General features: G+C 39.9%; 2 protein-coding genes and 1 long non-coding RNA gene across 6 annotated transcripts; 1 reads left to right on the top strand and 2 right to left on the bottom strand.

Moving 5' to 3' along the window:
* Positions 1–12,866: 12,866 nt before the first annotated feature.
* RNF168 (ring finger protein 168) lies at positions 12,867–68,825 on the bottom strand. Of its 3 annotated transcripts, none has more exons than XM_060099355.1 (8): positions 68,356–68,825; positions 67,931–68,267; positions 36,071–36,147; positions 32,337–32,516; positions 30,003–30,124; positions 21,705–21,786; positions 17,821–18,724; positions 12,867–14,210 (listed from the first exon to the last, which is right to left on the bottom strand). In XM_060099355.1, exons 2-8 carry the CDS (start codon positions 68,229–68,231, stop codon positions 14,026–14,028), a joined length of 1,851 nt encoding a protein of 616 aa, XP_059955338.1. In that variant the 5' UTR covers positions 68,232–68,267; positions 68,356–68,825; the 3' UTR covers positions 12,867–14,025. The 3 variants fall into 3 exon arrangements, with proteins under 3 accessions (XP_059955338.1, XP_059955339.1, XP_059955340.1); XM_060099356.1 differs by having other exon boundaries at positions 68,596–68,825; XM_060099357.1 differs by having other exon boundaries at positions 14,118–18,724.
* A 163-nt stretch (positions 68,826–68,988) lies between these two features.
* Positions 68,989–95,440, top strand: LOC132490772 (uncharacterized). Its single transcript, XR_009532601.1, has 2 exons — positions 68,989–69,072; positions 94,220–95,440. It is a non-coding gene; the product is annotated as an uncharacterized LOC132490772 (long non-coding RNA).
* Positions 72,852–78,155, bottom strand: SMCO1 (single-pass membrane protein with coiled-coil domains 1). 2 transcript variants are annotated; one of them, XM_060100271.1, is made up of 3 exons: positions 78,106–78,155; positions 75,454–75,603; positions 72,852–73,296 (listed from the first exon to the last, which is right to left on the bottom strand). In XM_060100271.1, exons 1-3 carry the CDS (start codon positions 78,153–78,155, stop codon positions 72,852–72,854), a joined length of 645 nt encoding a protein of 214 aa, XP_059956254.1. The 2 variants fall into 2 exon arrangements, with proteins under 2 accessions (XP_059956254.1, XP_059956255.1); XM_060100272.1 differs by lacking the exon at positions 78,106–78,155 and adding an exon at positions 78,050–78,075.
* Positions 95,441–120,742: the final 25,302 nt, after the last annotated feature.

Here is a 120,742-nt window from a genome sequence, read left to right as displayed (position 1 = left end):
TCACCACGTTCGTAGGCCCCCAGTTGCAGTTCTCTGGTGATCCTGAATAAACCCATCTTTGCTGGAGAAATACCTGGCAATCTATTTGCTTTACGTCAACACTACCATGCCAGGAACAATTTATAACTCTTTTTTTAAAAAAATAAATTTATTTATTTTATTTATTTATTTTTGGCTGTGTTGGGTCTTCATTGCTGCGTGTGGGCTTTCTCTAGTTGCGGTGAACGGGGGCTACTTTTCGTTGCAGTGCACAGGCTTCTCACTGCAGTGGCTTCTCTTGTTGTGGAGCATGGGCCCTAGGTGCACGGGCTTCAGTAGTTGTGGCACATGGGCTCAATAGTTGTGGCTCACAGGTTCTAGAGCACAGGCTCAGTAGTTGTGGCGCACGGGCTTAGTTGCTCCATGGCATGTGGGATCTTCCTGGACCAGGGCTCGAACCTGTGTCCCCTGCATTGGCAGGCGAATTCTCAACCACTGCGCCACCAAGGAAGCCCCAGGAATAATTTAAACTAAGCTCATGAGGCTTTCTGAACCATGCAGATGATATGAATTGGGGCTGCTAATCAACATGTGAGAGCAGGCCTGGAGCTATGTCTTCTCAGAGACAGTTCCCACCCCTCATTACCCATCACTCAGGCAAACTTCCACGCAGCCCCATGGTGACAGGGGGTGGAAGGGTTATTTACTTCTGGTTCACCCTCATCAGAGGGGTCCTAGTGTTATGGGAGTGTTTTATATTGTACTCCTGGGCTAAATTAGGTCACCTTCAGATTTGCATGTTGGAAGTCTAACACCAAGCACCTTAGAATGTGACTGCATTTGGAGATAGGGACTTGAAAGAGAAGTTTAATTAAAACTAAGTCCTTAGGGTGGCTGTAATACAATCTGCCTGGTGTCTTTATTCGGAGGAAATGTGGACACAAAAGAAGACACCAGGGATGCACGTGCACAGAGGAAAGACCATGTGAAGACACAGAGAAAAGGTGGCGAACTATAAGCCAAGGAGAGAGGCCTCAGAATTAAACCAAACCTATGGGCACCTTGATCTTAGACTTCTAGCCTCCAGAACCGCAGGGAAAATAAATTTCTGTTGTTTAAGCCACCCAGTCTGTGGCATTTTGTTATGGAAGGCCGAGCAAACTAATACCACTTCTCACGTTGCATGACCCTGACCTTTGATTTCTTTACTCTAGACCCCAAGCGGCTGTGAAAATTGCAGCTCATGTTTGCCAGATCTGGCATATGCCCTCAAAGAGAGGAGACTTCAGTGCTCCCTTTTCCTTTCTGAGATTCTACATTCTCTTTGGCTTTGGCCCAGTGATTCCTTACTCTCGTCATCTCTTTGATGGTTTTCAGAAGTTTTGTTTGTTTTAAAATAATATCCAGCATTTTTAGTCATTTTCTCTGGGACAGTCTGTCCAAACACCTCCCTCCACAGATCAGGTTTGATGGAGCTGCAGCTCCATTGTGGGGAGGAGTTAATGTACTAAAAATGTCAGCAGTCCCAATAATGGAAGGCTTCAAGAAGAAAAGGGGAAAAGAGAGGGAGGCAAGTGGACAAAGAGGGAGAGGAGAGAGTGGGAGAGAAGGAGAGAGAGATGAAAGAAAAGCAAGAAATAATAGATCAGATGTCAAAAGAGGGAAGGAGATGAAAAAGAGGGAAAAGTGAAGGACAACCTCAAGTCTTCAAGTTTGGGAGGAGAAAGAATGGTGATTTCTATTGAGAAGTGTAGAATAGAAGTGAATTTTCTGAGAATGACCATGAGTACTGTTTAGAGTGGTAGTAAGAATTCAAAGGGTAAGACAGGAATAACATTTTCAGTCAAATGACAGTTACCACATGGTAAGTATAAATCTGTTTTTTTTTTTTTTTTTTTGGCTGCGTTGGGTCTTCACTGCTGCGCGCGGGCTTTCTCTAGTTGCAGTGAGCCGGGGACTACGTTTTGTTGCAGTGCGCGAGCTTCTCATTGTGGTGGCTTCTCTTGTTGCGGAGCATGGGCTCTAGGCACGCAGGCTTCAGTAGTTGTGGCACACGGGCTCAGTAGTTGTGGCTCACAGGCTCAGTAGCTGTGGCTCACGGGCTTAGTTGCTCCGCGGCATGTGGGATCTTCCCGGACTAGGGCTCAAACCCATGTCCCCTGCATTGGCAGGTGGATTCTTAACCACTGCACCAGCAGGGAATTCCCTACCATTTGGTAAGTATAAATCTTAGTGTACAAACTCATGTAATGAGAAACGCAATTTTATTTTTTCCATAACTCAGTTTAACTTTTATTATTTCCAGACCAGGGAATATTTATGTGGTCTAGGGGTTGGGTAGCCATTATTTAATCTCCCAAACGTATTGCCCATACCCTGAGGTTGTTTGTGGTTTTGTTTATCCTGTTTCCTACTTTGTCATTGGCATTAGTTAGGAAAAGCTATCAATAACAAAACTTGACTACAAGTGGCTTAAGTAGTAGCAAGTTGTTTCTCTTACATAACAAGATGTCCAGGGGTAAGCAGGCTGGTACTGGTTCAGTGAAGTCAGGCCTGATAATGCTTAGCTTCTGCATTAATAGCTGTAGGTTCTCTTTGTGAATTTAGGAATTGTCCATTTTTACCACAAAGTAGTAGTGGTGGGGGGCAGGGAAAGAAATGTTTGCACCTCCCTAAACTCTTAGCAGCAATCTTAAGGTCCCAAATAATTCCTCCCCTGGGTGCCAGGGGCTAGACAGTACTGTAGAGACTAGCTTCATCCTCCAAAACTCAGTTTCTCACCACCTATCCAGGTCACCAATTTTACAGCAGATTAAGAGGTACACCAGTTCTGGAAGGGTTTTGAGTACCTCTCTACTTTGGCAACTGGGGTTAGTGCCATTGAAATTACTATTCCTTTCCTAAAAAGAAGCTCAGTCTTTTAGAAATTCACCCTGGGACAAGGGCATTATAATAACTGTAATAGTTTCCTAGGGCTGCAGTGAATTACCACAAAGTGGGAGGCTTAAAACAACAGAAATTTATTCTCTCACAGTTTTGGAGGCTAGAAGTCCAAGATGTCAGCAGGATCATGCTCTCTTGAAGACTCTAAGGCAGAATGTATTCCTTATCTCTTAGCTTCTGGTTTCACCAGCAATCCTTGGCACTTGGTTTAGAGCTGTATAACTCCAACGTCTGCCTCTGCCATCACACAGCGTCCTTCTGTGTGTCTCTGCATTTTCAAATGGCCGTTTTCTTGTAAAGAAACCAGTGATATTGGATTAGGGGCTTGAAATAATCCAGTATGACCTCATCTCAACTAATTATATCTGCAATGACCCTATTTCCAAATAAGGTCACATTCTGAGGTACTGGGGGTTAGGACTTCAACATATATGTATTTTTTAGGGGCATGTAATTCAATCCATAACAATGACCTCACTCCTCTCTGATTTAGGAAATTTAATCATAAATGCAAACTCTAACAAGGAGCTCTCTTTTATCAATCACCCTGTGTCTGTCAAGGAATTTAATCATTCTGTAGGCCTCTTTCATGCTTGGTCTCATCACTGTCCACTGGTATTTCTGAAATCAGCAGAGACTTCTGAGGGGTCACATCAGTTCTACGCACCAAGTTTCCAACCAGATCATGGTCTTTGTCTAAGGATGGCTCAGCTCTAATCCTAGTCTAGGGTTAGTACTCAGTCTTTAAGCAGATACGGGTTACCCCAGAACTCTAAGACATCCTAGATGAGCCCCACAAATGGCTGATACTAATCTTTTTTTTTAAGCTGATACTAATCTTGAATGAGAAGTAGTTGTACAATATCTTTATTCTTCTACAATTTAATTTAATTTCTACTGAGCCCTTGTCATCTGGGATGGCAAGTTTCAGTTAAGTTGGCTTCCTCATGTTTTACCCGAGTTGTGCCTAAGTTCTAGATCTTGATTAGTTCCCCTAGGGGATATATGTGGTCCTTGGTTGTCATCTATTCATACCACCATCTTTGAGATATTGGCACAGCCTCTCTGGTGCTTAGTGGCCCCCAAACATTGTAGGGTTCTCCCTTGATCCCATCTGCAGGATTCCTTTGGGTCCAGAGGCCCTCAGGGCTACATGTCTGTGTCACTCTTGAGCATGCAGGAAATGCCTTACTGCTCCTATTCCACAATGGGGCAAAGCAAGCTCTGAGGTTGTCTGCTCTATTTCCATGTTGTTTTGGATATGTTTCTGAGACATGCATAGATCTGGGCAAAGGGTTTCCTTCTCTAGGGACACATACTGCACCTGAACTTGTAGTGCTTCTCCTTCTTCTCCCCTCTACCAGCCCAGAGAGTCTTTATTTGGGCTGAGGTCAGGGAATCCTGTCTTACTCATGTAGGGGAGGAAAAAACTTTTTCCTCTACTCTTAAGTTTAGTTATTGGGGTCATGAGAATTAAACTGACAAAAGACAGTTCAACAGAAAAAAAAAGTTTATTTTCACATGCAATGCACATAAATGCAGGAAAACTCAGTGATGAGTAACTCAGAGGAGTTCTTAGAATTTGGGGCTTATATACTATCTTAATAGGTAAAAGAGAGGGAGAAAGGCACTTACAGGAAGATAAATGACTTTCTGGAAAGATTTTTTTTTAATTGGGGGTTTTAGGAAAATAAACAGGATATAAAAAAGTCGTAATAATCTTTGTCTATATAGGTATGAGTGGTCTTCGTGTCTACTTCAGGGCCAAAAAATTTCCCTGGAGAAGGAATTTGGGGTAGGTTTTATTCGTGTTCTCCCTTCTGGGAGTAGATCTGCCCTGAAGAGTAATTTATGGCAGCCTTACTTCCAAGACATTGTTGCTTTGAGTCACTTAAAGAGGCTTTGAGAAGACTATTTTTCTGTGTCTGTTGAATCTCAAATGTCTTCAGCTTAAAATAATCTCTATACCAAGTAGCATATTTTGGGTTGGCAAATTCTGATTCCCTTCACTCCGCATCAGGTATGCTTACAAATATATACTTCTTGTGTTGAGTTCTCTCTAGGGAGTAGATTTTGAGACTCAAAAGCATAGAACTCTTTCCTCTGCTTCTTCCTGGGTGAATCTTTCCTGAAGGAATAAATGTCCAATAGGCCAGCTGACTAAATGTGGGAAGGACCAAATAATGCAAAGACAAGGTAAAACATTGGTTACTATTCCAAAAACCTATCCTGACACACATTTGCCATATCATTTCATATCCTCAACAACTCTGTGAGGAAGATCTTTTTGTTTCTGTTTTACAGTTGAGGAAACAGAGAGGTTAAGAAGACTGCCCAGCTAGAAGCAAAATTTGAATCCACATCTATCTGATTCTAGAAAATTCTCCATTTTCTCCACTCACCTCAGAACCCGCTCCAATATGATTTCTGCTCACAATGCACCCAATCCACTTTTACTGGGGTCACCTAAGACCTCAAAGCTAATTCCTATAGACATTTATCAGTCTTTATCTGAACTGACTTTTCAATGGAATTTGGCATTTCCTTACTCCCCATTCTTACAGCAGTCTCACTCTTGGCTTCCTGGGACCACGCCTGCTGATTTTCGTCCTATCTCTCTAGTCCTTCCCTCCTCTTCTGCAGCTTACTCTTCTCTACCAGCCATTCACTGTGTCCTGAGACTTGCCCAGGCCCACCGCTCTTTCCCTCTGTAGGAAAAGGGAAATCTGACCATACTCTCAGCTCTAACCACCAGAAATAAGTAAGATTTACAAATTTCAGGTGTTATATAATCCTTATATTTTTTAATATAATTTATATTTAACAAGGCAGCACATTTTGCTTGAAAGAACATGGGCCTTAGACTCCAATCTGGATACAAATCCTGGCCTTTTCCACTTACTCTCAGAATGCCCTTGGGAAGTGACACCTGCCCCGATCTCACATTCTTCCTCTGTAAAATGGGGCATGCCATCCCTTTACTGGGTGCCTAAAACTGCACACAATCCCTTCCTTTTTTCTTATAAATCAGATCCTAGCTTATTTCCTTTTTGAACAGAATAGAAGAGTGAGTCCGAGTTCAGTATCTAGAGTCAAATAGTCCTGTATTCAAATCCTGACTTGGCCTCATTCTTGCCATCTGACCTTGGGCAATTAATCTCTTTGAGGTTCCGTTTCCTTCATCTGTAAAATAGGCACAATAGTGTCTAAAGCCAATAGTGTCTACCTCATATAATTGTTGAAAGGATTAAATGAGATATCAAGCACACAGTGTAGTGCTTAGCCCGTAGTTAGTTTTCAGTAAATGTGAGCTCTTGAGAATGTGATCATGTCTTACCTTTAGGCAGTCATATTTCAATTTTGATTAGTTGGGACTCTATACTTGTCCCCAGACAAGACTTAATTTAGAGGTGATGAATGAAATTGAATAGGTTGAGGCTCTTGGCACATATTGTAGCAAGGCTAATATCAGAATAAATTATAATCCTGAGTGTGACTCATAAGACTACCTTAAGCCCAAACCCTGACATTTATGCCTGTAATTAGGACTTTAAAAATATGTAATGATAAGTTGATTTCTTTTCTTTAGAGTGAGGGTGGAGAAATTTAATTGTTTCTGAATTTAATTAACATACTTATATTTATACCAAAAAGCATGTGATATTAATAGTGCAGTCCTTGACTGATGTCCGAGTTATAAAAGGATACACACAAAAGACCACACAGTCTCTTTCTTCCATAATAATGCTGCTGCAGCCCCCTCACCTAGCGCCCCATTACCACAAGCCCTGCTAGACATTTACGAGAACCTGGAGATGCACAAACCTGAGAGGTGTTTTGAAAAGCAGAAATTCTGGAGGAAGTAACTTGAGAGGGAGAGCAGATACTGGTAGCATCACAGGCAAGGTCATTTTTCAACAGCATTTCCAGGAATGTTCTGAATTTTAACTTTTCTTCAAAGAAAATGCCTGGAAATGCCTGGAAACCTGTCATTGAAATTAATACATAATATTTTGAATACAATAGGTAGTTACATAATAGTACATGGGAATAGGTGTCTTTTCCTCCTAACTACTGGTTGAAAATAATTAAAATGAGGGATGGCAGGGAGAGAGTAGAGGAAGTAGATGACAGTCTCCAAACTTAAAGTAAGGCTGTTGGGACTTCCCTGGTGGTGCACTGGTTAAGAATCTGCCTGCCAGTGCAAGGGACACGGGTTCGAGCCCTGGTCCGGGAAGATCCCACATGCTGCAGAACAAGTAAGCCCGTGTGCCACAACTACTGAGCCTGTGCTCTAGAGCCCGCAAGCCACAACTACTGAGCCCGTGTGCTACAACTACTGAGCCTGTGCTCTAGAGCCTGTGCTCTGCAACAAGAGAAGCCATCGCAGTGAGAAGCCCGCCAAAATAAATAAATAAATAAATAAATAAGTAAATAAATTTATTTAAAAAAAAGTAAGGCTGTCATTTCCTAAAATCTGCAGACAGGAAGAAGAAATAGAGATGCACACATGCAGCTGAGGTTCAGTTCTCTCAGTACCTTAAGATTACAAACTTTAAAAAAATATATCTTTTACACACTACTATATATAAAATAGTTAACTAATAATGACCTACTGTATAGCACAGGGAACTCTACTCAATACTCTGTAGTGGCCTATACAGGAAAAGAATCTAAAAAAGAGTGGATATATGTATATGCATAACTGATTCACTTTGCTATACACCTGAAACACATTGTAAATCAACTATACTTCAATTAAAAAATATATATATATATTTGTATATACATCTTTATTCAGAACAAATATATAGAACTAGCATAGCAACTTGAGCAAGCCATGAAGGTTTTTTTTTTTTTTTTCCTCTGTGGTTCAGGGATCTCTTGAGTCACAGGGGAGCATGTAGGCAGGGGTCTCTTGTGTCATGGGAAATATGCAAAGGATCATCAAGTGAGCCATGGAAACCAATGGGCATGGGTCCATTACATGGACTAATTTTTAAAAGATCAACTTTATTGAGGAATAATTTACATGTAATAAAATTGCATCCATTTAAATAGTACTGTTTAATGAGTTTTCAAGATATTTGAACATTTTCATGACTTTTAATATCCGGTATGCTTCTTAGTGTAGCTAACAGTACCAGTCAGGGGCCTGGCGAGAAATAGATGGCCCAGTTAAACTGGATAATTTGAGAAGAGGGATTACTTACAAAGGCGTGGGCGTGGTGTAGGGAAAGCACAAGATGGTTCTTTGTAGCAATGCCAGAGAGCTGTTCCCACTGCACCAGAGGGGCAGAGAGGAGGAAGCAGCTGCCAGAACCTGGAAAGAGAGGTTATGTGGTGAGGGAGACTGTGTGGAGGGTGCACCTTCACAGGAGCTCTGACTTCCAGGTGAGGGGCATAGCCAGCCAGACTTTGGTGATCCTGCAGAGAAGTCAGGGAGATAAATGCTCCAATCGTACTCCCCTCTCTGATTTCCTGCTAGGGCTCCTCTTGGCATAATTCAACTAGACATCAGAGGGTCAGAGAGCCCCCCGATTTAGTCCTTCCAGGTTACAGTCCTCCCAGGGCATTCCCAGGACAAGGGTGAAAAGGAGGGGCAATCAGATGATACGTGTTATACTGCTTAGTGAGTTAGGGTTAGTTTAAGGACAAAGTAGCAAGACTTCTTGTGAGAAGGTGTTTTGGGGGTGGTGAATGGGGAGGAAACGCCATTTCAAGCTCAGTGGTTTCTCAGTCCATGCCATAGGACCTGTATTGGTTAAGTTGATGCACAACTATATAACCCTAATGTCTTGATATGACACACCTATATTATCTCAGCCAGGGGTCTGGGCACGGTTTAGCTATGTTTTCTGCTAGGTCTCACCAGGCTGCAGTCAACGTGTTGGCCAGGGCTAGTTCTCATTTGGAGGCTCCACTGGGGGAAAGACCCACTCCCCTGCTTGCATGGTTGTTGGCAGAATTCAATTCCTTGCAGCTGTAGTACAGAGAACTTCAGTTTTTTGCTGGCTGTTGGGTGGAGGCCACACACTATCTCCTAGAGCCCATTTACAGTTCCCTGCCGCATAAGGCTCCCCAGCATGGCCTCAAACATTTTTTTACCAGAATAACCAACCTGGGGAGCTAAAAAGGTGCAGTGGGGAAGAATGGGAAGTGCCAAGGGGTCCTAAAGGTAGCAGATCTCAGAAGAACATCAGCAAGCATTCATCTGCAGAAGGTGAGGGCCCCATGCTGAGTGGAAGTCCTACAAGCAGACCTGAGAACAGAGTCAGGCAGAGCATTGGAGAGGGTGGCAGGGGGAGGTGGAAAGGAAAAGTCAAAAAATTACATAGGCCCAGTGGTGGCAGATTTAAGAGAGGGAATCCTTTTAGAATTCAGAGGCAGTATCCCTTGGTAGCAGCCACTGGTGATGAAGGAAAGGAAGTGGCTGGGGGTAAAAGACTGACAGCAACAGAATGAGATTCTAGAGTTGATATGGAAAAATAACAAGAAGAGCTGAAATATTGTGGGAGAAAACAAAAAGCAATGAGAGGTGACTTGCTGTATCATAAAACTTCAGTAACTAAAACAATATGCTATCAATGCACGGGTGGGTAGCATGCCAATGGAACAAAACAGGAAATCCAGAAATAGACCCTGACATGTATGGAAACTTAGCATATAAGTAGGCTCTCGGATTAGTGGCAATAATGGACCTTAAAAACATGGTGTTGGGGAAATTGAATAAACAATGAAAAAAATAATAAAGTTGGACCGTACCTTACTCCCTACACCAGGTTGAACATCAAATGAGTCAAATATTGAAATGAAAAAATAAAACCATATAAAATATACATGTATTGAGGGGAAAGGGTAACATCTTTATAGCTGTGAAGAAAATTCTTTCAACAAAAAAATCAATCCATTTTTCAAATGATTGAAAAATTAAACTATCTGAAGGTCAAAAACTTCAGCATGGGGGGAAAAAAAAGCACCTCATAATTAAAGTCAATGATAAATGGCAAACTGCTGTCAAAATATAAGACTAAGGAATTCCCTGGCAGTCCAGTGGTTAGCACAGGTATGCTGGTGGTCAGGTGACCAGCACTGCACAAAGAAAACCTCAGGTCTCATAGGGAAGTGTGATGGTGTTGGCTGTGCAGGAAGTGTGTCTACTGGCCTGAGACAACTGATGATTAGCTGGCTTTCAAAGCATGAGGCTGTCACTGATTGGTTGGTTTTCAGAGGTGTGTTCAATGAACCAAGTTGTCATTGATTGATTAGACAGGTTTATAACCTGTTCTGGTGGTTACTTGTTACCATGGCTATCAAACAATCAATCTTTTCCCAGGTGTGTGGGGACTCATTCCCATGGGGAAAATTTTTTGTAACTCATTACTAAAAAGGGTCAATCTTCCTAATACATTAAGAGGCCCTAGAAACTGAGAAGAATGTCTGACAACCTAACAGAAAAATAAGCAAAGAATGCAAACAGAAAATAAATACAAATGGTCTTAGAACATGAGAAAAAAAAAAACCCCTCAACCTCATTTAAAATAAGCGTTTTCTGTAGCGACTGCTCTCAAGACCCTGGAGAAAAACACAAACCACATTCCATAAAATTAAAGTGTCAAAATAAAGTTTTGACATTTAAAGATAATTTAATGTAGAAGCCACTAAATTTGTTTAGTTTTTTTAAAATATATTTTAAAACATTTTATTAAGTATAGTTGATTTATAATGTGTTAGTTTCAGGTGTACAGCATAGTAATTCATACATATATATATATATTTTTTTCGGATTCTTTTCCCATATAGGTTATTACAGAATATTGAGCATAGTTCCCTGTGCTATGCAGTAGGTCCTTGTTGGTGATCTATTTTATACATAGTAATGTGTATGTGTTAACCCCAACCTCCTAATTTATCCCTCCCCCAGAAGCCACTAAATTTGGAATAAAGGTTTCAGTAAAATACATGATGCATAAATTATTTTTTTAAACCAAAGCAAAGAGGCATGGTTGGTTCAGCTCCCATCTTTTTGGTAGTTTTTGCTATTATGCAACATTAGAATTGCCACTTCTCCCCAACCAAGGACCTAAGTCTTAGGTAATTAGACCTCTTATCTACTTTTTGGTTTGTGACGTGCTAATCAGCACCAAAAAAAATCTTTTTCTTCTAAAAGTAAACCAGTTAATTCATGTAATTTTTAGCTTTATACAAATAAAAGCCTTAAATATGTTTTCTAAGCATTTTCCAATAGAAGGAATCAAGTACATTTTTTTTGTTTACAAGGTGCTTTTCCAAAAGGACAATCATTTTGAACACTTTTCAAGTCAGTGAACTTAGAATACATTTGTATAAACTATAGCACTTCAAGTTCTTTGGGAGTAGAAAGATTCTGTCACATTGAAACCAAACTGATTAGGTATTATCTCAGTGCCTCTTGCTAAGATTATTACATAATTCCTGTCATCTAAGTTTTTGCAATCTAGGATTACTCCGGAGAGTTACTTCATTATGATCTATTCCAATTACTAAAATGCCCTCCTTTTAATCTTATCCTGGTGTTCTATTATTTCTAGGGCGTACCCTCCTAGGAGCTCTGGGAATTTAGCGATGATGTCTGATGGCCTTAATTTTCTGTAGAAGAAATTTCAGAGAGGGGTTCTTGGCATCCTGGTAGGTGAGGATTTAGAAAGCTTTGTAGGCACTCGGGACAATGGTGGCTTTAGGTGATTGTTAGCTTGTGTATAGGGTGGCACACACAAACCTTACTCTCTAATCATCAGTTCTGGTCGAGATGGGGACACTTGGGTATATAAGAACTGAACAATTGGCAGGGCTCTCTACATGTACTTGGGAAGGTTCTCCAGTTTTCTTCCATAGATCCTTTATGAGGTTTTACTTCTTCTGGGCATTTGTGCTTAAGCATAATTTCCCACACATATTACTCCATCTTAACACGATAGGAACTTTCCAAGTTTTTGCCTTAGCGATTTCAAGACATATTTGTACTAGAATCCATTTACAGAAAACTTCTCTGTATTTTTTCCCCCTCTTATCTCTTAGCTCCTGCCTCTCTTCTCAAGCCTGCCATTCTAAACTCCGCTGGGATATAAAAAACACTTTTCCAGACTCCCAGACTCCTTTGCCAGCAAGCTTCCTATTAAGTTCTATTACCTGTAAGAGGTACTAGAAGGGAAGGGAAAAAGGGACATTTTTTTTGCTGTTCCTATCAATGTTGCCCCAGCAGTGGCAGTTCACCCCAGCTTCTAAATGCCAACTCTTCTAGAACCAGACTCACCGGGCCCTTTCAGAGTACCAGCAGTAGCTGGGAGGTGTTTCTTTCTCAAAGGTCTGAACACCAAGTCTGCAGGGCCCACTCTCCCACATAATCCTGAGCACCTACATTCTAGTAACCAAAACCCTTCCTGTGTGTTTCCCAGCTTTGAGGGTGGTAGCCACTTCCTGCAGTTATCATCTTTGGGTTATGTGTTCCCTTTTGTTTCAACACCTGTCTAACCAATTTCCTATACTGCATTTCCTCTGTTGAAATACCTATTTTGGTTGCTTTCTTAAGTGGATCCCAAGCAATAGATCCAGTATAATCTACATTTGTCTAGTATAAACTGACCAGGGAGTGGGATTCTAATTCTGCAGTAAAAAAGAGACACCCAAACTTTTTATGGGTCTTAAGAAATGAAGAGGAATGATACAAAAGATGGGCAAACTCAATTTATGATCCCCAATTGAGAGAAAACCTTCTGGATTCAACTAGCTTCATGGATAGAGCCTAACTGCAGCAGCCTGGGACCACAAAAGCCAAGTTGAAGAGAAACGTAAAGTGAAATGTAAAGCAAGAGAACGGTCCCCTCAGTTGAACTCAGGGTCCATGTTGCTCCAAGTCCTGCCAAATTAAGGCAATATATATTGGGGAGAACAAAACTGACTCAAAATTTGAAGTCATGATGTTTATTAAGATCTTTACACAGGAATTAAGATATGGGTAAACATACAGTAGTGGCTCAACTCCCCATTTCAAAGTTTGTAGTGATTTACAAACCTTTATGCATACCAAATGTGTAGAACTTGTATAGGAATTTGAGGCCACAATATATTTCTGAGAAATGGTTTCTTCTGAGGCTAAAGTCTCTTGCAATCTGGGAACTGTGACACAGGGGAACTTATGGGCAGGGGTCTCTTGTGACATGGAGCTGTAGATACATCTGGTAGGGGAGAGGTGAGTAGTCTTCATGAGTAGACAAAGGTAATTTGCAATTTACTGGATGCCACACGTGGGTACTTACAGTACACAAAGTCACTGGATAAAGTGAAACTCTCCCAAAAGTGGGACTGATGGAGTAGTGGGGCTGGAGGATAGCCAGGAGAAAGGCACTATCACTTATTAAGGTTCTTTTTTGAGTCAGGGCCTGTGCCAGGTACTCTATTACTTCCCTTAACTCTTTTGTTTTTTTGTTTTTAAATTAATTAATTAATTAGACTGTGTCGGGTCTTACTTGCAGCACACAGGATCTTTCTTGCGGCATGCAGGGTCTTTCATTGAGGCACATGGGCTTACTTGCCCTGCGGCATGTGGGCTAGTTCCCCGACCAGGGATCGAACCTGTGTGCCCTGCATTGTAAGGCTGATTCTTAACCACTGGACCACCGGGGAAGTCCCATTACCCTTAACTCTTGATAGCAATTCTTGGTTACACTGATTCCCGTTTACAGATTAAGAAAGTGAGATTAACAGATAGAGACCAAGTTAAGAAGGAAATTATTCTTTCTTCCCTCCTGCACTACATGCCCTTGTTTTGGTGGTCCAAACTCATGCACAAATTACTAGTCCCATCGTTCAATTCCTTATATGTGAACTAAGGAATCGAAGAGCCATTTAAAACCATTCTTAGCTCACAGGCCTTACAAATATTGGCGGCATGCAGATTTGGCCTCTGGGATGCAGTTTGCAGACTTCTGTGCTAGGGCTTTCAATTGAGGCCCTGGTGTGTTCAACAGGCTTCCTTCCCCGGTAGGTCCTGAACTCTGTTCTTGTCTCATCAGCAGTGTGAGCCTGACGACAACTCCTCTCTGCTTTTCAGAGGTTTTCAGCCTTTTAGCCTCTGCTCTTAACAGTTTCAAAACTGCAGTTATCTTGATGGGAAAACCAACCTTGTGTTTGATGACCCCAAGTCTCCAATACTGTCACTCCAGCTTCATGACATGGCCAAGAGCTCTGCCGGTTTCTCTGTTTACCAGCAGCAGCCCCGATTCTCGTCCTGCATTCAGAATAGGCACATGCTACAAGCCAAAAAGTGGTTGCAAACATCAGTTCACCTCTCAAATCTCCCCTCTCTAGAATCTTAGTCCCTAAGTTAGTCCTCATTGTTTCAGTAGCTTTCTGATGCTTTTAAGTAAAGCATTTTAATTTTTAAATGTAAAAATTTTACATTTTTATCTGGCTTTTCTCATTGTTCTCAGCAGGACTGCAGGTCTGCAGCATTGCTACCTGAAAAGCATAAGCTTTGCTTTCAAATAATTTAAAAATAGTACATTAAAGCTAAATATATTCAAATTCAATCACAATGCTATTTCCAAAAATTCACGTTATTTTTTTTTTGCACTGAAAAACCTTCCTAAATTATGATTCTTAGAATTTAAAGGCAAAAAAGGACTGTCTAGAGTGGTATAGGTTGAGATGCCTAAGTATCCTTAATCTTGTAATATTTTAAGAACATTTAAATTTTGAGATAATATATTCAATATGATTTAAAATTATAAAAGAACATACAGAGAAAAGTCATTCTTCCACTCCTGTCTCCCAGCCACCCAGTTTCTCTCCCTGCTGGCAACACTGTTTATCTCTCTCTTAAATATATATTTCTCTTCTTTGGATAAATGGTTGCACACTATGTACACTACTCTACATTTTGTATTTTTTGTTTAACTATATCTTATAGTTCTTTTCGTATCAGTAAAGTGGGTTTTTTGCTTAATTGCTGTATAGTATTCTATTTTACCATCATTTGTTTAGTGTTTCTTGATATGATTAAGGTTGTTTCTAAGCTTGTTATTACAAACAATGCCAAACAAAAATGTTTTATGCATGCCATTCTACATATATGTGAAAGCAGCTTTAAGAAATTCCTAGAAGTAGATTGCCAAGGTTACCTCTCTAGGGCTTTAAAAGTTTCTATTCATACCAAGCAACATATAAGAGTGCCTATTTACCCACATGCTTGCCAAGACTGGGGGAAAAAAAAAAACCCAAAAAACAAAACACCTTTACTAATCTGAAGGGTGGAAAAATGTATGAGTATTAGTATAAGTGATATTATGCATCTTTTCACACATTTAAGAGCCACTTATATATTATTTCCTGGGAACTATGTTTCTTGGGAACATAAACTTTTCTAATTTTCCTTTTGGGTTGTTAGTCTTTTTCTAAACGTATTGGCAGACACTTTATATAAAGGAAATAAGCTCTTTGTGATGGGTTGTATCTATTTCTTCTCAAGTTTGCCATGTCTTCCAATTTTCCTTTATGGTAGTTTTTGTTATGCAGAACTTTTTATTTTCATGTGTTTTTATTTTTAACTGTGAAAAACACATAGTCCATTTCAATTTTTAATAATTATTTTAATTTTCAGATTCTCAACCCCTGCATAGTTTTAGCACTCATTGAGAAATTAAACTCTCATATCCCTTCCATAAAAATGGGAGGAAAGTGTCAGTAAATTCTAATGACTGACACAAAACATTTACTAGTTTCTCACAAAAATGCATACATGGTAGTATCAGAAAGATTAATTGAGAAATTAAAATGTATCTTAAAACCAACTTTAGTCAGGAGGACTTCTTCACAGACAAATAAGTGGTTATATATGTAAATCCTAAATACATTACACTATTTTCCCCCCTCTTTGGTCATGGACTATTCCAGGAAGATTTAATTATATAACTTTTAATTTGAAGAGTCACTAAAGTGTAAAGCAAAATTGGTCTTAAAAAACATTGGTTTGGGGCTTTCCTGGTGGCGCAGTGGTTGAGAGTCCGCCTGCCGATGCAGGGGACATGGGTTCGTGCCCCAGTCCGGGAAGATTCCACATGCCGTGGAGCGGCTGGGCCCGTGAGCCTTGGCTGCTGAGCCTGCACGTCCAGAGCCTGTGCTCCGCAACGGGAGAGGCCACAACAGTGAGAGGCCCGCGTACCGCAAAAAAAAAAAACAAAACTACATTTCAGCACAATCATTACTCAGGGGACAATCACTTTCGAGAAAGGGCAAACTAAAATTTAAATTAGCATCAGAATTCTACCCATAATTACCCAATCAATATTGAAGTAGACGCCATCAAGTATGCAAAGATTACAGAATTTCAGTTACAAAATTTGGAGGAAAAAAATCTTAATTATGTATAAAAACACTGACAAATTTAAGCTAGAATTATTAGCTCTAGGACATTATATTGCATTATTACCTTAAAAGGATGGCTAACTAGATATCGACAGCAATGCTGTTAAAACGGTTGTTTGCTCAAAGTTGTTCATATTAATGAAACAAAAGATTAACAGTCTCTAAGTTAAATTTCACAAAATGAAATCGCAGCCTTCTGATTTAACTTTCGGGGGCAAGACAGGGCCAAACCCAAATATCGTACTTTCTATTTTTGTCCATAAACACAAATAAAAGTCAGTATCGGGCTTCCCTGGTGGCGCAGTGGTTGAGAGTCCGCCTGCCGATGCAGGGGACGCGGGTTCGTGCCCCGGTCCGGGAGGATCCCGCATGCCGCGGAGCGGCTGGGCCCGTGAGCCATGGCCACTGAGTCTGCGCGTCCGGAGCCTGCGCTCCGTAACGGGAGAGGCCACAGCGGTGAGAGGCCCGCATACCGCAAAAAAAAAAAAAAAAAAAAAAAAAAAGTCAGTATCAATACAAAGGATAACATAAGGAAATAAACACATGGTTAGTCAGGTTCTACAACATAGGATACTGTGACATAACTCTCCTACAGTAAATTCCCCCCACCTTTTTTGGAATAGCAGATTAGGTAGTATGTTATGAAAAGCTGTTAAAACCCAAATGTTTTCTGTGCCATCTAGCAAAGAAAGCACGAGGAAGAATACTTTGCCAAACTACACCTGCTACTCCAGCCTGGACCCAGCTGTCTGATCATCCACTCAGTTTCAAGGCCTCCAAATTGTCAATCTACCCCACTCAGCCTCATCCCAAGCTTAGCTACTTCTGCATCAAGAGTCTAGTTTCCTTTCTGTCAACTAAGTCCTAATTTTCCAGAAAACTCTGATTTTTCTGCTTTCACGTTGATCCTAACCCATTTTAAGTCAAAAAAAATATGCTGTAATATTTAAAGTAATTGAAGTGGACATGGAAATTAGATTACTTTAGTGTTATGGAAGATGTACTTCAAGTACTCTGCAAATATATGGGAAAGTTGCAAGAAAACTTAGATTCTAAACCCTGCCTGGATTCCTTAGCTACTTGGTATATTATAATGTTGCTTTGATTACTAGTCAGTACAAAAAGGTGCGTGAAGGCCACAAAACATGCATACGGTGGGAAATGCATGGAAATGAAGATTTCTTGGGAGTTGGCCAAGGCATTTTTATATCCATAAGGACTGTCAACTTAAATTTAGTACACCAGTTATTAAAAAAAGGGAAGGAGTGGGACTCTTGCTTACAACCGAGTTTGGCAGAAACACATTTGTATATTCCTCCCCTGTAATCACGCCGTCCTTTAATTAAGGACAGTGAGTATGCCCACGGAGCAGAATTAATGAAGAGTTTATAAAGAATCTATGATAGAGAGCTTCACTAGATTATACAACACTCCCCTTACCCAAGCACTACTTTGTGTATCTCTGAAACATCTGAAAAATACTTTTCTGTGACTTACTAGGCTGTAGGGAATGAGGAGTTTTAGATACATTACAATTATCTCTAGTAGAATTTGTTATCTTTCTTCCATTAACTGAACGTTTCAACTGGATCTTAAAAGAAGGTTGCCAATTTTCATTTTTTGAGCCTCTCCTAGGTTTTGGATGCTCTAGATCAGTTTGTCTTTTGAAGTTTCTATCTTTGGAATTCTTCCTTTGTCCATTCAGTGATTTGTCTGGAGGTGAGGATGTAGCACGTAACTTATATTCATCTGGGGATCCTTTCTGCCGGTTTGGCCTCATTTGTTCTTGATCCACCTCTTTCTGAAGCTGTAATGCTAATAACCTGTCCTGTTCTTCTTGTTTACGTCTCTCAAAAAGTAGACATTCCAAATCTATCAGTTTTTGGGTAAAGTTCATTTCTGTTTCTTCTTGGTCTGAGGAAGCTTTGGGCAACATTTTTCTTCTTTTTGCAGAAAAGCATGGATCCCTGACTGCTTCAGACAAAGATTCCTGGTTTTTTCTTTTGGAGATATCTTTATTGATCAGTAGGTGAGACTCTTCATTTTCTGTCTCAACTGTGTTATTTCTAATTATCTGTGTCATATCTGATACAGTGCACCCACTCTCTGTTTTGCCACAAGGCTTAATTGCAGCTTCTCCAGAGTAGGGAACTCTGGCTTCAGGTCCCTCATGATTTATGACACATAACTCTTTTTCATGATTGCTTGGTCTTGTTTTGACTTTTCCTTCAAGGCACCATTCTTTACCACTGGCACATAACTGAGGCATAGGTGACTCCACTGAAGATTGGGCACCTTGTTCATGAACTTCAAGGCATATCTGAGGAGAAAGTGTTGGCATATCTTCCTCAATTTCTGTGTCTTGCCATGTAGGGCTCTTCACATCACTGCTGTCAGTTTCCTGTAGAAAACAGAAAAACACTGAGTGAACCAGGGGAAAACATCAAGTCGTAATACATAAGTCTAATTACACTGATACCAAAGCTGAGGTGTCACTATAAGGTAATTATTATTACTACCAATAAGATATATTAATTCTTAATAGTATTTTTATGCTGTGTGCCAATTTAGATTAAGGTATTTCTTCATTTCACTCCCATGAAAACCTACAGTTTAAAATCCACCAACTAGGGCCTCCCTGGTGGCGCAGTGGTTAAGAGTCTGCCTGCCGATGCAGGGGATACGGGTTCGTGTCCCGGTCTGGGAGGATCCCATATGCCGCGGAGCGGCTGGGCCCGTGAGCCATGGCTGCTGGGCCTGCGCATCCGGAGCCTGTGCTCCGCAACGGGAGAGGCCACAACAGTGAGAGGCCCGCATACCGCAAAAAGAAAAAAAAAAAAAATCCACCAACTAGTTCTATATATGGCCAGGAGCTGGCACCATGACTTGACTTCTCATCTTACAAACTTCCTCTAGCCCAGGGATTTTTAATCCCTTTTTGGGTCACAAACCCTCCTCCTTTTGGCATTTTTGTGAAGCTTACAGACCTCTTTGAGAATAATATTTTTAAACATAACAATAAATACATAGGGGGACTTCCCTGATGGCTCAGTGGTTAAGAATCCGCCTACCAATGCAGGGGACATGGGTTCAAGCCCTGATCTGGGAAGATCCCACATGCCATGAAACAACTAAGCCCGTGCGCCACAACTACTAAAGCCCATGCGCGTAGAGTCCGTGCTCTGCAACAAGAGAAGCCACTGCAATGAGAAGCTCACATACCGCAACAGAGAGGAGCCCTCACTGGTTGCAACTAGAGAAAGCCCGCACGCAGCAACAAAGACCCAACATAGCCAAAAATACATACATACATACATACATATGGAACAATTCATATTGCAACACAATTATTAAAATCTTACAATTTATGATGTAATAATGCATTTCTATTAATACATTAAATAATAAGATCTAGTGGCAAGTCTAATAATTTGTAACACTGAAGGAGGGATGAGTGTAAATGATATTTCAAGAGATCTGCAACAAATGTAGTGTAATTAAAAACCTGTGTTATCTACTGGTGACAAAGTCACAGGTACTGTTAACAGTGTTACGGTTTACTGGTTTGCTGCCTACATTCATAACTAAGGAAACGCTAAAATGAGAGGTCAGGTGGAAGTAAAGATAAACTTTTCCTTATATCTAGGTTCATATGTACTCTGTGGATTCTACCCACAGACCTTAGGTTAAGAACCCTTGCTTTAGCCAGCATAATTCTTCTCACTTACAGGTCTTGGGTAAGTTAAGACCTAGGATTAGTTTTGACCATGGGAAAGCCTTAAGAAGAAAGGTTTCGGTACTCCCCTGGTGGCGCAGTGGTTAAGACTCCACACTCCCAATGCAGGAGGCCCAGGTTCGATTCCTGGTCAGGGAACTAGATCCCACACGCATGCTGCAACTAAGGAGCCAGCAAGCCGCAACTAAGGCATGCTGCAACTAAGACTTAGTGCAACCAACCAACTAACCAACCAACCAAATAAATAAATAAAAAAGAAAAAAGGCTTCAATGAGGACTTGCTTCAAAACAAAAATTCCTCCTTGTTTGCGATCTTAAATCTGTTCTTTTACCTACTTTGCTTTGCATTTATCATTCCTCATAACATTTTTTATGAACCAATGTAGTTTGGATTGGACAAATTCTAGGTTGCTTACCTAGTTTTGCTGTGAATATTAACACCAGGATAGGAAAAAAAAATCCTAGCCTACAATGCCTCTCCCATCAATCCTTAGTTCCAGCATGAGCCAGACCATCTGGACTTGAATTCTCCCTCTATTACCTCTACTTAAGGGACACTGAGCAATTCTCTTGCCTCTGCATGCCTCAGTTTTCTCAACTACAATTGGGCACAAGAAGGGTACCTTACAGAGTTGGTGGTTGTGATGAAGATTAAAGAAAATAAATACATTATTTGGCACATAAATGTCCATTAAATGTTAGGTGCTATAAAACCACCTAGCTAAACTGAAAAAAGTTTAGGAACCTGTGAGTAAAGGGTTAATAAAACTTCCATGTAGGAAACTGACCTTGGTGTCAGCTGGCTTTTCCTAGTTCTATTTTCCTGGAAGCCTGATAGAGGTGAAATGTCACCTGTGTTACTAGGCCACAAAGCTTATGGTAAAAATGACCCTTACTGGTGAACTGCATCTGTACTAGGAGAACTAGGAGTGATCTATAAATACCTTGCAGGAAGCCAAAGCTCAGGGCTTCTGTAAGTGACTTACAACTCTTTGGCTGTGTTCCTTCCCAAGACCCCTGGAAGCCACACCCATGAGTTGTTACAGTAAATAATTTACTCTTATGGAGCATGGGACTTCTAAGTCTGGGTGGTTACTACGCTCCTCTGCATGGTCTCACTTCCAGGCCATCACTTAGGAGCTCTGCAGTGAGGATTCTTGCTGAATAGATATGCCTGATGTCTGATGCTACTCTACTAGCACGCTTTGTTTACCACTGAGTAATCCTTTAAGTGAAGCTGGTACCAGGGGTAGCCTATTTAGTTTTGTGAGTCTGATGATCTCGGTCAGGGATGTACAAACTACGGCCCATGGACCAAATTCAGCCTGGTGCTTGTTTTTGTACAGTTTTACTGGAACAGAGACAAGCTCATTTGTTTATATATCGTTATGGATGCTTTCAAATGACAACAGCATCACTGAACAGTTGTGACTGAGACCATTTGGGCCACAAAGCCTAAAATATTTACTATCTGGCTCTTTAGAGAAAAGGTCTGCTGACTCCTAGCCTAAGTGAGCCTAAGGTGACTAAGAAAGGTTGTTCCATTTACTATAGTGACTTAAAAAAAGTTAGGAAACTGCAAGTATTAACAATCTATAGCATTAATAAACTTGCCAAGCCAAGAACATCTTTAGCATCCACATACCTTAGATATGGAGTCTTTCCTGTCTTCTTGTACAACTTCAGACTGTGATGCTGACCAAGGTTGAGATTTAGGTGACAAATACCTTAAAAAAAAAAAAAAAGTTTACCAAAATTTGAATGCTTTGAAACACAAGTGGCATGTATCCAATATAATAAAGCCAGATTAGCTATTTATGCTGAAGGCTGTCTGGCTTGCTGCTTGGCTGATTTATCAGAAAGAGTGTAATTCATCTCCCTGTCTCAGGTATTTTGGTCTATTTCTGGAGCAAAACTTAGAAGTCTGAGTATTGATATATTTTAGTGAAAAATAGCAGAAAAGGAAGTAAAAGTCAAATCTAAATTATTCCTTAATTCTCAAAAGAATTTAAACAGGTAGGTACTAGCATCAAAACAACGTAAGACTGTATAGTTTTCCCAAAAGTAATGGAAATGACATTTTAAGTCAGGAGAAGGAATATGTTAGTTTCTTTTTAATGCCAGAAATTCTACATTTTTATCTCTATTTGAAAAATGGTCTATGATTAGATTCTTCCCCATTTTGGTATATTTTATTATATACATATTTTATATTAACTATCTACTTAGAGATATAAAAGGTTTATCAATGTATCAGCATAAGAGCACATCTCTAAATATCTAAGCATCTTTAATAGGCTGTTTGCCACTGAAAATATTAAGTCTGTAATATAATGGAAAGCATAAAAGAAATGGGAATAAAAGGACAGGTTATAAGAGGTTAGGTATATTAAAAAAAAATTTTTTTTGGATTTTGTAAAAAAAAAATCCAAACACATATACAACTATGCTCAAAAATGGCACAAATGTTGGCTGTCTTCAAGTGGTGGTAACTTTAGGTGATTTTCAAAGAGCAGCTAGCTTTTATAATTAAAGAAAAAAATGGAAAAACGTCTGATTGCAAATATGTAAAATCATAAGTTCCATTGTCCAAAGCACCAACGTGTAGCATATATAACATTAAAATAAAATCTAGACAAAGATCTCATATAAAGAATAAATATCCCTTATAGATAAAATAGTAGCTAAACCGCATATTTAGTTGCATCAACCTAAATATTTACTCTGAAAACTTATGAGAATAAGAACTACCTCTCAGTTGATAAAACAGGAGTCCAGGTTTAGTCTCATTTTAATTTTGTTTCCCAAAGCTGAAGAATTCCTTCTGCCAATGTTAGATATTAGTAACCAAGTATATTAAAACCAACATAGAATTATTACAGCTCAATAGTTGTTCAGAAATCCCTAAGCAGAAAACAAAACAAAGTGTGATCAGATACCCATCTAACATAATTGGTGAAGATTTGTGAACTCTCTGGGATATTGTTTATTTGTAATAACCAAGTAATATATGAATACATGTAGGAAATATGTGTCATCATCCCTTTCCATTCTTATTTGCTTCCTCATATGTAACCAATTTAAAAAAAAATTATTTCTATATACTGCACACTATCTTTTTTTAAAGCAATCATATTCTTTTGTGATTTCCTTTTTTCACTTATGTCTTATAGATCTTTATAAAAAACTATATACATAGGCCTACCTCATAAAAACAAATAGTTTACAAGAAAATAGTTACAAAATATATGTAAGGGGTGGTGGTGGTGGTGGTGTGATGAATTGGGCGATTGGGATTGACATGTATACACTAATATGTATAAAATTGATGACTAATACATCATAGCTACAGGGAGGGAGATACTGACTGGGAAAGTATACAAGTGAACCTTTTGGAAACAGTCTGTATCTTAATCTGGAGTGTGGTTTATACATATGTAAAAATTCTCCAGAAGTTACATTTAAGATTAATATATATATATATACTTTTAAAAAAGTTGTAAAATCTTATATTATCGTAAAAACCCGTATACTTATCACTCAGTTTAAGGGGAAAAAAATCACTGATTTTAAAATTCTTTATGGGGCCTTCTGTGTGTCCCAGCTGACAGACTACAACTATCCTGAGATGCTCTTATCTTTTGCTTTTATTTATTTATTTATTTTTCCCTTGGTCTATTTTACTTTATGTTTATTGGGGTATAGTTGTTTTATAATGTGTTAGTCTTATGTCTTGCTTTTAAAAGTAGTCTTAACACACACTAGTACCCCTAAACACTTTATTGCTTAGTACTGTATGATTTCTGAACTTTACGTATATGGAATCATACTACATGTATCTTTCCACAACTTGACTTCTTCACACAACACCTTCCTGAATCAGGCATGTTTTCCTTAGCCAGAATTCATTTTCATTGTTGGAAAGTAACAGTATTCTGGTCTACTGTTGGACATGTGGGTGCTTCTGGCTCTTTACTGTTACTAATAGTACTGCTGGGAACATTCTTGCACATGTCTTCTGGGGTTTTAGTGTCTACACTCCAGTCATAGAGCATCAACCTATAGTGTAAGTGCTCCTTATCCTCTAGGATACTTAATATTGCCAGAAAGTTTAATTTTTCCAATAGGATGAGTACGAAATGTTACCTCATCACTATTTTGTTGTTGTTTTTATTGAGGTGCAATTGACATATGACATTATATTAGTATCAGGTATACAACATAATGATTCAATATTTGTATATGTGAAATGACCTCACTGTAATTTTTAAAAAATTCTATTGAAGTATAATTGATTTACAATGTGTTAATGTGTTAATTTCTGCTATACAGCAAAGTGATTCAGTTATATAGATATATTCTTTTCCATTACAGTTTATCACAGGATATTGAATGTAGTTCCCTGTGTTCCAAGTAGGACCTTGTTTACCCATCCTATATATAATAGTTTGCATCTGCTAATTCCAAACTCCCAATCCTTCCCCCCCACCCTCTCCCTTGACAACCGCAAGTCTGTTCTCTATGCCTGCCTCACTGTAATTTAAATTAAAATTTCCTTGATTACTAATAAAGTTCAATCTTTTCACATATGTATTGGCCTTCAGCTTTCGTGTTCTGTGATGTCAAAATTTTTTGCCTCTTTTTCTGTAGTTCTGTATTTTTCTCACAAATAGGTGGGTATTCTTTAATAATAAACTTTTTCCAGTAAATAAGTTGAAATATCTTCTTTTAGAGGGCAGCTTATCTTTTTATTCCCTAAAGGTATTTTGATAAAGACATTTTTAATCTTACTATAGTCTATTTGTTTTGCTCCTTAAAGCATCCCTCTCTACAGATATTCTCCTTTGTTATCTTCCTAAATATTTATTTTATGTATGTATGTATATATTTACATATTTGCTTACTTACTTAGTCCTAACCACTGGACCGCCAGGGAATTCCCTTGTCTTTTTTTTTTTTTTTTTTTTTTTTTTTTTTTTTTTTTGCGGTACACGGGCCTCTCACTGTTGTGGCCTCTCCCGTTGTGGAGCACAGGCTCTGGAAGCGCAGGCTCAGCGGCCAGGGCTCACGGGCCCAGCCGCTCTGCGGCATGTGGGATCTTCCCAGACCGGGGCACGAACCCATGTCCCCTGCATCGGCAGGCGGACTCTCAACCACCGTGCCACCAGGGAAGCCCTCCCTTGTCTTTTTAATAGGTCTTTAATTCGCCTTAATTTTTACAGATAGTATGAATAGAGGTCCAAGCTAATTTCCCCCCCATATTATCCACTGTCACACAGGCATTTATTGACAAGTACATCGTTTCCCCACTGACCAGCAACGATGACTACTGTGTTCGTTATCCAAAGTACCCCAAAACTTAGTGGCTTAAACCAACAAACATTATCTCATAGTTTCTGAGGGTCAGGAATTCAAGAGCAGCTTAGCAGGGTAGTTCTGGCTCAGGATTTTCATGAGGGTCCAGTCAAGATGTTGGTCAGTCATCTGGTCAGTAGCCTGACTGAGGCTAGAGGATCACCCTCCAACCAGGCTCATGCACAAAGGCTATTCTGGAGGTCTCACTTCCTTACTGGTTGTTGGCAGAAGGCCCCAGTTCCTTACCATGTGGGACTTTCCATAGGGCTGCTCACAACATGACAGCTAACTTTCCCAGAGCAAATAATCCAAAAGAGAAAAGTCACTTTAGGACTTAGTCCTTAGTCTCTGAAGTGTACAATGTCCCCCTCTCTGAAGTGTACAATGTCCCTTCTGGTAATTCTATGTGTATACTTAAGTCCAGCCCACATTCAAGGGGAGGGGAATTAGGCTCAGTCTTTTGAAGGGAGAAATATCAAAGATTTGTGAACATATTTTAAAACCACAAAAGCTAGGGCTTCCCTGGTGGCGCGGTGGCTGAGAGTCTGCCTGCCGATGCAGGGGACACGGGTTTGTGCCCCGGTCCAGGAAGATCCCACATGCTGTGGAGCGGCTGGGCCCGTGAGCTATGGCCGCTGGGCCTGCGCGTCCGGAGCCTGTGCTCCGTGGCGGGAGAGGCCACAACAGTGAGAGGCCTGCGTACCACAAAAACAAACAAACAAACAAACACAAAAGCTAGCATAAAGGTTCTATAAACTGTGGTGTGTTTCTAAGCTATCTATTATTTTGTCTTATCATTTTGTCTATCCATCCCTGTGCAAATAACACATATGTTAACTTACTATAAATCTGAAGCATCCATACCTCCACCACACATTTTATTTTTCATCAGGAGTATCTGAAGGCCCTTTCTCGTCCATATAAATTTTAAAATCAGAATGCAAGAAAAAAAAAAAAGGTTGGTGGGACTTCCCTGGCGGGTCAGTGGTTAGGATTCTGTGTTTCCACTGCAGGGGGCACGGGTTTGATGCTTGGTCAGGGAACTAAGATCCCATATGCCACGTGGCAAGGCCAAAAAAAACACCCCAAAAACCAAAAACAACAACAACAAAAAGGTTGGGATTCTGACTTCAAATGCATTTAACCTATAGATCAGTTTGGAGAGATATGACATTAAGCAATTTTGTAACATTAGACATCTTCCAACCTACAACTACTACGTATTTCTTTAATATAGTAAAATTTTATAACATGCTCCATAAGGACTTTTAGAATTTTCAATAAATTTATTTCTAAGTACTTTTTATTTTCTGATGCTACTACAAACAGAATCTTTGTTGTTACGTTTGCAGTAGACTTTAAAAAAAATTAATTTATTTATTTTATTTATTTATTTTTGGCTGCACTGGGTCTTCGCTGCTGCACACGGGCTTTCTCTAGTTGTGGCGAGCGGGGGCTACTCTTTGTTGCAGTGTGCGTGCTTCTCATTGCAGTGGCTTCTTTTGTTGTGAAGCACTGGCTCTAGGCGTGTGGGCTTCAGTAGTTGTGGCACGCAGGCTCAGTAGTTGTGGTGTACGGGCTCTAGAGCGCAGGTTCAGTAGTTGTGACACACAGGCTTAGTTACTCCGTGGCATGTGTGATCTTCTCGGACCAGGGATCAAACCCGTGTCCCTGCATTGGCAGGCAGATTCTTAACCACTGTGCCATCAGGGAAGTCCCTTGCAATAGACTTTTTGTATAGATTTTTATATCTACCAAGCTTGCTAATCTCTTATTAATTCTAAAAATGTACCTCTGAACTCTTGGGCTTTCTATAAAATTATCCCACCTCTGAATAACAATAGCTCCTTTCCCCTTCCTTACGAAGCTTATAATCTTTTATTTCCTTTTATTGCCTTACTGTAAAGACTAAAATCTCCAGTACGACACTGTTTTTTCCTGGTCTTAAAAGGGGAATGATTTCTATTTTCTACCATAAAGTATGATATCTGATACAGGTTTTCTGGTAGACATCCTTCAACAGGTTAAGTTTCTATTCCTACTTTATCAAGAATTATTCCCAAGTTTTTCATATTTAAACAGTTAATAGGTTAACTTGCATTGATTCATTTTCTAATTATTAAGCCAGCAACATATTTCTGGAATTGTCTTTTTTTTTTTAATTGGAGTATAGTTGCTTTACACTGCTATGTCAGTTTCTGCTGTTCTTTCAAAAAAATTTTTAAATTAATTAATTTTTTTGGCTGCCTTGGATCTTCGTTGCTGCACACGGGCTTTCTCTAGTTGCCGCGAGTAGGGGCTACTCTTCGCTGCGGTGCATGGGCTTCTCATTGCAGTGGCTTCTCTTGTTGTGGAGCATGGGCTCTAGGTGCGTGGGCTTCAGTAGTTGTGGCACGCGGGCTCAGGAGTTGTGGCTCACAGGCTCTAGAGTGCAGGCTCAGTAGTTGTGGCGCACGGGCTTAGCTGCTCCGCGGCATGTGGGATCCTTCCGGACCAGGGCTCGAACCCATGTCCCCTGCATTGGCAGGCGGATTCTTAACCACTGCGCCACCAGGGAAGTCCTGTTGTTCTTTTTTTAATTGAAGTATAGTTGATATACAATATCATGTAAATTACAGGTGTACAATACAGTGATTCACTTTTTGTTTGTTTGTTTTGTTCTTGTGGTACGCAGGCCTCTCACTGTTGTGGCATCTCCCGTTGCGGAGCACAGGCTCCAGACGCGCAGGCTCAGCGGCCATGGCTCACAGGCCCAGCTGCTCCGCAGCACGTGGGATCCTCCTGGACCAGGGCACGAACCCACGTCCCCTGCATCGGCAGGCGGACTCTCAACCACTGAGCCACCAGGGAAGCCCAGTGATTCACATTTTTAAAGGTTATATTCCATTTACCGTTATTATAAAATATTTGCTATATTCCTTGTGTTGTACAATATATCCTTGTAGCTTAATTTATACCTAATACCTGTACCTCTTAATCCCCTACTCCTATATTGCCCCTCCCTCCTTCCCTCACCCCACTGGTAACCGCTAGTTATCAGCCTGTGAGTCTGCTTCTTTTTTGTTATGGACTTGTCATTTTAGATATATTTTCATTCTTTCTAATTTTTCTGATATGGCATTTAAAGCCTTCTAAATACTACTTCAGCCATATCCCAGAAGGTCCGATGTATAATGTTTTCAGTTCTATGTTTCCATAAAGATTTATTCTTTAACCAATGAGTTACCTAGTAGTTTTTCTTAATTTTCAAAACACTTTAGTAATCTTTTTGTTAATTATTTTAAATTTGAGGTGAAATTCATATAACATAAAATTAACCATTTTGGGCTTCCCTGGTGGCACAGTGGTTGACAGTCCGCCTGCCGATGCAGGGGACACGGGTTTGTGCCCCGGTCCGGGAGGATCCCACATGCCGTGGAGCGGCTAGGCCCGTGAGCCATGGTTGCTGAGCCTGCGCGTCCGAGCCTGTGCTCTGCAACGGGAGAGGCCACAACAGTGAGAGGCCTGCGTACCACAAAAAAAAAAACCAAAATAAAAAACCATTTTAAAGCGTACATTTAGTACATTTACAAAGTTGTGCAACCATCACTTCTATCTAGTTTGTTGTTTATATTTAAGAATTCTTCATATATTTCAGAGACTAGACCTTATCTGTTTTTAACTTTGTGTACCTTTAATCCACCAGTTTCTGTTTCTTCAATTTCTGCTTTTAAATTCATCAGTTTATTATTATATTTCTAGTAAATTTTTATCTTTATATATTTCAAAATATATATTTAGATTCATGAAGATTCATGACAGTTATATCCTTTATGTAGAATAGTATTATATCAATATGAAATATCCCTGCTTTTCTTTTAATGGTTTTTCTCGACTTCTACTTTGCATTATATCAGGCATTAACAATATTGATGTTGCATGTCTATTTCTTCTTTTAATAGCAACCACCTCATTTAATGCTGCCCTCTTCCCATCTATCTCCATCTCCCTGTCCCAAATTTCCACCATCTCAAATCCTAAATCTCTATGAACTTTGAAAGGAAGCAAATTACCTGCACATATTTACCCAGTTGAATCAAAAGCCCTTACATGTTTTTGAAGTCTAGATTGTAGTTGATAAACTTTTTCAACTATGAATTACTATGGAAAAGCTTATATCCTCATAGAGTCATCAACTCTTCCTGTTGCTATGAGGGGCACTCTGGGGCAACTAAATTCACTCCACTGTTGACTACCTGACTTATGTTTTTTGTACAGTAGGGAAGAAATGTAATATATAAACTGGGAAAAAGAGGGTGGGTAATGATCTAGATGCCAAACTGTAAACTCCTTCAATGAGGATGACCTTATATGGAACTAGAGTCTCACCTGAATCTAAATTAAGAGAAAAAGGAAATGGGAACAACGTGGAAATCCTGAGCAATGAAGATAAAAAAGGTTTCACATCCCTCTTCATGCTAGCCAGGAATCTAAGCTATGTGAGCATCTCTCTTATTTTCACTTTACATCAACCTCAGACCATCTGGAGGGTTTTCATGCAGAGCTGATGGGCCAAATTTTGATATAGAAGTAAACTATATTCACTTACTTCTGAATATCTCCAGTGTTTGTTTGTTTGTTCTTACTTTTCTTCTGTGACTTGGTTGTGACTGGATCAGATTTTTCGGAATTCAAGGGTGAAGCCAAGATACTTCCCTCACAGAAATTGTTCTTCAACAGCAGAAAAAGCATAAAACAATTTTAAAATAAAATAAGCTATTGATCAATTCAGAATCCACAATAGAATTTTTCAGGAATTATTAAATTCTATATATCCTTTGAATAATACTGACCATGCAAAAATTAATATAAACAAGATAAAGTTTATCTAAGTTGGTCTAAATTGCATTTTTACTCTACATTATAAACACAAAGAGCATGATGGTACTAATCTCATTAGCTGATAATTTCTGCTAACTTTTCTAATGAATAATTTCATATTTATAACTACCTTAATCTGTAGGGAAAAATTCAGAGTTGTGGCTGTACCTGGAATAAAATTTATTTTACATAAAATAATTTAATTGGGGGATTTAAGGGCATACCAATAAATATCATCAATATTTACTTGCTGTCTCATGGAAGTCTCATAAATTTCTTACTACACTATTGGAAAAGTTAATATACTTGGTGGCGGTAGACATTTGGCCTAGGACCACCAAACTTTTACAAGTAAACGAAAAATTATTTTAAAATATCAGTAGATCTGCTCTTATAATCCGATGTGAAAACACGAAGAATTAAAAACAATAACTCTTGAAAGACAAAGTTGACCCCAGATTTTCCTCTCTGATATTATTTTCTCTCCTATCCCATTTGTTATTCTATTGATCTATGTCTTTTTTTTTGGCCACGCTGTGCAGTTTACAGGATCTTAGTCACCAACCAGGGACTGAACCCAGGGCCACAGCAGTGAAAGCGCCAAGTCCTAACCACTGGACTGCCAGGGAAGTTCCATGGTCTATGTCTTTTATTTAATTTCTCAATTGTGTACTGCTCCAAAGCTATTCCACTTAAATTTTAAAAGGAAATACATTTTTAAAAAGGGCATATAATCTAAAACTTGGGTATATTATTATGAATGGCAGGCCTCTCGAAAATGGGAAAAAAAAAAAAAACCAACCCAATTCTGGATATACTTAATTTGGGTAAGTATATTTTAAGATATTTGTTGTTTGAAAGCAGAAGAATTGTTTTTAGAGGCTCTCAAACCTGAATGTACATCAGACTTCCCTAGTTGCCTCTGGGAGTGGTATTCCCTAAATCCCATCCCCAGAGATTCAGTATTTTAAAAGAACTACAAGTGATTCTGCCAGGTTCTTTCAAATCACTGGGTCCCACTGTATCCTTTGGTCTTACAGTATGTGTTTTATCATCCTTTCTTTAATTCATCATCCCCTGGGCAGTAATTTAACTACGGCAAGATAACAAAATCCAGGTTTAATATGTTATTTAAGAATTTAGGGACTTCCCTGGTGGTCCAGGAAAGCACAGTTAAGACTGTGCTTGCACTGCAGGGGACACTCGTTTGATCCCTGGTTGCTAAGATCCTGCAAGCCGCACAGCGTGGCCAGAGAAAAAAAAGAAGTTAAAAAAATATTTAATGTGCTTCACTTTCAAAAAGTGATCTGCATCCATACAATGGAATATTTTGCCACTCTTACAAAAGAATTATACACTATATGTAGTAATATAATAGGAAAAATCTCTAAGAAATAGCCGAGTGAAAAAGGTCAGGAGAAAAACAGTGTGATTCACACATCCTTTTTAGGTAAAAAAAAAAAAAAAAGTTATAAGAAACTGTTAATAGTGCTAACTAACCTTTGGGGAAAGAGACTGATGTAATGGAATAGGAGTAGGAGTGGAGAAGTAGGGGGGGGGAATGGAGCTTTCATTTTCCACTGAATAGCTTTCCTGCATAACTGAATTTACTAACAACTTACAAAAATGTTTTTTTTTGTTTGTTTGTTTTGTTTTGTTTTGTTTTGTTTTTGCGGTATGCGGGCCTCTCACTGTTGTGGCCTCCCCCGTTGCGGAGCACAGGCTCCGGACGCGCAGGCTCAGCGGCCATGGCTCACGGGCCCAGCCGCTCCGCGGCATATGGGATCCTCCCAGACCGGGGCACGAACCCGTATCCCCTGCATCGGCAGGTGGACTCTCAACCACTTGCGCCACCAGGGAGGCCCCAAAAATGGTTTTTTAAAGCATACCTGGATTAGAGCAAATATATAACAGTATGCCAAAAAAGTTTTGCTTTAAGTAGAGCAAATATGTCAGAAATAGTTTCTAGTTATGGTGAATGCTTCCTTTTTCAGATTGTTCAAAATCACATAGTCAAAGCAATAGGAATGTAAATACTTCAAAGTTCTTTCTTAAAACTTACAATTTTAAGGCTTAGCTTTCTTGCCAGCTCTTCATCACTTTTCAGTTGTTCTTCCATCTCTCTTTGCCTCTTTTCTGCCTGTCTCTTTTCCTCTTCTTCCTCCTCTGCCAGTAATCTCTGTATGTATTCTTCACTGGCTTTGTTTTCTTCTTCCTCATTGGCTCGTCGCTCTGCCTCCACCTTAAAAATGATTAATAAAGAACAATCCTTCTCTGAACTTTTTAGTATACTTGCAATATTTCTTTCTTTCTTTTTTTAAAGATTTAATTTTATTTATTTTTGGCTGCGTTGGGTCTTCGTTGCTGTGTGCGGGCTTTCTCTAGTTGTGGCGAGGGGGGCTACTCTTTGTCATGGTACGCAGGCTTCTCCTGTTGCGGAGCATGGGTTCTAGGCGTGCGGGCTCAGTAGTTGTGGCTCGCGGGCTCTAGAGCGCAGGCTCAGTAGTTGTGGCGCACAGGCTTAGTTGCTCCACAGGATGTGGGAACTTCCCAGACTAGGGATCGAACCTGTGTCCCCTGCGCTGGCAGGTGGATTCTTTCCCTATCAAACACCTAGGAAGTCCCAATATTTCTTAATAAGAATAGAAAAATTTAAAAAAAAAGAACAAATTGGCAGGAATTAAAATTTCTCAAATGAAGTACAAATCCGGAGAGGCAAATTCCTATAGAATAATTCAGGAACTCTCCTTCAGGAAGCCTTCCTGTCAGCCCAATGAAACCTTGATCAAAGCCTCATCCTTCCACATTTCGGTCCTTATCACATTTTCCATTACACTGTCACACATTTTTGGAAGTCTTTCTAGGTGATACTTTTTCTCAGTTAACAGAAGGCCATGTTCTGACTCATTTTGGCATAGGTTTCTGAACTAAACCCTAGCAAGGGAATGGAATGATAAAAACTGACTTAAACCAAACAGTGTCCTTCCCTGAAGTTGGGATGAATCCCCAAACATGGTGTGCAGGGGTGGAATAGTTGCTGAAGAAACAACCACAATGGTCATTATATGATTTACAGATGAGGAAAGACACAGAAAAGCTTTCCTAGATCAGAAAGTGATCTAACTTTCTTTTCTTAGCTCAGTAACTGGCAGGGGGGAGACTCAAACTCAGCATCTAGGACCTAAGGCCATGCTTGTGGGCATCTGAACTATACTTCCTGAAAGAAATAATGTAACAACTTCTTTAGACATCTAAAGGATTTGACTCAAGAATAAGTCCTTGACCCAATTCAAGTGAAGGTGACATGAGTAAAGGTTTGTTAAGGAACTTTTAAGTTTTCTTGCTCTTAAAGGAAAGCCACTGCAAGAGACAGCTGGCTCTTCCTCTGCATACTGTTGTATATGCACCTGAGGTTCAGAAATGTGCAGCTACCTTGTTATTAGCCTGAGGATAAAGCCAGCTGACAGAAGTTAGCAAAGAAATGGAACTAGAGCTCTGGATGAAACCGACCCTGAAGCCCCTATTAACCTCTGGAATTCCAGTAAATTACAATTTTCTGTCACCTGTACTCAAAAGCATCCTGAAAAAACCTGTTCTCACTATACTGTTGTAAAGATTAAATTACTCCTTACTTAAGGAACTTCCCTGGTGGTGCAATGGTTAGGAATCTTCCTGCCAATGCCAGGGGACACAGGTTCGATCCCTGGTCTGGGAAGATGCCACATGCCGCAGAGCAACTAAGCTTGTGTGCCACAACTACAGAGCCTGCACTCTAGAGCCCGCACGCCCTAGAGCCCGAGCACTGCAACTACTGAAGCCTGCGCGCCTAGAGCCTGTGCTCCACCACAAGAGAAGCCTGCAAACCGTGAGGAAGAGTAGTTTCTGCTCACCACAACTAGAGAAAGCACGCGCGCAGCAAAGACCCAATGCAGCCAAAAAAATAAATAAATAAAACCCTTACTTAAGAACATCGTCTAGACAATATGCTGACAACTATCATAATTATTTACTAGTTCTTCTAGAGATCTCATGGTCTAGCTACATGTGGCTACTGAGTAGCTGAAATGTGACTAGTCCAAATCGAGATGTATTATAAGTACAAAATACACAATTGCACACTAAATAAGAAAAAAAATAGTCAATACTTTCTATACTGATTACATAATAAAATATTTTAGATAGGGCTTCCCTGGTGGCGCAGTGGTTGAGAGTCCGCCTGCCGATGCAGGGGACGCGGGTTCGTGCCCTGGTCCGGGAGGATCCCACATGCCGCGGAGCGGCTGGGCCCGTGGGCCATGGCTGCTGAGCCTGCGCGCCTGGAGCCTGTGCTCTGCAGCGGGAGAGGCCACAGCAGTGAGAGGCCCGCGTACCACAAAAAAAAAAAAAAAAAAAATTTTTAGATATACTGGATTAAATAAAATATACATAAAAATTAATTTCATCTTTTTTAAAAATACTTTTTAAAAATATTTATTTATTTATTTTTGGCTGTGTTGGGTCTTCGTTGCAGCACGCGGGCCTTCTCTAGTTGCGGCGAGCAGGGGCTACTCTTCGTTGCGGTGCGCAAGCTTCTCATTGTGGTGGCTTCTCTTGTTGCGGAGCACAAGCTCTAGGGTGCATGGGTTTCAGTAGTTGCGGCACATGGGCCCAGTAGTTGTGGCTCGTGGGCTCTAGAGCACGGGCTCAGCAGTTGTGGCCTATGGGCTTAGTTGCTCCATGGCATGTGGGATCTTCCCGGACCAGGGCTCGAACCCATGTCCCCTGCATCAGCAGGCAGATTCTTAACCACTGCGCCACCAGGGAAGCCCCTCATCTGTTTTTTTTAAAAAAAATCTTTAAAAAATGTGGCTAATAGAAAATTTTAAATGATATATGAACCCACACCATATTTCTATTGGACAACACTGCTCTACATTAATCAGGGTGGGGGAGTACTAGGGCTTTCCTAGTACTAGTGAAGTTCAAAGGCCATAAGTACCACTCCCTCTTTTCATATTTAGGTACTTCACAGTTAGCCCTTTATGCTTTCCTCACCTAAATGCATGGTTTGTGTCCCCCAAAATTCATATATTGAAGCCCTAACTCCCAATGTGATGATATTTGGAGGTGGGGCCTTCGGGAGGTAATTGGGTCATGAGGGTGGAGTCCTCATGAAAGCGATTAGTACCCTTAGAAGACACACAAGAGAGATGATCTATCTCTCTCTTCCTCTCTCTGCCACGTGAGAATACAGTGAGAAGGCAGCTGTCTACAAGCCAGGAAGCAGGCCCTTGCCCAATACCACATCTCCCAGTGTCTTAATCTTGCACTTCCCAGATCCAGAACTGTGAGAACAAATGTTCGTTGTTTAAGTCACCCAGTCTATGGTGTTTTTGATATAGCAGTCTAAATGGACTTAAGACACCCATAATCTACCACCTTTTTTCCATCCTTTATGCTCAAAGCTTCACGGAAATGAAAAAAATTTCCTTCATACCTAAATGCTTACAGATCACTATCACATAAGAAGAGCATGTATAAATAAATTAAAGCTAGTTTTAAACTATTTTGAACACGTGTAAAAAAATGGAGCCTTTATAAAGCACATTAAAATTATTAACATTTCAATATATACTATTTATTTATATAAGCACATAAAACTGTATGTAAACACAGCAGAAAATTTTTCCAGAAAAGAGTACTTAGTAGTTAGTACTAAGTACTAAGTACTAAACTAATTTTAGTATTAAACTAAGTATTAAACTAATTCTAAGTATTAGTACTACGTACTAAGAGTACTAAGTATTTAGTACTTACCTTGCTTATCTCCTCTTCATATTCTCTTCTTAATTCCCCAGGTTTACTTAATAGGCGAACTGGCTGATAGTCATCAACTGTTTCAGATAAAGAAAGAATATTATATTATAGGCAACACCGAATTCTATGGCTAGCTTTGATCTTCCACTAAACCTATATTAATATAAAAATGCAAAATTAAAATAAACATACAATTATTAACAGCTATAGCAATATTTTTTTAATGGAATTCCATTTTAAAAGAAAGGCCAGGGGCCTCCCTGGTGGCGCAAGTGGTTGAGAGTCCGCCTGCCGATGCAGGGGATACGGGTTCGTGCCCCGGTCTGGGAGGATCCCATATGCCGCGGAGCAGCTGGGCCCGTGAGCCATGGCCGCTGAGCCTGCGCGTCCGGAGCCTGTGCTCCGCAACGGGGGAGGCCACAACAGTGAGAGGCCCGCATACAGCAAAAAAAAAAAAAAAAAAAAAAAAAAGAAAGGCCAGGACTTCCCTGGTAGTGCAGTGGTTAAGAATCTGCCTGCCAATGCAGGGTACACAGGTTCGATCCCTGGTCCGGGAAGATGCCACATGCTATGGAGCAACTGAGCCCATGCGCCACAACTGCTGAAGCCCGCGCGCCTACAGTCCATGCTCCGCAACGAGAAGCCACCACAATGAGAAGCCTGCACACCGCAGCAAAGAGTAGTCCCCACTTGCTGCAACTAGAGGAAGCCCGTGCACAGCAACGAAGACCCAATGCAGCCAATAAATAAATAAATAAAATTAAAAGAAAAGAAAGGAATCTACGTTCCCTGGAATTAACCAAATACAAAAAAAAAAAAAAGGCCAGGGACTTCCCTGGTGGTGCAGTGACCAAGAATCTGCGCTCCCAATGCAGGCGGCCCAGGTTTGATCCCTGGTCAGGGAAATAGTCCACATGCTGCAACTAAGAGTTTGCATGCCACAACTAAAGATCCCGCGTGCCAAAACTAACACCTGCCTCAGCCAAATAAATAAATAAATAAATAAATAAATAAATAAATAAATAAATAAATAAATAAATAAATAAATAAAATAAGTATTTAAAAAAAAAAGAGAGAGAGAGGCCAGAAGTTTTCTGGTTCAAAATGGCACATGAACACATACACTTAGCTCTTTCTCTAAAATCCATTAACATAACAATAAAGGAAGTTTAAAAAAGTAACCCTACAATAATAGCAAACACATATTTCTCAAAAAAGGTATATACAAATGGCCCACAAGCACATGAAAAGATGCTCAACATCACTAGTCGTCAGGGAAATGCAAATCAAAACCACAAAGAAATACACTTTGTACCCGTTAGAGTGGCTACTATAAAACAAACAAAATAACAAGCATTGGCAAGGAGATGAAATTGGAATCCTTGTGCACTGTCAGTGGAAGTGTAAAATGGTATAGCTGCTACGGAAATCAGTATGGCGGTTGCTCAAAAAACTAAACATAGAAATACCGTGTGATCCAGCATTTGCACTTCTAGATACATATCCAAAAGATATGAAAGTAGGGTATCAAACAGATACTTATACACCATGTCATACCCAGCATTATTCACAACAGCCAAATGGTGGAAGTAACCCAAGTGTCCATCAACATGAATGGATAAATAAAATGTGGTAAATACATACAATAGAATATTATTCAGTCTTATAAAAGAATGAAATTCTGACACATGCTACAACACGGATGAACCCTGAAGACACCATGCTAAGTGAAAGAAGCCAGACACAAAAGCACAAATACCTACTTTGTCCTCTACTTATATGAGGTACCCAGAGTAGTCAAGTTTGACAGAAAGTGTAATGATGGTTGCCAGGGGTTAGTTAGAGGGAGGGGGAATTGAGGAGATATTGTTTAACGGGTACAGTTTCAATTGTGTAAGATGAAAAAGTTCTGCAGATGGATGGTGGTGATGGCTGCACACCAATATGATGTTCTTAATGCGACTGAACTGTATACTTAAAAATGGTTCAAATGGGGATTTCCCTGATGGTGCAGTGGTTAAGAATCCGCCTGCCAATGCAGGGCACACGGGTTCAAGCCCTGGTCCGGGAAGATCCCACATGCTGTGGAGCAACTAAGCCCGTGCGCCACAACTACTGAGCCAGCGCTCTAGAGCCCGTGAGCCACAACTACTGAAGCCTGCATGCTCTAGAGCCTGCGTGCCACAACTATTGAATCTGCATGCTGCAACAACTGAAGCTCGCACGCCTAGAGCCCATGCTCCGCAACAAGAGAAGCCACTGCAATGAGAAGCCTGTGCACTGCAACAAAGAGTAGCCCCCGCTCACCACAACTAGAGAAAGCCTGCGCACAGCAATGAAGACCGAACGCAGCCAAAAAAAAAAAGAAAGGTAAATTTTATGTTAGGTATATTTTTACCAAAATAAACAAAACTTGATAAAAAGTAAATCGCGGGCTTCCCTGGTGGCGCAGTGGTTGAGAGTCTGCCTGCCGATGCAGGGGACACGGGGTTCGTGCCCCGGTCCGGGAAGATCCCACATGCCGCGGAGCGGCTGGGCCCGTGAGCCATGGCCGCTGAGCCTGTGCGTCCGGAGCCTGTGCTCCACAGCGGGAGAGGCCACAACAGAGAGAGGCCTGCGGACCGAAAAAAAAAAAAAAAAAAAAGTAAATCGCTTTGGGAGTTCCCCGGTGGTCTCGTGGTTAGGATTTGGTGCTTTCACTGCTGTGGCCTGGGTTCAATCCCTGGTAGGGGAACTGAGATCCCAAAAGCCACGTGAAAAAAAAGGAAAAAAGTAAATCCCTTTACACATTAGACACAATAAAAAATAGCTAAGATAATTTAGAAAAAGAACAATGAAGAGAGATTTACTGTATTAGATATGAAAACACATAATTAAGTAGAATTAAATGAAGAAGGCGTGGTACAAACACAGCCATCAAGAAACAGTTAAAAAAAATGAAAATCCCCCAAACAGCTCTGGAAAACAAGCAGACTGTTGTTTGATTAGGTAAACAGTATACAATGAGGATGTATCATTCACCAAGCAGTGTGGTTCCCCAGGAACTTTCAATTCCTGGGGGAAATAAAGTTAAGATGGCTGTTTTATACAACACTCAGATTGCAGGTGAATTTAAAAAAATTTAATGGAAACTAAAAATGACTGAAGAAAATATAAATGATAAATTCAAAATTTTAAGATAGGGTAGATTTCCTGAATAACAGAAGAAATACCCAAACAAAACTTTAATATGATGACAAACATCACAAAGTTAAAAACAACAAACTGGGAGAAGTTATTTGCAATTACATAAATCAATAGACAATTAACATGCAGAATATAACAAGAACTTCTACAGATTAAGAAAAACACACTTCAGTAATGGGCAAATGAAAGGAACATGCAATTTATAGAAGATGCTTAACTACTCACTCTATAGTAAGCAGAACACTGTAATTTAAAAAAAAATTGGGGGACTTCCCTGGCAGTCCAGTGCTTAAGACGCCACGCTTCCACTGCAGGGGGTGCGGGTTTGATCTCTGGTCGGGGAACTAAGACCCCACAAGCCACACGGTGGGGCAAAAAAAAAAAATTTTTTTTAATAGAACTACTGAGATTTTTAATGTTTACTGATTTGTACACAGGTAAATCTAAACTAAGATCAGTAACTTTTTCAACCGAAAACACAACAAATTTAAATTGCCTTAATATGCTTCCAATAATCTAAATGCAGCAATTATTTGCTGTTTCTTAAACAATTTCTAAGAGTATGACAAATTAAAAAAAATCCGCTTTATAGACTAGAAGCGACTATGACAGTCAATAAGTGCCATCTGTTTAAAGTACCTCACAATACTCATTTGTGTTAGTTAGTTCTAAAATTTCTCTCCTAAACTACTGAAATTAAACGTTCCCACTGTACTTAATATTGCTTTCTTACGGTGAGTGTTCTTCTTAAGAAGATTCACTAAAGGAAATTTATCCCCATACTTTTTATTTTACTCTGAAAGAAAAATCCAAGTTAATTAAAGAACTAAATGTCCAATACTGGACCAAAAATAAAAACAAATAATAAAACCTAACTTGAACAATTAGGCTGTTTATAAAATTATGCTTCCATCCCTCAGTTTGACTCCGCTTGCATCATCAAGGAAACAGCTTCTACTCCCAATTAAATTAAATTTGCTCTGTAGTACCAATCTCCCTCTGAAACCTGTAGGAATTATTCTTTGACTTTTTCTAGCTTCTGGTGGTTTGCCAGCAATCTCTGGTGTTCCTTGGCTTGCAGATGCATCACTCCAACCCCCTGTCTTCACACAGTATTCTCACTGTGTGTCTTCACATCATCTTCCTTCTGTGTGTGTGTCTGTGTCCAAATTTCCCCTTTTTATGAAGAGACCAGTCATAATTGATTGCAGCCCACCCTAATGACCTTAACTTGATTACCTCTGTAAAGACCTTATTTCCAAATAAGGTCACATTCAGAAGTATTAGAGGTTAGAACTTAAATATATCTTTTTGTTATGTTACATGTAACAATGTGTAATACATTCTCACTGAAAAACTAAAAAACACTACTGAGAGGAATAAAGATCTAAATAAGTAGAGAAATATACTATTTTCATGGGTACGAGGGCTCTATATTGTTAAGATGTCAATTCTCCCCAAATTGATTTATAGATTCAATGCAATCCCAATCAAACTCCCATTAGGCTTTCAGTAGAAACTGACAGGTTGATTTTTAAATTTACATGGAAATAGAAAGGACCTAGAATACTCAAAGCAAACATGAAAAAGAATAATAAAGTTGGAGAACTATTACTGTGTGCCTTCAAGACTTACTGTTACTGACCTAGGTTCTTGGACTCTTTAATCAACAGAAAGTGGTAAGAGGTCAAATGAGAAATTCAGGCAAGCCTTTACTGGGACTTGTGCTACAGCACAAGGGAGCGAGAACAAGCAACAGGTGCCCCCGTTCGCTCCCCAAGGCGGGCAAGCTGGGTCCTTAGATGGGGTGAGGGTAGGAATGGATTGGTGAGTTGGGCCAGAGGGGTGGCTTAGGTGGTCTGCCCACCCCCTTGGTGGTGCTGTGTGCAGGGAGCTTGCTATTGCTATTGCTCCTGGCACCTCAAAAGTGGCAGTTGGGTTTTGGCCTTTTTGTGTCTCATTGTTCATAATTTGCCCCAAATGCCCATGCATGTAGTTATTATTTTTAGTCCCTTATAGTTTTTTTGGTATTCTGTTGGTTGAGGAGATGTTTGTCCAGGCACAAGCACTCCAGTAAAGGGTCTCACGGCCCAGGCCATCTCATTACCATAAAGCTACAGTAATGAAGACACTGTGATTTAAACATTAGAATCAACAAATCAATCAGTGGTGGGACTTCCCTTGTGGTCCTGTGGTTAAGACTCCATGCTCCCAATGCAGGGGGCCCAGGTTCAATCCCCAGTCAGGGAACTAGATCCCACACGCCACAACGAAGGTCCCACATGCCCCAACTAAGACCCAGTGCAGTCAAATAAATAAACAAAATAAATATTTTTTAAAAAGTCAGTGGAATATAGACCCACACTTACAAGAAAAGCTTTTACAAGTGATTAAGGAATAACTAATATTCATAAGGAAAAAATTAACCTCTATCTCATCCACTATTCAAAAATTAATTTGAAATGGACCATAAGCTTAAACATAAAGGCTAAAACTGTAAAGTTTTTAGGGGAAAAAAAGGGGAATATTTTCATATTCCTAGGGTTTTCTTAGATAGGACACAGGAAGTAATAGCCATAAAAGGAAAAGTTAATGAATTAAGACTTCATGAAAATTAAAAATTACAGCTCATCAAAAGACACCATTAAGGACTTCCCTGGTGGTGCAGTGGTTAAGAATCCACCTGCCAATGCAGGGGACATGGGTTCGAGCCCTGGTCTGGGAAGATCCCACATGCCACGGAGCAATGAAGCCCGTGTGCCACAACTACTGAAGCCCGCACTCTAGAGCCCGTGAGCCACAACTACTGAGCCCGTGCGCCTAGAGCCTCCACCACAAGAGAAGCCACCGCAATGAGAAACCTGTGCACCACAACCAAGAGTAGCCCCCGCTCGCTGCAAAGAGAGAAAGCCTGCGTGCAGCAATGAAGACCCAACACAGCCATATATAAATTAAAAAAAATTTTATAAAAAAAAAGAAGGAAAGAAAATGAATATGCAAACCACAGACCACAGAAAACATTCACAAAACACATCTGGCAAAGTACTGATACATATCACTACTGAACTCCTACACTCAATAATACAAAGATAAAACTCAAGGGGCAAAAGATTCAAGCAGGCACTTCACAATGGAAGACATACAAGTGGCCAGCCAATAAAAAATGAAAAAAGATTCAATATCATTAGTTACCTAGGACATGCAAATTACAGCTACAATGAGATACTACTACAAATCCATCAGAAGGATTAACATTAAAAAGAGAGATGACAGCAAATGTTGGTGAGGATATTGTAAGTGAACCAAATGTGTCCCCTCAAAATTCACGTAGAAATCCTAATTCAATGTGATGGTATTTGGAGATGGGGCCTTTGGGAGGTCTAATTAGGTCACAAGGGTAGAGATCCCATGAATGGGATTAGCACCCTAATAAGAGGCCAGAGAGCTGGCTAGCTATCCACTATATGAGAACATAATCAGGAAGAGGGCCAAACCAGGAACCAAATTGGCCAGCACCTTGATCTTAGACTTCCCAGCTCCAGAACTGTGAAAAATAAATCTACTGTTTAAGTGACCCACTCCATATACTTTGTTACAGCAGCCCAAACTAACTAACGCAGATGAGCAGAAGCCAGGATTTGTACATGCTGTTGCTGGGATTAGAAAATAATACAACCACTTTGGAAAATGATGCGGCAGTTTATTTTATAACCAAACATATACCTACTCTACGACAGAGCACTTCCACCCCTAAGTATTTGTCCAAGAAAAATGAAAACATATGACCACAAAAATAAGTCTGTACAAGAATCTTCACAGCAACTTTATTCAAGATAGCCAAAAGCTGGAAACAGCTGAGGGACCATGAACCGGAGAAGAACCAACAAGGGAAGTGGATGGAGGAAGGGAGCCCACAATCAGCTCCACTTAGCTCTGCAGCACTGAGCTGGAAGTGATAAGAAATGCTGGTATTCTTCTCCTCCTGGAGGGATGCTTGACTGGGAGCTAGGGAGACAGGGAGCCCTGTCTTCCTGTCTTGGCCACACCCACTTGGAGTGGAGCTTCCCTCTTGTTCAGCTAGGGAGAGAGAAGGGCAAATTGTGGCTGCAGAGAACAAGGGAATTCCCTGGCGGTCCAGTGGTTAGGACTCCACACTCTCACTGCCGAGGGCCTGGGTTCAATCCCTGGTGGAGGGACTAAAATCCCACAAGCTGTGCAGCACAGCCAAAATAATAAGAAAGATTAAAAAAAAAAAAGTATAGTAGAACAATACTTAAAAAGAAATAAACTACTAATAACCACAAAGGGATAAATCTGGAACATTACACTATGTAAAAGAAACTTGTACAAAAGAATACACATTGTATGATTACTGTTACGGGTTGAATTGTGTGCCCCCAAAAGATATGCTTAAGTGCTAACCCCTGTACCCAAGAATGTGATCTTACTTAGAAATAGGGTTGTTGTAGACATAACTGAGTTTATATTGGAGAAGGGTGGGCCCTTAATCTAATATCACTGGTGTCCTTGAAAGAGACACAAAGAGAAGAGATGACTTTGTACAGACACATAGGGAGAATGTCATGTGACTATGAAAGCAGGGGCTGGAGTTATGCAGCTGCAAGCCAAGAACACCAAGGACTGTCAGCAACACTCAGAAGCTAAGAGAAAGGCATGTAACAGATTCTCTCCGAGAGACTTCAGGAGAACATGTGTCTGGACTCCTAGCCTCCAGAATTGTAAGAAAATACAATCTGTTATTTTTTTTTTTATTTTTTTTTTTTTGCGGTATGCGGGCCTCTCACTGTTGTGGCCTCCCCCGTTGCGGAGCACAGGCTCCGGACGCGCAGGCTCCGGACGCGCAGGCTCAGCGGCCATGGCTCACGGGCCCAGCCGCTCCGCGGCATATGGGATCCTCCCAGACCGGGGCACGAACCCGTATCCCCTGCATCGGCAGGCGGACTCTCAACCACTTGCGCCACCAGGGAGGCCCCAATCTGTTATTTTAAGCCACCTGATTTGTGGTAGTTTGTTATGGCAACCCTAGGAAACGAATAGAATTCCATTTATATGAAGTTCTAGAGCAGACAAAACTCATCTATGGTGGGAAAAAGTAAAAACAGTTGTTGACTTTTGTCGGGTGGAGGTAGGGCTTAACTGGAAGGGACATGAGGATAATTTCAGGTGTGATGGTAATGTTCTACATTTTTAAAGGGGTTTGTGTTACAAAGGGTTATAGTTATGTGAACACACAGTGAGATACAATTAAGATTTGTACATTTCAATTATATGTAAATTTTACAGTGAAAGAAAAAAGTTATAAGCTAATATTGATCTTTAATAATATGTATACTTCTATGTGAAGATGTGGCACATATATACAATGGAATATTACTCAGCCATAAAAAGAAACAAAACTGAGTTAATCTGTAGTGAGGTGGATGGACCTAGAGTCTGTCATACAGAGTGAAGTAAGTCAGAAAGAGAAAAACAAATACCGTATGCTAACACATATATATGGAATCTAAAAAAAAAGGTTCTGAAGAACCTAGGGGCAGGACAGGAGTAAAGACACAGACATAGAGAATGGACTTGAGAACACGGGGAGGGGGAAGGTTAAGCTGGGACAAAGAGAGTGGCATGGACATATATACACTACCAAATGTAAAACAGATAGCTAGTGGGAAGCAGCCACATAGCACAGGGAGATCAGCTCAGTGCTTTGTGTCCACCTAGAGGGGTGGGATTGGGAGGGTGGGAGGGAGACACAAGAGAGAGGGGATATGGGGATATATGTATATGTATAGCTGATTCACTTTGTTGTAAAGCAGAAACTAATACACCATTGTAAAGCAATCATACTCCAATAAAGATATTAAAAAAAACCAAAAAACAAAACAAAGAAAAATAATATACATACTTATATGTATATTTAAGGGGAAATGAAATGAAAAAAATAAGAAATCAAAGGATGGATAGATGAAAAGATATATGACAACAAGTATAGCAAAATGTTAATTGTCACATTTGGTTATGGGTATATGAGAGTTCACCATAGAATTCTTTCAACTTTTCTCTATATTAAAATTTGTTCATAATAACATGCTGAAAAAAATGTAAGCATGCTACCAAAATCTCTTTTAGAAAGAAAGGAGGGAAGGAAGGAGGGAAAGAAAGAAGGAAGGGAGGGAAATAAAAACAAAAACGAAAACCAAGGGTTGGCAAGGTGTTACTACACCTCTTGTACACTACTGGTAGGAGTGTAAATTGGTAAAACCATTTTGGAAAAATGCTTGGCAGTATCTCCTAAGGCTTACCCTACCTGTAACCCTACCTGTGGGATAGTCTTAGGTTCTATTAAACATTCAAACTCAGAAAATGACCATAAGGCCACATTTGGCATCAATCTAACAGCATGAAAGCAAGCAAGCCAGGTAACCCTTACCCCACAGAAGCCAACATGTCTTGTGGCAACAATACAGGCACAGGTTCCCCACAAGAAACATGCCCAGTTACAATGGTCACTACACTCAAGAGAAGCACAAAGCATAGTATCCCAATCAGCATTATCATTCCTCCCAATAAAGACGTAATTTGTCACTCAGAAATAATTTTTACCACAACCAATGCTTGCTACCTAGTAACATCATTGACATTCTTACCCTCATTCTGTTTTGGGGGGAACAAAGCTAGAGATTTAATCAAAGGACAGATTTTCATATAGCACAGCAAAAGATTTAACTCTTTATCCACATTCTGTGACCCCTAAATCCCACTCTATATCCAACAGAAATGTAGACATATGTTCACCAAAATACAAGTATAAAAATGTTCACAGTAACACTATTTGTAACAGCCTAACAGGATAAAGCCTTTTTCATTGCTTTCACTATTTAATATTTATACAACATAGTACTATGTAGCAATGAAAATAAACTGTAACCACATGTATCTCATCAATCTTAACCATGAGCTGAAGAAGCCCCACACAAGAGTACATGATTCCATTTTTAAAAAGGTTCAGAAACAGGCAAATATGATCCATGGTGTTACAGGCCAGAATAACATCAACAGTTACAGGAACGGGCGAGTGAATAGATTCTGCAAGAGGGCCACAGAGAGGATTCAGGAGTTCTGGCAAAGTTCTGGGTCTTGAATGTAGTACTGGTTACACAGACATGTTCACTCTGAAAATTCGCTGAAGACTTATGATTTGTACACTTTTGCATGTACATGTCAATAAAATTTACATGAAAAACAAAGTAAAGAGGATCAACTTCCAGAATCGTAGAGTAAGGAGATCTGCAGACTTTTTCTTCAACAAAACAACCATAACTGGAGAAAGGTATAAAAAAACTGGTAGAATAAAGTTCCTGAAAATTGTCCTAAGAGCCCACAGCAAAAGAAGAAATACCTCCAGCACCCCACCAAATTTACTAAATCTCAGCAAGAAAGGTGAGAATCTGTGGCACTGCAGCCACAACTGCTCTGCCCCTCCCTAACTCAACAAGAAGGAAGCTCCACTCCAAGTGGGTGTGTCAAGACAGGAAGACACGGCTCCCTGTCTCCCTAGCTCCCAGTCAAGGGGTACAGCATCCCTCCAGGAGGAGCAGCATACCAGCATTTCTTATCATTTCCAGCTCAGTGCTGCAGAGCTAAGTGGAGCTGACTGTGGGCTCTGCTCTTCCATCCACTTCCCACTCAGGCATAATATGGAACAATAACGGGGCCCCACTGCCCACATCACAGCTCACTCATAGGGCCAAAGGTTCTAGGAGAGGCAAGCCAAGAATAGACTACCATGCCTGTCCACTGGCCTGTTCCTAAAGAGAGAGGTAAGCCCTTGTCTCTGCCTCCAGCTCCAGAGCAGTGGCTCAGAGATTTTGCCAAGGGAAAGAGGCCGTAAAAACTGAGGGCTCCAAAGACTGCCCTCAAAGAAAATGACTTTATTTGGAACAGAATGTGGATTAGTTCGAGCCTAAAGGCACTCTTGAAAACAATGGCAATTTTAGTGGTAAACACTTAAAGAGAAGGCAGGGTGGGACTTCCCTGGTGGCTCGGTGGTTAAGAATCTGCCTGCCAATGCAGGGGACACGCATTCAAGCCCTGGTCTAGGAAGATCACACATGCCGTGGAGCAACTAAGCCTGTGTGCCACAACTACTGAGCCTGCGATCTACAGCCCGTAACCCACAACTACTGAGCCCGTGTGCCACAACCACTGAAGTCCGCGTGCCTAGAGCCCATGCTCTACAACAAGAGAAGCCACGGCAACGAGAAGCCGGCGCACCACAATGAGGAGTAGCCCCTGCTCGCCGCAACTAGTGAAAGCCCGCGCACAGCAACAAAGACCCAATGCGGCCAGAAATAAATAAATAAATAAATAAATAAATAAATAAATAAATAAATTTTTTTTTTTTTAAAAAAAGAGAAAGCAGGGTGGAGTGATGTCAGCAAAATGGCAGAGCAGGCAGCTCCAAGCTCTCATCCCTCCAAAGAAACGTTGAAAAAGCAAGGAGAAACTACCAGAGCCAACACTCTCAGAACTCTGGAAAACAAAGGTTTATAGCAACCAAGAAAATGGTGAACCAAGAAAAAGGCAACTTCAGGAAGATTGGTTCAAGATGGTGGAGTAGAAGGAGTTGTGCTCATTCCCTCTCGCGAAAGCACCAAAATCACAAATAACTGCTGAACAATCATCAACAGGAAGACACTGGAACTCACCAAAAAAGATACCCCACATCCAAACACAAAGAACACAATGAGATGGTAGGAGGGGCGCAATCACATTAAAATCAAATCCCATAACTGCTGGGTGGGTGACTCACAAACTGGAGAACACTTATACCACAGAAGTGCACCCACCACAGTGAAGGTTCTGAGCCCCAAGTCAGGCTTCCCAACCTCGGGGTGCGGTAACGGGAGGAGGAATTCCTAGAGAATCAGACTTTGAAGGCTAGCGGGATTTGATTGCAGGACTTCGACAGGACTGGGGGGAACAGAGACTCCACTCTTGGAGGGCACACACAAAGTACTGTGTGCATTGGGACCCAGGGGAAGAAGCAGTGACCCCATAGGAGACTGAACCAGACCTAGCTGCTAGTGTTGGAGGGTCTCCTCCTGCAGAGGCGGGGGGTGGCTGTGGCTCACCGTGGGGACAAGGACACTGGAAGCAGAAGTTCTGGGAAGTACTCCTTGGCGTGAGTCCTCCCAGAGTCGGCCATTAGCCCCACTAAAGAGCCACGTAGGCTCCACTGCTGGGTCGCCTGAGGCCAAACAACCAACAGGGAGGGAACCCAGCCCCACCCATCAGCAGACAAGACGATTAAAGGTTTACTGAGCTCTGTCCATCAGAGCAACACCCAGCTCTACCCACCATCAGTCCCTCCCATCAGGAAGCTTGCACAAACCTCTTAGATAGCCTCATCCAGCAGAAGCCAGACAGCAGAAGAAACAAGAACTACAATTCTGCAGCCTGTGGAACAAAAACCACATTCACAGGAAGATAGACAAAATGAAAAGAGAGAGGACTTTGTACCAGATGAAGAAGCAAGATAAAACCCCAGAAAAACAACTAAATGAAGTGGAGATAGGCAACCTTCCAGAAAAAGAATTCAGAATAATGATAGTGAAGATGATCCAGGACCTTGGAAAAAGAATGGAGGCAAAGATCGAGAAGATACAAGAAATGTTTAACAAAGACCTAGAAGAATTAAAGAACAAACAAACAGGGCTTCCCTGGTGGCACAGTGGTTGAGAGTCCGCCTGCCGATGCAGGGGACACGGGTTCGTGCCCCGGACCGGGAAGATCCCACATGCCGCGGAGCGGCTGGGCCCGTGAGCAATGGCCGCTGAGCCTGCGCGTCCAGAGCCTGTGCTCCGCAACGGGAGAGGCCACAGCAGTGACAGGCCCGCGTACAGCAAAAAAAAAAAAAAAAGAACAAACAAACAGAGATGAACAATACAATAACTGAAATGAAAGATACACTAGAAGGAATCAATAGCAGAATAACTAAGGCAGAAGAACAGATAAGTGACCTGGAAGACAGAATGGTGTAATTCACTGCCATGGAAGAGAATAAAGAAAAAAGAGTGAAAAGAAATGAAGACAGCCTAAGAGACCTCTGGGAGAACATTAAAGGCAACAACATTCGCATTATAGGGGTCCCAGAAGGAGAAGAGAGAGAGAAAGGACCCAAGAAAATATTTGAATAGATAATAGTTGAAAAATTCCCTAACATGGGAAAGGAAATAGCCACCCAAGTCCAGGAAGCGCAGAGAGTCCCAGGCAGGATAAACCCAAGGAGAAACATGCCTAAACATGCAGTAATAAAACTGAAAAAAATTAAAGACAAAGAAAAATTATTGAAAGCAGCAAGTGAAAAAGGACAAATAACATACAAGGGAACTCCCATAAGATTAACAGCTGATTCCTCAGCAGAAACTGTACAAGCCAGAAGGGACTGGCATGACATATTTATGATGAAAGGGAAGAACCTACAACCAAGATTACTCCACCCAGCAAGGCTCTCATTCACATTCAACGGAGAAATCAAAAGCTTTACAGACCAGCAAAAGCTAAGAGAAATCAGCACCACCAAACCAGCTCTACAACAAATGCTAAAGTAATTTCTCAAAGTGGGAAACACAAGAGAAGAAAAGGACCTACAAAAACGAACCCACAACAATTAACAAAATGGTAATAGGAACATAATTATCAATAATTACCTTAGACATGAAAGGATTAAATGCTCCAACCAAAAGACATAGGCTCCCTGAATGGATACAAAAACAAGACCCATATATATGCTATCGACAAGAGTCCCACTTCAGACCTAGGGACACATACAGACTGAAAGTGAGGGGATGGAAAAAGATATTCCATGCAAATGGAAATCAAAAAGAAAGTTGGAGTAGCAATACTCATATCAGATAAAATAGACTTTAAAATAAAGAATGTTACAAGAGACAAGGAAGGACACTACATAATGAGCAAGGGCTCGATCCAAACAGAAGATATAACAATTATAAATATATATGCACCCAACAAAGGAGCACCTCAATACATAAGGCAACTGCTAACAGCTATAAGAGAGGAAATTGACAGTAACACAGTAATAGTGGGGGACTTTAACACTTCACTTGCTCCAATGGACAGATCATCCAGACAGAAAATTAATAAGGAGACACAAGCTTTAAATGACTCAATAGACCAGGTAGATTTAATTGATATTTATAGGACATTCCATCCAAAAACAGCAGATTGCACTTTCTTCTCAAGCCCACATGGAGCATTCTCTCCAGGACAGATCACATCTTGGGTCACAAATCAAGCCTCGGTAAATTTAAGAATATTGAAATCACATCAATAATCTTTTCCGACCAAAATGCTATGAGATTAGAAATCAATTACAGGGAAAAAAACGTAAAATACACAAACACATGGAGGCTAAACACTATGTTACTAAATAACCAAGAGATCACTGAAGAAATAAAAGAGGAAATCAAAAAATACCTACAGACAGATTACGACGAAAACACAATGATCAAAAACCCATGGGATGCAGCAAAAGCAGTTCTAACAGGGACGTTTACAGCAATACAAGCCTACCTCAAGAAACAAGAAAAATCTCAAATAAACAACCTAACCTTACAACTAAAGGAACTAGAGAAAGAAGAACAAACAAAACCCAAAGTTAGTAGAAGGAAAGAAATCATAAAGATCACAGCAGAAATAAATGCAACAGAAACAAAGAAAACAATAGCAAAGATAAAAAATCCTAAAAGCTGGTTCTCTTTGAGAAAATAAACAAAAGTGATAAACCTTTAGCCAGACTCATTAAGGAAAAAGAGGGAGAGGACTCAAATTAATAAAATTAGAAATGAAAAAGGAGAAGTTACAACGGACACCGCAGAAATATAAAGCATCCTATGAGACTACTACAAGCAACTCTATACCAATAAAATGGACAACCTGGAAGAAATGGACAAATTCTTCCAAAGGTAGTACCTTCCAAGACTGAACCAGGAAGAAATAGAAAATATGAACAAACCAATCACAAGCAATGACATTGAAACTGTGATTAAAACTCTTCCAACAACAAAATTCCAGGACCAGATGGCTTCACAGGTGAATTCTATCAAACATTTAGAGAAGAGCTAACACCCATCCTTCTCAAACTCTTCCAAAAAACTGCGGAGGAAGGAACACTCCCAAACTCAATCTATGAGGCGACCATCACCCTGATACCAAAACCAGACAAAGATACTACAAAAAAAGAAAATTACAGACCAATATCACTGATGAATATAGATGCAAAAATCCTCAAAAAATTCAAGCAAACAGAATCCAATAACACATTAAAAGGATCATACACCATGATCAAGTGGGATTTATACCAGGGATGCAAGGATTCTTCAATATATGCAAATCAATCAATGTGATACACCGTATTAACAAATTGAAGAAAAACCATATGATCATCTCAATAGATGCAGAAAAAGCTTTTGACAAAATTCAACACCCATTTATGATAAAAACTCTCCAGAAAGTGGGCATAGAGGGAACCTACCTCAACATAAGAAATGCCATATACGACAAACCCACAGCAAACATCACTCTCAATGGTGAAAAACTGACAGCATTTCCTCTAAGATCAGGAAGGAGACAAGGATGTCCACTCTCACCACTATTATTCAACATAGTTTTGGAAGTCCTAGCCATGGCAATCAGAGAAGAAAAAGAAATAAAAGGAAAACAAATTGGAAAAGAAGAAGTAAAACTGTCACTGTTTGCAGATGACATGTTACTATACATAGAGAATCCTAAAGATGACACCAGAAAACACCCAGAGCTAATCAATGAATTTGGTGAAGTTGTAAGATACAAAATTAATGCACAGAAATCTCTTGCATTCCTATACACTAATGATGAAAAATCTGAAAGAGAAATTATGGAAACACTCCCATTTACCATTGCAACAAAAGAATAAAATACCTAGGAATAAACCTACCTAGGGAGACAAAAGACCTCTATATGCAGAAAACTGTAAGACACTGATGAAAGAAATTAAAGATGATACCAACAGATGCAGAGATACACCATGTTCTTGCACTGGAAGAGTCAATATTGTGAAAATGACTATACTGCCCAAAGCAATCTACAGATTCAATGCAATCTGTATCAAATTACCAGTGGCCTTTTTCACAGAACTAGAACAAAAAAAATCTTAAAATTTGTATGGACCGCGTTTCCACAGAGCTGGAACTCCCGGCTTGGGGTCTCTTCCCTCCTCCGTCACGGAACTGCCCCAGAGCCCGAGGGGAGAGCGGCCTCACTGAGGCTGCTGGCTCTGGAGGGGCCCTGGCAGCCGAAGCCGTGACAGCCATGCGGATGGCGGGCCGGATCACTCATCCTGGGGTAAGCCAGCTGCCATGTCATGAGGACACTCAAGCAGTCCTAAGGAGAAATCCACGTGGCAAGGAACTGAGGCCTCTTACCTACAGCCACATGAGTTTTGCAGAGGCGGGGCTAAATCCAAAGCTGAGCCCCCGGAGCTGTGCGAAAAAAGAAGAGAAAGGGAAATCTCTCCCAGCAGCCTCAGGAGCAACGGATTAAATCTCCACAATCAACATGATGTACCCTGCATCTGTGGAATACCTGAATAGACAACGAATCATCCCATATTGAGGAGGTGGACTTTGAGAGCAAGATTTATTATTTTTTCCCCCTTTCCTCCTTTTGTGAGTGTGTATGTATATGCTTCTGTGTGAGATTTTGTCTATATAGCTTTGCTTTCACCATTTGTCCTAGGGTTCTATCCGCCCGTTTTTTCTTTTTTTTTTTTAATTAAAAAAATTTTTTTTCATAATAATTATTTTATTTTAATAACTTTATTTTACCTTACTTTATTTTCTTTTCTTTTATCCTCTTTCTTTGTTTCTTTCTACTTTTTCTCCCTTTTATTCTGAGCCGTGTGGATGAAAGGCTGTTGGTGCTGCAGCTGGAGTCAGTGCTGTGCCTCTGAGGTGGGAGAGCCAACTTCAGGACACTGGTCCACAAGAGACCTCCCAGCTCCACCTAATATCAAATGGCAAAAATCTCCCAGAGACCTCCATCTCAACATCAACACCCAGCTTCACTCAACAACCAGCAAGCTACAGTGCTAGACACCCTATGCAAAACAACTAGCAAGACAGGAACACAACCCCACCCATCAGCAGAGACATTGCCTAAAATCATAATAAGGCCACAGACACCCCAAAACACACCACCAGACGTGGACCTGCCCACCAGAAAGAAAAGATCCAGCCTCATCCACCAGAACACAGGCACTAGTCCCCTCCACCAGGAAGCCGACACAACCTACTGAACCAACTTTAGCCACTGGGGACAGACACCAAAAACAACGGGAACTACAAACCAGCAGCCTGCAAAAAGGAGACCCCAAACACAGTAAGATAAGTAAAATGAGAAGACAGAAAAACACACAGCAGATGAAGGAGCAAGATAAAAATCCACCAGACCTAACAAATTAGAGGAAATAGGCAGTCTACCTGAAAAAGAATTCAGAATAATGACAGTAAAGATGATCCAAAATCTTGGAAATAGAAATAGAGAAAATGCAAGAAACATTTAACAAGGACCTAGAAGAACTAAATATGAAACAAGCAATGATGAACAACACAAAAAATGAACTTAAAAATACTCTAGAAGGGGGCTTCCCTGATGGCGCAGTGGTTGAGACTCCGCCTGCCGATGCAGGGGACACGGGTTCGTGCCCTGGTCCGGGAAGATCCCACAAGCCGCGGAGCGGCTAGGCCCGTGAGCCATGGCCGCTGAGCCTGCGCGTCCGGAGCCTGTGCTCCACAACGGGAGAGGCCACAACACTGAGAGGCCTGCGTACCGCAAAACAACAACAACAACAACAACAAAAACAACTCTAGAAGGGATCAATAGTAGAATAACTGAGGCAGAAGAACGGATAAGTGACCTGGAAGATAAAATAGTGGAAATAAATACTGCAGAGCAGAATAAAGAAAAAAGAACGAAAAGAACTGAGGACAGTCTCAGAGACCTCTGGGACAACAATAAACGCACCAACATTCGAATTATAGGGGTTCCAGAAGAAGAGAAAAAGAAAGGGACTGAGAAAATATTTGAAGAGATTATAGTCGAAAACTTCCCTAATACGGGAAAGGAAATAGTTAATCAAGTCCAGGAAGCACAGAGAGTCCCATACAGGATAAATCCAAGGAGAAACACGCCAAGACACATATTAATCAAACTGTCAAAAATTAAATACAAAGAAAACATATTAAAAGCAGCAAGGGAAAAACAACAAATAACACACAAGGGAATCCCCATAAGTTTAACAGCTGATCTTTCAGCAGAAACTCTGCAAGCCAGAAGGGACTAGCAGGACATATTTAAAGTGATGAAGGAGAAAAACCTGCAACCAAGATTACTCTACCCAGCAAGGATCTCATTCAGATTTGATGGAGAAATTAAAACCTTTACAGACAGGCAAAAGCTGAGAGAGTTCAGCACACCCAAACCAGTTTTACAACAAATGCTAAAGGATCTTCTCTAGGCAAGAAACACAAGAGAAGGAAAAGACCGACAGTAACAAACCCAAAACAATTAAGAAAATGGGAATAGGAAAATACCTATCAATAATTACCTTAAATGTAAATGGACTAAATGCTCCCACCAAAAGACACAGACTGGCTGAATGGATATAAAAACAAGACCCATATGTATGCTGTCTACAAGAGACCCACTTCAGACCTAGGGACACATACAGACTGAAAGTGAGGGGATAGAAAAAGATATTCCATGCAAATGGAAACCAAAAGAAAGCTGGAGTAGCAATTCTCATATCAGATAAAATAGACTTTAAAATAAAGACTATTAGAAGAGACAAAGAAGGACACTACATAATGATCAAGGGATCAATCCAAGAAGAAGATATAACAATTGTAAATATTTATGCACCCAACATAGGAGCACCTCAATACATAAGGCAAATACTAACAGCCATAAAAGGGGAAATCGACAGTAACACATTCATGGTAGGGGACTTTAACACCCCACTTTCACCAATGGACAGATCATGCAAAATGAAAATAAATAAGGAAACACAAGCTTTAAATGATACATTAAACAAGATGGACTTAATTGATATTTATAGGACATTCCATCCAAAAACAACAGAATACACATTTATCTCAGGTGCCCATGGAACATTCTCCAGGATAGATCATATCTTGGGTCACAAATCAAGCCTTGGTAAATTTAAGAAAATTGAAATTGTATCAAGTACCTTTTCGGACCACAAACGCTATAAGACTAGATACCAATTACAGGAAAAGATCTGTAAAAAAAATACAAACACATGGAGGCTAAACAATACGCTACTTAATAACGAAGTGATCAGTGAAGAAATCAAAAAGGAAATCAAAAAATTCCTAGAAATAAATGACAAAGGAGACATGACGACCCAAAACCTATGGGATGCTGCAAAAGCAGTTCTAAAAGGGAAGTTTATAAAAATATAATCCTACCTTAAGAAACAGGAAACATCTTGAATAAACAACCTAACCTTGCACCTAAAAAATTAGAGAAAGAAGAACAAAAAACCCCCAAAGTTACCAGAAGGAAAGAAATCGTAAAGATCAGATCAGAAATAAATGAAAAAGAAATGAAGGAAATGATAGCAAAGATCAATAAAACTAAAAGCTGGTTCTTTGAGAAGATAAACAAAATTGATAAACCATTAGCCAGACTCATCAAGAAAAAAAGGGAGAACACTCAAACAACAGAATTAGAAATGAAAAAGGAGAAGTAACAACTGACACTGCAGAAATACAAAAGATCATGAGAGATTACTACAAGCAACTCTATGCCAATAAAATGGACAACCTTGGAGAAATGGACAAATTCTTAGAAATGCACAACGTGCAAGACTGAATCAGGAAGAAATAGAAAATACGAACAAATCAATCACAAGCACTGAAATTGAAACTGTGATTAAAAATCTTCCATCAAACAAAAGCCCAGGACAAGATGGTTTCACAGGTGAATTCTATCAAGCATTTAGAGAAGAGCTAACACCTATCCTTCTCATACTCTTCCAAAATATATCAGAGGGAGGAACACTCCCAAACTCATTCTATGAGGCCACCATCACCCTGATACCAAAACCAGACAAGGATGTCACAAAGAAAGAAAACTACAGGCCAATATCACTGATGAACATAGATGCAAAAATCCTCAACAAAATACTAGCAAACAGAATCCAACAGCACATTAAAAGGATCATACACCATGATCAAGTGGGGTTTATTCCAGGAATGCAAGAATTCTTCAATATATGTGAGTCAATCAATATGACACACCATATTAACAAACTGAAGGAGAAAAACTATATGGTCATCTCAATAGATGCAGAGAAAGCTTTCAACAAAATTCAACATCCATTTATGATAAAACCCCTCCAGAAAGTAGGCATAGAGGGAACTTTCCTCAACATAATACAGGCCATATATGGCAAACCCACAGCCAACATCGTCCTCAATGGTGAAAAACTGAAACCATTTCCACTAAGATCAGGAATAAGACAAGGTTTCCCACTCTCACCACTCTTATTCAACATAGTTCTGGAAGTTTTAGCCACAGCAATCAAAGAAAAGGAAATAAAAGGAAACCAAATTGGAAAAGAAGAAGTAAAGCTGTCACTGTTTGCAGATGACATGATACTATATATAGAGAATCCTAAAGATGCTACCAGAAAACTACTAGAGCTAATCAATGAATTTGGTAAAGTTGCAGGATACAAAATTAATGCACAGAAATCTCAGGCATTCCTATACACTAATGATGAAAAATCTGAAAGTGAAATCAAGAAAACACTCCCATTTACCACTGCAACAAAAAGAATAAAATATCTAGGAATAAACCTACCTAAGGAGACAAAAGACCTGTATGCAGAAAACTATAAGACACTGATGAAAGAAATTAAAGATGATACCAACAGATGGAGAGATATACCATGTTCTTGGATTGGAAGAATCAACATTGTGAAAATGACTCTACTACCTAAAGCAATGTACAGATTCAATGCAATCCCTATCAAACTACCACTGGCATTTTTCACAGAACTAGAACAAAAATTTTCACAATTTGTATGGAAACACAAAAGACCCCGAATAGCCAAAGCAATCTTGAGAACGAAAAACGGAGCTGGAGGAATCAGGCTCCTGGTCTTCAGACTATACTACAAAGCTACAGTAATCAAGACAGTATGGTACTGGCACAAAAACAGAAATATAGATCAATGGAACAAGACAGAAAGCCCAGAGATAAACCCACGCACATATGGTCACCTTATCTTTGATAAAGGAGGCAGGAATGTACATTGGAGAACGGACAGCCTCTTCAATACGTGGTGCTGGGAAAACTGGACAGGGACATGTAAATGTATGAGATTAGATCACTCCCTAACACCATACACAAAAATAAGCTCAAAATGGATTAAAGACCTAAATGTAAGGCCAGAAACGATCAAACTCTTAGAAGAAAACATGACATAAATCACAGCAAGATCCTTTTTGACCCACATCCTAGAGAAATGGAAATAAAAACAAAAATAACCAAATGGGACCTAATGAAACTTAAACGCTTTTGTACAGCAAAGGAAACCATAAACAAGACCAAAAGACAACCCTCAGAATGGGAGAAAATATTTGCAAATGAAGCAACTGACAAAGGATTAACCTCTAAAATTCACAAGCAGCTCATGCAGCGCAATAACAAAAAAACAAACAACCCAATCCAAAAATGGGCAGAAGACCTAAATAGACATTTCTCCAAAGAAGATACACAGATTGCCAACAAACACATGAAATAATGCTCAACATCATTAATCATTAGAGAAATTCTAATCAAAACTACAATGGGATATCATCTCACACCAGTCAGAATGGCCATCATCAAAAAATCTAGAAACAATAAGTGCTGGAGAGGGTGTGGAGAAAAGGGAACACTCTTGCACTGCTGGTGGGAATGTGAATTGGTACAGCCACTATGGAGAACGGTATCGAGGTTCCTTAAAAAACTACAAATAGAACTACCATATGACCCAGCAATCCCACTACTGGGCATATACCCTGAGAAAACCATAATTCAAAAAGAGTCATGTACCAAAATGTTCATTGCAGCTCTATTTACAATAGCCCGGAGATGGAAACAACCTAAGTGTCCATCACTGGATGAATGGATGAAGAAGATGTGGCACATATATACATTGGTATATTACTGAGCCATAAAAAGAAACGAAATTGAGCTATTTGGAATGAGGTGGATGGACCTAGAGTCTGTCATACAGAGTGAAGTAAGTCAGAAAGAGAAAGACAAATACCATATGCTAACACATATATATGGAATTTAAGAAAAAAAAAAAACATGTCATGAAGAACCTAGGGGTAAGACAGGAATAAAGACACAGACCTACTAGAGAATGGACTTGAGGATATGGGGAGGGGGAAGGGTAAGCTATGACAAAGTGAAGAGAGTGGCATGGAGATATATACACTACCAAACATAAAATAGATAGCTAGTGGGAAGCAGCCACATAGCAAAGGGAGATCAGCTCGGTGCTCTGTGACCAAGAGGGCTGGGATAGGGAGGGTGGGAGGGAGGGAGACGCAAGAGGGAAGAGATATGGGAACATAAGTATATGTATAACTGATTCACTTTGTTATAAAGCAGAAACTAACACACCATTGTAAAGCAATTATACTCCAATAAAGATGTAAAAAAAAAAAAAAATTGTATGGAGACACAAAAGACCCTGAATAGTCAAAGCAGTCTTGAGGGAAAAAAACTGAGCTGGAGGAGTCAGACTCCCTGACTTCAGACTATACTACAAAGCTTCAGTAATGAAGACAATATGGTACTGGCACAAAAACAGAAATATATATCAATGGAACAAGATAGAAAGCCCAGAGATAAACCCATGCACCTACGGTCAACTAATTTATGATAAAGGAGGCAAGGATATACAATGGAGAAAAGACAGTCTCTTCAACAAGTGGTGCTGGGAAAACTGGACAGATACATGTAAAAGAATGAAATCAGAACACTCCCTAACACCATACACAAAAATAGACTCAAAATGGATTAGAGACCTAAATTTAAGACCGGACACTATAAAACTCTTGGAGGAAAACATAGGAAGAACATTCTTTGACATAAATCCCAGCAAGATCTTTTTTGATCCACCTCCTAGTATAATGGAAATAAAAGCAAAAATAAACAAATGGGACCTAATGAAACTTAAAAGCTTTTGCAAAGTAAAGGAAACCATAAACAAGATGAAAAGACAACCCTCAGAATGGGAGAAAATATTTGCAAACGAATCAACGGACAAAGGATTAACCTCCAAAATACATAAACAGGTCAAGCAGCTCAATACTAAAAAAACAAACAACCCAATCCAATAATGGGCAGAAGACCTAAATACACAGTTCTCCAAAGAAGACATACAGATGGCCAAGAAGCACATGAAAAGCTGCTCAATATCACTAATTATTAGAGAAATGCAAATCAAAACTACAATGAGGTATCACCTCACACCAGTTAGCATGGGCATCATCAGAAAATGTACAAACAACAAATGCTGGAGAGGGTGTGGAGAAAAGGGAACCCTCTTGCACTGTTGGTGGGAATGTAAATTGATACAGCCACTATGGAGAACAGTATGGAGGTTCCTTAAAAAACTACAAATAGAACTACCATACGACCCAGCAATCCCACTACTGGGCATATACCCAGAGAAAATCATAATTCAAAAAGACACATGAGGGCCTCCCTGGTGGCGCAAGTGGTTAAGAGTCCGCCTGCCGATGCAGGGGATACGGGTTCGTGCCCCGGTCTGGGAGGATCCCATATGCCGCGGAGCGGCTGGGCCCGTGAGCCATGGCCGCTGGGCCTGCGCATCCGGAGCCTGTGCTCCGCAACAGGAGAGGCCACAACAGTGAGAGGCCCACATACCGCAAAAAGAAAAAAAAAAAAAAAAAAAAAAAAAAAAGACACATGCACCCCAATGTTCACTGCAGCACTATTTACAATAGTCAGGTCATGGAAGCAACCCAGATGCCCATTGACAGACAAATGGATAAAAAAGATGTGGTATGTATATACAATGGAATATTGCTCAGCCATAAAAAGGAACGAAATTGGGTCATATGTGGAGACGTGGATGGATCTAGAGACTGTCGTACACTGTGAAGTAAGTCAGAAAGAGAAAAACAAATATAGTATATTAACACATATATGTGGAACCTAGAAAAATGGTACAGATGAACTGGTTTGCAGGGCAGAGATAGAGACACAGATGTAGAGAACAAACATATGGACACCAAGGGGGGAAAAGTGGAACGGTGGGTGGTGGTGATGGGATGAATTGGGCGATTGGGATTGACGTATATACCTTAATATGTATAAAATAGATAACTAATAAGAACCTGCTGTATAAAAAATAAATAAAATAAAATAAAATAGAAAACTTCAAAAAAAAACCTGCCTTGCTCTTTCCAATGGGGTTTTTTAGTGGTTTAGCTAAGATATATCTCTATGGAGATTCTAGTGTTGTATCTCTCTTATTCTTCTAAAGCCGAGTAAATGTGAATCATAACATTAAATGTCTAAAAAAAAGAAAAAGCCAATCTCAAAAGTAGTAGGGGTTTTCCCTGGTGGCGCAGTGGTTGAGAGTCCCCCTGCCGATGCAGGGGACACAGGTTCGTGCCCCGGTCCGGGAAGATCTCATATACCACGGAGCGGCTGGGCCCGTGAGCCATGGCCTCTGAGCCTGCACGTCCAGAGCCTGTGCTCCGCAATGGGAGAGGCCACAACAGTGAGAGGTCCGTGTACTGCAAAAAAAAAGAAAAAGAAAAAAAAAACGCAGTAGGAAAATTTTGGGGACACTTTACTTGTTCTTGCCCCACACCCTCCTCAGCATACTGGCAGTCTTTAAGAGGGAAACCCACGTTCTCAGATTTGGACATTTGTTCCTGGTTCTGGAGGGAAATGAGCAGACTCAGGGCAAGATACACGTTCAGTAAACATCTGAGAAGATCCTAAGCTTTCACCTTGGGCTGATCCCAGGCTCAATTCAAGGCTGGCTAAGTGTTGAAGGACAGCCTTGGCACCAATCCAATGTGCCAAGACAGAGAAGTGCTTCTTTGTTTTGTTTCTTTTTCTTGTTTTTTCAGCCCCTGACATTCAAAGAAATCTGTCAAAATACTAACCGAACACAAACTAAGACAAAGACTCGGTGACCACACACATTAAGGAATATAGTCTTTGCAGAAATAGTTTGGGAAACTCAGTAACAAATGGCCTATTATAGCCTTCAACAATCAAAAAAATGGTAAACCCCAGGGAAAGGGAAGAGTCTGATTCCCAGAGTTACCACATTGTAATATTCAAATGTTCAATTTTCTCCAAAAAACCAACCACAAGGCATACTAAGAAACAAGAAAGTTTGGACAATTCAAAGGAACAGAAACCATCCCTAAGGAAGTCTAGACATCAGACTTACTAAAAAAAAAAACTTTAAAATAACTGTCTTATCAACAAATGGCACCAGGAAAACAAGATATCCACATGTAAAAGAATGAAGTTGGACCCTTCCCTCACACCATATACAAAAATCAACTCAAAATGGGTAAAAAGCTTAGGGACTTCCCTGGCAGTCCAGTGGTTAAGACTCTGCACTTCCAATGAAGGGGCGCAGGTTCAATCCCTGGTCAGGTAACTAACATCCCACATACTGCACAGCACAGGGGGTAGGGGGTGGGGTGGGATAAAAAAAGGATATACAACCCAATAAGAAAAAAATGAGCCTGAGATCTGAACAGACTCTTTACCAAAAGAGACAGACAGCAAAAAAGCACATGAAAAGATGCTCATAGCAAAACTTGTCAAACTGCAAATTTTAAATACACTCAGTTACTGCACATTAATTATACTTCAATAAAGCTATAATTATACTTCAATAAAGCTATGGAATTTTTTAAAATAAACTTAAATAGCACTCACAAAAAAGCAAACAGATGTGCTCACGTGACATGCAATGGCTTGGACTGACTACAGATAATAACACTGTGTATCATGAAGGCTGATTTTAAAGAATGACATTATGATGGACTCTGTTAGTTTCGTATTTCACATCCAGTCTTCTTTGCTTCCTTATTAAAAGAACCTCAGCTGTGTACAAGAAAATGTGTCCAGCTAAAACAAGCAGAACTCTTATCTGTGGCTGTTTTACCGCTGTAATAGAGACACCACCCCCTTCCTCCTTGTCCATGCTGGAATATGGGAGCACAGCATCTGTACTGTGACCATGAGGACAAAAGCCAATACTAAGGATGGAGGGGGGAAAAAACGGGGAGGAACCTGGTTCCTTGATGACATCCACAAGAGTCAAGTCCTAGACTGCTTGCCTCTGAACTTCTTGTTGAGAAAAGATGTCTTCCTTGTTTAAGCCATTATTTGTTGCTGTGTCTCTTGCACATAGTTGATCAAAATTTGTAACAGTGAGAGAATTTAGTTCAGAAGTAGGGTCTGAGGTACTAGTCACCCAAATCAGCCCTATGTCACTGTCCAATTTTATGGTCCTACTCTTTTCCCTACTAAGTTCCTTAACTTTTATAAGAGATCTAGTGAGATTTTAAACTCAGTTTATGTTGTAATTCATCAACTCACAAGCTCAGGCTCTGGTTTTTGACAGTATCAGCCTATGACTGTAAAAGACGAGAAAACTCTCTTAGGGAAATCACAGAAACTTCCTTGGTTTTTTAATGACTTAAGAAAGAATTCTACTTAAGTAAAATTTCTGAGTAATGGAGGGGGGAAAAAAAAGAATTCTATACAAATCCTTGGCAAGCACCCATAGCCTCTCCTTAAGTGGACACTTTATTCTCGGTAATAACTTAAGGAACTGTTTCATCACTGCATGATATTGGACTGCTGAAGTCACATCCTCTGTAACTAATTTCATCCTCACTGCCATCAAACCCAAACAGTTCCTACAACCAATGTGAGATTCCCACATCTTTGAAGGTCTCCTACTTCCAACTAATCTTGTTATCAATTATCAAATAGGTCTGCCTAGCAATAGCATATTATAGAAATTAAATATAGAAATAATCTTTGGGTGGGCCTGAGACCCAGGTCCTAAAGGTATGTAATCAGCAATAATGCCCAATTACACCATGAGAGTTGTTCTAGCAAAAATACCATTTCCACTGCTGCTTAGACCTGGATTCCAAAAGTCCAAGAGGTGCTGCCCCTGAAGAAGTGGGTTTTTCTGTTACCAGGCTTGCAGGTCAATCTTCCTGCTCACTGCTACATATTCACATTGTTTACTTCTAAACCCAGGTCTTAGGTCACATTCCTGACCCTAGGAGATGGGAAGTATGAATCCTGTAATTTCATTGAGAAGAGAGAACCCTTAGGTAGGAAACTATCAAAATGTAAGATGTTGTGCAGCCACAAATTGTAACTGTCCACCACTTACATTATTATCTTTACCATCTTAACCTCAAACATTTTACACAAGATACTTCTATACAATGACAATTAATTGCCCATCACCACTTTTTAGTCATACTTACTGAATGGCCACCTAAAACTACATATAAAGCTCCTGAAGAAAACAGGGGAAAAGCTTCATGACATGGGATTTAGCAATGATTTCTTGGATATGACACCAAAAGCACAAGTAACAAAAGTAAAAATAGACAAATGGGACTACATCAAACTTAAATACTTCTGTCCATCAAAGGACACAATCAATAAAGTGAAATGGCAACCTATGGAATGAGAAAATATTTGCAAATCATATCTGATAAGGGTTAACTCCAGAATATATTAGGAATACTAACAACTCAATAACAAAAAAACAAATACCTGATTAAAAAATGAGCAAAGGACTTAAATAAACATCTTTCCAAAGAAGATATGCAATGGCCAATAAGCACATGAAAAGATGCTCAATATCATTAGTCATTCGGGAAATGCAAATCAAAACCACAATGGGATAGCATCTCCCACCCACTAGGATGGCTGTATCAAACAAACAAAACAAAACCATAAAGTAACAAATGCTGACAAAGATATCCTAAAAACGAACCCTTGCACATTGCTGGTGGGAGTGTTTAAGATTGTACAGCTGCTATGGAAGAGTACAGCAGTTCCTCAAAAAGTTAAACATAGAATTACCATACGAGCCAGGAGTTCCTTTCTGGGTACATACCCAAAAGAGTTGAAAGCAGGGATACAGACACTTGTACACCAATGTTCATAGCAGCATTATTCACAATAGCCAAAAGGTGGAAGCCAAAGATGGAAGTAACCCAAAGATCCATTGACAGATGAATGCATAAACAAAGCATGGTAAACACATACAATGAAATATTATTTAGCCATAGAAAGGAATGAAATTCCGACCCATGCTACAACACGGATGAACTCTGACATTATGCTAAGTGAAAGGTGATCATTTTGTAGTGTATAAAAATATCGAATCACTGCCATAACCCTGAAACCAATACTGTAAGTCAACTATACTTCAATTTTTTTTAAAAAATTGCCCAATTGCCCTACTGGAAAAAAGAAAGAGAGAGGAGAGGAGAGACGGGAAGGGAAGGGGAGGGGAGCGGAGGGGAGGGGAGGGGAGGGAAGGGAAGGGAAGGAAAGGAAAGGGAAGGAAGAAAGAAGCCAGATACAAAAGCACAAACAGCTACTATAATTCTACTTATATGAGGTACTCAAAGTAGTCAAATTCATAGAGGCAGGAAGTAACAATGGTGGTTGCCAGGGGCTGGAGGAAGAGGGAATTGGGGAATTATTGTTTAATGGGTATGGAGTTTCAGTTTGGGAAGATGAAAAAGTTCTGGAAAGGGATGGTGGTGATGGTTGCACACCTATGTGAATGTACTTAATGCCTTGGACTGCACACCTAAAAATGGTTAAAATGGTAAATTTTGTTATGTATACTTTATCACAATTTAAAAAACACACTAAGCTACCACTTAACACCTCCTAGGATGGCTATAAAAAAATTAAAAGGGGCTTCCTTGGTGGTGCAGTGGTTGAGAGTCCGCCTGCTGATGCAGGGGACACGGGTTCGTGCCCCGGTCCAGGAAGATCCCACATGCCGCGGAGCGGCTAGGCCCATGGGCCATGGCCGCTGACCCTGCGTGTCCGGAGCCTGTGCTCCGCAACGGGAGAGGCCACAACAGTGAGAGGCCCGCGTATTGCAAAAAAAAATAAAAAGAAAAAAAATAAAAAGAAAAGAAAAACAACCCCCCCCCCCGAAAATAACAAGTGTTGGTTAGGATGTGCATAAATTGGAACCATTACACATTGCGGTGGGTATGTAAAATGGTGCAGACCTGTGGAAAAGTTTGGCAGTTTCTCAAAAAGCTAAACGTAAATCACCATATGATCCAGCAATTCCACTCCTAGATATATACACAAAATAAATGAAAACATATTCAAACAAATATTTGTACATGAATATTCGTATCAGCACTGTTCAAACAGCCAAAAGATGAAAACTACCCAAATGTCCATCAATGGATGAATGAAAAAAATACAATATATCCATAAAATTATTCAGCCCTAAAAAGGAAAGAAGTACTGATATAACCTTGTATGAACTTTGGAAGCATTATGCTAAGTGAAAGGAGCCAGACACAACAGATCACATACTGAATGAACACACTTATATGAAAAATCTAGAACAAGCAAATCCATAGAGATTAGAAACTCCGGAAAGGGAGAGGGGAGCGGAAGAATGGGGAGTCATTGCTTAATGGTTAAAGAGTCTGTCTGGGGTAATGAAAAAGTTTTGGAAACACAGTGGTGATGGCTGCAAAACATTGTGAAAGTAATTAACAACACTGAACTGTATACTTAAAAATGGTTAAAATGGGGCCTCCCTGGTGGCGCAGTGGTTAAGAGTCCGCCTGCCGATGCAGGGGATACGGGTTCGTGCCCCGGTCTGGGAGGATCCAATATGCCGCGGAGCGGCTGGGCCCGTGAGCCATGGCCGCTGGGCCTGCGCATCCGGAGCCTGTGCTCCGCAACGGGAGAGGCCACAACAGTGAGAGGCCCGCATACCGCAAAAAGAAAAAAAAAAAAAAAAAGGTTAAAATGGCAAATTTTATTTACCACAATAAAAAGAATTCCAAAATAAGGCAAGTAGACCAGAGCATAAGCACCACATTCAAAGCCTAAACATGAAACACCGCATGGCTTATTGATCATGTGAGTGATCAGGCTGCTAGAGTCTAGTGTTCAGTTTGGAGCATAATGAACAGTACATACTGTGGAGAGCTATGAATAAAAATGGATGAACTAGATGGAACTGGCCACAGAAAGCTATTTTAGGCTCCCTGTGCAACAGGGAAGAGGCAAATCAGACTAGATGTAGGATGCTTCTTTTACTTTAACCTTTGCTTCCTTTTGCTTTTGTTCACTAAAAGGATACTGTCTACACATAATGGCTTGCCTGGGGGAACCCTGCCCCCTGACTGAATGTTAAACCAAAGTGCCTTTGCTCAAGGAAACATCTGGGATATTTGCAAAATTTATGGCTTTTTAACTTTACTTCCTCATCTCCTCCCCCTCTCTGTGCTATAAAAGAAACTGGCATCCAAACCTGGTAAGATGGTTATTTTGCGACTTTAGTCGGCTATCTTTTCGGTCTGCCGGCTTTCCAAATAAACTCGTATTCCTTTCCTCAACACCTCGTCTCTGATTTATTGGCCTGTCGCCAGGGATCAGAGAGAGCTTGGGACTCGGTAACACTTGCAAGCTGAAGAATTAAATGAATGGCGATGCACAGGCAAGTAAGTTAGAGAAAGTAATTTAAAGTGAAAAAGATATTAACACAAGAAACCAGTAGTTTCCTTACTTCTGCTGTTGCTATACTACACTATTGTTCATCTGTGACTATTTATATAACTTTTCACACGACTGAAGACTCTAGCAGGCAATTCTTTCGTTCTGGGTTTTTTCTTTTCATTTTTAATCCAGCAAATATCAATTGAATACAGCCTGCGCTGTGACAATGAACAAAATCGTGCCACTGACCTTAATCAATATTTTGGGACCCAAAAAACCCAAATACCCCTAAAAAATTTAGACAAACACTAACCGGGCTTTCTGTTTTATTCTTTAAAAAAATGGATTAGGGGCTTCCCTGGTGGCAAAGTGGTAACGAATCTGCCTGTCAATGCAGGGGACGCGGGTTCAATCCCTGGGCTGCAAGATCCCACGGAGCAACGAAGGCCGCGCGCCACAGCTACTGAGTCTGTGCTCTAGAGCCGGCGAGCCACAACTACTGAGCCGGCGTGCCGCAACTACTGAAGCCAATGCGCCTAGAGCTCGGGCTCCGCAATGAGACGCCACTGCAATGAGAAGGCCGTGCACCGCAACACAGAGCAGCTCCCGCTCGCGGCAACTAGAGAAAGCCCACACGCAGCCACGAAGACTCAACGCAGCCAAAAAATAATTAATTAATTTAAAAAATGGATTAGTGGTGATTGGCTTTTAAAAGGATTCTTGATTTAGATAACAAACGCGCTGGGTTTTACTCACCAATTTCCTCTGATTCTTGCCCAGAGGCTCTAAGCTTGCATTCCTCTGTATAGTGTTTTTGAATTATCTCCCACAGTTCCGTATTGACAAGAGAATTTGTTCGGGTATGGTACCGAGTCCACGAAGAGACCCGGCGGCGACAGAAGGGACAGCACAAATTTGCCTTTTCGACAGTCGATTGGAAGCATGATTTACAGAGCGTGTGGTTACAAGGGAGTGTCACAGGCTCAATCAGGATTTCCACACAGATCTGGCACTGGCATTCCAACAAGGAAGGGATGGCGTCTTTGGGTACAGCCATTTTAATATGCTAATAAGGCATATTCAACATCAACACCTGAAAGAGAAAGAATCGTATTTCCAGCCCAAGTAAGGAAAAAGCAAATTAACAGTTTTGTGTTTAAATATTATGCCCAGCAGCCTACCAGAATTCAGAGATTGGGAGTATCAAACGTCTTGAAGTAAAAAGATGTTCTGCTGGCAAGGTAAACAGTACGACCCTGGAAGGCGGTGTATTTGTCCATGTTTAAGACAAACATCCGGAGAGAAAACAAATGAACCTTGGCTGCTCCCAGGCATTAACAACCGCTGCGGCAGGGAGGACTCTGGCTCTGGCTCTCTGGCGCCGCAGGAGGCTCGCACCAAGTTCCCCTCCTCCCTCTTACCAGGTGAGGATGCTCTCTTAGCTCCGGGCAGCCAAGCCCGAGGCCGCCGAGGCGCGGAGCCGCTAGGCCACCGCTCGAGAAAGAACGCTGCTTCCGCTCTGACGCCGGGCTCTGCTGGAGCGGGACTCCAGTTTTACCGCTGCTGTGGGGCCGCGAGCGAGCACTTCCCGGGGCTCTGAGCCCACCCCTCGCCTTTCTTCGGTCAGCCAGAAAGCCTCATCTCGGCTGCAGTGCTGTAGCAAAGCACTAAGAGCTAGTGACGTCACAGCTGCCCGCCAAAACGGCCCCTCCCACCTTAGAGAACCAATCAAGAGGAGAGACGGCTAACATTCGGCCGGGAGGGACTTCCGGGCCTGCGCGCGCCGCCCGCTCCGCCCCGTGGAGAGGGCCCTCCCCTTGCGTCGCAACCCCTGTGGCTCCACTTTTCCCGCGTGATTCTTGCTCCCGGAGGCCGCGGAAACCCGGTAGTGTCGCAAGGTTAGTCTCTGGGCAGAAAATGGGAAACCTCAAAACAAACTAAAAACCGAACAGTAATTTATAAAATTCTTTCCTCAGTACTCCTCAGAATACCCTTCTGTTTCCGTTAATTTGTAACTAAGCCTCTTAGGTCGCTTTCCAAAGTTCTTGGAAAAGCATCTCCGAGAAAGGCTGTGGTCAGCGAATCCACAAACTTGCTGCAGTTCAACAGGCACTTGGGAAACAAACTTTGGTACTGCTGCCACGATCCTGGGCTTACTACTTTATTGTTAAATTTCAGTCTAGAGCAATCAGAATTACAAAGGAAGTCAAAAGGAAAATATTTTATCTTTTTATGCTTTTGGAATAAGTTTTTCTACTTTGGTATTGAGTTCTTTTACTGACAACTGATCCTACTGAATTGAGTTGTATGAAAAAGTAGATTTTGGCTAAGAAAACGGTGGTGATTATATAAAGACTGTGATCTCTAGTACTTAAGAACCAAGCTTCATAGAGACAAAGTAGAGTTATTATTTAATGGATATAGAGTTTCAGTTTTACAGGTTCTGGAGATGGATGGTGGTGACGGTTGCACAATTTTATGAATGTAAATATTTAATACTGCTGAACTGTACACCTAAAAATGATTAAGGTGGTTCTCACTACTGCACTTGACTAGTCTTAAAAAAATAATAAAAAATTTTTAAAAATGGTTAAGGTGGTGAATTTTGTGTTATGTGTGTTTTACCACAATTTTAAAATTTTTGGAAGAAAAAACAGGTCTGAGTTTTCTGAGGAAATGCTAAATAGCTGTGGACGAAGAGAAAAGAAAGTCACTGTGCATGTAAATAGTCATTAAGGTCTTTTGGGTTTGCTGAGGTCATTTAGGTGCTGGAGATGAATGGTTTCCAGATGAAGGCAAAACTAGGAGGTGTGGATCCTTTCTAGAGAGCTTTAGAAGTTTCTTTTCTTTTTTTTTTTTTTTTGCGGCACGCGGGCCTCTCACTGTTGTGGCCTCTCCCGTTGAGGAGCACAGGCTCCGGACGCGCAGGCTCAGCGGCCATGGCTCACCGGCCCAGCCGCTCCGCGGCATGTGGTATCTTCCAGGACCGGGGCACGAACCCGCGTCCCCTGCATCGGCAGGCGGACTCCCAACCACAGCGTCACCAGGGAAGTCCTGGAAGTTTCTTTTTTTTTAACGCGAGTTAAAAAAACTGGTTGTCATCCAGTTGTCCATAGTATCAATCCCTTAGCCTGGAATTCCAGGCTCCCTAATGTGATCCCAACCTCCTTTTCCTGTGGAATCTCCTATTAGTCTTTTAAACACTCAGTTATGATCTATTCACTGTCATACAAATCTTGTGTTTTGGGGCCATTGCTTGAAATCTCAGTTCATCGTAAATGAGTTGCTTCGTGGCTTTGCCTCCTTCAAGGATCAGTTCAAGGCACTTCGTCTAGGAGATATTTCTCCACCACACAATGATACCCCACCTCTGACATCACTCATTTGTATATTGCCTAGTGATTATGGTTTTATTGTAATCTTATTTTAACTCTTGCATTTTGATTTCTATTTTCTGGTACCTGTGTCTTGTGTATTGGATACATTTTATGTGCTTCCTCAGATTTCCCTGGCCTCGTTTACTTTGTGGACCCACAGTCCTTTCCTCTGCCTGGGGCTGACCAGTTGCATTTCTGGAATCTCTGGCTTCTCCTGCCACTTCTGGGATCCTGTGAAACACTGCACTGAACAATGCAGTAACTGGCTTCCCAGTGGCTGCTAGGAGGGCTTAGATGATGCATCCTGGAAGTATGAGGGGGTCACTCCCCACAGAGCCAGTTTTGACCAATTGAAAACAGTAGTCTTTGTGAGCACAACAGAGAAATTTTCCTTCCTTCTTCCTATTGAAACCAAGCCCCTCTAAAATCGAGTTTCCCTGCCGAGTTTATGATTAACCTCTCTGTAGAAAACTTTATTCCCTTTTTTGTTCCAGTAGGATTGAGGAGTATCAAAGAAAAGGGGGGATTGAAACCAAGCAGGACCCTGCAGGGCCCTCCCGGCTGCAAAGGCCCCTCCATGTCTCCTGTTTCTTGTAGGAAACAAAGGCTTTTGTTTCCTAGCCCTTCCCTGAGTTCCAAAGAGCAGACTCAAGCAGTTACAAATTAGGGAAGGGAGGAAATGCAGAAACAAAGGAAAAGCAGCCAAGTAGAAAAATTAATAATAGGTTAAACAATACTTCAATGATAAAACAGTCCTAATTCCTTCTCAAGGGATGTACACAACGATCTGATGTAAATCTTTGAGTTGTTCTGCAGAAATTAAGGCTCACCCCACCCAGGTGGAGGATGGTGACTATATACTGATCACAAGCACTAGACCCTAAACTTGTAGAAATCGGTTGATGATTAAGATTCTGGAAACATCACCCTATTACCTCACAGCCAACCAATCAAAAGAAAGTCTGTGAGGTGCAACCCTCACAACAAAAGTTGCCTTTAAAACCCTTCTCTGGAAGCCACAGAGGAGTTCCTGTCGTCTTTCCAGCACTAGCTGCCCGTTCTCTGCTTGGTGCCCTGCAATAAACGCTGCACTTTCCTTCAACACACCCCCATGTCAGTAGGTTGGCTTTGCTGCATGGTGGGCAAACAGACCAAGTTTGGTTCAGTAACACTTCCAACACATGGTTTCTCTCTCTCTCTTTTTTTTTTTATTTGGCATGGTATTTCTAAACAGTGTGTCTAGAGAAGGACAAGACTGAGTGCATGGATCTAGCAAGCAACCTATTGTCAAGGAAGAGCCAGCAAGGTAACACATCATCTTGTATTACTTCTCATCCTTCTCTACATAACAGCCTTCCAAAGTGTTACTCATTCTTGTTGTCCTGAATTTGTACCTCCCAAATAAAGCATCAGTGTTTAACTTTTACCTGTAGGGCAGGATCCACATTTTAAAATGTTTCTGTTATTCACACTACCTAGTGCATGGCATTTATTCAAAAAATATTATAAATAGGACTTGCCTGGTGGTCCAATGGCTAAGACTCCATGCTCCCAGTGCAGGGGGCATGAGTTCAATCCCTGGTCAGGGAACTAGATCCCACGTGCCGCCACTAAGAGTTCGCATGCCGCAACTGAAGATCCCACACGTGGCAATGAAGGTCCCGCATGCCACACCTGAGACCTGGCACAGCCAAATAATTTTTTTTTAATTATAAATATATGGTCAGTGTGTGAGAATTCCCTTTCTAGTACAAATAACTATGGAACTGTACTAGAGAGAAAATGCACATCAACATACAAAATATATTAGATGTTTTATTTATTTATTGTTTTTAGTACATACACTCACATGGTTCAAAATTCAAAAAGTACAAGTGGATTAACATTGAAAAGACTTCCTCCTACATTTGATCCCTAGCCTCTCAGTCTTCTTCCCTAAGAAAACCAATGTTATCACTTTTTAATGTATTTCTCCAGAAGAAGTTTATGAAGTTTATAGATATAGTAGCTTATATGTTTGTTTTTGCCCATTTTTTCCATTTAGCAATATATATTGGAAATGAATATTTTAAAACAACACATCTTGGTGATAACTCCATATTACTATATGATTACATGAAGAGCTTCTTCATTCTCTTGTATTGCTATACAGAAAGTATCCACTGTATCAGTATATCATAATTTAACACTCTCCTCACTTTTGCTATAAAAATAAGCCTGTAATAAGTTGCATGTATGTATTTTTTCCCATTTGCAAGATAAATTACTAGAAGTGTAATCTCTGGGTCTAGGGTAACAGGTCAGCTTTTGGCTGATGGTACCAACTCTTTTAGGGATGACTTTTGCTCTTCAGGGGCCCTCACTGCTTTTCCCTTCTCAATGACCTGAACAGCCTTTAGCAAACCATCCTGCAGAGCCTGGTTCTTTACCATATTAGTGATCATGAAATTGACATCTTTTATATACATTTGCCTTACTTTAGCAATGTAGTGTTCTGCCTTGTTACCATGTGCTACAAAGAAGGTACACAGTGCTGTGATATCTCCTTCTTGCATCCCATGCTCCTCCAGGACAGACTCCCATACAACTCTAATGCGCTTGTTCTTGACTTTTCGTCTAAGGATGGAGGCTAAGGTGGGAAGACCTCTCACCAGATCTGGCAGCTTCTCAAGCACACGAGTGTGCAAGTGGATGAGTACTTCAATGACGTAGCTGTATAAAATATTCAGTTCCATTGGAGTGAACCTACAAAAAATGTGGAGTGCTTCTTAAGCATTAGAACTCTTTACATACAAACATAAAATGAATTTTATTAGGATAATTCAAAGAAGTATAAACCTACTAGGAGAACTGTAAGCAGATTTGGTAGGAAGTCCCCAGAGAAAGAGAACCAGGCATGGCTCTCTTGACATAAGAGAAGCCATTTTGTTGTTGTTGTTGTTTGTTTGTTTGTTTTGCAATACGCGGGCCTCTCACTGTTGCGGCCTCTCCCGCTGTGGAGCGCAGGCTCTGGACGCGCGGGCCCAGCCGCTCCGCGGCATGTGGGATCCTCCCAGACCGGGGCACGAACCCGTGCCCCCTGCGTCGGCAGGCGGACTCTCAACCACTGCGCCAGCAGGGAAGCCCAAGAGAAGCCATTTTGTGATCTAAGCCTGGCCACAGTGCTTGACCTTGAACAGGTCTCAGTGATTCCTGATCTTAATGGGAAGTGAGGGAATGCAGGGACAAAGGAAAAGCTGTCAAGAGAAAGTAGTTTAGTGATAAGAGTCCTAGTTCCTCCTCAAGGGATATATATAACAATCTGATACACATATTTTGAGTTCTGCAGGAACTGAGGTCCCCACCCAGTGGAAGATGGAATAATGATGTTGACCTTTTCTGACCCTTATGACTTCAGTCAACTAAAGCTTGGACTCTGTCAACCTTTGCCCCAATTCGCTGCTGAATTCTCCTCTATTCAAGCCCCTTCATGAATATGCATGTACCCTGAGCTTAAAACTTCCCCAGTTTTGCTGTTTGGGAAAGAACCCTGGTGTTTTCCTTACTTGCTGCAAGTAATACGTCCTTTCTTGTCCCAGTCTTTGGCTTGGTTGTCTTTTGGTTCAACGCCCACCAAGAGGTGAACCCAGTTTTCAGGTAACAACCAGCGTTGCAGTTTAGAAAATGCTTACTTTAGAAATAGGGCCTGCCAGTGTTCATAGCAGTTATTTACAATAGCCGAGACATGGAAGCGACCTAAGTGTCCATCGACCAATGAATGGATAGAGAAGATGTGATACATATATACAGAGGAATGTTACTGAGACATAAAAAAGAACAAAATAATGACACTTGCAGCAACATGGATGGCCCCAGAGATTATTATAATTAAGTCAGACAAAGACAAATACCACATGATATCACTTATATGTGGAATCTAAAAAAATTATACAAATGAACTTATTTACAAAACAGATTCACAGACATAGAAAACAATTTTATGGTTACCAGAGGGGAAGGGGAGAGAGATAAATTAGGAGTTTAGGATTAACAGATACACACTATTAAAAGAATTTTAGGGCTTCCCTGGGTGCAGTGGTTGAGAGTCCGCCTGCGGATGCAGGGGACGCGGGCTCGTGCCCCGGTACGGGAGGATCCCACATGCCGCGGAGCGGCTGGGCCCGTGAGCCATGGCCGCTGAGCCTGCGCGTCCGGAGCCTGTGCTCCACAACGGGAGAGGCCGCAACAGTGAGAGGCCCGCGTACCGCGAAAAGAAAAGAAATAGGGTTTGCACTAAACTGGATAGCTTAGATCTCAGGCCACTCATATTATAAGTTTCTCCATGGCAGAGGAGTTATATTATCCATCTCTATGTTAGTAAGACTTTGGCAAGCAAGGGACTCTGAGATGTGTACCACAGTTCTGGCAAGTAAACAGGTGCTCAAATTAATCTCTTGAATGAATGAGCTTAAGAAAATGTAACTTCTTCACAATCCATTGTCGGAACCATATTAAGAAAACCAATTTTAGGGACTTCCCTGGTGGCACAGTGGTTAAGAGTCCGCCTGCCAATGCAGGGGACACGGGTTCGAGCCCTGGTCCAGGAAGATCCTACATGCTGTGGAGCAACTAAGCCTGTGCGCCACAACTACTGAGCCTGCGCTCTAGAGCCTGTGAGCCACAGCTACTGAGCTCGTGTGCTGCCACTACTGAAGCCCACGTGCCTAGAGCCCATGCTCCATAACCAGAGGAGCCCCCGCTTGCTGCAACTAGAGAAAGCCCGTGTGCAGCAACGAAGACCCAACGCAGCCAAAAATAAATAAATAAATTTATTAAAAAAAAAAAAGAAACCCAATTTTAGAATGACCACAGCAAGCTCTCACAAAACCACAAAATTCCACTGATTTCTGATTGGATACTCACTTGAATGACAGAACTGCTGTCCACAGCTCATCTTGTGCCGCTTGGTTTGCCAGAGTCTTGCTATGATGTTCAAATTTCTGTGTCAGATTATCCTTGGTGAAGTCCAGTTCTTTAAACTGTGCTTCTAATGCTTGGAGTTTGTGGTCTACTCTATAGGATAAAAGGATCAAGGGTTAATTTAGGTCAGGGCACAAAACTAAGGTTCTGTCTTAACATAAGGCTATAATACATTGTTTATAACCACTATCGAATTTGAATAGCTATTTACATTTTAAGATTATGAACAGATGTTCCCATTTGCCATTCTCTCTAGTCATCATCCTAGTTCTGGCATTCCTTATATTGCCAAACATGTGAATTGTCTAATTACCTCAATTATATTGCCATGTCTTGTCTTCGTACCATACTTTATACATTAAAAAATATTTTATACAAGCTTTAATTTGATTCTCACAGCCATTAGAAGTAAAGCGGTCATTTTTACTATTTACGGATAAAAAAATTGAGTCTCAAAAAGATTGAAACTGAACTGTCACATAGCTGACTAGTGCGGAGACCAGTATTTATTAAGGTGGCTTTCTCTGCCTTATTCTGACTGTCCAAGTCCCATCCATCAAGGATAAGCTCCAATTCCACTGACTGCTTGAATCCCTCAGCCTTTCTACCTGAAGATCTGCTCCCTGCCTACTTCTCTGTCACAGGACTGCCTCTATCTCTTGTCACTCCCCATCTCCTTTATTTTTAGAGTTAGTTTTCATGATCTAAGTTGTAAGCTCTTGGAGGGAGAGGATCAGAGACTATTTCTTGGAAATCTTTATGCCTGTCCCCCAATACCTATAAGAGGCCTTACACAGAAGTAATAAAACGTGTCTCCTATGATTGACATTTCTGATGTTAGTGAAATGCTAAGCAGTGTAACAGCAAAAGGGAGATCTGAGTAGCTCTGAACAGCCCTGATCATTAGAGGGCGCTGTGGCACCAAAATTATGTCTAACTGAACCACAAAGAATTGGAACCACACAACTCACTTGCCTGAAGCCACTCACATTGTCTTTCACGAAGGAAATGATACACACACAGCCACTTCCCCGAGTTTCTATGTCCCCAGTCACCCGAATACTGTTGTGGTTGCCTAGGGTTCTATCCTTGACCATTTTCTCTTCTTGGTCTTTACTTTCTCCCAAGGCTAATTTAGCTTCAGGTACGACCCCTCTCCTAAGCTCTAGACCTGTATATTCAACTATGTTTTGCACATATCCACCTGGATGGTGATGTCAAACTCAACTGTCTTAAGCTGAATCTACTAAGTCCCTCCTCCCTCCTCTCGCACCCCATCTTCAGAAATTTCGGCAATGGAATTTTCTCATTGCTTTGGATTCTATTTACATATAGATAAGGCTCTGTACGAAATGTGCATTTTTTTTAGTATAGGCCTGCATGACCTAATATGCCAGTAATCTCTGTCTGCAAGTCAAAACTATGATCTCTGGCAAACTCTTTGTATTAACTTTTAGACCTTTAAGAAGATATTGCTTTTAGGTCATCTCCAGCTTGAACTCTAGAGGTAAACTCTAGCTTGTCATTCAGTATAAAGGTTTACAGTTGGAGCATTTCTTTGGAATCTTTTCACCAAAAGGCATTCCCGATCATTCCAAATAAATCCTAAACAACATGTCTGCAAATCTGCGTTTCTACTACAACTCTCCAGCTCAGTTAATGGCATCACCATCTACCCAATTCCTCGAACTAGAAATCTCAGAATAACTCACCATTTTTTCCCTTTCTTTCCATCAGCGTGTCTCTAATCTATCCCATCCTCTCTATCTCCAGTAAGCCAGTTAATCACCATCTTTCACTTGGACCTAGGATTACAGTAGTCTAACTTGATTCCTCCTTTTCACGTCCAATCCATTCTCCAGAGATATTCTTCTAAAACACAATTCTGATCTTATAATTTGACTATTATATACATTTTATGCTGCCGACTTGCCCAGTGATATTGCTGGAGCCAAGTTGGATTTCCTCAGCAGGAAACACAGGCTCTTTGCCCTTCGTCCCCATCTTCTGCCAGTCCTCTCACACATTCTAGTCACCAGTCATATGAGACATCTAGCTGCTGACTGAATACCGTGTGCGATTCCAAGCTTCTATGCTTCCATGTACTGTTTCCTCAGCCTAGAATTCCTTACCGTATTTTTATTTCTTGTAAACTACTAACACTTTCAGATCCAGCCTAAATGTCCCTCTATGAAGGGTTGCTTTTCCAAAGGCAAAATTCATTCCTCTCTTCATGTTCTCATAGCCCTTTAGGAACATCACCATTATAATGTCAGTCACATTAAATTGTAAGCATTTTTGAATACGTCTGTTATTCCTAAGGCTGTGAGCTCCTTGAGGGCAGAAACCACATGTTACTTATTTTTGTAAACCTGGCATATAGCACATGCATTAATTGAATGGAATTATAAAACCTGGGAGTAGACTTTTCTTTATTATTAATTGACATTTTTTGAACCTGAACACGTTAACAGAGAAAGAATTCTAATTAGCATGTCCGTAGTTCTTTGCTTATTTTTATTCTTCATTCTTCTCTTACTCATCTTCCCAGAAAAGCAGACCCATGCTTGCTCCCTCCCTGTAGCCATTAGCAACCTTTTCATTGCCTCCTTTAAGGATATCAGGGTTGTGGTTTCATTGTTCATCTTCTTAAGGCAAAATGAAAAACAAACAAAACAAGCAAAACAAAAACCCAGTAGAGGTTTGAATCCAGGGTTTTCTGCTCTCTTCCACTCAGCAACAGGCAGCAGCAGTGTGAGTATTCGATCTAAATTCTGCCTGAAAGGTCACTCAGTACAAGAAGCTTTTAATAGCTTGTACATCCAAATATAGTTTCAAAGAGCTGATCCTGTGAACACAGGTGTCCTGGGATGCACTATAATATTTGCCTTTGAAAAGTGACCCATAGTTCATCAACCTAGTACAACAACCAGATGTAATTGTGGCTCTGTGTATATTCTGGTATGGATATACGGGTACACAATGTATACATAAACTAGGATTAAATTTAATGGAAATATTACTCTCTAATTTTAAGAGCTTAATTATTCACTTATAATCTCAATTAGGTTTAAAGAAGCCCCAGACTTTTTATGATGTATTATATCAATGCAAAAAAAATCCGACCATCCTTAGAAACTTATATTTATTGTAGTATTAGATTAGGTATTGGAAATAAAAACAGACATAAAACAGGATTCCTGAATTCAAGGGGTTTAAATACTCACTGGGGAGATACTTAAAAGATAATATATATTTAAAAGAAAATATATATAAAATGTGTGCTGAGTAGATACAGACCATAAAAATCATAGATGATGAGAGAGTAGGTCACTGAAGCCTTGGATAACTGAGAAGCACTCACATTGAAGGTGGGATTTGGTCTTGGCCTTAAAGGAAATGTAGGTCTCTGATTATCAGAGAAGAGAGAGAAGAACATTACTGGAGAAACTGTGTGGGTAAATTCACAGGGGTGGTTGGCAAGGTACATGATGTGGTCAGGGAACCATGAGTGAGTATTTTGTTGACTTTCAACAAAAGATTCATGTGAGAAAAAGAAAAATGACACAAACTGGTAAGAAGCAGGTCATGGATTTATTCATTCATTGAACAATTTATTTACTTATTCAATATTTGCTGAACACCATAAATATAAATCGAATGGGCAAAACCTATGAATGAATGATCAGCACTATTCCAGGTATTAGGAATAAAATGAGTAAGGCAAAATCCTTGCCCTAAGAAGCATACTAGTAGGGAGACTGAAAACGAGGATTGCAAAAGGGTTCTAGCCATCCTGGTAAGCAGTTTGGACATATGTGAGGTGTTGGTTCTGTAAGTTATTCTAGCACTGGTGTTTAAGATGGATCCAAATGAGAATGAAACCAGAGGCAGAGATGTCCCTCAGGAGACTGGAATCACAGTAGATGTGAAGCGATGAGATTATAATGTCTGTCCTTGGAGTGAAAAAGGAAAGGGACAGACCTGAGAGACAGTATGAGTCCCCAAGGCCTCCTGGGGGTTGGAGTCAGTAAGTCGCACATGAATTTCAGGAAAGTTTGGGTGTCCTGAAGGAATCAAGTCGTTCCTTGCCTCAGTGGGAAAACGTTGCTAGGGTCTTTGTATCCTACCCAGTGGCCATCCTCCCCAATACCTCCCCACCCCCGCTATTTTTTCCTCATTAACAGAATCTAAATCCAAATATTGTTTGAGCTTTGGGTAGCTGTGTGCTTCAAGGGACTCTGGGTCTACACACCCCCTTAGTCACAAGGGTGGTGAATCTTGATTAGACCAAGCCAATCACAGTAATTTTATTATTGTTGCCATTATCATTGGTTTAGGAATGGGCAGGTGGCAGAATTCTGGCCTATGAAATGTGAGAGGAGATTTACTGTGGGGCTTCTGAGAAAACATTTTTTTAAACTTGTGATAAAATATACATACCATAAAATTTACCATTTTTGGTTGGGGGGGTGGGTGAAATGGGTGAAGGTAGTCAAAAGGTACAGACTTATAATAAATAAGTCCTGGGGATGTAATGTACAGCATGGTGACTATATTTAATAACATTGTATTGTATATTTGAAAGTTGCTAAGAGACTTGATTTTAAAAGTTCTCATCTCAGGAAAAAAAATTGTAACTGTGTGTGGTTATGGACATTAACTACACTTACAATGGTGATCATCATGTACTGCATACGTATATAGAATCATTATGTTGTATACCTGAAACTAATACAATGTTGTATGTCAATTATATCTCAATTTAAAAATTTTACCATTTTTGACCATTTTAAGTGTACAGTTCTGTGACATTAAGAACATACACACTGTTGTCCAAACATTACCACCATTTCCATCTCCAGAACTTTTTCATCTTCCCCAGCTGAAACTCTGTACCTATTAAATACCAACTTCACATTCTCCCCTCTCCTCAGCCCCTGAAACCACCATTCCACTTTCTGTCTCTGTGAATTTGGCTATTCTAGCTCCTCACATAAGGGGAATTGTGTCTTCTTGTGACTGGGAGAAGAGTTTTTCTGATGATAAAAAGAAATACATGGGAGAAAATGTTCTCTTCTTCCCTCAATGTTGTTGGATTTTCCTTCATATGATGCCAGGGACTGCAGCATCCAGCCTATTACGGCTGTGAGGGGAACCAGCCTCAGGGAGTAAGCCAGGGCAGCAGAGCAGAGAGAGGAAAAGAACCTGTCCCAATGGAAAATAGTATGGAAGTTCCTCAAAAATTAAAAATAGAACTACTACTCTATGATCCAGCAATCCCACTTCTGGGTATATATGTATATCTAAAGGAAATGAATACCGGGTATCGACGAGAGACCTGCACTCCCATGTTCACTGCAGCATTATTCACAATAGCCAAGATATGGAAACAAGCTAAGTGTCAAGAAAGAAGAAAATTGTGATGTTTGCAGCAACATGGATGGACCTTGAGGGCATTATGCTAGGTGAAATAAGTCAGACAGAGAAGGACAAATACTGCATGGTAGCACTTATATGTGGACTCTAAATATAAAGTTAAATTCATAGAAACAGAGAGTAGAAAAGTGGTTGCCAGGGACCAGGGGGGTGGAGGCTGGGGAATAGAAAGAGATTGGAAAAAGGGTAAAGTTTAAAAAAGGAAGAAAGAAGCCATCACTGAACTAACCTCCCCTAGAACTGTTTCATTGCTAATGTGCTTATAAGGAATAACAACTTTGCCTTATTGATTAAGCCTTTATAGTTGGGGCTCTATCCTTAAGGAGTTTAGCAAAGTGAAGGAGACTTTTTTTTTTTCCCACACTGTGCGGCATGTGGGATCTTAGTTCCCCCACCAAGGATCAAACCCGGGCCCCCTGCAGTGGAAGCAGAGAGTCCTAACCACTGGACAGCCAGGGAATTCTGTGCAGGAGACTTTATACATCAAGTTCTTCTTTGATGGGGTTTCTTCAGAAGCCCTTCATTTCTCTGGAGCTAACATTAGTTTTCTTTATGGGTAGACCTGTGGCCAGTACCTTGACAAGGAAATAAAACAGAGAAGGAAGGAAACAATGGTGGAAACTCTCACGTAACCTGGCATCTCTGTCCTCAGCTCACTCAGCATGAGCCATTGGGGGACCAGCCCCGAGCCTCTGGAGGAATGTTTAGAACAGGGTGAAGAGCAAATGGTTTGGCTCTGGGATCAGAGCCTGCCAATTCCACCCACCAGTGCTGCTTCCTTTAGGATGCTGCCTGCCCATCCAGATCCAATACTTGTTCCCTTCTCCCTCCTTGCACTGACCACCTCTTGTCTGTACCGACCTAAATAGAACCTGCTGATCACCATCCTTGATTGCCTCTCTGCTATTTGGCCTGTTGTCTGCCCAATCTTTGAATTTCCTGATCTCTTCTGCCAGGCTCACCTTCTGGACCCTCCTTGTTCCCTGTCATATTGCTTTCCAAACTTTTTTTTTTAACTAATGAACTTTATTTTTTAGAGCAGTTTTAGGTTCCCAGGCAGAAGAGCAGAAAGTACAGCGAGTTTTTATATATCCCTCCCCTCACACAGACTCACCCTCCCTCACAGTAGACATCCATGTATCGCAGCGGTACATGTTACAAGTGATGAACCTACATTTTCACATCCTTATTATCCAAAGTCTCTAGTTTACGTTAGGGTTCACTCCAGGTGTTGTCCAGTCTGTAGGTTTTGACAAATGCATAGTAATCTGTATCCACCACTGTGATATCATACAGAATAGTCTCACTGTGTGCTCTGCCTATTCATCTCTCCCTCCCCGCAGACCTCTGGCAGCCACTGATCTTTTCACTGTCTCCCTAGTTTTGCCTTTCCCAGAATGTCATATGGCCAGAATCACACAGTATGTAGCCTTTTCAGATTGGCTTCTTTTACTTAGTGATATGCATTTAATTTTCCTCCAAGTCTTTTCATGGCTTGATAGCTCATTTCTTTTCCTTTTTCTTTTTTTTTTTTTTTTTTTTTCTGTATGCGGGCCTCTCACTGTTGTGGCCTCTTCCGTTGCGGAGCACAGGCTCCAGATGCGCAGGCCCAGCAGCCATGGCTCACGGGCCCAGCCGCTCCGCGGCATGTGGGATCTTCCCGGACCGGGGCATGAACCCCTGTCCCCTGCATCGCCAGGCAGACTTTCAACCACTGCGCCACCAGGGAAGCCCTCTTTTCCTTTTTCTTTTTAAACATTTTAAAATATTTATTTATTTATTTATTTTTGGCTGTGTTGGGTCTTTGTTGCTGCGTGTGGGCTTTCTCTAGTTGTGGCAAGTGGGGGCTACTCTTCGTTGTGGTGCGCGGGCTTCTCATTGCGGTGGCTTTTCTTGTTGCAGAGCACAGGCTCTAGGTGCACAGGCTTCAGTAGTTGTGGCTCGCAGGCTTTGTTGCTCCGCGGCATGTGGGATCTTCCCGGACCTGGGCTCAAACCCATGTCCCCTGTATTGGCAGGCAGATTCTTAACCACTGCACCACCAGGGGAGTCCTGTTAGCTCATTTCTTTTTAGCACTGAATAATATTCCATTGCCTGAATGTACCACAGTTTCTTTATCCATTCACCTACTGAAGGAATCTTGAATGCTTCTAAGTTTTGGCAACTATGAATAAAGCCACTATAAATACACATGTGTAAGTTTTTGTGTGGACATAAATTTTCAATTTATTGAGTAAATACCAAGGATCTCGATTGCTGGATTGCATGGTAAGAGTATGTTTAGTTTGTAAGTGTCTTCCAAAGTGGCTGTACTATTTTGTATTTCTACCAGCAATGGAGTTAGAGTTCTTTTTGCTCTGCATTCTTGCCAGCATTAGGTGTTGTCATTGTTTTGGATTTTGACCACTCTAATAAGTGTGTAGTGGTATCTCATTATTTTAATTTGTAATTCCCTAATGACAAATGATGTCGAATATCTTTCATATGCTTACTTGCCATCTGTGTATCTTCTTCTGTGAAATCTCTGTTCAAGTGTTTTGCCCTTTTAAAAGTCAGGTTGTTTTCTTATTGTTGAGTTTTAGGAGCTCTTTGTATATTTTGAATAATGGTACTTTATCAGTTGTATATTTTAAAAATATTTTCTTCCACAAACCTTTTTCATAGCAAAGCTGCAACCTAGATTTCTGCCTGTTTTCTGTTGCGGGGTACAGATCTTTGAAAGAACGAGGAACTCAAGACCTAAACAGCAGTGCCAAGAACTAAATAGTACTTTGGTCTGCTAAAACAAGCATCTGAGAAACAAGCATCTAAAGCAGCAGCAGGTTTTCGTTGTTCATCCTAGAGCTGAATCAAGTACTAACAATTGAATACTTGGAGTACTATCTTTGAGTGCTGAACTCAAAGTACAGACACTAAGAGAGTAATGTTATTTCTGACCCAGGGAAAAGATCCAGGAGTTTTTGCCAGAGATGAAGTTACCAATAGTAAGTTTACTAATGGCCACCTTGCCCTAAGAGTTCTTGTAAAGGTAGCACATGTGGATGGAAATAGGGCTTGTTAAAATGATATTTTGTCAGGGGGGCTGCCAACCTGGTTTTTCCCACTTTTTTTTTTTTTTTTTTTTTTTTGCGGTACGCGGGCCTCTCACTGTTGTGGCCTCTCCCGTTGCGGAGCACAGGCTCTGGACGCGCAGGCTCAGCGGCCATGGCTCACGGGCCCAGCCGCTCCGCAGCATGTGGGATCTTCCCGGACCGGGGCACGAACCCGTGTCCCCTGCATCGGCAGGTGGACTCTCAACCACTGCGCCACCAGGGAAGCCCTCCCACTTTTTTAGATTGCTCACAGTGCAACCTTCAGGAAAATGCATTCAGTCCAGATACTTACCTACACCAGTACATCAGAGGAAGGGGTTCTTTAACTTGTGAATTTATAAAGACTACAAAAGGATTCATTGAGAATGTCTGAGCTCATATTCTTGAAAGAGAATTCCATACATTTTATTAGCTCCATCACCAGACTCAACCTTTCACCTGACCCAGTCATCATATAAAAGCAAAATTCAGACACAGTGCCAATTCCAGGCGATCACTCCATTTGCTTGCAACCTGCTTGCATTGGTTTCCTTTTCCCTCATTTCTAGATTCCAGTTTCTAAAACCTGGCTTGGTGTCCTTCAGGCTAAACTGTCCTTGGTCTCTGATCAGATTGGTACAAATTCTTGTTCTGCCACTTCTTAACTCTGTGAGCTTGTGCAGGTTACTTAATATCTCTCATCCCCCATTTCTATATTTTAAAATGGGGGCCATCATCAAAAGGACTTTAGAGGGATTGGGCCTCAACTACCCACAGAGGGAACCTGTACTCTGTGTTGGCTATCTTCCCTTCTCTGTCTCACTTTCCTACTTCTGTACTATGGGTGCTTCCTGAAATTGTAACTGAGCAGGACCCTATGGGGCCTTCCTGGGACAGAACCCCCCCCCAACACACATTTCCTCTGCCTCTCTATTTTCTGTAGCAAAACTTTAGCCTCCTAGGCCTTCCCTGAGTTCCAATGAATAAATTTAATCAGAGAAGCGAGAAAATGCGGAGACAAAGGAAAATAGTCAAATAAGACAAGATAATAATAGTTTAGCCACTAAACAAAGTCAAGGACCTTTAGTTCCTCCTCAAGGACTACAGATAATATTCTAAGCCACATTCTTTGAGCTACTTTGCAGATACGGAAACGCTTGCCAGATGGAAGAAGTTGATTATATCTCCCCTACAAGCACGTAGACTCCAGACCAGTCGGAGCCAGAAGGTTGATGCTGTTGACTCCTGAGTACCTCACCACCAACCAGTCAGAAGAACGTCCATGAACTGATCACATACCCCACAACCCTCTCCTCAGGATGTATCCCCTTCTTTTCCAATATAATTTCTGAGTAAAACCTGGGGAGTCAGGGGTTTGTTCTTTGGGACATGAGTCCACCTCTTCCCCAGGATTGCCAGCTTGCTCAGTAAAGCTATCTTTCCTTTTACCCAACACTTGTCTCTCAGTATTGGATTCTTGAGTGGTAAGCAGCTGAACCTGAGTTAGGTGACAGAATCATCTCACAAACTACATGCAATTCTCATCTCAGGTCCTGCTCTGGGGTAAACCAAATTAAGACTACACCCCTATATCTGTTTCACATTTCTTGTTCAAACATTAATCTCAAGAATCTTATTAGACCCTACTAGCTAGATTGGCTATTGACCCCCACTGTGTCTGTGTGATAGGCATGTTCATGGACAGTGGGGTTCTTATGGAAACTTCCATTAATGAACTGGTGAAAAACAAAAATGGTTTAGCTACTTCAAATCTACTGATTTTTTTTTTTTTGGCCACGCCACATGGCATGGGGGATCTTAGCTCCCCGACCAGGGATCAAACCCGTGCCCCCTGCAGTGGAAGTGCGGAGTCTTAACCACTGGACTGCCAGGGAAGTCCCCCTGAATTTTTTTAAATTAATAAGGGTTTAAAAAAAATCAAAGCGTCGGGGGCTTCCCTGGTGGTGCAGTGGTTAAGAATCCGCCTGCCAATGAAGGGCACATGGGTTCGAACCCTGGTCTGGGAAGATCCCACATGCTGCAGAGCAACTAAGTCTGTGCATCACAACTCCTGAGCCTGCACTCTAGAGCCCGCTCGCCACAACTGCTGAGCTCACGTGCCACAACTACTGAAGCCCACGTGCCTAAAGCCTGTGCTCCACAACAAGAGAAGCGACCGCAATGAGAAGCCTGCACACTGCAACGAAGAGTAGCCCCGACTTGTCACAACTAAAGAAAGTCCGTGTGCAGAAAAAAGACCCAACACAGGCAAAAATAAATAAATAAATTTATATTTTAAAAAATCGAAGTGTAACATGCACACAGAAAGCTGTATATCATAAACTTGTGAAAATTAATAAAGGGAAACCTCACTAAAAATGGCATCGAGAGGCTAGAAGTGGAAGCTCTCATGCAGTACCACTCAAAACCAACTACAGATCCCAACAGAAGAATCATCAACAGGAAAGAATCACCAATTACAGGCCCCAACAGGAAGAGGTGTATGTTGAGTATCCTACAAGAATTTGACTACCCCAGCAACTCAGCCAATGAGAAAGTGTCATCACCCTGAACTCCACTTTTCTTCAGTGTGCTTTCATTCAAAACAACCTTTTCCAACTTGCTCCATTTTTTCTATAAAATAACGTTCCTCTCCTTTGTTTGATGGACTTGCCTATGGTTTTTGCTGTGGCTTATTTGTCCTGAATTGCAACTCCCTGCTATTCCCAATTAAACCAATTTTTGCTGGTAAAATAACTGACTCTTTTATTTTTAAAATCAACAAGCTTGATGACTGTGATATTTTGATATAATAAGAAATACATATTTGGTCCTTGTCCTGGTTCTTGGCACAGAGCTTCTAAAACTCTTTATCACTTCCTAAGTGATAAGAGTAATAGGAACATCTCTTGTTATAATTGTTTTTTGTCCCTGGATCCTAAAACAGGTGAAAGAAGCATCTTTTATTATAATATTTGGTTTTATCCCCAGTTACTGAAATAGCTACAGAGTGATAAAGGTGAAAGGAGTGTCCTTTGTTATTCATAAAAAGCCACTTTCAACAACACCTGAGTTTATGTTAGTGAGGCAATTTTTATTTTTTATTTATTTTTAATTTCTCTTTATTTGCAAATTCAAAGCAATAAAATTTGGTATCCTTTAATCCATCAGATTACATATCCATGACAATATGTACAATGTTTCTTTTTTTTGAGTTTTATTTTTTTATACAGCAGGTTCTTATTAGTCATCAATTTTATACACATCAGTGTATACATGTCAATCCCAATCACCCAATTCATCACACCACCACCACCACCACCCTGCTGCTTTCCCCCCTTGGTGTCCATATGTTTGTTCTCTACATCTGTGTCGCAATTTCTGCCCTGCAAACCGGTTCATCTGTACCATTTTTTTCTAGGTTCCACATATATGTGTTAATACATGATATTTGTTTTTCTCTTTCTGACTTACTTCACTCTGTATGACAGTCTCTAAATCCATCCACGTCTCAACAAATGACCCAATTTTGTTCCTGTTTATGGCTGAGTAATATTCCATTGTATATATGTACCACATCTTCTATATCCATTTCTCTGTCGATGGGCATTTAGGTTGCTTCCATGTCTTGGCTATTGTAAACAGTGCTGCAATGAACATTGGGGTGCATGTGTCTTTTTGAATTATGGTTTTCTCTGGGTATATGCCCAGTAGTGGAATTGCTGGATCATACAGTAATTCTACTTTTAGTTTTTTAAGGAACCTCCATACTGTTCTCCATAGTGGCTGTATCAATTTACATTCCCACCAACAGTGCAAGAGGATTCCCTTTTCTCCACACTCTCTCCAGCATCTATTGTTTGTAGATTTTCTGATGGCGCCCATTCTAACTGGTGTGAGGTGATACCTCATTGTAGTTTTGATTTGCATTTCTCTAATAATTAGTGATGTTGAGCAGCTTTTCATGTGCCGCTTGGCCATCTGTATGTCTTCTTTGGAGAAATGTGTATTTAGGTCTTCTGCCCATTTTTGGATTGGCTTGTTTGTTTTTTTAATGTTGAGCTGCTTGAACTGTTTATACATTTTAGAGATTAATCCTTTGTCCATTGATTCGTTTGCAAATATTTTCTCCCATTCTGAGGGTTGTCTTTTTGTCTTGTTTGTAGTTTGCTTTGCAAAAGCTTCTAAGTTTCATTAAGTCCCATTTGTTTATTTTTCTTTTTATTTCCATTACTCTAGAAGGTGGATCAAGAAAGATCTTGCTGTGATTTATGTCAAAGACTGTTCTTCCTGTGTTTTCCTCTAAGAGTTTTGTAGTGTCCGGTCTTAAGTTTAGGTCAATAATCCATTTTGAGTTTATTTTTGTGTATGGTGTTAGGGAGTGTTCTGATTTCATTCTTTTACATGTAGCTGTCCAGTGTTCCCAGCACCATTTGTTGAAGAGACTGTCTTTTCTCCATTGTATATCCTTCCCTCCTTTGTCATAGATTAGCTGACCATAAGTGCGTGGGTTTATCTCTGGGTTTTCTATCTTGTTCCATTGATCTGTATTTCCGTTTTTGTGCCAGTACCATATGGTCTTGATTACTGTAGCTTTGTAGTATAGTCTGAAGTCAGAGACTCTGACCCCTCCAGATCCACTTTTTCCCTTCAAGACTGCTTTGGCTATTCAGGGTCTTTTGTGTCTCCATACAAATTTTAAGGTTTTTTGTTCTAGTTCTGTAAAAAATGCCATTGGTAATTTCATAGGAATTGCACTGAATCTGTAGATTGCTTTGGGTAGTGTAGTCATTTTCACAATATTGATTCTTCCAATCCAAGAACCTGGTATATCCATCTGTTGGTATCATCTTTAATTTCTTTCATCAGTGTCTTATAGTTTTCTGCATATAGGTCTTTTGTCTCCCTAGGTAGGTTTATTCCTAGGTATTTTTGTTGCAATGGCAAATGGGAATGTTTCCTTAATTTCTCTTTCAGATATTTCATCATTAGTGTATAGGAATGCAAGAGAGTTCTGTGCGTTAATTTTGTATCTTGCAACTTTACCAAATTCGTTGATTAGCTCTAGTAGTTTTCTGGTGGCATCTTTAGGATTCTCTATGTATAGTAACATGTCATCTGCAAACAGTGACAGTTTTACTTCTTCTTTTCCAATTTGTATTCATTTTATTTCTTTTTCTTCTCTGATTACCATGGCTAGGACTTCCAAAACTGTGTTGAATAATAGTGGTGAGAGTGGACATCCTTGTCTCGTTCCTGATCTTAGAGGAAATGCTTTCAGTTTTTCACCATTGAGAATGATGTTTGCTGTGGGTTTGTCGTATATGGCCTTTCTTATCTTGAGGTAGGTTCCCTCTATGCCCACTTTCTGGAGAGTTTTTATCATAAATGGGTGTTGAATTTTGTCAAAAGCTTTTTCTGCATCTATTGAGATGATCATATGGTTTTTCTTCTTCAATTTGTTAATACGGTGTATCACATTGATTGATTTGCATATATTGAAGAATCCTTGCATCCCTGGTATAAATCCCACTTGATCATAGTGTATGATCCTTTTAATGTGTTGTTGGATTCTGTTTGCTTGAATTTTTGAGGATTTTTGCATCTATATTCATCAGTGATATTGGTCTGTAATTTTCTTTTTTTGTAGTATCTTTGTCTGGTTTTGGTATCAGGGTGATGGTGGCCTCATAGAATGAGTTTGGGAGTGTTCCTTCCTCCGCAATTTTTTGGAAGAGTTTGAGAAGGATGGGTGTTAGCTCTTCTCTAAATGTTTGATAGAATTCACCTGTAAAGCCATCTGGTCTTGGACTTCTGTTTGGTGGAAGATTTTTAATCACAGTTTCAGTTTCATTACTTGTGATTGGTCTGTTCATATTTTCTATTTCTTCCTGGTTCAGTCTTGGAAGGTACTACCTTTGGAAGAATTTGTCCATTTCTTCCAGGTTGTCCATTTTATTGGCATAGATTTGCTTGTAGTAATCTCTTAGGATGCTTTGTATTTCTGTGGTGTCTGTTGTAACTTCTCCTTTTTCATTTTTAATTGTATTGATTTGAGTCCTCTCCCTCTTTTTCATGATGAGTCTGGCTAATGGTTTATCAATTTTGTATACCTTCTCAAAGAACCAGCTTTTAGTTTTATTGATCTTTGCTATTGTTTTCTTTCTTTCTGTTGCATTTATTTCTGCTCTGATCTTTATGATTTCTTTCCTTCTGCTAACTTTGGGTTTTGTTTGTTCTTCTTTCTCTAGTTCCTTTAGTTGTAAGGTTAGATTTTTTATTTGAGATAGTTCTTGTTTCTTGAGGTAGGCTTGTATAACTATAAACTTCCCTCTTAGAACTGATTTTGCTGCATCCCTTAGGTTTTGGATCATCATGTTTTCATTGTCATTTGTGTCTAGGTATTTTTTTATTTCCTCTTTGATTTCTTCAGTAATTTCTTGGTTATTTAGTAACGTAGTGTTTAGCCTTCATGTGTTTGTTTTTTTTACATTTTCCCCCTGTAATTCATTTCTATAATCTCAAAGCATTGTGGTCAGAAAAGATGTTTGATATGATTTCAATTTTCTGAAATTTACTGAGGCTTGATTTGTCACCCAAGATGTGATCTATCCTGGAGAATGTTCCGTGCCCACTTGAGAAGAAAGTATAATCTGCTGTTTTTGGATGGAATGTCCTATAAATATCAATTAAATCTATCTGGTCTATTGTGTCATTTAAAGCTTCTGTTTCCTTATTTATTTTCATTTTGGATGATTTGTCCATGGTGTAAGTGAGGTGTTAAAGTCCCCCACTATGATTGTGTTACTGTCGATTTCCTCTTTTATAGCTGTTAGCAGTTGCCTTATGTATTGAGGTGCTCCTATGTTGGGTGCATATATATTTATAATTGTTATATCTTCTTCTTGGACTGATCCCTTGATCATTATATAGTGTCCTTCCTTGTCTCTTATAACATTCTTTATTTGAAAGTATATTTTATCTGATTTGAATATTGCCACTGCAGCTTTCTTTTGATTTCCATTTGCAGGGAATATCTTTTTCCATGCCCTCACTTTCAGTCTGTATGTGTTCCTAGGTCTGTAGTGGGTCTCTTGTAGACAGCATATATATGGGGGGGTTTTTTTGTATCCATTCAGCAAGCCTGTGTCTTTTGGTTGGAACATTTAATCCATTCACGTTTAAGGTAATTATCGATATGTATGTTCCTATGACCATTTTCTTAATTGTTTTGGGTTTGTTTTTGTAGGTCCTTTTCTTCTCTTGTGTTTCCTACTTAGAGAAGTTCCTTTAGCATTTGTTGTAGAGGTGGTTTGGTGGTGCTGAATTCTCTTAGCTTTTGCTTGTCTGTAAAGCTTTTGATTTCCCCATCAAATCTGAATGAGATCCTTGCAGGGTAGGGTAATCTTGGTTGTAGGTTCTTCTCTTTCATCACTTTAAGTATATCATGCCACTCCCTTCTGGCTTGTAGAGTTTCTGTTGAGTAATCAGCTGTTAACCTTATGGGAGTTCCCTTGTATGTTATTTGTTGTTTTTCCCTTGCTGCTTTCAATAATTTTTCTTTGTCTTTAATTTTTGCCAGTTTGATTACTATGTGTCTCGGTGTGTTTCTCCTTGGGTTTATCCTGTATGGAACTGTCTGCAGTTCCTCGACTTGGGTGGCTATTTCCTTTCCCATGTTAGGGAATTTTTCGACTATAATCTATTCAAATATTTTGTCGGATCCTTTCTCTCTCTCTTCTCCTTCTGGGACCCCTATAATGTGAATGTTGTTGTGTTTAATGTTGTCCCAGAGGTCTCTTAGGATGTCTTCATTTCTTTTCATTCTTTTTTCTTTATTCTGTTCTGCAGCAGTGAATTATACCATTCTGTCTTCCAGGTCACTTATCTGTTCTTCTGCCTCAGTTATTCTGCTATTGATTCCTTCTAGCGTATTTTTCATTTCAGTTATTGTATTGTTCATCTCTGTTTGTTTGTTCTTTAATTCTTCTAGGTCTTTGTTAAACATTTCTTGCATCTTCTCGATCTTTGCCTCTATTCCTTTTCCAAAGTCCTGGGTCATCTTCACTATCATTATTCTGAATTCTTTTTCTGGAAGGTTGCCTATCTCCACTTCATTTAGTTGTTTTTCTGGGGTTTTATCTTGTTCCTTCATCTGGCACATAGCCCTCTGCCCTTTCATCTTGTCTATCTTTCTGTGAATGTGGTTTTTGTTCCACAGGCTGCAGGATTGTAGTTCTTGCTTTTGGTGTCTGCCCTCTGGTGGATGAGGCTATCTAAGAGGCTTGTGCAAGTTTCCTGATGGGAGGGACTGGTGGTGGGTCTATTTTTAATTTTTAATTTATTTTTTTACCAGGAATTTTTATTCATTAAAAAAAAATTTTTTTTCTGCGGTATGCAGGCCTCTCACCGTGCGGCCTCTCCCACCGTGGAGCACAGGTTCCGAACACGCAGGCCCAGCAGCCGTGGCCCACGGGCCCAGCCACTCTGCGGCATGTGGGATCCTCCCAGACTGGGGCACGAACCCGCGTCCCCTGCATCGGCAGGTGGATTCCCAACCACTGCGCCACCAGAGAAGCCCTATTCATTTTTTAAAACATCTTTATTGTAGTATAATTGCTTTAAAATTGTGTGTTCGTTTCTGCTGTATAACCAAATGAATCAGCTATACCTATACATATATCCCCATATCTCCTCCCTCTTGCATCTCCCCCCCACCCTCTCTATCCCATCAGTGAGCCAATTTTTAGAAAGCCCCTAATGATGTGGGGCTGGTTGCTCGGAGAATCAACCACATGATTAGAGGGTTGGAAATTTCAGCTCTGCTCCTGAACCTCTCGGGAAGGAAGAGTGGCTAAATGTTAAGTTAACCAGTAATGCCAGTGACTTAATCCATTATACCTATTGTAATGAAGCCTCCATAAAAATCCTAAGCAAAGGGGTTTGGAGAGCTTCTAGTTGGATGAGCAAGAACACATCCATATGCCAGTAGGGTGGTGAACCCCAAACTCTACAGGGACAAAATCTCCTATGCTTGGGACCCTTCTGGACCTCACCCTATGTATCTTTTCAACTGGCTATTCATTTGTATTCTTTAATATATGCTTCATAATCAATTGGTAATAGTAAGTAAGCTGTGTTCCTGGGTTCTGTGAGCCATTCTAGCAAACCATCAAACTTGAGAAGGGGGTCTCAGGAACCCTTGATTTATAGCCAGTCATTCAGAGGTACAAGTGACAATTTGGGACTTTTGATTGGCGCCTGAAGTGGGGCAATCTTGGGTGACTGAGCTCTTAACCTGTGGGTCTGTGCCAACTCTGGGCAGTTAGTTTTAGAACTGAGTTAAATTGTAGGACATCCAGCAGGTGTATGCCAAGAACTGGAGAATTGTTTGGTGTGGAAAACCCCACACATCTGGCGTCAGAAGTATTGTGTATAGAGAGGAAATGGTGTTTTTCCTTTTAATGATTTATCACAAAATGAACACATTCATGTAAATTTAACCCAAATTAAAAAAATAGAATATTGCTAACATGCCAGATTTGTCATGGCCTTTGTGGCCCCTCCCAATTACTGCTTTCCCTCTCCTCCTAAAAGATAACCACTATCTCATTATACATTAATTTTGCTTATTTTTGAAATTTTAACAAATGGAATCATACAGTATATATTTATAACAGCTTTACTGAGATATAATTCATATATCATACAAGTGACTCATTTTAAATATACAAGTCAAGAGTTTTTAGCATATTTACAGAGTTGTACAACCATTACCACAGCAATTTTTGAACATGTACATCACCACAAAAAGAAACCCTATACCTATCAGCAGTCATTCCCCTTCCTTCCTAATCCCTCCTCCCCCTGCGTGTAGATTTGCTTATTCTGGACATTTCATATAAATGGAATCATACAAGGTATCGTCTTTTGTGACTGGTTTTATTGACTTCGCATAGTGTTTCCAAGGGTCATCCATATTATAGCATGGATCTGTATTTCATTCCTTTTTATTGCCAAATAATATTCCATTATGTGGTGTTACAGACTGAATTGTGTCCCCCACCCCCACCCCAAATTCATATGTTGAAGCCTTAACCCCCAATGTGATTTGGAAATAGGAACTTTAAAGAGGTAATTAAGATTATATGAGGTCATATGGCTAGAGCCCTAATCCAATATGACTACTGTCATTACAGGAAGAAGAAGAGTCACCAAGGAGGTACACGAACAAGAGAAAAGGCCATGTGAGGACATAGCGAGAAGGCAGCCATCTGCAAACAAAGGAGAGAGGTCCCAGGAGAAACCAAATATACCGACACCTTGTTACTGGATAGCCTCCAGAAATGTGACAAATAATTTTCTGCTGTTTAAGCCATCCAGTCTGTGGTATTCTGTTATGGCAACCCCAGTAGAACTAATGCATGAACCAAATGGAAATTTTAGAGCTGAAATATGCAACAACTGAAATTAAAAATTTACTGGGTAAATTAGGCCCTGGAGATGAAAAGAGCAATGAATCTGAAGACAGGGCAATGGAAACCCTTTAAACTGAAGCACAGAGACGTAAGGCTGAAAAGTAATTAACAGAGCCTCAGTAATCTGTGAGACAATATCAAGTGTTCTGACATATGTGTGTTGGAGTTCCAGCAAGAGAGGGAAGCAGCAAAAAACAGCTGGTGTCAGAAATATTTCCAAATTTGATGACACATTAAATTCCAAGAAGTTCAAAGACGTCCAAGCAGAATATACATAAGGAAAAGCATACCAATTTGATGACAGTTGATTACACTGTATTGTATAAGTGAAATTTGCTAAGAGAGTAGAACTTAAATGTTCTCACCAATAAAGAAAGAGAGAGAGGGAGAGAGAGAAAGAAAAAGAGAAAGGGAAAGAGAGGTGATGGCTGTGATAATTAACTGGATGGGGGAATCCTTTCACAATTTATACCTATATCAAATCATCATGTTGTACACTTTAAATATCTTATGATTTTATTTGCCAATAATGCTGAAGAAAACCCCAGCCATACCAAAGCACAACAAAATCAAATTGTTGAAAAACACTGAGAAGAGAACATCGTAAAACCACCAAGGAGGGACTTCCCTGGTGGCACAGTGCTTAAGAATCCGCCCACCAATGCAGGGGACATGGATTCGAGGTCTGGGAAGATCCCATATGCCGTGGAGCAACTAAGCCCGTGTGCCACAACTACTGAGCCCGTGTGCCACAACTACTGAAGCCTGAACGCCTAGAGCCTGTGCTCTGCAGCAAGAGAAGCCACCGCAGTGAGAAGCTCGTGCACCGCAACAGAGTAGCCCCTGCTCACCGCAACTGGAGAAAGCCCGCGCATAGCAACGAAGACCCAACGCAGCCAAAAATAATAAATAAATAAATAAATAAATAAATTTTTTAAAAAAGCACCAAGGAATAAATGATGCATTAAATACAGAGAAACCGGGACTTCCCTGGTGGCGCAGTGGTTGAGAGTCTGCCTGCCAATGCAGGGGACACGGTTTCGTGCCCCGGTCCGGGAAGATCCCACATGCCGCAGAGCGGCTGGGCCCGTGAGCCATGGCCGCTGAGCCTGCACGTCCGGAGCCTGTGCTCCGCAACAGGAGAGGCCACAACAGTGAGAGGCCTGTGTACCGCAAAATAAATAAATAAATAAATAAATACAGAGAAACCAAGATAAACATTACTGATGAGTTCTCATCAGAAACAATACAAGCCAGGGGAAATTGAACTATCATCTTGAAACTGATGAAACCAAATAAAAACAAGGGGTAAAAAAACTACCAGCCCACAATTGGTAATAATATATTTCAACATGAAGGTGAAATAAAAAGATATTTGAGAACAAAAAAGATCAGACTGGAGTAGGGTGGGCGGTCAATCCAATACGACTAGTGTTGTCCTAGTCCCTACAGGCTGCTACAACAAAATACCACAGACTGGGTAGCTTATAAACAACAGACACTTATTTCTCACTCTTCTGGAGGCTGGGAAGTATAAGATCAAGGCACCAGCATGGTTGCCTTCTGATGAGGACCCACTTTCTGTTTCCTAGCTAGCGTCTATTTGCTGTGTCCTCACACGGTGGAAGGGGCTAGGGATCTCTCTGGAGCCTCTTTTATAAAGCTCACTAATATAAAACTTACTAATCCCATTCATGGGACCTCCATCCTCATGACCTAAGCACATTCCAAAGTCCCCACCTCCTAATATCTTTGGGGTTAGGTTTCAACCTATGAATTTTGGGAGAACACATTCAGACCATAGCAAGTGTCTTTATAAGAAGAAGAGAAGAGACAGAGACACAGACACACAAAGGCAGGCTGCCATGTGAGGACAAAGGCAGATAGTAGTCCGACAGCTACAAGCCAAGGAACACCAAGGATTGATGGAAACCCACCAGAAGCTAGGAAGAGGCAAGGAAAGATTCTCCCGTACAGGTTTCTTTGCTTGGCTTTCTATTTGGCCAGAGACACAAGGGAACTCCTGTGCAGATTTCTGGATCTCCTTTGCATATATATGCTCCCATCTCTCTGGTAGTCTGCTCCACAAATTTTAGCTGCCTCAGTCTCTACAAGCTGTGACTCTTTTCTCCTGAGCTTAGCAAGTCTGTCATGCTTTACTTGGGACCCCCATTCCTATGCTGATATTTGGTAAATGCCACCAGGCAGAAAGCTAGGGAAATTGTAGGGCTCACTTCACTTCTTCCTTTCTCTCAGAAATCACTGTCTTGGGCTGCCTATGGTCCAATGACTGAAGACAGTTATTTCCTACCTATTGTACAGTTGTCTAATTGCTTATGACAGGAGGTTTAGTCTGGTACTAGTTACTCTGTCATGGCTAGATGTGTGTATAATTTTTTGAGTGGTTCCTTTTGCTTAGCATGATGTAAGATTCATCTTTGCTGGTGAGTGAAATAGTTTTCTTTTACTTCTGGATGGTATTCCGTTGTATGACTATATCACACAATTTACTTATATATTCTATTGTTAGGCATTTGAGTAGTTTCCATTTGGGAGCTATTATAGAGAATGCTGCTATGAACATTCTTGTACATGTCTTTTGGTATAGAATTCCTGTTGGGTATATATCTAGAAATGGAATTGCTGGGTCATAGGCTGTGATGATACTCAAGTTTACACATACTGCCGATTAGTTTTGCAAAATGGTTGTACTGATTTTTATTCTCATGTGCAGAGGATGAGAGCCTCAGTTGTTCCACACTTCATCAACACCTTATATTGTCAGTTTTTAAAATGTTAGCCATTCTGGTGGGTGTGTTTTAGTTCGTAATTTCTAGTTTCCAATAAAATTGATCACCTTTTCATATGATTATTGCTCTTTTGGATATCTGTTGGCCTATTCATATCTTTTGCCCATTTTTCTGTTGGATTATCTGACTTTTTTCTCTTATTGATTGATCAGTTAATTGACTGAGTTATTTACTCACTCTGGATTTGAGTCCTTTGTCAGTTATACACATTGCACATATCTTATTCCACTCTGTGTCTTGCCTTTTTACCCTCTTAGTGATGTTTTGATGAACAGAAGTTCTTAATTTTAATGTAGTCCAATTTATCAGTGTTTTCATTTCATCTAATATATGAAATCTTTCCTTCTCCCAAAGTAATGAAAATGTTCTTTTTCTCTTTAGAGGCTTTATTACATTATCACATTTAGATCTGCAACACACCTGGAAATAGTTTTTTTGATAAGTCTGAAGAAGGGATCAAGATTCATTTCTTCTTCATATAGATATACAATTGACCGAATCCTATTTATCACAAAGACTGCCCTTTTCTCATTGCTCTGCAGTGCACCTTTGTCATCAGTCAAGTTTCCCTATTTGTAAGCATCTATTTCTGTCCTCTATTCTGTCCCATTTATCTATTCTTGTGCCCATACCACAGTCTTAGTTATTGTAGCTTTATATAATAACACTTAGTATCATATAGTAAGGCTTCCACCTCTGTTCTTCAAGATTATCTGGGCTATTCTGAACCATTTGCATTTTCATATACAATTTACAACAAACTAATTTTTATAGTAGTGCTAGCTGGGATGTTAATTAGGATTACATTGACATCTTTATAATATTTAGTTTTGTAATTTACATTGACATCTTTATAATATTTAGTCTTCTAATTCATGAATATGAGAAAAACTTCTTTTAAATTTTCTTTAATTTTTCTCAATCATGTCTTGCAGTTTTCTCTGTAGGTTTTTGCATGTCTTTCACTAGATTTATTACTAAGTATTTGATGTTTTTTGATACTGTTGTAAATGATATTTAAAATTTTTCCCCTATTGTTGCTGTTATATAGGAATATCAGCAATTTTTGTAAATTTATCTTTTTATTCAGCAACCTCAATTTATTTTTAAATTTAGTAATTCATCTGTAGATTCTTTTGATTTTCTGGATACACAATCATGTTGTCTGTGAATGACACTTTTACTTCTTACTTTCTAATTCTTATGCCTTTTATTTCTTTTTCTTGCCTCGTACTATCTAGGACCTCCCAGAGGACATCAAATAGAAATAATGAAGGACATATCCTTCTCTTCTCTTGTTCCCAATATCAGGGGAAAAATGTTAATATTTTACTATGTTTCTAAATAATCCATATCTCAAAGAAGAAATCACAATGGAAATTTAAAATGTTGTATTGGAACAATAATGAAAGTGCAGCACATGAAACTGGAAGGATGCAGCTAACGCTATACTTAGAAAAAAAATCAGTGAGTTCTGAGTATCCATCTCAAGATGTTAGAAAAAGCAAATTAAGCCTAAAGATAGTAGAATGAAGGAAATAATAAAGACTGGAGTAGGAACTAATGAAATATTGATAGAAAACAAATTAATAGAATTATCAAAGGCAAATTTTGGTTCTTTGAAAAGGCTATTAATATTGAAAATCTCCTGACAAGACTAATAAGAGAGAAGCCAGATAAGCAAATAATAGGATTGAAGAAGGGAACATCACTATACATGTAAACAAATATCAAAGAGTGAAGAGGATATTTTAAACAAATTATTGACAATAAATTTGAAAATCTATATGAACATCCAGGTTGCTTCATGTATCAAGTTTGTTCTTTTTTATTCTGAGTAGTATTCCCTGGTGTGAATATATCTCAGCTTGTTTAACCATTTACCTGTTAAAGGAATCTTGGCTGATTCCGGTTTGGGGCTATCACAAATAAAGTCGCTATAAACATTTGTGTACAGGTTTTTATGTGAACACATATTTACATTTTTCTTGGATAAAGGCCCAGGAATGCACTGCTGGATCATACGGTAGTGGCATTTTTAGTTTTGTAAGAAACGGCCAAACTGTTTTCTAGAGTGGCTATAGCATTCTACATTCCCACCAGCACTGGAGGATTCAGTTTCTCCATATCCTTACCAGCATTTGGTGTTTTCACTTTTTTTTTTTTTTTTTACTATTTTTTATTTTAGCCATTCTGACTGGTGTGTAAATCAATTAAAAAATGTCATTCGGATTATCTAGTATTTTTGAAGGGTGTGTTGATCTGCAACATGTAAAATCTCTGTAATTGGTACTGAATCAGGTATTTGAGGGATAGGACACAGGCATCTAGATATTTTAAAAATCTTAATTGGTGAATCTGATTTGCAGCCAAGATTATGATGATACCTTGGTCTCAGAAGGCACAAGCTTTGAAGGAAAAGCCCTATAAAGAAACAGCCTTCCCTTCCTTCCTTCCTTCCTTCCTTCCTTCCTTCCTTCCTTTCTTCCCTCTCCCTCCCTCCCTCCCTTCTTCCCTCCCTTCTTTTTTTTTTTTTTTTCCCCAAACAGGATTTTTATTAAAGTGCTGTGGGCAACAAAAAAGAGACAAAATAGCAGTAAACCCACTAAAATGCCTGTTCACCTCTTGTTTGACCTTTGATGGCAGTAGAAACATCAGACACCAAGAGGATTGTAACGTTAGGCCCCTGAGAAACAGAAAGGCAGCACTGGAAGTCTCTTCAAGGGAAACATCAAATAGCTATTTCCAGTTGTTTCAAGCTTTACAAACAAGCTGAATCCGAGCTCTACGATTTTGGAAATAATTCCACGCAGAAGCCAATGGCACACACATTCCTGAGACTTTCATTGCAGTCGATAAGTTTGCTGTTGCTGTCAGCCTGTGCAATTTCCCTGATTAACTTGAGAAAAGTGTTCTCCTTTATGAATGCTGTTCAGAAAAAAACAGATATTGTAAAAGGAGACAAGGGCAGGTTCTGGAACTTGAATTCTTGGTGATCTTAAATGATGGTGTATGAAAGAAAGAAAGAGGGAGAACAGTTTGATTTGCTGCCACTAGGTTGACCCAGAAAGGAGAACAGAAAAACTGCTTTGCCTAAGCAAACATGACATCAAGTCAGACAAGAGCAGCACTCACAATATCCAGTATTGAAAGCTCATTTAAAAAATATATAGTATGGATCTGAAAGACATTTAAATGCCAGTAATAAGTCTTTGCTCAAAAGAAAAGAAAAGAAAAGAAAAACAGCCTTATTAAATACTGAGAATGTCATAGACAATGAAAATATGTGGTAGGATAGTAGAGCTAAATGATGTTTCAGAAATATTAACAAGGATTCTATGACCCTGAAAATTAATATATTTTGGAAAATAATTTTTTAAGCTTTTGAAGATTCAAACTAGATTAATTAAAAAAAATTTTTTGTTGAAGTATAGTTGAATTACAATATTGTGTTAGTTTCAGGTGTACAGCAAAGTGATTCAATTATACATGCATATATATCTATTTTTTTCAGATTCTTTTCCCTTATAGGTTATTACAAAACTGGATTAATTTTTAAGGGGTCTACTTAGACCAAAAAAATTTTTTTAATTTGAATATCAAAATAATAAATGGTTACTTAGAGCCATGAAGAATTCCTTATTAACAAGAAAGAAAGAAAGAGAGAAAGAAAGAAAAGAAAAATAAGTTAGTTGATAAGGAGATGTACAATAGTCCCACTCAGAAAAGAAAAAATAATAATAAACTCAGGTAGTGACTAATAAATTAATTGACCAATTTGAGGCTATCAAAATCTGAGGACCCGGAAAAAGTTGTGCATTGTGTCTCTAGGGGGAGCTGAATCTCTACAGAGCAATGCAGGAAGGGAAAATATTGAAAATTCTAAGAACCAAAAAAGTAATGCCTCATGAAAAGCATTAGCATCAATTAGAAAATTAGAATATGTTATTTAAAAGGGAGCAAGACTAAGAGTAAGAGATTTAAGGGAAACAAAGAGAAACAGAAGTGTCTGCTTAGTCCTCCCTCTGGCTTTGTTAACAGACTCCGAACCACCCCTGCCTCTCCAGTGGGATTCTGTCTTGTGCAACCAAAGAGTACTGACTAATAAGAGCAGCTGTGTGTCATTTTGGAGAATGTCTGATGGTAATGACACCAGAAATGCTAGCCAGGGCAAGTCAGGGCAGATCAGGTCTAAGTAGTCAAACCAGTTCACCCTCTTGTGCTCCCTACCTGGATTTATGGCCTCGGGACCACCCAGTCACTGAAACCAGAAATCTGGGCTTCCTTCTTGACTCCAATACCTCATGCTGATAATGTGACTAGTTTTCCTACCTGGCTACCTTAGAATTTATACTGAAAAGTTCTCTGTGCTCCTTCAGAACACCCTCTTCAGAACAAACTATGGGTTCTAACCTTGCTACTTCCCCACATTCCCCAGCAACATCATTGACTTAGTTGCAGTCTCACCTAGAAATGCTAAAAGTCACTCAAGAGGATCTTCAAGACTCTGTGTACAAGCCCACGCATTCAAGCTTGAGTACTGTCCACTTTTAAAAGAAAAAAATTTTTAGACTTCTATGACTGATTATTATTTAATTATTATACCAAAATTATTTGTCCACATCCAGCATTAGGTATAAACTTCTTATAACTCTTACATAACTGTAAAATCAAAACAAATCTACATATTGAATACAAAACAAATTACAACCAATTAAATTGTCCATATTAATTTATTATGATGGCTGATGCTGTTTTGCTGAAACTAAATCACCTGTAACATCATGGATTTTGTACTACCTGCTTTAGAGGAGATTCTTTTGCATTTCGCAAGTTGGTACTACCTTGGGCAGAGTAATGACAATTGCAAAACATTTCTGTAATTGAATTACATCCATCACTTGGTGTATGCATTCTTAGTTTGTAGATTTTAGATTAAAAGAAACACAACACCCTGAGTATTTACACCAGCCATGTATTTGAAACATTTTTAGATTTCATGAGTTCTTTTCAAGGCAAAGATACTCTATGACATTGCTGACATATTTAAGATCATTTAAAAATCAAAATGGAGTAACTATGGTTCAGGCGTCCAAAATGGAGCTGGGTGGCCATTGTGGATGTGGTTTCAGACATGTTCCTGCATCACTGAGAACCTGAACTTTCTGAACTGTATAAAACTCAAAGACACCACCAGCCATTTTCAAAACAATATCTACTAGCAGTTGCTAGATGCAACCTTGTAGTTTCAAAGCTCCCCACCCCTACTTAGCAACTATGAAATCATTTTGAACCCCAAACAATCCTTGCTTAACAAGCACCCTTGCTTCCCACCAGCTCCAATCCTAATTCTTGACAAACAATTTATGTAAAGCTTCCTCCATTTTGTAGTCTGGTGGAACACAATTCAAGTACTTTCTTAGATTTGTGCTTCCCAGGCTGCAGTCCTAACAAATCCCAAATAAAAGCTTTTTGTTTTGTTTTGCCTCAACTAGGTCTCCATTCTTTGAATTTTTAGTTAACAACATGATTTAGAAGATACATTCTTTCCGTTACTTCTGCTACTGCTGTTGATGAGTGGAGTACTGATCATGGAACATTGGGGGAGTGTTTATTGACACATACTGAGTAACTCTTGGATCTGGGGGGACCTGTGCCTGCTGAACAACCAACCAAAGTGTTTCTGTTGAACACATGCTCAGTTTAAACTCTTGTTTGGACTATTATTTCTAACACAACTTTCAAACTAAAAAAGAAAGCATGGAAAAAGTATGTGAAATCTAAGGGGGAAAAAAGCCTAATTTTAAGTGAAAAATTAGTGATAACTCAAAGCAAGACAAACCTTAGTCATGAAAGCTTCAAACTTTCTATGTACAAGGACAATGGGTGGTAATAGGTTTGGAAAGAACACTAAGAAACTTGTCTTGAAAATGTACTTTTTATAGCAAGCAATCTTTTTTTAAAAATCTGTTTTGAGATATAATTTACATACAATAAATTTCAATAATTTTATTTATTGGCCATGCCACATGGCATGTGGGATCTTCCCCGACCAGGGATGGACCAGGGATTGAACCCATACCCCCTGCATTGGGAGCGTGGAGTCTTAACCACTGGACTGCCAGGGAAGTCCTCAATAATTTTAAAAAGTACAATTTGTTGAGTTTTGACAAATGTTTATAGTCATGTGACCCCCACCAAAATCATGATAAACATCACAGAACATCACCCCTATCACCCCCAAAAGTTCCCTCGTACTTCTTTGCAATCAATCCTACACCCACCTCTGACCCCTGATCTGCCTTCTGCTTTTCCTCTTCTAGAACTTCATATAAGTAGAATAATACAGTATTTTGTATCTGGCTTCTTTCACATATCATAATGCTTTTGAAGTTTTGTTGCATGTATCAATAGTTTGTTCCTCTTACTTCTCAGTAATATTCTACAGTATGGACATACTACAATTTGTTTAAATAGTCACCAGTTGATGGGCATTTGGTTTGTTTTCAATTTGTCCTTTATGAATAAAGTAGGTATAAGCATTTGGGTAGAGATCTTTGTGTGGACCTAAGTTTTTATTTCTCTTGGGTAAATATCTAGGAATGGATTTGGTGGGTCATATGTAAATACGTTTGACTTCATAAAATCTGCCAAACTTTTTTTCCAAAGTGGCTGTTCCATTTTTCATTCTTAACAATGTAAGAGTTCCAGTTGCTCTGCATCCTCTCTAACACTGTCAGTATTTTTAATTTTAGCCATTCTAATGGGTGTGTATAGATATAACATTGTGGTATTAATTTGTGTTTACCTAGTGACTATTGATGTCAGGTACCTTTTCATGTACTTATTAGCTATTTGTATATCCACTTTAGTGAGGTGTCTCTTCAAATCATTTGTTCATTTTTTAATTGGACTGTTTGTCTTTTCATTAATTTGTAAGAGTATATTATATGTTGGTAAGTCCTCTAACATATATGTGTTCTACAAATATTTTCTCCCAGTCTATGGCTTGCGTTTTCATTTTCATAATAGTTTTTTTTTTTTTTTTTTCTTTTTGCAGTATGCGGGCCTCTCACTGTTGTGGCCTCTCCCGTTGCGGAGCACAGGCTCCGGACGCGCAGGCCCAGCGGCCATGGCCCACGGGCCCAGCCGCTCCGCGGCATATGGGATCCTCCCAGACCGGGGCACGAACCCGTATCCCCTGCATCGGCAGGCGGACTCTTAACCACTGCGCCACCAGGGAGGCCCGATTTTTTTTTTTTGAAGAGCAGAAGTTTTCCATTTTGGTGAGGTCCAACTTGTCAATTTTTTTTCTTTTATGGTTCATGCTTTTTGTGTCCTAAGAAAGCTTTGTCTAACTCAAGGTCGCAAAGATCTTTTTCTGTTTCCTACCTTTTACAGTGTTAGCTCTTATGATCCATTATTTATGGTATGATGTAAGGGTTGAGGTTCATTTTCTGGCATATGATATCCAATTGTTCCAGCAATATTTGTTGGAAAGACCCTAACTGGATTGTGGTCCATGTTGGACCATGTTGGAAAGATCACATTGAATTACTTTGGTAACTCTGCTGAAAATTTGTTTGCCATAAACGTGCAAGACAATAAGTGCATGAAAGGATGCTTAAGATCATTAGTCATTAGGGAAATGCAAATTAAAACTACAATGAGGGCTTCCCTGGTGGTGCAGTGGTTGGGAGTCCGCCTGCCGATGCAGGGGACACGGGTTCGTGCCCCTGTCTGGGAAGATCCCACATGCCGCAGAGCGGCTAGGCCCGTGAGCCATGGCCGCTGAGCCTGCATGTCTGGAGCCTGTGCTCCGCAACAGGAGAGGCCACAACAGTGAGAGGCCCCTGTACCGCAAAAAAAAAAAAAAAAAAAACCTACAATGAAATACCAATTCACATCCACTCCGATGGCTACAATAAAAAAGAAAAAATAAATATTGGTGAGGATGTGGAGAAATGGGAATCCTCATAACTTGCTGCTCAGAATATAAAATGTTGCAGTAACTTTGGAAAACAATCTGGCAGTTCTTCAAAATATTAAACACATAGTTACCATATGACCTAGCAATTCCACTCCTAGGTATATACTTGTTCTCAGCAGCATTAATCATAGTAGCCCCAAAGTGGAAACTACCTTAAACATCGATCAGCTGATGAATAAACAAAATGGGATATATATATATACATACACATATATGTGTGTATACATACACACATATGTGTGTGTTTGTATATATCTATATACATACACATACAGTGGAATATTATTTGGCCATAAAAAGTAATGAGGTACTGATACATGCTATAACATGGATGAATCTTGGAAACATTATGCTAAGTGAAACAAGCCAGTCACAAAGACCACATATTATATGATTACATTTATATGAAATGTCCAGAATTGGCAAATCTACAGAAATAGAAAGTAGATTAATGGTGCGAGTGGTGGTATAGGGGAAATGGGGAGTAACTGCTAATGAGTACAGGGTTTCCTTTTGTGGGGGAGAGAAATTTTCTATAATTAGGTTGTGATGGTGGTACAACCCTGTTCATTTATTAAAAACCATTGCATTGTACACTTTAACTGGGTGAATTATATGGTATTGAATTATACCTTAATAATGTTGCTTTAAAAATCCCCCTCAAAATTATTGATTTAAATTTTTTGTTCTCTAAAGCTATATTCTTGTTTCTACCAGTACCATAAAACAATTGTTATTTCCAGTGTTTGAAACAGCAGCTGTCTCCTTTCTTACACTGTTAAAGTAAAATTTCTTCTAGTCACAAAACACACATAGGCACACTAAGATTAAAAAAAAAGTTTAGTCTCACTGATGTGTCAATTACATAAGAAACAGCAAGCTAAAGTAAACAGAAAGTATAATGGAGAACTTGCAGACCACTGGGGATACAAACTCAGACCTTAGTTTCACTCTCTGGTTTTCCTCCTGCTACGTGGGTACCACCTGACTAGTAAGAATATGGAGGACTGCCGCTTCCCCAAACCCTTCATGGTATAGGAGGACTTCAACCTCGTGACCTTCCAAATTCTCCTCGCATATTGTCCTGTATTTTTTATATTAGAAACAAAATTTTTCCATAGGTTTAATTCCTCCTTTCAAATAAGAGCTTATAAAGGAATCAAGAAATAGTCAAGAAGGGAGGAAATTGCCATCACCTGTGTCTTTATAATTCACAATGTCAGCATATGTCAGCGTGTGCTATACTGTTTGCAGCTGAGTCTTTAGCTCCTGACCCTGAGACGTAGAGTTGGAATGCTTGTGAACACTTGGGCCAGCCTCAGAGCTTGGCTGAGAAAGGACTACAAGCTACAAGAAAGGTGCTGGGCAGGTGGGGGTGCCATCTATTATTTTCTGTTTTCAGAGGGAGGGACAGAATTACAGAGAAGCCTCATCAGATGGCAAGATGAAGCCAGGATCCTGTGTCACAGATGTTTACTTTAGTCCTTCATACAAATATGTTCCGTTCAAATACCAATTTATTCAACTTTCCTTCTTTCATGAGTACACTACACTAAGCTACAGAAAAAAGGCTCTCCTCATCAGTCCATGGTTATATAACCTCCTGTATCTGGCATAATGATATTCTATCTTTTTTTAAATTTATTTTTGTTATTGGAGTATAATTGCTTTACAATGTTGTGTTCATTTCTGCTGTACAATGAAATGAATCAACTATATGTATACATACATCCCCTCCCTCTTGGACCTCTCCCACCCCATCCCATACATTTAGGTCATCACAGAGCACCAAGCTGAGCTCCCTGTGCTATACAGCAGGTTCCCACTAGCTACCTATTTTATACGTGGTAGTGTATTTGGAAAACCTAATATCCCAATTCATCCCACGCTCCCCTCCCACCCCGTGACCACACATCCGTTCTCTACGTCTGCATTTCTATTCCTGCCCTGCAAATAGGTTAATCTGTACTATCTTGCTAGATTCCACATATATGCATTAATATACGAAATTTGTTTATCTCTTTCTGACTTACTTCACTCTGTATGACAGACGCTAGGTACATCCACATCTCTACAAATGACCCATTTTCATTTCTTTTTATGGCTGAGTAATATTACATTATATATACATACCACATCTTCTTTATCCATTCATCTGTTGATGAACATTTAGTTTATTTCCATGTCCTGGCTATTGCAAATAGTGCTTCGATGAACATTAGGTACATGTGACTTTTTGAATTATGGTTTTCTCAAGGAATATGCCCAGTAGTGGGATTGCTGGGTCATATGGTAGTTCTATTTTTAGTTTTCTAAGGAAACTTCATACTGTTCTCCACAGTGACTGTATCAATTTATATTCCCACAAACAGTGCAGGAGGGTTCCCTTTTCTCCACACTCTCTCCAGCATTTATTGTTTATAGATTTTTTGATGATGGCCATTCTGACTGGTGTGAGGTGACACCTCAATGTAGTTTTGATTTGCATTTCTCTAATAATCAGTAATGTTGAGCATCTTTTCATGTGCGTTTTGGCCACATGTATGTCTTCTTTGGTGAAATGTCTATTTAGGTCTTCCACCCATTTTTTTTTCCTGGCTTCTTTTGCTTATTATTATGTCTGTGAGATTCATCCAATCTGTTGTAATATCTATCAGTAGTATTGTTCGTTCTCATTCTGATAGTATTCCATTGTATAAATATACCACAATTTATGCATTCACTCTACTGTTGATGGATATCTAGATTTTTTCTAGTTTGGAGCTGTTACAAATAGTGTTGCTATGAATATTCTTCTACATTCTTTTGGTCAAAGTATGTACACATACCTAGGGGCTGAATTGATGGGTCATAGAGTAGGTGTGTGTTCAGGTGTTTTGTTTGTTGTTCTGATTAATTTTTTGAATTTTTGAATTTTATTTATTTTTTTCTACAGCAGGTTCTTATTAGTCATCAGTTTTACACATCAGTGTATACATGTCAATCCCAATCACCCAATTCATCACACCACCACTCCACCCACCGCTGCGTTCCCCCCTTGGGGTCCATACGTTTATGTCTATTTAGGTCTTCTGCCCATTTTTGGATTGGGTTGTTTTTTTTTTAAATTGAGCTGCATGAGCTGTTTATATATTTTGGAGATTAATCCTTTGTCCATTGATTCGTTTGCAAATATTTTCTCCCATTCTGAGGGTTGCCTTTTTGTCTTGTTTGTAGTTTCCTTTGCTTTGCAAAAGCTTTTAAGTTTCCTTAGGTCCCATTTGTTTATTTTTGCTTTTATTTCCATTATACTAGGAGGTGGATCAAAAAAGATCTTGCTGTGATTTATGTCAAAGAGTGTTCTTCCTATGTTTTCCTCTAAGAGTTTTAGAGTGTCCAGTCTTACATTTATGTCTCTAATCCATTTTGAGTCTACTTTTGTGTATGGTGTTAGGGAGTGTTCTAATTTCATTCTTTTACATGTAGCTGTCCAGTTCTCCCAGCACCACTTATTGAAGAGACTGTCTTCTCCATTGTATATCCTTGCCTCCTGTGTCATAGATTAGCTGACCATAGGTGTGTGGCTTTATCTCTGGGCTTTCTATCCTGTTCCACTGATCTATATTTCTGTTTTTGTGCCAGTACCATATTGTCTTGATTACTGTAGCTTTGTATACAGTATAGTCTGAAGACCAGGAGACTGATTCCTCCAGCTCCGTTTTTTTCCCTCAAGACTGCTTTGGCTATTCAGCGTCTTTTGTGTCTCCATACAAATTTTAAGATTTTTTGTTCTAGTTCTGTACAAATGGCCACTGGTAATATGATAGGGATTGCATTGAATCTGTAGATTGCTTTGGGTAGTATAGTCATTTTCACAATATTGATTCTTCCAATCCAAGAACATGGTATATCTCTCCATCTGTTGGTATCATCTTTAATTTCTTTCATCAGTGTCTTATAGTTTTCTGCATACAGGTTTTTTGTCTCCCTAGATAGGTTTATTCCTAGGTATTTTATTCTTTTTGTTGCAATAGTAAATGGGAGTGTTTCCTTAATTTCTCTTTCAGATTTTTCATTATTAGTGTATAGGAATTCAAGAGATTTCTGTTCATTTATTTTGTATCCTGCAACTTTACCAAATTCATTGATTAGCTCTGGTGGCATCTTTAGGATTCTCTATGTATAGTAACATGTCATCTGCAAACAGTGACAGTTTTACTTCTTCCTTTCCAATCTGTATTCATTTTATTTCTTTTTCTTCTCTGATTGCCATGGCTAGGACATCCAAAACTATATTGAATAATAGTGGTGAGAGTGGACATCCTTGTCTTGTTCCTGATCTTAGAGGAAATGCTTTCAGTTTTTCACCATTGAGAATGATGTTTGCTGTGGGTTTGTCGTATATGGCCTTTATTATGTTGAGGTAGGTTCACTCTATGCCCACTTTCTGGAGAGTTTTTTATCGTAAATGGGTGTTGAATTTTGTCAAAAGCTTTTTCTGCATCTATTGACATGATCATATGGTTTTTATACTTCAATTTGTTAACATGGTGTATCACATGGATTGATTTTAGTATATTGAAGAATCCTTGCATCCCTGTGGTAAATCCCGCTTGATCATGGTGTATGATCCTTTTAATGTGTTGCTAGATTCTGTTTGCTAGTATTTTGTTGAGGACTTTTTCATCTATATTCATGAGTGATATTGGTCTGTAATTTTCTTTTTTTGTAGTATCTTTGTCTGGTTTTGGTATCAGGGTGATGGTGGCCTCATAGAACGAGTTTGGGAGTGTTCCTTCCTCTGCAAGTTTTTGGAAGAGTTTGAGAAGGATGGGTGTTAGCTCTTCTCTAAATGTTTGATAGAATTCACCTGTGAAGCCATCTGGTCCTAGACTTATTTTGCTGGAAGATTTTTTTTTTTACAACTTTATTGGAGTATAATTGCTTCACAATGGTGTGTTAGTTTCTGCTTTATAACAAAATGAATCAGTTATACATCTGTTCGCATATCCCTTCCCTCTTGCGTCTCCCTCCGTCCCACCCTCCCTATCCCACCCCTCCTGGCGATCACACAGCACCGATCTGATCTCCCTGTGCTATGCGGCTGCTTCCCACTAGCTATCTACCTTACGTTTGGTAGTGTATATATGTCCATCCCTCTCTCTCGCTGTGTCACAGCTTACCCTTCCCCCTCACCATATCCTCAAGTCCATTCTCAAGTAGGTCTGTGTCTATATTCCTGTTTTACCCCTAGGTTATTCATGACATTTTTTTTCTTAAATTCCGTATGTATGTGTTAGCATACGGTATTTGTCTTTCTCTTTCTGACTTACTTCACTCTGTATGACAGACTCTATGTCTATCCACCTCATTACAAATAGCTCAATTTCATTTCTTTTTATGGCTGAGTAATATTCCATTGTATATATGTGCCACATCTTCTTTATCTATTCATCCGATGATGGACACTTAGGTTGTTTCCATCTCCGGGCTATTGTAAATAGAGCTGCAATGAACATTTTGGTACATGACTCTTTTTGAATTATGGTTTTCTCAGGGTATATGCCCAGTAGTGGGATTGCTGGGTCATATGGTAGTTCTATTTGTAGTTTTTAAAGGAACCTCCATACTGTTCTCCATAGTGGCTGTACCAATTCACATTCCCACCAGCAGTGCAAGAGTGTTCCCTTTTCTCCACACCGTCTCTAGCATTTATTGTTTCTAGATTTTTTGATGATGGCCATTCTGACTGGTGTGAGATGATATCTCATTGTAGTTTTGATTTGCATTTCTCTAATGATTAATGATGTTGAGCATTCTTGCATGTGTTTGTTGGCAGTCTGTATATCTTCTTTGGAGAAATGTCTATTTAGGTCTTCTGCCCATTTTTGGATTGGGTTTTTGTTTTTTCGTTATTGAGCTGCATGAGCTGCTTATAAATTTTGGAGATTAATCCTTTGTCAGTTGCTTCATTTGCAAATACTTTCTCCCATTCTGAGGGTTGTTTTTTGGTCTTGTTTATGGTTTCCTTTGCTGTGCAAAAGCTTTTAAGTTTCATTAGGTCCCATTTGTTTATTTTTGTTTTTATTTCCATTTTTCTAGGATGTGGGTCAAAAAGAATCTTGCTGTGATTTATGTCATAGAGTGTTCTGCCTATGTTTTCCTCTAAGAGTTTGATAGTGTCTGGCCTTACATTTAGGTCTTTAATCCATTTTGAGCTTATTTTTGTGTATGGTGTTAGGGAGTGATCTAATCTCATACTTTTACATGTCCCTGTCCAGTTTTCCCAGCACCACTTATTGAAGAGGCTGTCTTTTCTCCACTGTACATTCCTACCTCCTTTATCAAAGATAAGGTGACCATATGTGCGTGGGTTTATCTCTGGGCTTTCTGTCCTGTTCCATTGGTCTATCTTTCTGTTTTTGTGCCAGTACATACTGTCTTCATTACTGTAGCTTTGTAGTATAGTCTGAAGTCAGGGAGCCTGATTCCTCCAGCTCCATTTTTCGTTCTCAAGATTGCTTTGGTTATTCGGGGTCTTTTGTGTTTCCATACAAATTGTGAAATTTTTTGTTCTAGTTCTGTGAAAAATGCCAGTGGTAGTTTGATAGGGATTGCATTGAATCTGTAGATTGCTTTGGGTAGTAGAGTCATTTTCACAATGTTGATTCTTCCAATCCAAGAACATGGTATATCTCTCCATCTATTTGTATCATCTTTAATTTCTTTCATCAGTGTCTTATAATTTTCTGCATACAGGTCTTTTGTCTCCTTAGGTAGGTTTATTCCTAGATATTTTATTCTTTTTGTTGCAATGGTAAATGGGAGTGTTTTCTTGATTTCACTTTCAGATTTTTCATCATTACTGTATAGGAATGCCAGAGATTTCTGTGCATTAATTTTGTATCCTGCTACTTTACCAAATTCATTGATTAGCTCTAGTAGTTTTCTGGTAGCATCTTTAGGATTCTCTATGTGTAGTATCATGTCATCTGCAAACAGTGACAGCTTTACTTCTTCTTTTCTGATTTGGATTCCTTTTATTTCCTTTTTTTCTCTGATTGCTGTGGCTAAAACTTCCAAAACTATGTTGAATAAGAGTGGTGAGAGTAGGCAACCTTGTCTTATTCCTGATCTTAGTGGAAATGGTTTCAGTTTTTCACCATTGAGGATGATGTTGGCCATGGGTTTGTCATATATATCCTTTATTATGTTGAGGTAAGTTCCCTCTTTGCCTACTTTCTGGAGGGTTTCTTATCATAAATGGGTGTTGAATTTTGTCAAAAGCTTTCTCTGCATCTATTGAGATGATCATATGGTTTTTCTCCTTCAATATTTTAATATGATGTATCACGTTGACAGATTTGCATATATGGAAGAATCCTTTCATTCCTGGAATAAACCCCACTTGATCATGGTGTATGATCCTTTTAATGTGCTGTTGGATTCTGTTTTCTAGTATTTTGTTGAGGATTTTTGCATCTATGTTCATCCGTGATATTGGCCTGTAGTTTTCTTTGTGACATCCTTGTCTGGCTTTGGTATCAGGGTGATGGTGGCCTCATAGAATGAGTTTGGGAGTGTTCCTCCCTCTGCTATATTTTGGAAGAGTTTGAGAAGGATAGGTGTTAGCTCTTCTCTAAATTATTTATAGAATTTGCCTGTGAAGCCATCTGGTCCTGGGCTTTTGTTTGTTGGAAGATTTTTAATCACAGTTTCAATTTCAGTGCTTGTGATTGGTCTGTTCATATTTCCTATTTCTTCCCGGTTCAGTCTTGGAAGGTTATACCTTTCTAAGAATTTGTCCATTACTTCCAGGTTGTCCTTTTTATTGGCATAGAGTTGTTTGTAGTAATCTTAGGATGCTTTGTATTTCTGTGGTGTCTGTTGTAACTTTTCCTTTTTCATTTCTGATTTTATTGAGTCCTCTCCCTCTTTTTCTTGATGAGTCTGGCTAATGGTTTATCAATTTTGTTTATCTTCTCAAGGAACCAGCTTTTAGTTTTATTGATCTTTGCTATTATTTTCTTTGTTTCTGTTTCATTTATTTCTGCTCTGATCTTTATGATTTCTTTCCTTCTGCTAACTTTGGGTTTTGTTTGTTCTTCTTTGTCTAGGTAGGTGTAAGGTTAGATTGTTTGAGATTGTTCTTGTTTCTTGAGGTAGGCTTGTATTGCTATAAACTTCCTTCTTAGAACTGCTTTTGCTGCATCCCATAGGTTTTGGATCGTCGTGTTTTCACTGTCATTTGTCTCTAGATATTTTTTTATTTCCTCTTTGATTTATTCAGTGATCTCTTGGTTATTTAGTAAGATATCATTTAGCCTCCATGTGTTTGTGTTTTACGTTTTTTCCCTGTAATTGATTTCTCATCTCATAGCTTTGTGATCAGAAGAGATGCTTGATTTCAATTTTCTTAAATTTACTGCAGCTTGATTTGTGACCCAAGATGTGATCTATCTTGGAGAATGTTCTGTACGTACTTGAGAAGAAAGTGTAATCTGCTGTTTTTGGATGCAATGTCCTATAAATATCAATTAAATCTATCTGGTCTATTGTGTCATTTAAAGCTTCTGTTTCTTTATTTATTTTCATTTTGGATGATCTGTCCATTGGTGTAAGTGAGGTGTTAAAGTCCCCCACAATGATTGTGTTACTGTCAATTTCCTCTTTTATAGCTGTTAGCAGTTGCCTTATGTATTGAGGTGCTCCTATGTTGGGTGCATATATATTTATAATTGTTATATCTTCTTCTTGGATTGATCCCTTGATCATTATGTACTGCCCTTCCTTGTTCTCTGATAACATTCTTTGTTTTAAAGTCTATTTTATCTGATATGAGTATTGCTACTCCAGCTTTCTTTTGATTCCCATTTGCATGGAATATCTTTTTCCATCCCCTCACTTTCAGTCTGTATGTGTCCCTAGGTCTGAAGTAGGTCTCTTGTAGACAGCATATATATGGGTCTTGTTTTTGTATCCATTCAGCAAGCCTGTGTCTTTTGGTTGGAGCATTTAATCCATTCATATTTAAGGTAATTATCGATATGTCCCTATGACCATTTTCTTAATTGTTTTGGGTTTGTTCTTGTAGGGCCTTTTCTTGTCTTGTGTTTCCTACTTAGAGAAGTTCCTTTAGCATTTGTTGTAGAGGTGGTTTGGTGGTGCTGAATTCTCTTAGCTTTTGCTTGTCTGTAGAGCTTTTAATTTCTCCATCAAATCTGAATGAGGTCCTTGCTGGGTAATCTTGGTTGCAGGTTTTTCCCTTTCATCACTTTAAATATGTCATGCCACTCCCTTCTGGCTTGTAGAGTTTCTGCTGAGAAATCAGCTGTTAACCTTATGGGAATTCCCTTTTATGTTATTTGTCATTTTTCCCTTGCTGCTTTCAATAATTTTTCTTTGTCTTCAATTTTTGCCAATTTGATTACTATGTGTCTCGGTGTGCTTCTCCTTGGGTTTATCCTGCCTGGGAATCTCTGCACTTCCTCCACTTGGGTGGCTATTTCCTTTCCCACGTTAGGGAATTTTTCGACTATAATCTCTTCAAATATTTTATCGGGTCCTTTCTCTCTCTCCTCCTTCTGGGACCCCTGTAATGCAAATGTTGTTGCGTTTAGTGTTGTTCCAGAGGTCTCTTAGGCTGTCTTCATTTCTCTTCATTCTTTTTTCTTTATTCTGTTCAGCAGCAGTGAATTCCACCATTCTGTCTTCCGGGTCACTTATCCATTCTTCTGCCTCAGTTATTCTGCTATTGATTCTTTCTAGTGTATTTTTCATTTCAGTTATTGTATTGTTCATCTCTGTTTGTTCTTTAATTCTTCTAGGTCTTTGTTAAACATTTCTTGCATCTTCTCGATCTTTGCCTCCATTGTTTTTCCAAGGTCCTGGATCATCTTCAGTATCATTATTCTGAATTCTTTTTCTGGAAGGTTGCCTGTCTCCACCTCATATAGTTGTTTTTCTGGGGTTTTATCTTGTTCCTTCATCTGGTACATAGCCCTCTGCCCTTTCATCTTGTCTATCTTTCTGTGAATGTGGTTTTTGTTCCACAGGCTGCAGGATTGTAGTTCTTCTTCTGCTGTGTGCCCTCTGTGTGGAAGCTTTTAAATTGGATGGAGTCCCACTGTCTTTTCTTTTGTTGTTTGTGGTTTTCGTCCAAAAAAACATTGTGAATACTGATATTGAGGAGCTTCCTCCCTCCTGCTGAGGAGGTCTTATGTTTAAGTCGTTATGGTTTCAGGTCTTATGTTTAAGTCTTTCAAGTTAATTTCAAGTTGCTTTATGTGAGTAGTGTAAGATAGTGGTCAAATTTCATTTTTCTGCATGTGGTTATCCAGTTTTCCCAACACCATTTGCTGAAGGAATTATCCTTTCCCCACTGGATGTTCCTGACTCACTTATCAAGTAATAGCTGATCATATACGTGGGAGTTTAATTCTGCGCTATTTTCTTCCATTGGTCTGTGTGTCCATTTTTATGCCAGTACCATACTCGTTTAATTACTATAGCTTTGTAGTGTAGTCTCAAATCAGGATGTGTGGTGGGTTTGTTTTTCTTTCTCAGGATTGGTTTAGCTATTTGGGGTTTTTTGTGATGCCATACACATCTTAGGATTATTTTTTTTCTATTTGAAAAATGCCATTGGAATTTTGATAGGGATTACATTGAATCTACAGATGGCTGTGTGTAGCATGTTCATTTTAACAATATTAACTCTTCCATTCCATGCGCACAGGTGTTCTTCCATTTGTTCGTCTTCTTTGATTTCTTTAAGCAAGGTCTTGTAGTTTTCATTTTACAGATCTTTCACTTTTTTGATTTATTGATTCTTAGGCATTTTATTGTTTTGATCCTATTGTGAATGGGATAGTTTTATTCCTTTTTCAGATGTTTCACTGTTGGTGTATAGGAAAGCAACTCATTTCTCTGTATTCATTTTATACACTTCAACTTTACTGATTTTATTCATTAGAATCAATAGTCTTTTAGTTGAGTCTTTTATATCTTAATTTTTAATAAAATATTAACATTTGCATTTATCTAGCTTTTGTAACATGTTTAACCATCTTGTTCATAACAGAAAAATGCATTCAATTTTCAGGTTGCTACCTATTTGTGACCTGTTGTGTCAACATTTATAAGTCAGGAAGAATTGGGGTTTTTTTGTTTTTTGTTTTTTGCCTACGTTGGGTCTTTGTTGCTGCATGCGGGCTCTCTGGTTGTGGCAAGCGGGGGCTACTCTTCGTTGCATTGTGCGGGCTTCTCATTGCGGTGGCTTCTCTTGTTGCGGGATGTGGGCTTCAGTAGTTGTAGCATGTGGGCTCAGTAGTTGCGGCACACAGGCCCTAGAGCACATGGGCTTCAGTAGTTGCAGCACATGGGCTCAGTAGTTGTGCATGGGCTCAGTAGTTGTGGCTCTTGGGCTCTAGAGTGCAGGCTCAGTAGTTGTGGCGCATGGGCTTAGTTGCTCTGCAGCATGTGGGATCTTCCTGTATGAGGGATTGAACCCGTGTCCCCTGAATTGGCAGGCAGATTCTTAACCACTGTGCCACCAGGGAAGTCCCGGTAAGAACTGTTTTTATTGATACTTGATCACTGCATGCTCTGGATGCTTCTTCATTCATTGCCTAGAATCATTATAGGAAAATCATGCTCAAGTGCACTTTGGGTCACTCTCCTCAAGCATTTTTATTTATTTATTTTTTGTTTGTTTGTTTGTTTTACATCTTTATCGGAGTATAATTGCTTTACAATGGTGTGCCAGTTTCTGCCTTACAACAAGGTGAATCAGCCATACATACACACACGTTCCCATATCTCTTCCCTCTCCTCAAGCATTTTTTATGGCTATAGAGAAGACCTGATGGAGGCTCTATTAAACCTCAGCCCAGTCCTTTCCTCCACCAAGGATACTAGGGTATGGCAGGGGCTCTCTCCAGGTATATGAGAGGTGTTCTGAATTTCTCCCATGTCCTCTACTGGGCCTAGATTAAAGCCTGTTCCTCTAGTTGGAGTATGGCCCAGGTGGTGGTGGTGATAGGGTATTTTGTTCACTCCAGTTGAGACTCATGTCCTCAATCTTCAACAATGTCCCTTTTGCCTGACAACTTAGTCTCTAAAATGAACCTTAGCCCAGAGGAAGGGGCAGTGTTCCCCACTGGGGATGTGCCATGGGAAGAGGGTTGGCTACAAGGGACACCTACCTCTGTTCAGACCCCAGACTAAGCCACAAGGTCCTCCTTGTTCCCTCTCATTTCCATAAGCCCTGCCCATGGCTGAGGGACCCCTCTTTTGCAGTTCTGGCTGCACCCTCTCTCACCACCAGACTTTAGTGCAGTAAGGATGATATTAGTCACAATTGTCTGGCTAAGGGCAAGAATGTGAATTATTGCTAAGTTTCTTGGGTATGAGATCAGTACTATGGTTATATATAAAAGTATCCTTTTTAGGAGATGCATGCTGATGTATTTTGAGGTCAAGTGTCATGGTATGTCACTTTCAAATAGTTCAGAAAACCAAATACACACACAGCACATGTGCAGTATGGTACTCTGTTTTTCATTAATTCTTTGCTTGTAAATAGGAAAACTGAGGTCATGGGAGAGCTATTCATAGGTTAAGGCATCAGGATTATACATAATTCTGCCAGAGGGTGACTGATTAATCCTGAAGGTATTTCTGCTCTTGGAAGGGAGAAGCAACTGGGTGGGCACTGCATCAGCCTCAGGATTGTCTATCCTGGACCACAAACTGATTGTAATTTGGAGAGAACATCAAATGTGAAATGAGCATGTCTGGGTGTTTGTGAATTGAGCACTGGTTGGGAGAGCCATGTGTAGCCCTGATAGCTGGTGTTAAAAATAACCTGAAGCACAACAAAGGGTTCAATCTGGTTGCCAGGCAACCCTGCTACCAGCTCCCTTCAGGTTGACCTTTATTTTTATTTTGTTCTATCCACATCTCTTAACATTTTTACCTCCTGAACCTCCCTTGATTCATTTAATATTTAATGATGATTTTTTGTGTGAGCTGGGTGGTTCAGGTCAGGCCAAACCACAAGCTCTGAAACTCAAAAGGCAGATCCTTGCCCCCAAGCATCTTACAGTCTAATAAAGTATAAAGTTAAGTATACAATTATGTTCCTTTAACATAATTCTTTACTATTTGTAACTTATATCTACAAAGATCCTTTTACCAAATAAAGTAACATTTACAGGTTCAGGGATTAGAACCTGATATCTTTGGGGCACATTTTCAGCCTTCTATAGATTGGGGACGTTGGACGCCCACTTCTAAAGCGAGGCCACTTAAGTTCTTATTCAGTTATCTGAGGGGCCAGCTGACTAATCTAGCTAAGAATATTCAAAATAGTATCGTGGGACTTCCCTGGCAGTCCACTGGTTAAGACTCTGTGCTTCCACTGCAGGGGGTGCAGGTTCAATCCCTGGTCAGGGAACTAAGATCATGCATGCTGCATGGTGTGGTAAAAAACAAACAAAAAACTCCAAAAAAAAAACCCTAAAACCAAAATTGTACCCTGATTCTCTGTAAGCCCAGGCTGAGGCACTTTATTTTGCTTACTTTACCATTCTTCAAACTCTCATTAACTAAAGTAATCCGGGTGTATCTTATTGTTTGAAAATTGAAAGTCAAACTGTAGTAAAATGGCTGACCCAAGAAGGGTTCATTTTGCATATAATTTTGACACTGTAAATTTGTCAAAATCTCAATAGTTGGTTGTAGATCTTCGGGGACTATTAGTTCAGCCCATACTCCCCTTCCCTGAGAACTACCTCCCCACCTATGGGGGCCCCGTTGGCAATGTTGATACTAAATGACCACACACCCCTGATCAGAGCTGATTGGATCAGAGCTAGGCACTTGACAAAGACCAATCAGATTCTCTTCAGGGCCTTGGAACTTAGACACTACTCAGTTTCTGGAATTGAAATGGGTTGCTGATGTAGCCCTGGAAGGCCATCTTTTGTCAGGTGAAAGCCACTATGCAGAAAGAAGCAGAGACAAGTGACCCCAGGAACTCAGAGAGACAGAGAGGGTAGCTGCTTTGTTCTTGATGGCTTCCCTGGTTAGAGATTTCCCTGGTTAGAAACGTAGAGCCAAGCAACGTTTCTGTTCTGGGTTGAGAGAATTCTGCTCCTCCACTCCCCGTAGTAAAGTTCCCTTTTTGCTTAGGCAGTCTGAGTGGGTATCTGTTATTAGCAACAAAAAGAAGTTTAAAACTAATGTTTCAATCCTGGTTAGGGGGAGGGAGAGGGATGGACTGGGAGTTTAGGGTTGCAAACTATTACATTTAGCATGGATAAACAATAAGGTCCTACTGTGTAGCACAGGAAACTATACTCAGTATCCTGTGATAAACCATAATGGAAAAGAATATAAAAAAAGAATGTATGTATGTGTATAACTGAGTCACTTTGCTGTACAGCAGAGACTGGCACAACACTGTAAATCAACTACATTTCAATAAAAAAAAAATCAATCCTGGTTTAAATACTTCTTACCTTGTTCCCATAACATTATTCAGGCTCAATAGCTAAAATGATGCTGTACTTGGGTAATTTTTCAAAAGATTCCTCTGAATCTCCAGCGATTGCCCATGATAATTAGTCTTTACTGACATTTTAATAAATATTAGAATCACTGGATAAATGCAGTATTATGATAATGTTTTCATTTCATAAAATAGTGGCATGGAAAGGACCTTAGGGGATGTCTAATTCAACCCTTCGCTTTCAAGAAAGGAAATCAAGGCCCAGAATGGCCAAGAACTTTTGCCCATTGCTGGGATTAGAAACTTGTTTCTGTCAATACTCAGGCCAAGGTCCTTGTCAATGAATTTTTTAGGGCCAAGATGGTATTCTCCTTGCTTTAAATTTTAAGTGAGATCACTAAACAATATTTACTGACTGCCCACTTAATTGGTCAGGACCCTTTTAGTCACACACACACAAAAAAAGACTCCAGAAATAACTTATTTTAGGCATGGCTGGTTCCAGGCTCAACATTACTGTGAGGATTCTCTCTCTCCATCCCTAGGAAAAACTTTTCGCAGGTGAGGCACCTATAAGACTCACATCCTTTCAGCTTAGCTACCTCAGCAGTACAAGCCTGATTATCCTTGGACTTCTCAGTTACATGAGCCAATAAATTCCTTTTTATTCCCTTAAGTCAATTTGAATTTGGTTTCTGTCATCTGCAGCAAACATTCTGACTAAAATTGAGCTTATCAAAGAGTTCTCCACAAACAAGGATAATGGTAACCTATCAGAATCTCTCTTTAAACCTTTGAATATAAGAGTAGGCAATTTAAGCAGAAGCTGAAAGAACATGCAGAGAAATCAGCAATCCAGGGCATGATGAAAAGAAAACTTACTCTCTACACACTGTCTTGGCTTCTCTTCTCTACCTCTTCTATCTACCTTACATCTTCTGCTTAGTCAG

Source organism: Mesoplodon densirostris, chromosome 5 (genome assembly GCF_025265405.1).
Source record: "Mesoplodon densirostris isolate mMesDen1 chromosome 5, mMesDen1 primary haplotype, whole genome shotgun sequence".
In the NCBI taxonomy this organism is placed as follows: domain Eukaryota; kingdom Metazoa; phylum Chordata; class Mammalia; order Artiodactyla; family Ziphiidae; genus Mesoplodon; species Mesoplodon densirostris.
This window is presented reverse-complemented; position numbering and strand designations above follow the sequence as displayed.

What these genes read in the sequence shown, in the direction of transcription:
- RNF168 (XM_060099355.1), bottom strand. Translation starts at nt 68,231, where the DNA reads ATGGCTGTACCCAAAGACGCCATCCCTTCCTTGTTGGAATGCCAGTGC. An exon ending in ATGAAGAGGAGATAAGCAAG is followed by an intron (nt 32,517 to 36,070) that starts GTAAGTACTAAA and finishes ATCATTTTTAAG; the next exon opens with GTGGAGGCAGAGCGACGAGC. An exon ending in AACACTGGAGATATTCAGAA is followed by an intron (nt 21,787 to 30,002) that starts GTAAGTGAATAT and finishes TTTTTTTTTAAG; the next exon opens with GTATTTGTCACCTAAATCTC.
- SMCO1 (XM_060100271.1), bottom strand. Translation starts at nt 78,155, where the DNA reads ATGAACAATGAAACCACAACCCTGATATCCTTAAAGGAGGCAATGAAA. An exon ending in TTAAAGGAGGCAATGAAAAG is followed by an intron (nt 75,604 to 78,105) that starts GTTGCTAATGGC and finishes TTTATCCTATAG; the next exon opens with AGTAGACCACAAACTCCAAG. An exon ending in ACAGCAGTTCTGTCATTCAA is followed by an intron (nt 73,297 to 75,453) that starts GTGAGTATCCAA and finishes CATTTTTTGTAG; the next exon opens with GTTCACTCCAATGGAACTGA.